Raw genomic sequence first — 111,282 nt, 5'->3', positions numbered from 1 at the left:
CCGGATCGAGTAGCGCAAGTCATAGACTCATAGTTTCCTATCTAGTTTTAGTTTGTTTCTAGTCTTTTGAGCCTTGATGGTGGTAGTTAGTGCCGAGCGTTCTTCGACAGCTATGGCGTTTGGGATGGTGCTGGTTTGTTCTAGGTGAGCTCGGCTTCTGTGTCATGGTGTGATCTCAGTGATGGTGAAGCTGACTGTAGATCCTAGAGGTATGAGTCTGTTTCGATGGTGTCGCCTTGCAGCTGATTGGAGGATCTTTGCTGTTAGCTTCTCACGAGTAATAAGGCTTGACCTTGTTCAGTTGGCTTCTGTTTGTGGTTCATGGTGGGTGTCTCCCACACGTTTCTGTTCTGACCTTGTTCAGTTGAATATTGTTTAGATTGAAGTTGTCTCTCTTGCTCCGGTCTCCTATGCTCTCTGTTCTTACATGTGCCTCTCTATGGTGTTGGTGGGTTCATGGATGGGCTAGGTTCGGTGCGTTTATTTTTCTCATGGTGTGCTTTGTGCCTTCTCAGACCTTGGGTTGTCTGTCCTCAGTGATGGTGCGTGTAGTGTGTTTTAGGTTTTGGTTTTTCTTCTTATGGTCTCTGTCGCAGTGCACATTGTGTTTTCTTGCATTGATGGATCTGGGAATGGGCGTAGGTTGGTCATCTATGGTGCATTCTGTAGCATGTGGCACATAACTCAATAACTGTGAGTTAGCTTTTCTCCGGACTGGAAGTTTTACGGTCGATTGCCAGATCCGAAGGTTGACAGTGTGTTCTTCTTATTGTAGACACAACAAGCTATGCTCTGCAGCGTCAAGTTTTTATGCAAATGGTGAAGATATAAAAACATACAGCAATGTTTGGTCTTTCCTCAAGTTGTTTATCTTCTTTCACGTTTTAAGAACTATTTTGTTTCGGTTAGGATCTGTTTCTTTCTTTGGATTTTAACCATTTACCATAGCCCCTAGTGGTGTGCGTGGATATGTTTAGTTTCTAATCCATTGTGTTACATTATGGTACACGTTATTGTAGACCGATTATTTAGAATAAAATAATTTTTCAGCGTTAAAAAAAAAAAAGACTCATAGTTTCCTTTTTGTTTTTGTTTTTTTTTTGTTTGGATCAGCGGTAAAGGGTGTTTTGATCCGATTGTATAAATGCGTGTATAATTTTATAGACAAGAAGACAATTAAGTACAAGGTTCACTCGCAAACAATTAAACAAGGCCTAAAGATTTCTAACACATCCCAACCAACTATCTAATCACTAAACTAGATCTATTTTTTTAGTCACAAACGTATGAACTCAATAAGATTGATAAGAATAACTCAAACCTTATTATTAGCTTATAAGAAAACTTTCTCAATAACTTAAGCTCTCACAAGATCTCTCAAACTCATAAGTTATGTCACAAGTTGACATCTCTTTATATAGATCTATATATCCTTATCACACTAGAAAGACCATATTTATCCTAATCATAACTCAACGAGGATAAGTATAACTTGAGCTTCAAGTTAACTCTCAAATTTACTTCCAACAAGATCATCCAGGCCAAGTAACTCACGTTTAATTTTAGAAGCAACAACTATTCCTACGAAGATTAGGCTTTCACGTTTTAGACTTACTAATATTTGAAATTTCCGTTCATGATAGCCTTTTATCCTTCACACGTGGCGAGAACACATAAGAACGAGATACATACAGCCACCTTATTATCTTCCTAATCCTAAGGGATAAAAAGGATATATCAGACTAGTAGAACTTTAAATAACTGTCTTTGCCTGTATGCGTCAAAGTGCGCTTGTCAAGAAGTTGGCACAAACGAAACAACACATCGTTGATTCAAAACCTGTCGAGCCAGACTCTTGACCCGATACTATTTTATATGGAAACCAAATGAAAAAGGCAGGTTTCTGATTCTTTCTCTCTATGAGTAGATAACTCTCATCATTTCTCTCGCCTTTATAAGAAATTGCACTCGTATTTATCTGTTGCCTGAGAAATAGCTCACAAAAATGACTACATATGTTGCAGATCTCCTCTTTCACACCTAGGATAACATGATTCCATTCTTCTGTTTTCCAATTTATTTTATTTTTCGACCAATTTTTGTATCCCTAATTACATTCTTATTATCTTTTTATTTAATAAAAACCTTATTTTGCAAATTTACACAGTTATAGATTTAATTTAAGCAGTTTCGCTCGACTGTAACCTTCTAAATTAATGAAATACTAGGATAAGACCTGTGCCTTGCGCAAGGTAAATTTATATGAAAATTATTTAAGAAATATCGTATGAGAAAATAAAATTTATACTCTTGATCAAATTAATATTGTTGGCCCTTAAACAATTTTATTTAAAAAATTTTGTTGATTACATAATTTGTTTACTAATGAGCTGATCTTATTTTTAAAAATATTTTAGGTCAAAAAATCACTTATCGCATAAGAACCTAACGTTTAAGCAGAAGAATCTCAAGCCTACTATTTGGTTATAATGAAACTATGTCAGCTCGGTTTTATATCATGATTTAGCAATTTAAAAGTTAATTATGGTTATGAGTAGTTTACGTTCACGTGTCAATCCTATATATCTTCAATATTTTTTCTCATTTTTGTGTCGTTTTTTTTTCATTTTGGTTATTGCTCGATATAAATATTGATTTTTAAGTTTATTCTTATTTTGTTATTTTGTTTTGGCCTGAGATTTAGAAAATGTTTAAGATTTAAAATTATTTAATAGATACATACTTAGGTTAAGATCTGTGTCTTGTAAAGAATAAATATTTTATATTTATTTTGTTCATATTTTTTTCATATTATGAAATAATAAAATAAAAATTATATATTAAATAACTAAGAAATCAGTTACTATTATGTAATAAATTGGCGTTCACATATAAATCAAAAGACCGCTCTTGTTTATTCGCAATCATTTTAGGATAAATAAATCAAAACAATCAATTTTATCTATCGTATATGATATATAATTAAATTTAAATAATCTTAACATAGATATATAGTATACTGTTAATATGGATATTTATTAAATAAGGTTTCTACTCATATGATTTTATGATTATTTGCATATTTGTGTAACAAAAGTTTACACCAACGATTTTTTTAATTCGAAATGTTTAGTGGTTTCAATAATTTATAATCATTTAAAAAAAAACAGTGAAGATTTTAAAATTAAAATATTAACTTTTTAATATATGTTCAACGTAGATATCAAAATATAAGTATGTAGTTTCATATTGTATAGTTTAATTTAAAGGATTTGAAATATATATATATATATATATATATTTATATTAACATAAACACCTACGAAAATAAAATTATTTATTCATATGATTTTATAATCATTGTATCTTATTATGAAAAAAAATATATTTTTTTTGAACAACTAAAAAAAAATTTAAATCTTGATCACAAAGTTTATGTGAGACTTTTAACAGTTTTAGTAATATTTATACTCGTTTTGAAAAATTCAAAATACAACATATATAAAAAAAATCTAAATTTTTATTATATAATTAATGTAATTGTGTAAAAAAAATGATAGAAAGTATACAGATTGTTAGCAAATCTTTATTAAATAAATAATTAATTGACATATATATCTTAATCACATTAGGTAATTCTGTAAGTTTTATTTATGGAAAATATATATAATAATTTCAATTTGATAAATGAATGGTCCATAATAGACATACTATAATATAACATTCCATAACAATTTAATTTTAGACTAACTAACTTTTCAATTGATTATCAAGCCGCCACGTAAGCAAAATTAACATTTTAATTACGTGACAACTCAGCATGACACTTTTTTAATTATTACAAACTATAGGTTATAACTTTTAAAATGTTTCTCTATTAATATATACGAGAATATGTTTTTATTTCATAAGATTTCGAGTTGTAATTTTAAAAAGAACCAAAAGCCTGCTCCAATGCGCTAGGTTTACACAATAGTACTAGGTCCTTGTAATTATTAAAGATAAAAGGGAAGGTATTGTAATTATTGTTTACTAAAACAAGAGTAGAAAACGATATTCAGTTCTCTCCTTTAGAAATTTCTGTTTGTTTTTTATATGTAGATGAATAGATGCGCTGAACATTTATAAGTGTGTAGATAGATGTCACTGTAAGTCATTTTTTAGAGGTCTACTATAAAAATCTGGATGTATCGTGTTTTTCTTCAAGGAGTGAAATCATTGAAGCATTCAAAATTACACAATTACCTTTCCGTTTTGTTGCGTGGATGCATACATTCATTCACATATTGTAGTGCATATATAATCCACTAAACTATTATGTGAACCTTTTTTTGTGAACTTAGTTATGTCCTCGATCCCCACTATGGCCAAGGACCAAGGTTCCTCAGAAATTACTACTTTCACCTACTCTTCTTAAACGTGAGTTTATTGTACATTTGCTGATTAATATATATAGACAATGTGAACTAACTTATCACTGTGTTTGACATTATTTTGTGATATATTCAAGTATTTTGTGAAAAAATATTAACAACAATATCATCTCATTTTAAATATAAATAATGTTTGAGAGTACGAATTAAACATCGTATTAAATTGCTACGATGCAATAATTTTCCACAAAATGACTGTGTGTGTGTGTGTGTGACTGTGTGGTGTATATATATATATATATATATGCCATGCATATCTTGGGATTACATATTTATTATTGTAAAGATTAAGTAAGTTAAAATGAATCTCTTAGAATAATATTCTAAGTATAACTTAATCTCATATAAATGATTTAGAATGGTTTTGAGTAGTTGTATTTTACGAATATTTTGTTTTTGACAACGTATTCTACGATTTTATTATTTTTTATGATTTTATTATTTTTTAGGGATCTGCTCCTCGCACAACACATCTCAAGGCAGCACACAAATTAGGTAATATGACTAGAAGCATGTAATTTTTTTTATTACTATTTTTTTAGATACCCAGCGTGTCATTTATTATGTTATGACAAAAAAAATAATTACAAGAATGCCATTATTTTTAATGCCACGTCAGAAAAATTTTAGCGCCACGTAAAAAATCGCTGACTGTATTAATGAACTCAGCCGTAAAACGCTACGGCGGTATTGACGATTGAGTTATGGATACATTGCGACTGATTAAACAACGCGGCTGATTTATAAGATATGGGCTTACTTACGAACATAAATTAGTCGTAAATTATTGCCGATTTACCGAATTGTAGCTGATTTATGAGATAACGGTTGATTTATGAACACAAGTTACGACTGACTTATACATTGGCTGGTTGATTTATCAAATATTTGGTTTATTTGCAGATAAGACACGGCTGAGTTATGTTTTTCAGTTGATTTAGTGATCATCGGCTGACTGTGCTATTAAATTTATGGCTGACTTTTGGAATGTAGTTATGGCTGGTTTACGTATAATCAGCCGTAATGAGCTGGAGTAATAGTAAACTCAGCTTAATTACGGCTGACCTATTAGTAAAAAATTAATTACTATGATACCATTCAATTGATGGCAGATTTATTCGACAATACGGCTAACTTAATATTTTCAGCCTATTTACGGCTGATTTTTTAACGAAATATATATTACTGAAATAGTATTTATGTTGCGGCTGACTTACATTTGTACTTAATGGCTGATTTATTGAGGCCGATTTGTGTGTTCGTTTGGTGACTGACTTACCAATTTTCCATGTCATCAGCTCTTATTTTCCATATCATTATTAAAGTTACAACAATCAAATTCTTCTTCTTCTTCTTTATTGTTTTTATTCATCTTTTTTCCGATATCTTATGAATCCGGTAATTATTGTTTCCGATAATTAGGCCAAGAAAAACATATATGTATTTAACGCTGACATTAGAGGGTGTAGAGTTCTGCATATAGATGAAGAAACAACACGCGACGAGCTTGCAGAGTTGGTACTCGATGATTATGGATTGAAGGAGTCGAGCCATCAGATTCACCTGAGCTACATGTTCTCAAATAAAGCTTTGAAAACAATGGCGGACGTTACTACACCATGGCTGAGTTATACAAGCGACACGGCCGAGTTAACATAGCATAAGTCAAATACAAAATAAACACATACCATAAGTCAAATACAAAATAAAAGGTTTATGAATGGTAAATCACTTGAACTGTGAACACATATCACTTCCTTATTCATCGAGAATCTCTGCTATCATTTTGACACGTAAACCCTGAATGTTTGCATCGTTTATCCATCAAAAGTTACACCAAGTGCTAGACACTCAACAAACTTCAACGAATACACACCCACAATCGCCAACTTGGATGTTTCGTGGATTTTTTTTGCCTATCCTCCTTCGGAATGCAAACTGCTTGTAGTTAGGTTTTCGGAGATTAGAAGAAACTAAATCATTCAGCATTGCAGGGATCATTTGCGTAAGTGGCCTAAATGCATCTAGCATTTTCTGTTCACTTTCGGGTGTTATCTTTCCAATATTGATGGGATCGTAGCAATTAATATTCTCTTTCCGGAGATCTAAGTAAAACGCCACCCAATGATCACCTCCAGTTTGAAGCAGTCCGTACAAGTGATCCACATCTTCTAACCACTTCATGTTTTTCGGAATGTCTGTGGGCATCTTACCGTTTACTAAATTTTCATAACCAGTATCTTTCAATGTGAACAGTTTTGGTTTGATCTTGAACTAGTTGTAAATTTGTAATCCATACACCATACTTGAACGAACCAAGTGTCCAAAAAAGTAATGCACTTGGACCAGAATGGGTTGGGATCTCGTGTGGACCTTCTCATGAGGACTCTCAAATGCGCACAAATATGTTCTACGAAGAATATTGACTCAGTCTAAAAGAATACTTAACTCAGCCGTAAAGTATCGCAAGTCAGCCCCACATAATAAATATATAACTCAGCCACAAATTATATTTTAACTAAATAACTCAGCTGTAAAGTTTTGCAAGTCAGCCCCACATAATATATGACAAATATAAAGTAGACTTACATTATCAAACAGCCCATCGATACTCTCTGTTTTGCCATTGCGGTCTTTCAATGATGAGGTATCTGTAGAACTCAACATCGTCGTGACACCTTGTAAGTGGAATGTCCCTAGTAATTAAACACAAGTCAGTTTAGGAAAATATTGTAAATAACTATATCAAAAAATGGTGTAAAGGTCAATACTCAAAAGGCTTTAGGTGTTGCTTACGTTTATCCAATTTAATCGGATCAACAGGTGCTATAGGATCATAGATTGTTGTTGAAGGTTCAAAGTTATTCCTCATGCACATCATTCCATTGTCACCAATATAAGAAAAAACTCGTGCTGAATGAGCATATTATGGCATCATTGCAAACCCATGTGGAGATTATTGAAAACGTCTCTCCCGATAAGACTTAATTTTCTTAGACCTAATCATTTCCTTTTCATCCTCATAAGATTTCGGCAACAGTTTGTTTTCTGCCGCGACATATTCGTCGATCTCATCCTCAAGCTCACTGTCATTTCAATCAGATGTTTCTTCGTAGTAGGTATTCTTATTACGCTTGCACGAGTCCTCGTTGTCTTTTCTAAAGCAAGGGTATCCTTCTTCTTTAACTCAGCTGCCTCTTTCTTCTTAGCAGCGGCCTCTTTCTTTTTTAGATTAGCCTCCTACTTTTTTACATCAACTTAGTTCTGTTTTGGCATACCCAAGCATCCGCATCCGTATACTGGTTCCTTAGCAGGAGAAACAATAACGAAATCAAGAACACTACCCACAATTGTTGTATCAGCAGTACCAAACTCCTCAACCAAATTCTTCTTCACCCGAATAGCCTTAGCGTTGGCATCTTTCAAATTCAATTTTGCCCCCGAACCTTTCTCATTGGCCTTAGCAAACTTTTAGCAGGGGTCTTAACTGCCGTTGGACTATTAACGAACTTATGCGGTAAAGATAGGTTGTTAACTTTTAAGAGTTTATCATTGTTTTGGGTACTTTTCCTTACGAGAACTCTCAGCGCTCATCCACTGGAGCTTTGACTCCATCGCCAATGTTTTTCTCCAGATTTGCCAAGTTTCGGGTGAACTCTGAAAATTTGGTATCGATGTGGTTAACCACGAGTCAAAATTCTCTAATCTACCATCCACGTTTTCAAAATTTCTGGCTAAATTGTCTAGAGTAGTGATTATATTCACTAAAGCCACATATTTCTCTATATCTTTCTTACCTTACTTCTCGCTAGCACCCTTTCCCTTTGTATTCTCCTTCTTCTGCTTCTTCTTCTCTACATCTGCATATTCACTCTCACTATTGGTCACTTTCTTTTATTTCTTATCTTTCTTCTGCTTCTCTGTGGGTTGCTCAGCCTCTAACGAAACTCCATACTTTATTTTATTTTTTGTTCTCATTCCTCTACACATCCAAAAAACCTCTAACAAACATATCCGCCCCATGGCCCTCTTTTTTTAGATAGGTAAGGTAATGTGTTTTAGTATGATTTTTATCAAGTTATCAAATTGTGGCTCATCTGCTTCACCCGGCCACTGAGAAAACAGCTTTTCTACAACCTCCTTCATAACAATTTTCCTCACACGCACCTACAACATTAAGTCATAACTCAACCATCAAATAACTAATAACTTAGCCAACCATCAAGTAACTCATAAATCGGGCATCAAATAAATCATAACTCAGCCATCAAATAAATAATAACTCATACATTAAATGATTCATATGTCAGCCTTAAACCTTACCTTTCCATGATCACTGATCTCCTCATGTGTATAGTTTCCACTCCATCACAAAAGTGGAATTTCTTGCTCATTCACAACTTTCCCAAAAAGCTCTGCGAAGCAAGTGACATATTCATACGCTCAAGCCAACCACACATCCTTCATGCCGCTAAGGGTGTATGACTTTCCTTGTGGATTCAACATCTTAATAGACTCAACAAGAACTTCATACGCAGTATGACCTCATGGATAAGTCATCATGTCTTCATCATCAAATACTCTTTTTGCACTTTCAAAAGGTATTCTAGAATTATGATGCAAGCCATAAAATCATATGGCTTGAAGAAGAAACAACCCTAACCATTTCCACTTTTCAAAATTCCAGGTTCGACAGACCACTAATGATGGCCTCAGTTCATCTAACTTGAGTCCAAACCCAAGCCGCATATTCAACACCTCTCAAAATGCTTTGTATTGGTCAAGTTAAGGTTCAAAACTTTCTATTGGCAATGTATATGTGTTTAACTCCGTGATCTCACTAAATTCATGTAAGAAAAACCTGAGAGGTTGATCAACAAGGAGACACCAAATTTCTTTCTTATATACTCGCAGTTGTCTACGTAGTAGATAGTGTACAACCTTACCAGACCGCACGAATTTGCTATCAGCTAACTTAGCAATTACTCCAACATGAAACTCCTTCAGGTTATCCCACACATCTTGTCTTATTGTGTTTATAATTTGAGGGATGTCTCCCATATGGATGTTGTGATTAATGTTTTTATTTTCAAGATTATAAGCCCCGTCATCGTAGAGTCTTAGAGGGTAATTCATTGCTTGATCTTCAGAAACATCCATTTGGTCATAAAAAATATATATAACATATCAATGATAAATCAGACGTAAAGCATACAATAAACCAGCAAAACTAAACTTTACCACAACTACATTTATAAACCAGCCGCGATAGATAACTAACTCAGCCATAACTGCATATATAAATTAGCCGCAATAGAAAACTAAGTCAGCCATAAATTAAACTCATGCACAACATAAATCAAATTTAGCCACAAACTCGAATACAAAGTAACTCGTCGAAACATACCAGAGAAGAAGATTAAAGATGATATCGGATGATTGCGGAGACTACGATTTCAGAGAAAACGATTTCGGAGAAGATACTTGCGAAGAAGACACTTACAGAGGAGACTATTGCTGAGAACACAACGAAAACAATGATTTTGACTCAAATCATGGTGAGGGTATAATCGACAAAGGAAGTTTTAAGTTAAATGTCGTTTGATTTCTTTTCATGTAGCTATAGATCAAAGTTATTAGTGACGTGGATACAATTATTAGTGACGTGGATTTGTTAATTATTTTTTTATTATAAATCCTCCTATACATTAAAAGAGAAGTCACTTTAGTGATTTATGCTGATATGGCATTAATATTGAGCTTCTCAGAAAAATTGTTATAATTCTATTGGTCGATTTTTTTGAATTTTATTTTTTATTTATTTTAATCAATCGCTTATGTAGACAAGCCCAAAACTATTGTCGATTTCGTTAAGCCCATATATAGCTAGGGAATAATAATTATCGATTTAGTTTAGTCTTGGATAAGATTTAGAACTAAGACAAATATTAAAAACTTTCCTTATTATTCAAACAGTAAACTTGCGCATATTGATATCATATTAATTACATTTGCTTAGAAAATATTTTAATATTTCTAATTAGTAGGGGTGAGCGTTCGCGTTCGGATCGGGTATTTTGGATTTTCGAGTATTTCGGTATAGAGGTGTAGAACCCGTTCGGGTATTTCTGTACTTCGGGTCGGGTTCGGGTATTTTTAGTTCGGATTCGGTTATTTCAGATCGGGTTCGGATATTTAGATTTTGAAAAAAAAAATTAAAATTTTCATTTCTCAAGTTTCTTATATTTAAAAATATAACTTTCAGTTAACTAATTTTTTATTTTTATTAGATTAAATGGTTAATAGATTTGGACATAAAAATTTAAAAATAAAAAGGCATTAATTTAGTTATTTTAAAAAAATATTTGGATGTAACTTTTTGTTAATTTTTTAAATAAAAAAACTTGACATGCATTTTCGGATCGGGTTCGGGTGCCACTTCGGATATTGGGTAAAGTGCCCACCCCTACTAATTAGGTTGTTTGTTTTTAATAACTTACCTTTCTAACACGGATTACTTGCGCAAGTTGAAATCATTAAATATGCAAATAACTTATTGACAACATTTGTTTTTAATAACTTACCTTTCTAATATGGATTATTTGCGCAAGTTAAAATCATTAAATATGTAAATCACTTATTCACAATATGGATTACTTGCGCAAGTTGAAATCATTAAATATTATCGATTTAGTTTACCCTTGGGCAAGATTTAGAATTAAGACAAATATTAAAAATTTTCCTTATTATTCAAACGGTAAACTTGCGCATGTTGATATCATATTTATTACATTGCTTACAAAATATTTTAATGTTTCTAATTAGGTTGTTTGTTTTTAATAACTTACCATTCTAATATGGATTACTTGCGCAAGTTAAAATCATATCATATGCAAATCATTTTTTGACAATACATATTTAATATCTTTCTTTAAACGATTTTATTATTTATTGTGCAAAATATTGTGCGTCATTAATATGAGAAATAAATCGACTGTATATATATAGGAGACACCCAAGGTCTTTAAATACAAACATTCTCTTTTCATTCTTTAAAGTATTATTCACAAATCTCTCCTCTCATACTATTAAGGTATTACGACGATGATGCTTGTGTGCTAAGAAAAATATGTTTAGACGCAAAGGCTCCTCATCTTTCATCGACTCTGCCACCCACTTTGCCTTGGAAGTTCAATAAACATGTACAGCCTAATAAAGGACTAACCCGCCAAGGCAATGTGAACTCAGAAGAGCTACGTTGTGTCATTGCTGTTATTCGACAGTTTGTTTTCTTAGCATATAAATCACCTTTATCTCCTCTATACTTCTATCTGTTAAAATTTTGTTATTACATGACAGTGGCGATCGAACTCCAAAACAGAAGGTGAAATTAAATGTTACAGAGGAGAAACTGTTAAACCTGATGCTGAAGTACAATGGTGGAAAGCCAAGAGCTGAGGTGCGAGAGGCTCCAGCTTTTCTGTCATCCATCTTTTATCAGAGCCTTGATTCATTTTATATATTTTTTTCTTTTTGTAGACAAAACTAAAAAGTGCAGTCCAGTTGCAAGACCTATTAGATGCAACAAGAATGTTAGTTTCCCGTACAAGGTAGAACCATGAACTCAACTCTTTGTGTTTTGTCTCCAAAAAGCATGTCTGATCTATTATTTCCATGTTTTGAATACTAGTAACGACAATATGGTCTTCCTTTTTTTATATGTAGACCAGGTCGTGAGAGTGATAGTGATCCAGAAAGACCATGAATATGCTGAGAAGCTTCGCCAAGTTAAAACAGTTATTGAAGAGGTTCTTTAGTACTTTCTCTTTTTTTGTTGAATATAGTCCGGGAAAAATATTACATAGTATCATTTAGGAATACTATCTTATATCATTTTTTTTGTTGAATATACTATCTTATAAGTAAGCTAGCATTATGCGTTTTTTATTTAATTCATGAGGTCATTTTCAAAACAGTTAAAAAACCTAAAAAATTAATAATCGAACCAGCTACCTTTTTTTATTAGACCGGATATTAGTTCCACCAATAATCGTGGTCAACTTACCAACATGGTGCATATATGTCAAATTGACAAATCTATGTTTGAGTAACCCAACTGTAAGGGATTTAGATTTTTTTTGTGAATCTCGTGGACTGATCTATCACAGATTGGGGTTCATAGGTGAAGTTTCAAGAAATTGTTATAATTTGATTGGTCGATTGTTTTGAATTTTTATTTATTTAATTTAGATCTAAAAATTTAAGATAAGTCTAAAATGATTTAACATCACTTGCCATATAATCTAACGAATATTACAAATAACAATTTATGGAAACTAATTCTCGAAATTATAGAAAGATTAATAATGTTTTATTTATTACTTTTAATATTTATAAACTATAAAATACAATGAACGAAATTTTATATAAGATAATTATAATAGTTTTATACTCTACTTGATGAATTGTGTTCGAATGTAATTATATAATAACTATTTTAAATATTACAAAATCTAAAAATGTTTATTAATATTATTTTTAAATTATTTATCGTTTTTTAAAGAATAAATTTATCATAATTTTAAAATAATTTATAAAATGCTTACAAAATGCAAGGCAAAGTTGCACTTTCAAGAGTTAAGTCGAGATCTGGATTAAAAATCCTAATAACTGGTAAAGAAGGGAAGCCGCAGACAAAAATATTGAATGTTGTCTACAAACAAGTTTTTCAGAATATTTCGTAGTTACGGTACGTAATTTTAATCTACTCTTTTTTCAAATACAAATTTTAAAATAAATAAACTGTTGCAATTATTTATTTTTGTATTTGCTAGATGGGTTGTGATGAGTTAGGAGACCGATGACGGTATGTCAATTTAATATTATTTCATGTTCAATAAAAATTAGAAATTTATAAATCTATCAAATAATGTTAACCCGTCAAATTGCTTACAAAATTTATTTAATTTTTTGCAAGTTTCTAATTAAATTTGCTTTCTTTATCGAGAAATGTACTTCATAATTTATATTATTTATGGATAATATTTTGATTTTTATTATATTTTCTTTTAATATATCTACATAAATGTTTGTTTATTATTAATGGAAAAATAATATTATTCACCTAAAATAAAGAATTACAAAACATATACAATACAATTCTAATTAATGATAATATAAAATCTTTTACTTCTAAAACTATACACTATTTATTCTATTTTTGAATGAAAGTATGTTCGTAAACACACAAAATATTTTGTGACGTTGCAATTATACATACACACAATATCTGCCTCTTCATACTGATGTTACTGTGTTACCTCTCGTGAGGTACGGACCGAGAGAGCACATGGTGCGGACCGGTCACCTAGTAATCACATTAAAAAAATAACCAGTGGTATTTATTGTAATTTACTAGGGGTTTACAAACATTTGAGTAATTTTTGAAACATGTAAGATATTGTATTTATATAACAACTTTTCTATGTCATATAAACTTCCATATAGGAATATATATCGGGGTAAAAGGGTTAGATCTTTGAGTAATTTTCTCTATTTTTTAATATTCTTGCTCCTCGTAATTAATTTTTTTTTATAATGGTAGGGTTTTAATTGTTCTTTGAGTAACGGCAGATATTCTTTCTGAAAAGTGGAAGAAGCAAATCTCTCAAAATTGAAGTCCTGATTTTTTTTCTGTGAACCCAAAATTAAGCTTAATTATGATATGCGCTAAATAATGCTCATAAAAGTACAACGAGATAAAGCCAAAGGATATTTATCATGAGATTTTAATAACACATTAATAGGCATAATTAACTAGCTTTGAATAAAGTATTTTGTATAGTTAAAATGCTCAAATTTGACAACCTACCATCATTGAAATAGTATTGGAAGAGTATAAGCTTGTTAGACAAGAGTCTTTAGGCAATCTAAAATGTTTACATTTGACAATCTAATTTGAATTATATTGTAAGATTTAAACCTTTAGGCAAGTAGTTGTTGCCATCTTGCTATTTTTGTGCACCGGAGTGAGACTTCAGTTTTTCCTACTCCTAAGGTTAAATGGACTAGTATGTCTCAATGACAAAAGACCTTGCTTAAACCCACGTAATGAGATGATGCTACTTTTAACACCATACCTAAACTTTAACATTGGTAATTTTAAGTTTCAACGTTACATATATACTATTCGATATCAGCAATATATGTTCAATTCCACCATTTTTGACAACTGAAAACGATTAAACAACAAATATTTTGATTTTTAGTTAGAAAAGTAATTATTTCTCAAACTTAATAGAGTTTGTTTCATTGTTGTTCTCCTTTTCTTGATATTCTTATAAACTTTGATATGATTTATAACAAAGTTTGGCAGAAAAAAACAAGCTAAACATTATGACCACCCAATTTTTTTGTTTGTTTCTTGAGGATCATTTTAGGATAATTGTTTAATTTGGACAATCACTGAATTATTTAGAAAAATTAATGTTATAAATAACATTATAAAGCAATTTATAACATAATCTTATGAGAAGGGCCACTTTTTTCTTCTTCTAATTATGACCATCATTTTAATGGATGAACTAGATTCTGACCCATGCTTAAAAGTGCAGGAATATTTTTAACAAAAATTTACTAAGGAAATAAAATGTTTTAACATTTTCTTCTAATATATTTGAATATATATATATATAATTATATTATTTTATATTTCTACTAATATGAACTTATATAAGATATTACTTAATTTTATTTTCAAACATTTTAATTTTTTCATTATAAATTTTTAACTAAATTTCTGCAATTTATTTGATTAATTGTGTTATATATATTTTTGATAAATTTTGAATTATAAAACTTATTTGATGTCAATTTATTGACTTTAAAGATCCATTTATATATAATATGTAATTTACTATGAAAGCTTGAATGTAGTTTTCTATTTATGAAAATATAAATAAAATCTATTAATTTAACTGATTTCATGTTAAATAAAATTATTTTGAAATATCTAAACCCAAGAGAGTTATACTTATTTTTGATTTTTTATATAAATGAGTGTTAGTCAATTACTTAATTTTATCAAAAAAAAATTTAAAGATTAATAAAACTTATTAAGAGGTGAGAATTAATGTTTTATAGTGTTTGGACATAAGATTAATTAGTCTATTTTTTGAAAAACATAAATAGTAGTATAATTTTGTTTTCATATAATTACCTTAATATAGATATAATATTTTCATAAATCATTAATTATATTTTATGCAATATTACACATGACTACAGGTTGGGTCCAACACAATATTTATGTTAATAGATTCATGTACATAATAAGTCATTTATCATTAATCCACCATAAATTGGATATATAAATGCCATTTGTGCTTATAAACTAGTCTATGCTATCATAAATGTGTGTGTTTATAATTCAACTACCTTCCAAAGTTAGATTATAAATCGATAATTACTGACTTACTCACATTTTTATTGTACATGGTGCATGCATTTATTCACACATGACACATGTATGATGATGGTATTAATATATGTCACATCATAACATTTGTATTCATGCTCTCTTGCACCCTTCTCTTCTCATCTCATTATATATAAACACCACCAATCGACTATCCTTCTTCTCTGACTATTAACTGAAATGGTTCTCTAATCACTTAATTAAACTCGTCTTCGTTTTCTCCTCCCTCTTCTTCTTCACCACCATCATCGTTATCTTTAGTTACAATCAAAAGTATGGCGTCCGCACAGTTAACAATTCGGAAGATTGTGGGTATAATAGGTATATTTTCCGATTATTCACGTTTTTTTTATTGTAACTGCGATTATTCACGTTTACAAACCTTTTATCCTTTAACAACTTTCATTAGCCTACCTTTTGCTCTAATATGTTGTTTTTTTCAATTCATTTGATCAAATTTGCAGGAAATGCCATCGCACTATGTTTGTTTCTATCACCAACGTAAGATTTCTTTATAGTATTTGAATAAAATTTCTGAAACAAAGAACATTCATTAAAAATATATTTATATTTTATTTTCTTGAAGAAAATAAATATTTTAATAAAAATAAATAAAATTATCTTACTAGATTTTCTTCCAAAAAGATTAAGGTATTATAGTTAATAAAATTAATTATACTAGGTAACATAAAATAAGAAAAACAATTCCTAGCAAAAATAGACAATATAATAAGTGATAAAAATTAAAATGATTACTTTATACCTAATGTTCCATTTACATTCAGGCCAACTTTTAGAAGGATCGTGAAAAAGAAGTCAGTTGAGGAATACTCACCAATACCGTATTTAGCGACTCTAATAAACTGTCTCGTTTGGGTTCTCTATGGACTCCCTATGGTGCATCCGGACAGCACACTGGTCGTTACAATCAACGGTGCAGGCATCCTAATCGAAGTTGTATTCATTACCATCTTTTTCGTTTTCAGTGGCCGCCCAAAACAGAGATTGGTAATAGCTGCTGTTTTAGCCGGTGAAACGCTGTTCGTGGCTATTCTCTCAGTCTTGGTCTTCACTTTACAACACACTACCAGAGAACGTACGATGAGCGTTGGAATCGTATGTTGCGTTTTCAACGTGATGATGTATGCTTCTCCATTGTCTGTTATGGTATGTTTTTGTTAATAATTATTATTTATCAGAATTATATTTCCTTGCTAATTATTTTTTCCATTTTTGGGTTTCAATATTAATGATGCATTTATGACTTTTGGTTTCTTTTAAAAATTTGCAACTAAATTTTTTTTTTGTAAAATAATCACATCGAAAAATATATGAAGAAAATGGTAATAAGAACGAAAAGCGTGGAGTTCATGCCGTTTTGGCTGTCGTTAGCTGCGTTTCTAAACGCGGGTGTTTGGACTGTCTATGCACTCATGCCTTTGGATCCATTCATAGCTGTGAGTATTTCTTTCTTTTTCATCAAAGTTTCATGATTTACCTATAAAACTAGATTTCATAATATTTAAGAAGAAAATACTAAACCCAAAAAACGAATATCATAAAGTACAATAAATGATAAATATATATTTCGTTCTTAGAAGATAAAAATTATTAATTTGATTTTAATCATTTTTTGTTCAGATTCCAAATGGAATTGGATGTATATTTGGGCTGGCCCAATTAATATTGTATGCTACATACTACAAATCCACCAAGAAAATGATGGCAGAGAGACAACCGATGATAGGTTTATCCAGTGTGGTCGTTCGTATTGGATCGGAGAAAGTTGCGCAACCATCGGCTTAGCGGCGTTTGATTTGATCTACTCAAACTAAACCGTCCGATTATCATGCTTTTATTTTCAGTCTTTGTTTAAGTAATTTCGATGTCCGTTATTTGGAGAGCAATGTGCACTTTTAAAAACTATGGGGTGTGTAATGTTCCAACTTTAAAGATTATGCGGACTCAAATAAAAATTAAAAAATTCGTCTTAGCCTGGACATTTATTTCAGAAGCAATTTAACTATTATAGTTTCTACTATTCGTTATTAGTCAATCGTGATATGTATCACTACTGAACTCGGTACATTTTAAATTTGTATTTAGTTATGTACCTTCGGCCTAAGCAGTCTTAGGGCATCCGCATTGCTAGGACCAAAAAATGGGTCCTTAGATTAATTTATTGTTTTTGTTATGTTAAGAGATTTAGCTAAGGACAATTAGAAAAAGAAAGATTATTGGTAGGACCAAAAAATTAGTCCTTAGATTATTATATTGTTATTATCAATTAACCTATTATTTTTATAATTATTGACATATAAAAGATAAGTTCTTAAACAAAACATTAAACATTTAAATTGAAAACACAAGAACATTAGAAAGTCGAAAAAAAAGTACAAAGTTGAGAAACAAATTACAAATTACAAATTACAAAAGGAAACAAACCAAACAAACATTTTATTGAATTCATAGAAAGTTAAACATAATATTTAATTTTGAAGATGTCCGAATTTTTCCCAAATATTTTCAATCAAATCTTCCTTTAATTGTTGATGAATATGTGGATTCCGAACTTCTTTGCGACGAGCAAGTGCGGTGCCGACTTTTTTAGTCTTTTTAACGGTGAAATGAAAATCCTCATCTTCAAACTCATAAAGAGTGTTTGAATCTCTTTCATCTTGGACAATCATATTATGGAGAATGAGGCATGCTCTCATAACATTGGAAATTTTGTTTTTATCCCATAAATTAGATGGATTTTTAACTACCGCGAACCTATCTTGGAGGACCCCAAAGGCCCGCTCAACATCTTTTCGGACGGATTCTTGTGTTTTAGCAAACAAACAATTTTTTGGGCCCTGTGGTAGTCTGATAGATTGAATGAAAGTTGCCCAGTTTGGATAAATACCATCAGTGAGATAGTAAGCCAAATGGTACTCGTTTCCGTTGACATGGTAGTTAACTCCTGGAGCTATTCCGTTTATAATGTCATCAAAAACAGGTGATCTATCAAGAATATTAAGATCGTTCATAGTACCTGGAGCTCCAAAAAAAGCGTGCCATATCCAAAGGTCTTTTGAAGCTACAGCCTCTAACACAATTGTGGGTTTTCCAGTTCCTCGTGAATACATTCCTTTCCAAGCCGTTGGGCAATTCTTCCACTCCCAATGCATGCAGTCGATGCTTCCAACCATTCCGGGAAATCCACGTTCTTCTCCCAGAGAAAGTAGTCTCTGAAGGTCCTCCGGTGTGGGACGTCTTAAGAATTCTTCGCCAAACAAGTTAATGATTCCGGCGGTGAAATTGTGGAGACAATGTCGTGCCGTTGTTTCACCAAGTCGAACATATTCGTCAACTGTATCAGTTCCACCACCATAAGCCAATAGACGAATTGCTGCAGTGCATTTTTGGAGGGGAGAGAGACTAGACCGTCCGAGTGCATCTTCTGTTTGTTGAAAATACGGAACTTCGTTGCTGAGACGATGCACGATATATAAGAACAAATGCTTGTTCATTCGGAACCGGCGCCGGAATAAATTGTGAGTGTATGTCGGATTATCACTAAAATAATCATTCCAGAGATTGTTGTGCCCCTCTTCTCGGTTTCTCTCAATAAAAACTCTTTTCTTGCGCTCTTTTGGTTCCGGAATTTGAAGATATTGATCACAAATTTCTTGAAAAGGGCCTTCTAAACTATCATCATCATCATTGTGGTAATGATAATGGGAAGAAGATGCCATTGAAATCTGAAAAAAGATGAATTGGTTTGGTTGTAATGGTAAGGAGAGAAATATTGTAGGCTGTGAGGAAAGACGAATGATTTATTTTGTTTTCCTGTGAAGAACACTTATATTTATAACTTTTAAATCTGTAGCTTGTGATATTTTCGTTTTCCACTCCCGTGATGCCTATTACTTGTGAAAAGTTATCTCCTCTTGTGAATGTATGTTGTCTTGTTGTAGAAAAGAGTCACGAGAATGCTTGCTGTGAACTGACATATAAAGAGTCACAAGAACTCATTCACATAATGCTTTACACATATTATAAGTCACGAGAATTCATACAGATAATGCATTACATATTAAGTCATTCAAGCAACCGATAAACGTGATAACACATACAATCCTTAAGCACTACAAAAACAACGAACGTGATAACACATACAATCCTGAACCATTACACATTAAGCATACTAACCCCACGTAAACATAAGGCCAATACCTATGAAAACAAATGCAATAACCAGTACACGAACAAGCACTTCAAAGCCAACGGTGAACCGAGATGTCACCTTAACCAACTCAGAAACCACCTTCTCGAGCTCCAGCACCTTCCCCTCAGTCTCCTTGTCACTCAAATAAGTAAGATTGTCAACCTTTTCAGCCAATTGAAGAATGTGTGCATCCCTCGCTCTCATCTCCTCCATAACCGCCACATCCCACCACTTCCAAACATGGCAGTCCCCATCATCGACATTCCCACAAGTATAGTATCTTCTTCCTGGATCGTTGCGTGTGTATGATGTAGCTAGGAGAGGTTGACCTCCACAGTAACAGGTCTGTGGGAAACCAAACTCAACCTCCGGTTGAGGAGGGTACTGAACATGTGCCGCATAATTGTTGCTTATCTCCTCTTGGTCCATTCGTATAAGGTCATCTGTTTCGCTGTAGTCACTTGAGCTCCCTAAACCATAGTCCGCTGACTCTGATGGCTGGGTATAACTATAATCAAGACCCATGTGTTCTTAACCTGCATAAAATAACGAGCGACAATGAGTACATTACAAAGGGATTTAAAATTCAAGCATTTTCAGAGTTTAAACGTAGCAAAGGGATTTATAATTCAAGCAAACAGATTTTAATAATTAAACAGAGCAATACACATAGTCCATTACAAACACAACGTCGATTACATAGTAGAAATGGAATAGGAAACAGATTTTAAAAACATAGGATAGTTATTGGGGTGTTCATCATTCTCAGAAATACTGGGCAAGCAGTTTATTCTTCACAACTTCTTCAGCCTCACTTAATGGTTCCTTTCTAGCTAGCAAAGTGTCAAGTATTGCCAACCTAGACAGTCTCTCCTTCATCAGTAGATCCTCCTTCTTGAATTCCCAAATCGTCTTAGCGTCATCAACACCCTTCCCTTTAGAGTTATTCCTCCGTGCCTTTGCCGCCTTAACACCTTCCGGCCTCTTGTCATGATCACCAGCTTCAGAGCCCGAGGCTTCCGGCTCACCATCACCCGTTTTTCTCTTTGAACTGCCAGTGGGTTTTGGTGTGTTAAGGTTAAGCCATTTCTGCTCAAACCTCAACACACACCAGGCATGTTCAAGAGTAAACTTTGTCTCATGATCAGCATAGAAGATATCGTGAGCCAGCTTCAAAACATCAGTCTCACTCTGCCCACTGGCTTGTTGTCTCTCCGCAGAAGCATATGAGGCACAAAACTTATTGACCTGCTCATTTATCTTGTGCCACCTCTGTTTACAGTGGAGATGGGGTCTATCATCACCGTTTCTGGCATGGTGACTTGCTGCATAATATTCTCCTACTCTTTTCCAGAAGGTCCGTGCGTTTTGATCATTTGCAACAACAGCATCCTTAGATGTGTTTAGCCACGCACTGATGAGAACTTCGTCATCAGCTGGAGTCCATTTCTTTCTCTCCCTACGCTCCACTGGTGTGACTACAGGTTGACTTGGAGGCTCAGTTTGCTGTGAACTGAAAGGGGGAACCTCTGAAGCTCCTAGGTTAACACTAGTCGCATGAAAACTTTCATAAGGAAAGTTTTCATGCACAACACTTGGTTGTTGACTGTGAAGAAGGCGTAGATAACTAGATGAGTCGCTATATGGATTCATTGGATTCCTTGGATCCATAGCAATTAAACAGACAAGGGATTATAGAAGAAATAATTATTGGGTTTGTGGTTTTAGCTAGGCCGAGAGGTAACTAACAAGAGGAACGTTGGGTGGTGTTAAATATGACAAAGTGTAATGTGTAATAAGTTCCACTCTTACTTAATGCTCAACCATAAACAACCAGTCTAATCAGATAGTTATTATCGAGTTCAAAAGCTGGCAACTTGAACTAATAAGAGGTTCAGTTAAGAGAACCTCTGGAATATGGTTTCAAACAAACTACAAATCAAGGAACATTAGTTTACGCAAACTATAAGTCACAACAATGGAACAAGACAGGACAAGTAAACTCCTATAACTTCTAACTACTGATTAAGCGTTGAGAACTAACTTAAGGCCTATCACAGTTCTGAATTACAATAAAGGCGATAGGTTACATACTTAATGCATTGTTCACTATTCAGACAGCGTTGAGAAACAACCAGTCCTGTCACAAACTTAAGTCTATGTCGATAAAAACGGGGATGCATTTAAATTTGAATGAGTTCAATAGCTGTCAATCTGAAAAGTGTTTCATGTCAATCTAAAATGAGTTAAAAAGAAAAGATTTTATATCAATGAGTTTGAATGTCTTTCTAAAATGAGTGAATGAGTAAAGAGTACAATGAGTATCATATCGAATGAGTTTGAAATCTAATTAGTTTGAACTCACAAAGAGTTAATCTCTTCAAGAACGAGTTATATCACATACGACTTAAGCATCCTAAAGAACTAAACAAGAGTTAATCTCTTAATGAAAACGATTCTCAGACATGGCTTTATCACTTACAAACCCTAATTAATAAATTTTATTTACAAAAAACGACATGCATTCAATCACAAAGACGAAGCATACAATCAAATCCTCACAACAAAAACAAACAAGCCTCAGATACACACGACCTAGATCGAGAAATAAATACTCTAAATCTCTATACTACAGACTGAGGATTGATTGATACCTTGTTTATCTGAGGAGAGATCGGCGGCGGAGAGATCGGCGGAGAGATCGGTGGAGAGATCCGGTGGAGTAATTCGTTGAAATCGGCGGAGAGATCGCTGGAGAGATTGGTGGAGAGATGGGAGAGATTGGGGCTCGGATCAGAGGAGAGATCGTTGGAGAGCTTCGTTGGAGAGATTTAGGGCGAGGGATTGAGGCCGACAGATTGGGATCGACAGAGAGATCGGAGATATGGGAGAGATGGGACAGATCGCCGGAGGATTCGACGGAGTCCGCGGTCGACAGCTCGGTGGAGTGAAACCGTCGAGAGAGATGAGAGACGTTGCGAATGATTTCGTCGAGAGAGATGGAAGACTTTCCCAACACCGAACACTCCTTCTCCTCTCTCTGTGACACGTGCAGCTAAGGACACAATCTTAAAACTTCTTAATTAACATACGTGAGCTAATGTTTTCTATATTATTGATTTAATTTGATTTAAATTAATTACATATTATCCTAAGGACGCGATAACAACCGCGCGATGCAGATGCCCTTAGCATCTAGCTCAAAGGTTCAGTATCGGTCCTCTCGGGTTGTGGGGTGAAATGGAGCAAGGAATTTTGAAGAGGAGTGGACTACAAAAAAATGTTGCTTGCTTCGGCCTTTTGACTTTGGAGCAACTTGCTTTTAGTTTTGTTTCACATTCCAATTGATGTAAGAGCACATCTAATGACTATAACCTTTTGACTAAAATTTTCCATTAGGAATGTTCTAAAATAACATTAACACTGGTTTCTAGACCAATGTTCAACATTATTAAAATATAAAAAATTGTAAAAATTGGTGAAAAATACAAATAAAGTTTTCAGACAAGATACCAACAGCAAAAATATTTAAACATTTTTGTGTGACGTGTAGCCTTCTCATTTGTCCATATTATATTTGTAATAAAAAATTCAAATTTTTTTTAGAGAATGAATATTTAAGCTTTCAACCAGAGACAATTTTACTTGTGAGAGATATTCAACTGTGGTGGAGGAACCACTTTTTATTCTCCATTCAACATTTATATAGAACAATAAACAGTAAATATTTTTGTATTACGTGTAACCTATTTATTTTTTATTTATTCTTTATTGTAAATGAATAAAAATACAATTCTACACATGTGGTTCCATTTTCTTAACAAAATTTATGGACTGCTCAAATACTTTTGTTTGTTTCGTTCCTAGGTGTGTTCTTGAATTAAAGTACACAAGTAATTTTTGTTTTGTTTTTCTTTGAATTAAAATAATATTATATATTTAATTTGATTCTATTTTTAGTTATTGAAGACATTTCCTTTTCATTCACTTATCTATATATTAGTTTAAAATTTTATTGATTTATGGATATTTGAAATAAAAATGAATGTAATATTATATATATTTTATATATGTTAATTTTTCAACAAAACATTCAAGAGTACTATTATGAATATATCTAATAAATTTTACTATATTAAAATAAAAATATTTAAAATGCAATATATATATATTAATATTAAATATAATAATAGAATACTTAGAGTGCTTGATCCGCTTGTATTTCATTTGATCTGAGCCATTTTTGTTTCATTCAAACCGATTAATATGCTAGATTTGCAATGTTTGATTCAGTTTTTTCATTCGGACTCTTAATCTTTGAGAACCATTAAACAAGAGATCTGCACAGAGTTGTAATCATTTTCTTTAAATTGTCTTAAGATTTAAGGTTTTACTAGACCCTGATCCGCGCAACCGCACGGGTATTTACTTCAGTTTTAAATTTTATTTATACTAAATGTTTTTTTGGGGGCAAGTTATACTTGTGTTACTTAGTTATTATAATGTGTTTTGAAATCCAACCCGGATTCGAGATCGAACCGATAAATCTGGTGACCTATATGTAATCCGGTTTGGGTTAAAAAAAACTATTATATAAAAACCCGATAAAACTTGTAAAAATCGTTAAAATCTGGAATCTGACTACCTGATCAACAATTGCTTGACCCAGTCGATATTTAGATTGTTTTAATTATATTATTAAAATATATTTTATATTCTAAGTAAGAAGTTAGTTTTTTATCATCATCTAGAATTTGATTTCCAAAACCGCACGGATATTTAATTATTTATTTAGTTTTTTTTATACTAAATGATTCATGTGTAAAATTTAATCTTCATATATTTTTTAAATTTTGTTTTCAATAAAAAAATGAAGAAAATAGAGAACTTGAATCATGGAGTAACGATTTTTTGAGTAAAATTTAATTGTAATACTTAACGATTTTTACAAATTTTATCGGGTTCTTCTATAATAAATTGAGATTTCTAAAAATGAATGTATAAATTAAATTTAAAATAATTACAAATTAATTACGGCCTTAAGTTTGTATAAATATACATAATATTTTGGGTCATCTTAAATTAGTTGAGGCAGAAAATTTTAATATGAGAAATTTAACAGTAGAAAAAATAATTTGAGATGGAAAATCTCTACAAACATATATTTACACACGTTTATTATTTAATTAATTGTTTTGAATTGATTGTTATTAGATATGGAAACCGATTGTATTGTTACCAAAGCTGGTCGAAAGAATAATTCAAAATAGAAAATATCTATAAATATGCATTACACTTGCATTTACATGATTCAAAATAGAAATTCTTATAAATATACATTTATTGTCGTTTTTTAAATTAAAGTTAGATTTAAGATATGCATTAATTAAACTGTAAAAGCCAAGAATTTTAAAAGGTAAGTAAAGTTATTACTTCAGTGGCATATTATTGTAAATAAATTGAAAAATTGAGGGGTAATTTATATGGGTACTTCTCTTTTAATAATATAGACTAGACCCTGATCCGAGCGCCAACGTGGGTATGAATTTTTGGTGTTTGGTTATTTATTTAACTAAATGATGTTTTTGTAATATTTGATGTATTATATTCACCAAGTAAATAATTTTTTGGCATCTTAAACCATCTATTTATGACGAATATTCAATATCATAAAAAAATAGAAGAAACAGACGTAATTAGAGAATTGTAGACGGTATATAAAAACAATGGTTATTAACTTATTAATGTAGAATATAAAGAAATATTATATTATGACTTAGTATGGCATAAAAGATTATAAATTAGTTATACATGTTTAAAGAAAATACAATGATTTTTAAACTTCTATGAAAAATTTAACATATAAAAAATGGCGATGAATTAGTCATCAAATTGTAAATAATTTAATAATTTTATTAATAATAAATTATTTATAACCTCTGTTTTTCGTCAAGATAATTATTAAATGTCCATAACATTAATATGTTAAAATGACATATTATGAAAGTCCATGTTGTAACCGTTTTTTTTTCGGGAAGTGTAACAAAAAAATTACATTTAACTCTTCTTTTTTTTTTTAAGTTCTGTGTCGGTAAAAGATTAAAAAAATCTCTATCTTTTTCAATGTTCAATTTGAAGCTTAGTATGCGAAAATCATACGCTATAAATAACATGGGCTTTCATAACAAAGATAGTGTAACCGGTTGGAATCTCTATATCTTTATATTTTTATTAATTTTAAATTTATTGTTTTCTCTTCTGCAAGCAAATCAATTAGCGAAGTAATAGATCAATTGGTTGTAATCAAATCTATTCTTATAATAAGTGTAATTATGGTTACAGATTCTATATTTAATATGTACATTAAAGATACGACATTGAAGATATTCTGTTTTGATTAACAGAAAATATTGGATTTTGAGATTTATTGATTTATTTTTTATAAAGCTTAGAAAATCAATAGGATGATTGGTTGGTTGATACATCCTATAAAGAAAACGAAAACAATAGATGGTTTGAATATTGTACATCTATCGATACATGATGTAAGTTGACTATAAAACTTGAGCATGATCATTTCAAACTAAAGTATCAGAAGGTTATATGCATTTGTTATATTGTAGTTAATAGATTTTAAATATTACATACGTCAAGTGATTCACGTTTTCATAAAAATAAAATTCACGTTCATTATTGGGCCGTACTCGTCAGTAATAAGCTACGTTAAATATGATGTATTTTAGGTTCATTTAAAGATATTAAGTTTAAATTTGATTAAAAAAACTCATTAATTTAACTGAAAAAGACAAATATTAAAATATGTAGGTTCATTTAATGACATTAAATTTAAATTTGATTAAGGAGAACTCATTAATTTAACTGAAAAAGATAATCATTAAAATATATAATTTAATTTAATTCTTATTGGTATGCAAATATAAATAAGTTAGAAAATTTAGGGGTATTTTTTAATGAGTATTTTTTTTTTTTAATAATATAGATATTGTCAAAACAAAAAGTCTTTATATGGCAAATATGCAGAGATAATTGATTTTGAGTGTTATTGTAGGAAATTACTCTCTCTTTTTTTTTTTTTATCTTTTAACATTTTTTTCATTGAAGCCGCAGCCAATTTAATACAGTAGCAGTAGCAAGCGTCCACTCAAATTTTGAAAATTGGGAATCTGAGGAGGAAGAAGGAATAGAGAAAATGGGGGAGAAGAAGAGATGGATTGCGATGTATACGAAGCACCTCACACAGAAGCGAAAGGTCTATCACGATGGCTTCCTCGATCTCCACCTCTCCAGAAAAAAGGTTTCGCTTCCGATTATGTACATCTTCGTCGACTTGTTGTTGTTGTTGTGCTGTGAGATTGCTCGAGCTAACCCGACGAGAGTGAATAGCAGGTGTTGCTTTATGATGAGGCTGAGAATCTACTCGAAAGCAGGATGTTAAAAGCAAACGAAGTTGTGGACTCTGGTGAAAGGCTCTCCTTTCAAGCATATCTTTTAATCACACTAACAAGAAGTCCTTCTCTTATTAATCAATCACAAACTCACAAATCACAATTTATGCTTTCTCAAATCACAAGAGATGTAATAACATATTCATCTCTATTTATAAGACTAGATAACTCCTAATCCTATTAGCATAACAATCTTTCCTTTTTTCCTAATCCTATACAAAACATATCTCAATTAGGATTAGGATAGCTTGTGTCTTAAGCTATTGTCAAGCTTAATCCAACATTCTCCCCCTTAAGCTTGATTCCATCTTCACTCACCACATGAACTCCCATAAGGCTTCTGATTTCCTTGAATCGAATTCTACTAAGAGCTTTTGTAAGTATGTCAGCTCTTTGTTCAGTTCCCGGAACATGTTCAACTTCAATCTGCTCATTCTCTACACATTCTCGGATGAAATGAAACCTCCGATGTATGTGCTTACTACGACCATGAAACACTGGATTCCTAGTAAGCGAGATAGCAGACTTGTTATCAACCCTCACGGTCACTTTCTTGCACATATCTCCCACGATTTCTCCCAAGAGTTCCTGGAGCCATATTGCTTGTTTCGCAGCCTCTGTTGCTGCCATGAATTCAGCTTCACAAGAAGATAACGCCACAATCTCTTGCTTTTGAGAGCACCAAGTAATAGGACTTTGATCAAGGTAAAACACATGCCCTGTTGTACTCTTGCCATCATCCTCATCAACATTGTGTGAGCTATCACTAAAGCCAATCAACTCACGTGTAACCGACCGTGTATACCTGAGCCCGAGGTTGGTTGTTCCGCGCAAGTATCTGAGTACTTGCTTTAAGGCAACGCCATGAGAAACCTTAGGCTCTTGCATGTATCTACTAAGAACTCCCACACTGAATGAGAGATCCGGTCGAGTATGTAATAGATACCTAAGACACCCTATGCTTCTTCTAAACTCTCTTTCATCAATCCCTTTCTCTTGCATTGATTTTGACAGCCGTATATTGACTTCCATGGGTACGTGCACGAGATTGCAGTTTGTCATACCAGTTTCTTCAAGAATTTTCCGAGCATATCTATCTTGAGACAGCACTACTCCTCCATCATACTGCAATACTTCGATGCCTAGATAATAAGTCAATCTTCCTAGATCGCTCATCTCGAACTTGCTAGCCATCTCTTTCTTGAATTCAACCGTTAATGCCAAAGAAGAGCCGGTGACAAGTAAGTCATCAACGTATACACATACCATAAGCACGCCTTTTTTATCCTCTCTTTTATACAATGAGGGTTCCTTAGAGCATCTAGTGAAACTAAACTCTTGAAGAATCCGGTTGAGTTTGATGTTCCATGCTCTAGGAGCCTGTCTAAGACCATAGAGAGCTTTCTTAAGCTTGTACACTTTATCTTCTTTTCCTTTGATCTCAAATCCTTCAGGTTGACTTACATAGACCTCTTCTTTTAGTTCTCCATGTAAGAATGCCGTTTTTACATCCAAGTGATGGATCTCCCAACCATATGAGGCTGCAAGAGCGATTACTAGTCTGATTGTTTCGATCCGAGCTACAGGTGCAAAGACCTCGTCATAATCAATACCATGCCTTTGTACGTAGCCTTTTGCTACCAACCTCGCCTTGTACTTACTGATACTACCATCTGCATTCCTCTTTATTTTGAAAACCCACTTCAAACCAATAGCCTTGAAACCCTTTGGTAGATCAACGAGTAGCCAAGTGTTGTTTTTCTCGATGGAGAATATCTCATCCCTACACGCTTCAACCCAAACTTCAAGTGTCTTTGCTTCATTAAAATCCCAAGGCTCATTATTTATGACCATTAGGAGTTTCTCACATTCTTCTTCTGCCAGAAGGATATAATCCTCTAGATACGATGGCTTAGATGTTGTTCTGCTTGATCGCCTTACCTCGGGTTGTGTTGTTTCTTCTTCCTCTTCGATTTCAATGGTATCATCTTCCTCATTCTCACTGTCATCCCTATTTTCTCCACCTGTAGCGACGTTCTCTTGACTGCTTCCAGTGTCTGTAAGCGGTAATAATTCTATCTCTAACGTGCTGGAGCTCTTTGTCTTAGCCGTGTCCCAGTTCCATTGCTTTTCTTCAGTAAACAATACGTCGCGGCTCACAATGATCTTATTGCTTGAAGCGTCTAGTAACCTGTAGGCTTTAGAGCCTGGTTCGGTTCCTAGATGTACCAAAGCTTTCGACCGGTCATCGAGTTTCTTTCGTCCAGCGGTTTCAGTTCGAGCGTAACAGACACAACCAAAGACCTTGAGATGGCTAAGATTAGGTCGTTTTCCTCTCAATGCCTCGTATGGGGTCTGTCCGACAAGAGATCTGGTTGCAATCCTATTGATCAAATAGGTTGAATGCCTTACAGCTTCTCCCCATAGCTCATTGGGCACGCTCATATGTTTCAACAAGCTTCTAGTCATCTCAAAGAGTGTACGGTTTCGACGCTCCACGACTCCATTCTGCTGTGGTGAGTATGGTGCAGTCGTGTGTCTGTTAATTCCATTCTTGTTGCAGTAGTCTTTGAATTCATGTGATGTGAACTCGCCTCCTCTGTCCGTACGAAACGTTTTCACCGTTGTTTTTGTTTCTTGTTCTGCAAGGTTCCTAAACACTTTGAACTTTTCAAACGCTTCGCTCTTTTCCTTAAGTAGAATGGTCCACATATAACGTGTATAGTCATCTATCAATACGAACACATATCTTTTCATTCCTGGCGTGGAAGGAGTGATCGGCCCACATAAGTCTCCATGAACAAGCTCAAGCGGTTGTGTTGCTCTGAACGAGGTTGCTTGGGGAAACGGTTGTCGCGTTTGTTTTCCGAGAAGACAAGAGACACACGTTTCTTTCTCAACATCTATTCGCGGAATGCCTACGACCAACTCTTTATGTATCATCATCTTCATTGTCTCAGTTGCAACATGACCTAACCGTGCATGCCACTTAGATGATTCGGTAGGTACTGATGTGAGAAGACACTGGATTGCATCGGCTTGTAAGGTTACTTTGTATAAACGGTTCCTCGATCGAGTGGTTTTGATCATTAAGGCTCCGGTTTTGTCAAAGAGCATAAGGATATCATCCTTCATCCTTACTTCACACCCAACTTCAGTGGCTTGTCCTAAGCTGACGATATTGCTTCTCAATCCTGGTATGTAGTAGACGTTATTCAAGATTTTCTTCTCACCTCCTTTCAAGACAAAGCGAATTGATCCTTTTCCCTTTATGTCAATACGAGAATCATCCCCAAACCGGACCTTTCCTGTAATGCCTTCATCAAGTTTAAAGAAGAACAAGCGATTTCCACTCATGTGATTGCTTGCCCCATTGTCAAGATACCACAGATTCTCCATTCCTTCTTCTACTGCAAAGTTAGTTAGCTTTACCTTCTCCTCATTGAGATATACCACTTCATTCATCATAAGCTCATCAGCTTCTTGTGTATCTACTTCTTTCTTCTCATCGGTTTCTTGCAGCTTGAGCAACTTGTCGGGACAATTACTTGCGTAATGTCCCTGTTTATCACACGCAAAACAAGTGATGTGGTTCATATCACGGTTTTGTCCTTGTCTATATGCCTCTCTCTGAGCGTAGAAACCTCCATTGCGACCTCGACCTCTTCCTCTCCAGGTTCCTCGTCCACCTCTTCCTCGTCCTCCTCGGCCGTACCCATCTTGTTGTGACTCATTGTTGTTAGTGTACAACAACTTGCCATGATCATCGTCTTGGTGTTCCTCTTCATCTTCACATATCCTTTCTTCATATGCCTTTAGTCTGCCCACAATGTCCTCAAAGCTGGTTGCATTAAGGTCTAGAACTTGCTCGAGGGAAGCGACAATATGAATATATTTTTTTCTTGGTAGACTTTTAAGAAACTTCTTGACGATTTTTGATTCTTCAATAATTTCTCCTAATGAGGAAGACTTTGAAGAGATCTCGGAGAGCTTTCCAACGAACACATCAATAGTATCTTCTTCTTTCATCTTAAGTCTATCAAACTCAGCCATTAAGGTTTGCAACCTTGCTTCTCTTACTCTCTCAGCTCCGACATGTCTTGCTTTGATCACGTCCCATACACCTTTTGCTGTATCAAGGTCACCTATTTGTAGTATTAAAGCTTCCGGAACAGATTGAAACAACAAGGCAATAGCCATGTTATTTTTCTCTTCATGTTTGCTTCCCGGATCAATAGTTTCCCACACTTTGTTGACCTTGAGTGCAATTTTCATACGCATTGCCCAAACAACATAGTTGGTAGAAGTCAACATCGGAAGTTTAATGGAGGAAGGTCCATTCTCTTTGGAGTTCGTCGCAGCTTCTTCTTTAACATCAGTCATGGTTGTAGTTGTTTGTAGATTCGATCGTGTGCGTTGGTTTGTTTATATGTTTGGCTCTGATACCAAGTATAGAAACACAAACACACTAACAAGAAGTCCTTCTCTTATTAATCAATCACAAACTCACAAATCACAATTTATGCTTTCTCAAATCACAAGAGATGTAATAACATATTCATCTCTATTTATAAGACTAGATAACTCCTAATCCTATTAGCATAACAATCTTTCCTTTTTTCCTAATCCTATACAAAACATATCTCAATTAGGATTAGGATAGCTTGTGTCTTAAGCTATTGTCAAGCTTAATCCAACAATCTTGTCGATGTTTGCGAACCTAACCCAAGTGAGCACTCGGTTCAACACCCCAAACCTCTTGCACCCCTCAGGCCTAGTTTCAAGAAACCAAACCTAGCAAATAGTTTTGCTTCAAAGAGTCTCAGCCCATCTCACAAAATGATTAGAGGTGAGTTTAGTTGTGTTGTGTTGGTACTTCATTTGCAGAGTGTTAAAATCGACCGCTGCAGTCTATTAATGTTTTCCTTGTACTTCATTTGCAGTTTTCAAAAAGAGACAACTCCACAAGTTTTCCGCACTAACTCCCGACTCTGTTAAACCAACTTTTGAAGGTTTGACCCTTTCTTTGAAACGTTTTTTGCTGTTATGTTTTGTACAAGGTGAAGTTAAACCTGTGGCATCGCTGTTATGAAATCATCATGCCTATGTATCGGTCCAGAACTCAGTATATGTAAACCGTAAGACTCCTTTGTATCTTATAACCTCCACAAGGATGGAGAATAACATAGTTCATGTTAGGGATAGGACACTCTTTTTCATGCGTTTTAGGCTCTGTTAAATAATGAAAACTGAACAGTCAGAAAGAAACCCAGAATGTATATATACGTATGCTTGTTGGTTTTGCGCATTTTTGCTGCAACTAACAGCAAGTACGCAGGGACTTTACCTCTTGGCTCCGCTAATAATGGAAGCAATGATCACCCTCTGATCAACTCTCCTCGTGATGGTAATAATCTGGGGAATCTACCCACTTCCTACTTTCATAATTGTGGTAATTTGAATGCGTTCCCTAGCTTAATTATAGTTAGTGCACACTTTTTTTCTTCTTGTTACTGTTAGTGCACATCCCTAATTCTAAGGTGTTAAAGTTGCTTTGTACCAAGTAACTGTCAACTAGATTAGTTCTGAATCGTAGAACTCATGCTTTAGTCATTACCAAACATGAGAAAATGTTGCAATCCTGATGCTGCTGTCTGATCTGTTAAAATGGTGCAGGAAAGTCTGGTGCTGATTTAAGCCGCCGTGAGAATGATAAGTACAGCAAGGACGTTCCTCCACATAAACCTTTACGTGATGGTAACTCAAATGTTCATTTTAGCTGTTTCAGTTTTTTTGTCCAAGTGGTTTCTTTGTAATACTAATGCAAAGGAAACCTCATTGCAGTGAATCAAATACTCTCCATACTTCAGAGACCGAATGCCACAGCCACATGTTCTGACACTAACACGAAGACGCCAATGTCCTCAACAAAAGTACCTCCAGAATCTGATACCTGCAAAAACATTAAAGTGGAGCCTATATCACCGAGAGGTAATTCCCCTATTTAAATGCTTTAAGACTTGAAAAAAAAAATCTGCGAACAATTGTTTCTTCTGCTTATCTGAGTTGCAGCAGCATCTAGAGATTCACTTCCCCAGCAGTTCATGGTCCGAGAAACCTCACCGGCCAAGACAACTGCACGCACAATGACTCATCTGAACTCTTCCTCTCCGAGTTTTGACCTTGGAATATAAAAGACCCCAATATCTCATTTTACGTAAGTTCTGTGTAACTTTTTCTTTTATGAAATGAACTATACGGAAACAAAGTTATGTAGCTTTATGTATATCCGACTGAAAAAAACAGGACGAACCAGATCTTAATGGTTTGTCCAAAGTTCAACAACTCAGTCAGTCTGATCATTACTTATAGCTCAGTTTCGTCCCGGTGTGGTATCTTCAAAGTTATATGGTGCAAGAAGAACAATTAAAACCCATATCAGATAGAAAACCCACGAATAATTGCTATTAAGACCATTATTCTTTGTAGTTTTTTATGAACCAATTTTCGAAGACATCATAATATTAAAAGGAGAAAGTGAATCTAAGACATTCAACATATTGATACTTAATCTGCAATTAGCAAGCGAGTACTGTTTGATGATCCTCCAGATTATAAACAAGATGTCCAGCACTTTCAGACTAATTATATTGGAGATTGACGTGTAGTTCCTGGATGCCTGTACAGCTCAGAAAGAGAGATACTGGAGCTTTCCTACTTCTTTTACAATCTCAGGGAAGCTCCTAATTAAGGATTTCCAAGGCGTTATCGCATATCGTCTCGTGCATTTCTACCATGTTTTTAGGTATGCTCACAAGAGAATTTGCAAAAAGATACTTGTTCCATTGATCATCCACTGAAAAAGCAATCAATGTCCTGGTCCACAATTATGTTCTTCTCGTTGTTGCTAAGTTTATCATAACTGCTCCTAAACCATTGAAGTCTTCTGGTGTCTTGCCCTTAGAGCATCTCCAATGTATTACCTCATTTTTTACTCCAAAATGGTGCAACACCAAAATGGAGTAAGGTTTTACTCCAATGTATTACTCCATTTTCTACTCCAAAAATAATATTTCTTAAATAATTTTATTTTTATTTTATTAATAATTGCAAATAAAATTTTATACTTATAAAAATTTACCAATTAACCCCAATTATTTTATGTTTACAATAATAATTAAAATATAAATTATTTGAATTAAATATTTATTATTAAAAAGTACAAGAAATCATTAAAAAAGACAACATATATATAGGTTCAACAATGAGCATTAGAATATTTTTCCCACAAATGATCAACTAATGCATTTCGTAATGAAAAATGAGCTTTTTTATTTTTGATATTCCTAAATCGAGCAAGAAAATTTTGAAATCGGACATTTTCATCTTCTGCAATTTCAATATCTGGAGGTGGAGCTTCTCTTCCAAGTTCAATTGGTGCATCAAGTTCACGCTCATTTTCATTTTCTGCAATTTCATGTTATTGTATCATTTTAAATATTATTTAAGTAAAAAATAGAAACATTAAAGATTCAAAGGACCATTTTATAAATAAAAAAAGTTCAACTCCAAAATGGAGTAATGGGTAAGATTACTCCATAAATGGAGTAACCCTAGCCATTACTCCATTTTTAACTCTAAAATGGAGTGGGGTTGGAGAAGATTTTACTCCATAATGATGTTTGGAGTTAAAAATGGAGTAGAGTTGGAGATGCCCTTACTCTCTGTTGTGCCATATCATAGCAGCTGAGAGCTTTATCATTTCCAATAGCATATTTAACCACCATCTCTGCCACTCTCAAGTGACCCTCTTTGGGCAAGGCTTCTCAAAATACGCACTCTGAAATAGCGTGAGAACATCACTTTCATCTGACTTCTTGACCTCGTAAATCTCCTACTTTCGTTTGTCAACGTTTCATAGAACAATAACGTACTTTATTTTGAAGCTAAATATAGATAAATCAATAATAAAAACACATACCCAAGGAGCGAGTCTTAATCATGTCCTACGCGTGCGGTCAACCTTAATAACCAACAAATATCTTCTACAAATTCCAAATTTTCAACAATGCAAAATCAAACTTCACAAAACAATCTTTAGAAGATATTTCTTGGGAAGTATAGGTTACTTCGAAAGAGATATATAAAAAGGAAAGGGAAATGGCGGGACCGGAACAAGCAGCAAAGCAGTCAAGTGAAGTATTGGGCCAGCGGCGAGCATTAGGGATATGTCCGGTAAGAGCAGCAGCGGTTGGATTTGTGATTGTTGGTGGACTTGGCTACATGGTCTTGTACACCAAGAAGAAGCCAGAAGCTTCAGCAGGTGATGTCGCTAAAGTTATGTCCGGTGTCTCTGGTACTACTGAAAGTACTCGTCCTCGTAATTGACATTTTTGATATATTTGTTCCTCTTTAAGTCACATATAACTAAATATTTTTTTTGTTGAAAGTATATAATGAATCTTTTAATATTTTATAACATTTCAGTATTTGAATTTGTTACTCAATTATTCTTGACATCAATCCTTCCAAAGTCGGTTATCACGCTCTTAATTTTTTGTAGGGAATGTGAAATCATTTGTATCGCATGATATTATGCTCAAGTCATTCAATTATAACTTGAAAATGAAAAACTGTTGTAAGTAATACGACAATAATGAAAATATTTACCCCCTCCATTTCATAAAGTTACATCTAGAAAAAAAAATTGTTTAAAAAAGATCTATTTTTACATTTTCAATGCATGTCTTATTAACTAATTGCAAGTTTCAAAAAACTTAATTGCACTTATTAGATTTTTATTGGATTAAAATTATTGAAAAAAATAATCACAAAAAACTATGTAAATTTAATGTGTTTTATTAAAATGTGAGAAAAGTCTAAAATATGTAATATTTTGAAACGAAAGGAGTATATATAAACGCAATGTTCTTAAACCGACTCGGACACTTAATTAGATTACTCTCTTGGTCATCGACCATAATTAAACCGCGTATCAATATATTGACAATTCTAATCTATATTATTAAAGCAGAATCTTATTGTCCTTTTTACCTTAATCTGCCTTTTTCTTTACTAACATTGCATGTTTCATTAAGGGCAATCAAGTAATATTAATAACACATCTATATTGCGTCATTTTTTTTTGATTCAGCCCACATCAGATATCTCTTGGGCCATTTGGACCGGTTAATATATCATATCCAATTCTCACATTTTTTTTTCCTTTGGACCATTGAGTCCAAGTTCAAATGATTTTTTTTTCAACTATTCTTAATTCTTATTTTTTTTCTTTTCTTAATATAATTTAAGCATTCATAAAAAAAATTGAATTTTTTCATTGAAAAGTATAAATATTTATTAAAAGTATATAATTTTTTTTATTAAAATATTAACCACATAATAAAATTAATTTATGAGAGTTATACCAACTTAATTCATTAAAGAAATAAAGTTTAATTTTTTTTAACATAAATAGTCATTTAAAATGAAATACGATAAATAAAGATAAAAAAATTTAAGTCTTTTATAAAATAAAACACAAATATATGAAAATATGACATTTACTAAATATTTGTCAATTGAAAAAAAAAACCAGCGCTTTGAAAGCGCATATCAAAATCTATTATAAAGTTATAAATAAACATATAATTTTTAACAATTTAAAAAATATAAGATGTTATCAAGTCTTATTTACAAAACTTAAATAAATATATTTTTTAAATTTTACTTTTCATCCAACAGAAGTGAATTATTTGATTAATTTTAATACAAAATAAGAACTTTGACCAAAAATAAAATAGTAAATAGCTAAAAAAAATATTTTAAAATTTATTTTAAAAATAATATTAGTAAAATATAAACTTATAATAGATTATCATAACAAGAATAAAATAATAGTCTACTACTATCATAACAATAAATTTTTATTTTATTTAATACGTTTTCTTCAATTTCTTCGAGTGACATAGTTTAAATTTCATCAAAATCTAAACAATCACAAATCTTGCACTTTGTTTAATTTTTTTCTAATATTAAAAATTTTATGAAAGTTTAATCAAATTTTAAAGAAATATTATCAAGATTTTTAGTGGATCAACCGATGTCAGATCGCAGCTATTCTGTTACTCAAACTAAATTATTTATAAATTTTTAAAAATAATTTATAAGACATTTATAGAAGTTTATAAACTCAACCCACCTCCTAAATATTAAACCATAACCAATAATCACTAAGCCATAAATAATGTTTAAGCATTATGAATTGGAAGAATGTTTCTCGCTAAGATTATGGCTGCAACTTGATTACATATTTTTGGAATGAAATGCTTTGGAATGAGTAATTCCATTAGTTCCATAATTTTTTTTACCATTTAACGTGAATGAAATAGAACGCTCATTCCATCTATTCCAAAAAAAATTTAACAAAATACAAAGCAATATATTCCATAACAATTTTGTTCTTGAATAAATGGAATGGATCTATTCAATTTTTCTATTGTATTCCATTCGTGTTATTCTATTCCCCTCTTTTCCATTTATTCCTTTTTTGATTCACCAGTTGCAGCTTATATATTTCAGCCAAATAAGGAACATTCTTCTTTATTATTATTTGACTTCTTATAACCGCATATGAATCATTCAAGCCAGCCAGAACCTTAATTATTTTGTCATGATCAGCTTTGCAATAATCATATTTACGGCATCTCTTAATACAAATTGCACTATCAAATTCATCCTGCAAAGTTTTCAATGTCGTATAGTAGGTGGATAAATCCTTGATCCTTGTTGTAATGACCAAATTTGTTGAGAGAGTTGATATGATCACAGAAAATTGGTAATATGGAAACGAGTCATCAAGTCCTTCCAAATCTCTGATGCATCATTGAACCATAAATACACTTATAAAACCTGCTTTTAAACAGAGTTTAACAACCAAGATTTCACCATAGAGTTACACACCTAGACCATATCCTGAAATTACAATGAGATTTACTTGGCCTAGTAATCGAACCATCAATAAACACTAATTTGTTCTTTGCATCTAAAGAAATGGTCAGTGCAATAGGCCAATTATCGTAATTCATACCATCGATTACCTCAGAAATGGCCAGGACTGTCACCATTTGTGAGATAGAATGGTGAGTGTATGCTATCGGGTGGATATGTTGCTGAAATCAGAGAATCTGGGGGCATGGTAGCTGGAACATAGTTTTGTTGGGAAGATGATGTTTCTCTACCGGTGCTACACGAAATTTTGCGAGCACATCACCATTGTAGCAACTTGAAACTTCGAATAGCCAAACAAAACTTTTGACCGAAACTTGACCAGAAGATTCCCCGACAAATCAAAAACAAAAAACTACTGAGGTTTGTGCTCCAAAGCTATAAGGAAGCAGAAGAAGCGGGTGCTTCCAGCCGCAAATAAATATTACATTTAGCGGCCACATTTTACCAAAGTTACTCAGTAGCTCTAGTGGTAGTGTTGAGTCTTGAGTTTGCTGAGGTTATGGGATCGATCTCTCATAATACATAATTGGCCACTTTTTTACATCTGGCTTCGAGCCCAATAATTTCACGGACCGGCTCTGCACCATGTTAGTGAACACAGAGAACGAGAGAAGATGTAACAAGCATTTTTGTGATTCAATCTTAATGATTATGTTATAACACACTCTTATGTCCTCGAGTATTCTCAGTTTACATAACCGTACCAAGTACATTTGTATTGGTTAACACTTAACCAGCTAATACTCATTTTATGTACATTAATAGTCGGAGTAGAACGTTTTTTTTTTGTAACAGTCGGAGTTAATATTTTTTTAATCATAATTCGGACCAACCTCACAACTGCTATGCTAGCTGGTTTTTTTGACTCTCGTCTGCCTTTGAATAGGAAGACAAGCAGCTTGCGAGTGGTCTTCAAGGGGATGATGATGAACCTCTCACTACATTAATCTGCGGGACGAGACCCTATATTCGAGAAGGTAGATGACTTTCTAAATGACTCAGACTATGTTCCTGGTCCGGTTCAGTTTATGTAGGGCTTTTAGTTATGTCGAACTTTTTATCTGCTTTCAGGAGCATAGGAAGGGTATTGTTGAAGTCATCTTCGGGATACGTCTGTATCAATATGACTGTCAAGCAGATTGCATTGCAAGGTTCATGGTCATCCCAAACTTGCAAGCTGCTTGTCATCCTCTTAAAAAAGAGAAGACTAAAGACAAGTGAAATCTAGCAAGCTTCGAGAGTCGTAAGTTTAGTATGAATTTGGGAGACAAGTCTAGAATGGAATGTCACTGCGGAAGCGCATTGTTAATCTAGTCCCAGTTATTGCTAATCAAATTGTTTGAGTAACCAAGCATCTACTAGACTCAATAGCATCAATGTACATGGAGTCCTGTACAAAAAGTCCAAAGTGATTTTGCAGTATTTTTGATCCAACTGGTTTAACATACCCATTAGGAAAACAATTAGAACAAACCATTCAAAATAAACATTCAGAACATGTCATTAAAATTAAATAATAGCACTAATTAATCTAATACGCCAATTTCCAAATACGCAGGTTTCCTTCTCCCTTCTCTTTTTTGTCCCTTTAAAAAGGAAAAGAAGAAGGGGGGGAAACAAAACTAGAGACATCATTCATCAGTGAACAACAACCTGTTGATTGACGCCATCGATGAGCATCACAGAGCTGTGATGATGAACCATGTGCCACCTCCCATTGTGGTGCTCAAACACATTGGTGATGAGAAACGGACCAGCGTCCACGTTCAGGTACGCTTTCATTGTGACCCAAGCCATGTCGGTTAGTATCCGAGTGCGAACGTTGTGGACCTGAAAGTCAAACCCTTGTTCCCAGTTGAAACAAAGTTGCCAGCTTTGCATCACTTCACTGTAGCTAGTACCACAAAAGCATACACAAACCCGTTAATAAACAGGCTACTAGGTAACACGAATGGCAGAATAAGAGGTAACCGTAACTAAGAAAAAAAAACTAAAATGAAGAGAGTGCTCAGGCAAAAGCAAAAGGAAGGTGAGTGGGTAGGTACCCAGAGAAAAGTTCGCCAGAGGCATGGATGCACTTGACATAGTCGGAGTTGAGCCACAACTGAGCCATATCTGGAAGAGACCTCTCTCTGATGATGTCGAAGAATCCAGTATTCACACTAATGATTGCTCTAGTTGTAGCATAGTAAGCTTTCCACCCGTTGACCGGGGTTATACCATCTTGTTCCAGAGTAAAATCCTAGAGCAACAAAAGGTAGACAAAGATCAAAAAAAAATCTTATCCAACAAAACACCATTCATTTACACACTCATAAAAATGCTAAAAAATCTCATCTTTAAGCAACACTCGTCCCAACAGTACAAGTGGTTAGTGTGTCCTCATGAATCCAATAAAAATGCTAAAGTTGTTATCTTTAAGCACACCACTCATCCAAAGAGTAAGAGTATACAAGGTAGAAATCAAAGTGAATGAAGCAATCACCTTGTGAAAAAGGGCCTTCCAAGCATTGTCGTCGTTAGCAGCCTTCCTCATCAAGGAATTGGTCATGGACAAGCGGCAAAGACTTGGATAATCCAAGTAGCTGAGCGCGTGGGTTGTAATCTCCGGAACCAACTGCTCCATCATCGACACTCCCGGCTTATCATCGGCCACAACATCCGGTGGTCTGTCTCCTGCGTTTCCGTTGACACTACCGTTGGCCAGCGACGTCGACGGCATCGGTTTCTCCAGATTTATTTTCTGACTGAGAAAGCGATTGATCACGAACGAACAAGAGAGTTAGAAGGGATGATTTGGACCAATAAGACATGCAAAATGAACACAAAAAAACCTTAGACGAGGTGACCGGATTAGGGTTTTATGGAGCGATTGATTGCCTTCTTCTGCCGAAACCCTAAAAGTTGAATTGGCGAGACGAGAGGAAGAGGAGAGAGTGCGTTTTGGGGGTCTCCAACTCCGTAACTGACCCCATCGCAAATGTGTTATGTCAATTAGCCTTATGTTTCAAGGGTGTTATTGTAACTTTTCACTTATCCAAGTGCGTAAATTAGCCTTTACTGTTAAGGATACCACGTTGTGGCCCAAAAGGCTTTTCTGGATTTTGAGGGCTTTTTCTTAACACTCGTAACCCAGGATGTTTCCTAGCGGTATTGTCGTTTTCAGTTTTTTGCAGCTCAACATTTTTTTTATAGATATTTAAAAGAACTAATTTTGAACTCTAATATTTATATTTTCAGAATTTTTACACATACAAATATATTTTGGAATTTCTACAATCTAATTTTTACAAAGGTGCTGAGTCATCCCTATATCAAAATATTGATTAGCTTAATATAAAATTCAAATTATAGTTAGAGTGATTTAGCATGCCATAAAAGTTTATTAGGTGTACCAGTTTTCTTGCGACTCAAAGGTGGGCAAGCCGTTTTCACTTTCAGTTTAATGTGGGCAATTTACGTAAACGTACCAATAAACTGAGCCCAACGTTGCAAAACTTATCAAAGTTATATAACTTGAGTCCGACATCTTTTTGTATTATTTGTTTCTCAGTCCCGTACTTACATTTTGAGTCAAGAAGACCCCACAGTTTTTCTTTTCCTCCTAGACGAAAATATGCGATAACCTATGTGACAAAATTCAATATGTTCTTTTATGTGCAAATTGCTTTTCCTCCTCAGTTGATCTAAGCATGAAGCATCGCCTCTAGGTTAGTTGGGTAACACATGTCCACATGGCGACCATTCCATACATTGTCGGCGAGGATGGCGTTCACGGCGTCTGTAGGATGAAACTGGTCCCACCAAAGATGTCCGGCGGCGTCAGAGCAAGCCATCTCCGGCGCGATGCACGGAAGCCATCCCTTGTACCTCCCTAGCCCACAACACGCCTCCGTCGTCTCATTAAAACCTGACCACAAACACAAGTATACTCAGATTAAACCAAACCTCTGAGAAGTCTTTTTCACAATTGGTCATCAGAAAACTCTATATTAGGCCACACTTAGAAACTCGCAGTATATAACTTCAGAGTTCCGAAGATAATAGGATCATACGGTTATCTTGTTACATAAAGCAAAATCTATGTCTGAAGAGAAAATTGAGATGGAAGTGGTTGTAGCTGTTGCTTACCGTAGAGCTGGTGGTTCTTGAGGATGTCCATTGCGCTTTGGAAGACATCGCAGTATATAACGGATGCGCCTGGAAGCTCACGGTTAAGCTGCTCTACAGTGTACCTCATGACGAAGTTGGATTCCATGATCATACTGTTCACGTCTTCTGCACATTCCCCGTTCTTGCTCCTGTATTTCCAGAGGTAGTACGGTGCACAGCCAATGGGTGGCAACCCCATCACCACCATCCTCCTCACTTTGACATTGTACAAGGTCTGTGAAACAAACAGAATACTTCACTTAGTGGTGAGATCAAAGGATGAGATATAACCCAATAAAGACGAAAGTATTCATAACTCAAATATGCAGCTTTGAGAACAAAGGTTGTGGTTTGATCTTTTATATAAGCGACTTGTTTTGTGTAAGTTCAAAAGCATTCATTTTTATGGTGCTACAGACTATCACCACCAAGAGCAGAAGTGTAAAAGATTGAAACGAAGTCAAACCTTGAGTTCCTGTCTCATATTGGAAGCCAAGAACTGATTAAAAAGCCATGGAGAATAGAGACTCTGAACACTGGAGATGTTTCTGATGTAGAAATGTATGTAATCATTGACTCCAATCGATATGTAGAAGACCGAGTTGGAGACAAGACGATCTGAAGCTTCCTCCCCAATGCTCAGTATCATCTGCTGGAAGGTATCCACAAACTGCTCAACCTGCATTGCAAACGAAACCCGCTGGCCCTGCAACAAACGAAAAGTTCCCACAAGGATTCTCAAGTGAACTCGAAAGAAGTTGAAATTTTGAGTATTACTAATTCGGATCCACTAGACAAGATGATCCCTGCACCGGCTGATGCATAGTTGACGCCTTGAAACATGTCCTTCACAGTCCCAGATTGTCCAAGATAGCTAGGAACGAATGGTAAGCCTAGACGATTAGCTGTTCACACAAAACTATGATTCAAGTAAGAGCAGATGATTCTTGATGCTACGGGGATCAAATTGGGGAAGAAACTTTAACCTAGAAAATCAACGGGGATCCTTCCGTTGCTGAACCTTCCCGTTGGCTGGTGCGTATCGAAATCCCTACCGTACGGAAGCCGATCTGCTCTCGCCAAGGTCCCAAGAAAGTTATTGGTTCCACAATCTACAGAGGAATCTCCGAACACGAACAACGCCGGTACACGAGGGAAAGACGACTGGATCGCCGGAGACTGGGCCTTGAACGGCGGAAACGGAGGTATAAACGGCGGAATCGGATGAGATTGTGAAGCAAACGGAGAGATTCTTGAAGAGAAGTGATGATCGGCGATCAGTTTGGGTCTTGTGGAGATTATCAGAGCAGAGAAAACAAGAACGAGGAGTTTGATCGACATTCTCTCTTGACGAGAGCGGGAAAGTGCGAGTGGGGTTAGCGAGATAAAGAAAACGTCGTCGTGTTAAATCAGCTCACAAGATCGAGACGACGAGAGGTTTTTTATTTATAAAAGGACTGCGATAAATTGAACCGGCTGAACCGGAAAGAAGATAAGAAAAAGATCAAGTATTGATTTAACATACATACCGGTTAAACGGATTTTAATACTAATACGTAATAACTATAATCACTTGTACTGGTCCATTTTGGTTTCGAACGTCGTAGTCTTAAATCAGCTTACAAGATCGAAACGCCATTATATTTTAGTGGAAACATCAATTATTGGTTTAACATACATACCGGTTAACCCGATTTGAATACTAAACGTAATACAATAATCACTTGTACGGGTATATTTTTGGTTTCAAACGTCGTCGTTTTGAATCAGCTGACAAGATACTTTCATTTTGGTCAACTGTTTCATTTCTCGAAAGATGAATATGGATCTTACAAGATCCAAACGCCGATACGTTTTATTTACAGAAAGCCTGAGACAAATTGAACCGGCTAAACCGAAAAGAAGAAGCTTAGTTCTGGTTAGAAAGATCAGGTATTGGTTTAAGTAACATACATACGGGTTAACCAGAATTTAAATATTAATACCAAATCACTTCACCTGGTGGATTTTGCTCTCTAACGGCGTCATCATGAATCAGCTTACAAGATCAAATACCGAGTATACGACGATATATTTTATTTATAGAAAGATTACGACAATTTGAACCGGCTAAACCGGAAAGAAGAAGAAGCTTAATTCCGGTTAGAAAGATCAAGTATTGGTTTAACATACATAGGGTATTGATACCGGTTAACCCGATTTTAATTTATCAATCACTTGTACTGGTAGATTTTGGTGTCGAATAACTTGTCCTCCCTCCACCACTGGTGAATCCCATGAGCTTCTTTAAAATCTCTTGACGAGCTCATGTTAACCGTTAGAACCGCCGTCGGAATCAGATGAACAGGTGCTTCTGTGTTCTTTCCTCCGCTCACAACATCCATCACCAAACCGCCCAACGAGTGCTGCGTTGCTAACCTCTCTACAAAACCGGCTCCTATCTCCTCCATCTTGTTTCGGTGCTCGAAGTAACCGATAAACTCCGAGCACAAGTGGTCCCCGGGATTGACGTAAAGCCGTGGAAACCAGTCGGATAACGCGGCAAACTGGTCGGGTGGTGCTGGTAATGCACGGTGGTTTTGGCTGACTTGCTGGCTTGCTTTTTTGGCTAGAGCAAGTCCAGCTGTGATCACACTGCCTGCATTATAAATAGCTAAAGTCAATATGCAAAACTTAGACATTCCAGCAAACCGGTTTGGAACAGTGTGGTTGTTTTGTGTTTTTCCGGTCTATCTGACTGGTTTAGAAGACTAGAAGGGTACTTTACCTGCGATACGTATCCCGTGTTTGATCCTCTTATCTTTGATTCTTTCAATAGGAGGAGACAAGAAAGGGGGATTAAAGGCGAAACACTCGGGGAGAACTCCGGTTCTAGCGACTGTTTTCCCAGTAAGCAAGGCCATGGAAGCACCAAGAGAATGACCAGCAAGCCAGACATTCGAACAACCAACCGAAGCCACCATGTTTCTCACAGCTTGCATAGCTATCTCAAACCTTGTCGTAGTGTGCAGCCCGTTTTTAATGATGTGGATGTCTAACTCGATGTCGCGGGAGATAGAATCCGCTTTATTAACGGTTCCTCTGAAGGCAATCACGAAACGCGGACTCAGTTCTTGGGACTTGGCAGTACCAGAAGACGGTTTGTACTCGTAGATTCCTCCGAATATGGAGAAATCAGCGTCGTCTACAAGCTTGCGAATGAGGCGGAAATGGAAAAACTCAGACCAAAGAGGAGATAGAGCTAGCTCGGGACCTTCCCTTTGTAGCTGACGGTCACGCTCAGCTACATAGATTCCTTGGACCAAGGAGGCAGCTACGGATCGCCTGTGATGTTCATTAGCCCTGCAGTTGAAGTTAAAGCAAGCTTAGCTAACTTCTTAACAACGAGTTCACGAACGCGAAGATTGTTAAGTCTTTATAACAAAGAAAACACAAGAGAAGATAGAGACCAATCTACAGATGTTAAGTGTAATGGGCCAGTGAGGCTGAAATCATCTCTTTCGCAAATCATTGTTACTCCTTCCTCTTCCACTGTAACTCTTCTGGGAAAGCCCAAGACCTAGAAACAGCAAGTGTCGGTTCGGTGATATCAATTTTACAGTTGAACTTAAGAAGTCACATGTAATATCTCACTCTAAAATCGTTATAAGTTAATGGAATTGACCTCTACTGGTGAACATTTTCAAAAAAAAATATGATTTTATAAGCAATGGTTATCCCTAGGAATTACGAAATAACAGAGAAACCCCCAAACACAAGTTTGATGTAAGGAAACGATATTATCCGATATCCAATCACAGATACAAAAAAAAAAGAGATGAATTGAAACTCGACGAACCTTGAGAGGCGGATTCAGATCTGGAGTTCCGTTAGTGTCACAGCGTTGTGATGTTTATAAAATGGAGTTAATGGCGGAAGAGAGTGTTGTGGGGGAGGGTCAGATTTTAAAGCCTCAGAAAGAGACATTTCAACTCTGTATATGATATCTACTCGAAAACGACTTCGTATCGGCTTCAATGTACTTTTTGCCGTATAAACCTAAACATTTGCTCTGTAAGTTGGTAACAAATTTTGATATTTGTTTATTTATAACTTCCCTTTCGTTGCACTCGGTTATACGCACACCACTTTTTTTCTTTGTTCAGAGGTTTTTAGATCAGTGAAAACGAATTACACCGACTAAATTTACAAATTGATCACTTGAAACAGTAAGGATTTGATAATTATTATTGTAAAAATACACAACTTCAATATTTTCTTTCAATCAGCTTTTTCCTGTGAGTTTTTCACATATGGGATAGGTAGACAAATAAGTTAAAGAAAAGAAGAATATTAAAAGAGGGTTGTTAATGAGAAATCTTCAGGCATCAGAGGAATCATATCCATAAGGATTATTACTAGTCCAGTTCCATGAGTCCCTGCACATCTCCTCAATCCCGTATTTGGCCCTGTGCATTGTTATAAACCCAATTCAATGTTTAATAGACTTCTTTCTAGTCTTATGTTTATGTCTGACTAAAGAAATTAAACTTACTTCCAATTCAATTCACTTTCTGCTCTCTCTGTTGATGCATAAACAACTTCAGCATCTCCTGGACGACGTCCGGCGGTCACCAGAGGGATTTTCTGATATAGAAAGGATAAAGAACAAGTTCCAAACTTAAGTATAAACAGGACACAAAACATGATCAAGAATCCAAGAACAAAAGAAAGCATCATTGTCTTTTTACCTTCCCAGACGCTTTTTCAAAGGCGTCAACCATTTCAAGAACAGATGTTCCATTTCCAGTTCCAAGATTGTACACTTCACAACCTAAAATAGAACACACACAGAGAGTTACAGAGTTGAGTATGATTCACAGTAGAAAACAGAAACAAAAGGAGTTGTTAATATCATCATACCGATTTTGCAATCCTCTAGCTTACGCAGAGCGGCTATGTGTCCATCAGCTAAATCCATTACATGAATGTAATCTCGAACCTGAGCAAAACATACAAATATAAAAGAGAGAATATGAGATCAAAATGTAGAAAAACTCTTTCACTTTTTTTTTTTGGAAAAACACAAAGATAGACATGCATACCCCTGTTCCATCTACTGTATTGTAATCATTTCCATAGACAGTGAGATGAGGTCTCCTTCCAACAGCGACTTGCTGGACAAAAGGCATGAGATTGTTTGGAATACCACGGGGATCTTCACCAATGTCACCACTAGGATGTGCACCAACAGGGTTGAAATACCTAAGCAGTACGATCTTCCATTCCGGATCAGAGCCATATACATCACGACAGATCTCCTCAATGAATAGCTACAATAATAAAAACAAACAAAAGATCCATAACTTAAGATTCACTTAATTAACCAGAAAATTCAAGTGGGAGTATGGTTTTAAAAAATAGTCAATGCACCTTTGTTCGTCCATATGGGTTCAATGCAGAGATTGGAAACTCCTCTGTGCAAGGAACTTCTTTTGGTGAGCCATACACAGTTGCTGATGATGAAAACACAAGCTGGAAAACATAGTAGTAACCAGGAGATCAAACAAAGATATATATATATAATGGTTTCAGAAAGAGAAGACATGTGGTTGGGAAAAACTATACATTTTTGCAGTTGTATTGAGCCATGACTTCCAAAAGCGTAATTGTCCCAGCAAGATTGTTATTATAATACAGCAAAGGCTTGTCTACACTCTCACCGACTGCTTTAAGTCCAGCAAAGTGTATCACTGCATCAAACCTGTCCATAGAAATAATTCCACGTTCATCAATAAACTTAAACCCAATCATATGCATAAACCAAAATCATTGTTGGGGGGTCATAAAATGAAAAAAGATAGAAGATGGGTTTTCTCTCTTATCATACTTTGTTTCTGAGAAGATCTTTTCAAGGGCAGGTCTGTCCCGGAGATCAACCTGCAGTAAAATAAAATAAAAAACAATGAAGTTTTAAAGAACTCTTGATCCAAGAGATTCTTCTGATGCTAATGAAACAAAACAATATGAATTCAACAAATGGCAGTCCAGTTTCAGACAGAACAGAACTTTGGTGAAGTACAAAGATAATATTATTTTACTCTTTCACATGGTTGATGGTACTGACAAATTTATTCCTAAATCATTACTTTTCTCTTAAAGCATTATTTTTTCCGCTTCAAAACATATATGATTTTGATTAAAACACACAAAATTAAGAAAATACTTTATTTAGAATATTCATCTAGAATACTTCACCAATTATATGATATATTTCAAACAATAATAATATTAAGATAGTTAAAATATCTTTTATTTAAAACATCAATAGCAAAATTCCATTAAAATTGCAGATAATTACTGAAATAAAATAACAAAATTAGGCAGAGCTCCTGCAATATCAAAGAATCTTCAAAAATAGATCTTTTTATTCCGAGAATTTATGCCTTTAAGAACATAAAAATAAATAAAAGAAACCGCCTCCTTTAGTAGTCAAATAGATGTTTAACTAGTCAAACCACAATCCAAACTTTTGTTGAAACCTTAAATTATTAGAAATTATTCAGTCACACGTTACATGGACCCTAGAAAAAAACGAGATTCACCGAACCTGGTGGAAGGAGAGACGTTCCCCGTGTTCGGCGGCGAGTTTCTTCACGCGCTGGAGAGAAACGGCGGATGAATTGTCGAGGTTATCGACAACTACGGCGGAGTAACCGCCGGTAAGCAATTGAAGCACCGTGTGACTTCCGATGTATCCAGCACCGCCGGTTACCAAAACGTTCTTAGACACCATCGTTCACGAGACTTGCGAAAGAAAAAAACTTTATTATGTTTTTTCTTTAGCAGAAACTTTATTGTGTGTTGTGAAGGATTCAAGAGAAATGGTTTTATAGGATTGTTTGGTTGTTTTGTTTGTTTGTGATCCAGCGAAGAAGGGTTTTGATTTTTAGAAACGGTGAAGGTTACGTGATTTCACTAAACATGGAAGTTTTGATTTGAACAAAAAGTTATTAGTATATAATAGTAATAAACTTACTCTTTTATTTATTTATTTTTTATTTTGACAGCTAACAAGAAAATAACAAACTTATTAAAACGCAGATTTAAGGGAAAATAGAAGAGAAAGTTGCCACGTGGTGGAATCTGGTGTGGATGTTTGGATAATACAAGTGTTTCAGTTATCGGAATTTCCCTAAAAACATCCTCTTAATTAAAGCTCGATGTTAAATTAAGCTTTTATCTACTAATCAGCCAGACAATATTAGCGGGGCTGAATAGCGAAATGGAACAAAACTGTGGAATTGTTTTGTTAATTGATCATTTATTACTTTACAAACGTTAATTACCATTAAAAAAATCCCAAGTGTCTAGCATAAAATATTATTGATATTGTTAATGTAGTTACTCATAATACAGTTGCAAAATACTGAGCTGATAAATACTATTTTTTTTTCTGTTTCACAATGTAAGATGCTTTAAAGATGGTCGTTTTAAAATATTTATATTTTTACATTTAGATAAAATTTAACTCTATTAACAATTATGTGACAAATTCTATTTTGTAACAGAATGATTTTTAATTTAATATTAGTTTTAGATAAAAAAATTAATCCTTGTGTGTTTTAGATAAAATATTATATATTATAAAGAGATGGAATAATATAATACCAATTTTTGTATATAATTTCTAGTATACAAAAGATTGATGTTTTATTTTTTTTCTTGTATAAAAAGATTAATATTTTAGAATATGTTAACGCATTTGTTTTAAAATTTAAATTATAAATAAAATATAAAATTATGTGTGATGAAATTTATTTGATAAAACCAAGAAGTAATAATCTAAAAAGTGTATTTTTTTCTTTATATATATGAAAACCTTAAATATCAATATTTCAAATACAGTGGGAGCACTTGTTTAGAAGTTTAACTGTTTAACTATATTTTCTTGCACTAAAAGGTAGTGTGTAATTTTGTTTTTCTGGTCTTTTTTTTGACATCAAACGGTTGATATATTACTCAAGCTTGAGGTGGTCTACAGAACCATACCGGAATAGAAAAAATCAATGTAATACAAGTTCCTATGAAAGGATCTTGTTATATTAGCTAATGAATCAGACGGTACATTTTTAGATCGAGGAATAAAAATAATAGAGAATTCTGGAAATCTACTCTTCAGCTTCTGCAGCTCGGCCAATTCAGTTGAGAAGTTGGGCCATGCACCTGGGTCTTGAATCATCAAGATTAGATCCTTACAATCCGTGCCAAAAACTTGAGACGTCAATAGCTGAAGCATGCACTCCATCACCCATAAGAAAGCCTCGAGCTCCGAGTGAAGTGGTGAGATTCTTCATTGCTGGTTTCGTGCTCCCAATAGCCGAGTTGTTCCTCATGAGGTCTTCCATGTCCATCCATAACCACTGTAGTGTGCATCATGTGTCCATAATCCATCTATCATGCATTTCTCAGAATTTGTTAACTGCCCAAGGTTATGTGCGATTACATGTTCCTCTTGTTTGTTGTTTGCTTGGAACGAAGCATGACATTTTGACTCAGCATGTCGGACAGTTTCCAAAGGGTTCCTGTCTATTCTTCTGAATAGTTTATCATTTCTCGCTTTCCAAATAAACCACATAATCCAAGGATATGAGTCTTTATCCAGCTCAGGATCTTTTATATCATTCTTCCTCCAAAAAAGATAGTTTATTTTCGTATAGTCGTTCGCACTGCGGAAAATTGATGGCGGAGTTGGGGTTGCTGCATGTGCCCATGTTTGTAGCGCTGGGGGACACTCGAAGATGGCATGGTTTATAGTCTCATCATATGCTCCGCATCTAGGACAATGGTTATCGCATCGCATATGACGATGTGTTAGATTGCTTATTACTGCTAGTTGTCCAGAGATTGTTTGCCAGATAAAATGTCTTAGTTTTGGTGGAGCTTTTATCTTCCAAGCAAAGGCTTGGAGTTTTGTAATACTCGGTTCTCCCTGGGTTTCCACCATCTCTTTGTTAAGAATGTTCTTGGCTACCCAATATCCTGATTTTACAGTGTACATCCCATTCTTGGTATAACTCCAACAGTACTTGTCTCTCTAATATCCTTGACTTATGGCCAAAGATTGAATGAGAGAGATATCTTCTGGATCCACATAGTTTTCAAGCATCTATGAGTTTCATGCTTTTGGATCGCCTGTCATCAGATCACGAACTGACATTATTGGATGAACCACTGCCGCTAGTGGTCGAGCTGGTCTTGCTGCTATCGTTGGTATCCAATTGTCTTCCCACGCTCTAATCTCATTCCCAGAGTGTACCTTTTGTCTGATACCCAACAACATTAAAGGTTTCGCTGCCATTATACTTGTCCATCCATATGAGGGTCTATCTGCCTTGTTTAGCCGCAAAGGCGTGCTACTTCTGAAGTATTTGTCCCTTAGAACTCTAGCTACTAAAGAGTCTGGGTATTGTACCAAGCGCCATAACGGTTTGCCTAGTAGGGCAAGATTGAAGTCATGGATCATCATGAATCCTATTCCTCCCTCTTCTCTTAGTTTGCAGAGTTTTTCCCATTTTACCCAATGTATACCTCTTTTAGGAAGGTTTAAACTCCACCAGAATTGTGCAATGATACTAGCTAAGTTCTCACAAGTCTCTAATGGTAGTAGCAAAGTCGACATTACATAGGTAGGTAATGCCAAAAGGATAGACTTTATGAGTACTTCATTTCCTCCCTTTGTTAGCCACGGCCTGTCCAGCCGTTAATACGATTCTGCAAATGATCCTTCAAGAAAGCAAACAACTTCCTTTTTGAGCCAATATTATCTTCCGGGATACCAACATAACTTCCCATTCCTCCGTTGAGCTTTTGATAGTCTTTTTCACACTGCCAGGTATCTTTTTACCAAAGAGGAGGGATGATTTTTCGAAATTAATACATTTTCTAGAAGCTTCCTCATAAGTCTTAAGAACTTTCATGACTTCATCGCATTCACGGGGCTCCGCCTTACTGAAAAACAGGCTATCATCACAAAAAAAGGTTTGATACCGGGGGCTAGCATGTGAAACGCACATCCCTGTTATCTTACCTTGGATCTTTGCGTGATTAAGAAGACTAACGAGTGCTTCCGTGCATATGATAAAGATGAAAGGAGACAAATGATCTCCTTGACGCAATCCCCTCTGCGGAGTTATATTTCATCTTGGCTGACCATTGAACATGACTTGATATTTCACCGATGTTACGCATCGCATTATCCACTCTATCCATGTACTTGAAAATCCCATCTTACTCATAACCGCACTGATGAAAACCCATTCTAGCCGATCGTAAGCTTTACTCGCTGTCTTCCAGCAACAAAGACTGACTGGGTCTCAGATATCCGATCCGGTAGTAACTTCTTTAATCGCTGGCATAATACTTTGGATATTATATTGTAGCTGACATTGCAAAGACTGATGGGTCAAAACTGAGACATTTCATTCGGTTTGTCTTTCTTAGGAATGAGACAAATATTAGCGTCACTAAGAACCGATCAGTATGATTTTGTTTTTCTAGTCAGTATGATTTACATGTGTAGATATATATATTTCCGACAGTGGAACTAAACGTCCAAACTTTTATCACATATATCATTCTAACCAAGATCCGATCCACGTAGAGACACATATAAAACAAAAATTTTAACCAAGAACCAATCCCACCGAATCCAAACCGACCCAAAATCAAATTTATAAATCTTAAAGCCGGTTGTGATTAACAATTTTTTAAATATTTACACTACTTTTGAAAACTAACTGTGCCTATATATATATATATGGCTCTGATTGGTAACTATTGCTTAATTGCGGAAACACGAAAAAAATAGTTAAACTACGAAGAAAATTAATTAAGCTGCGGAAAATATAAAATTTGCAAAATGATGGAATACATATTAAACTGATTAAAATATTTTGTTATAAAAAGACAAATATATTTAATTAAACTAATTATTACAAAATGTGAAAATAACTAAAATTTATTTAAATTTAGTTCTTATTATGCTTATTTTCAACGTTGTAATAATAGATTGACATTTTATAATATTATAAAATAAATAATAGTGTAACTTAATTTACAACATAACTATTTATTATTAAAGAATTATTACGATATATTTAAAATTTTAAAATGGTATTGTCATATAATTTAATGATATTAAAATATTGATTTTGTAAATAATCAACTAAGACTTATTTTTCTACTTCGTGGAATTTTCCTTTATATTGTTTTCAGTAAATACGTTTTTGCATTGTTTTTTTTGCAATTTTTATTTATTGGTGAAATACTTGCGGAATCAAGTTTCAAACACCATTTTGTTATTCCGTAAGGTTGCCATAATTGATATACATATAAGATTGGATATATTCAATCGAAGCTTCTATCTGTGTCTGGATATATTTAATAATCAGGTATAGTGGATGAGTAAAGAAGATTACGAAAAAATGTGGTTTCACCTCTTTGCGAGGAACTCAAGCATTGTAAATAGTATTGTAAATAGAAAAAGTTTGCATCTAACGAAAAAAAGAAGATTACGAATTTACACCAAAAAAAGAAGATTACGAAAACAAAAGAAGCAAAGAAGAGTCCAAGACTCCAAGATGTGTGGGTCGCTTTCCACTTGTCGATGCAAGTGAGGTATAAAGTAATTCACAAAGGAGTCAATGTCAATGCCGACCATGCAAGAGAAACGATATGTGCTTTTTAAACCCAACCAAATAAAAAGAACTTGATTTTGATCAGAAAATTTCTTCAATTAAATTATAATTTTATACATGAATTATATATATATATATACATTTTAAGTTGTTTATATAACTTACATTAAATCTTGTTCATGGTTGATTTTAGGTGTTTTAGGTGATAAATTTTGGTCAATGAGGAAACCTTTGAATATTTTATGCATATATTTTTGAGATGTCAGATATAGTTATTGTTTGGATTTATGAAGGCTATTTTCAATAAAAATTGCAAATTTCTATTTTCAGTTTTGTTAAGTTCTAATCGGTTTTGCATTGTTAGAAAATATTAAATATTTTATAACAAAAATGACCTTATATGTTTTTTTTAATATTTTATAATGTAAATAGTTGACTATTATAAAAATTACAATAATAATATATAATCAGATAATAAAAATATTAGTTAATTTGAATAGTTTCAACAAGTAAAACAAATATATATATCTAATATTTAATATTATAACTTATAAATATTTTTTTAGTAAATAAAAAATATTTCATGTTTTTAATATATTTTCTTATTTATATTATGTTTTGTAAATAAATACATTCCTATTTTCAAATACATGAATTTGTGTTATTTTGGATTTTACTTTTTAAATTTAATTTTATCAACGATTAGTTAACTATTGTATAATTTATTATAATACTTTGATAAAGATTATGATTAATTTAATTATTTTAAAATTAAATCATGCAAATAAATTAAAATTCATTTATGATAAAATGGAAATATACATTATATTTAATAAAATAATTATATATTTGTTACTTATATTTAGTTTTAAAATTTATAAAATAATTTGTAAAGTAATGATTTAATAGTTTTATTAACTGTACATCTTAATATATCATAAATTTTCTTATTTCTCATTGCATAAAACCAACTGTATTATATTAATTTATCATAATACTTTAAAATTAAATACGAAATTGTTTATTAAATATCTTAAAATTAAATACGTATTTGTATAAAAAATATGTGATAAATATATTTTTATATTTGGAACAAAAAATATTAAAAGTACAAAATCTTTAGGAAAAAATCTATGGTAGTATCTTTTTAGTTCTTTTTAAGAAATACTTAAATGTTACATTTTTTTGGTCCAAAATAAAAGACAATTCTTTTAAATAGCATTTTTAAAGTTTTTGTCAAAAAATAGCCTTAACGGAAGAAAATGACCAAAATAGCCCATTTTATTTTACTTTTTTTTTTAATTTAAATTTTTATTTTAAATTTGAAACCTTATGCTCAAAACCCACCTTTTAACTCTAAACACTAAATTTAGATTAGTTAACCCTGTGGAAGTATCGTATCCTAGTGGTTAAAGTTTAAAAAACTTATACACCAAAGTCTAGGGTTTAAATCCAAGACTATGCAATTTCTTACAGATTGCACATTAAACCTAGGGTAAAAATATATTTTACCCTTTGATAAAATTTCTTTTGGTCATTTTTTTGATTGAAGACTATTTTTTGGAAAATAAACTAAAAATGGCTATCATAGAGAATTTCTCAAAAATAAAAGACCTAAATGGTAGTAGTAATAGATTATGTAAATCAAGCATGAACTAAAGATAATTTTTAAAGAGCACAATTTCCCTTTAATAAGATAGATATCTATACTATTATTTGCGAAGTAAATTTTTGGAATCGAGCCCTCACGTTGAAAGTTAGAGCGGTTAATATTTATAATACCCTTAATGAATTTTATATATAATCAATTATCAAAAACGAATTTTTATTAATAAAATTAAGTTTTTAATAAATAAGATAATTCTTATATTGTGTTGTTAGAGCGGTTAATATCTATAATACCCTTAATGAATTTTATGTATAATTAATTATCAAAAACAAAATTTTTATTAATAAAATTAACTAAACTTTTGGAATCGAGCTCTCACGTTGAAAGTTTGAGCGGTTAATATCTATAATACTCTTAATGAATTTTATATATAATTAATTATCAAAAACGAATTTTTATTAATAAAATTAACTTTAAAAAAATAAGATAATTCTGATATATTGTGTTGTTAGAGCGGTTAATATCTATAATTTCCTTAATGAATTTTATATATAATCAATTATCAAAACGAATTTTTATTAATAAAATTAACTTTTTAAAAAATAAGATAATTCTTATATATTGTGTTGTTATATTATTTGCGAAGTAAATTTTTGGAATCGAGCTCTCACGTTGAAAGTTAGAGAGGTTAATATCTATAATATCCTTAATGAATTTTTTATATAATTAATTATCAAAAACTAATTTTTATTAACAAAATTAATTTTTAGAAAATAAGATAATTCTTATATATTGTGTTGTTATCTTAAAACATATTTTCAACTATAAAATTTTAAAATAAAATATAAAACAATTATAATAAATTCAGTGGTTAAAGTCAATGTTATCTTTAATAAATTTATAATTAATCTTTTATATATTAAAGCACAAGTCACATCCCCAATCAAAATTTGCCACATAATTAATGTTTACAAATTTTTTTAATAACTATATCAAAACCGGATAAAGCGTAGAAAAAAATATAACTATCCACTCTTCATCCACGATCTCTTCTACCTATTCTCCTTCCATTTAAAATCCCTAATTGAAGATTAGCATAAATCATTCACTCTAATATTTTGAGTTTTGATGTTAGGAGTTTTCAAGGCTCCTAAGACAAATGTTGTAGTATAAATGATTGTCGAACCAGCTCTGAGGGATATCAAAGCTCTCAGAATGGAAGTACTCACTTAATCTAAGTGCAACCAATGATTTAGATGAGTTTTAAACTACTACTAATACTAGAAAGAAATAACAAAATGATACTTTCTTGACTAAGGGAAAAGAGAACTCATGGGCATAGGGATTAGACTTTGGGTGATCAAGTATCGAACTAAGGATGGCAAATGATCAATCAAACTATCAACCTTAAGCCTAGACACAATTCTAAGCAAGCTCTATGTTTAGATCAATGCTCATTTGCTAACATATCTCAAACATCAAATGTCTTTGGTTGAATAATATGAAAGCAATCATTACTAACAAGTCTATTAGCTATCTTAGCACCTTTAACAACAAATGTCTTTGGCAAAGTATACTAAAAGCCTAGGAGAGTTGTCTCAGGCATTTCATCAAACACCTTTTGGGTGAGAAATGCCTATTGATCAACTTTTGAGTGGCCAACTCAGAAGATGCATTATGAATACTCTACTAGCAAGGAACAAGAATGATCTACACTAAAACATCCTAGAACTAACCTAATCACCCTTGATCTCCCTAACCCATGAATTCAAAAGGTGATTACTCACTAATCTCCATGATTCCTCTTAAACCCATATTGGATTTCAGATTAATCATGTAGAGAAATAGATAAGAAATCAACAAGAACACAAGATGAAAGCAATGAAATCTCAATCAAAAGAGGTTTTTTACTAGTTCTTCTCTAGAAAAGAGATTATCTTGCCTCCAATGGCTTACAAAAGTACTTAACTTAGGTTTAGAAAGTGTAAAACATCAAAACAAATGACCAAAAAACCCCTGAAATAACATAAAAAATCATCCAAGCAAAACACGCGGAGTGACCTAGCATAGTCGCTCCAGGAGGTCACTCCCGACGCGTTTCTTCGTGTCTCACCACGTCAAAACGCGAGTGACTTGAGCTGGTCGCTCTGGCTGGGAGTGACCTCGGTAGGTCGCTCTGAGAGGTCACTCTGCGATGCTCGACCAGGATGGATATGCCTCTAGTAAATGGATCATAACTCCTTCATTACATCTCCAAATGACTTGAAACCACTTCCATTAGAAAGCTAACTCAATTTTCTGTGTCTCCACAAAATTTTAGAAACAGGAAATTTCTCTAAAGGCTCCATCCATGCTCATCTTTCATCTCCTTTTGGATCACAATGCTCCCAAACATCTCAAATCACTCCATGGCACACTCCAACACCTAATAAGGACAATGAATGCAAAATGCAACCTAGACATGGCTAAATTCTAATCTATATGATGAAAATGCTCATGGATGAATGGATAAAACAATGTAAATATGCAAGATATCAAGTTTTTTTGCTCATCCAAAACCATCTTGATTTCACTCAAGAAAAGCCGTTCTTCATCTTTTCTACCTCTTCAAAGCTTCTCTTGTTTTCTTTTATTTATGTGATTCATGGATTCTAAGTAACTGCAGTTGTAGAGTTTAGACACGTCTCTTTTTTCATTTCAATCCAATTTTCTATACATATTTTCACCTATATATGTGACCCCTTTTTGCAGGAAACAAATCAAAGATGTCACTAGGTTTATAAGAATCTTGGGAGAAAAGATTGAACGTTGTCCTTGATGTTAGGAGTTTTCAAGGCTCCTAAGACAAATGTTGTAGTATAAATGATTGTCGAACCAGTTCTGAGAGATATCAAAGCACCGAGAATGCAAGTAATCACTTAATCTAAGTGCAACCAATGATTTAGATGGGTTTTTAAACTATGACTAATTAAAAGGAATAACTAAATGATACTTTCTTAACTATTGGAAAAGAGAACTCATGGATATAGGGATTAGACCTCGGGTGATCAAGTTTCGAACTAAAGATGGCAAACGATCAATCAATCTATTAACCTTAAGCTTAGACGCAATCCTAAACAAACTCTATGTCTAGATGAATGTTCATTTACTAAACACAATTCAAACATCAAATGTCTTTGGTTGAATATATGAAAGCAATCATTACTAACAAGTCTATTAGCTATCTTAGCATCTCTAACAACAAATGTCTTTGGCAGAGCATGCTAAAAGCCTAGGAGAGTTGTCTCGGGCATTTCATCGAACACCTTTCGGGTGAGAAATGCCTAAGGATCAACAATTGAGTGGCCAACTCAGAAGATGCTTTATGCTCACTCTACTAGCAAGGAAATATGAATGATCTACACTAAAACATCCTAGTTCTAACCTAATCACCCTTAATCTCCCTAACCCATGAATTCAAAAGGTGATTACTCACTAATCTCCATGATCCCTCTTAAACCCATGTTGGATTTCAGATTAATCATGTAGAGAAATACAAGAAATAAAAGGAACACAGAATTTCAATAACAAAATTGATCAATTGATTCAAAGAGATCACTTTCCAAAGGTTTTTGGTGGTTTTTCTAAGAACAAAGATGATCTGCCTCCTGGTGGCTTACAGAGTAATAAAACATAGGTTTAGAAAATAAAAACGTGCATAATGAAATGACCAAAATGCCCTTGAAAAATCACAAGTTCGAGCAGAAACAAAACACGGAGCGACCTCAGCCCGTCGCTCCGACAAGTCGCTCTGGGCTTCGGGAGCGACCTCGCTGTGTCGCTGCGAGAGGTCGCTCCGGGCTCGTTCTCGCGTCTCCGGGTGATGAAGACGCGAGCGACTTCTCCCTGTCGCTGCGAGAGGTCGCTCTGAGCTTCGGGAGCGACTTCAGCACGTCGCTCTGGAAGGTCGCTCCGAGGTGTAAATGTGTGTCTGCAGACGTGAAAACGCGAGCGACCTTGTGCAGTCGCTCTGGATGAGTCGCTCCGGGATGTGGTGCACAGCGACCTCATGCCGTCGCTCCGAGAGGTCGCTCCGGCAGTGCTCGTCCAAAGATCACTCTAATCACCTCTTTTTGAGCTCCAAATGCACCCAAATGTCTCCAGAAACTCCATGTGGTACTCAAATACCTGATAGAGACATATGCATGCAAAATGCAACCTAGACATGGCTAAGTCCTAATCTATATGATGAAAATGCACATGAATAAATGGATAGAACAATGTAAATATGCAAGATATCAACTCCCCCAAACTTGTTCTTTTACTTGTCCTCAAGTAAACTTTCTAGAACTTGCAAGGAGAGAGGTTTGAAGGTGGGAGCTCATAGCCAAAAGAAACACAACTAGCAAATATAATTAGCACACTCTCTTATTACACTCTAGCTTCTCTAGGCCTATCTCAAATCCTTTTGTCCCTACACTCATCATCAAGCATCCACACATTCAAATCAACCAACTCTCACATTCATTAAGCACAAAACATCAGGTGAATTCTTGCAAATGGTCCGTTGGTCCAAGTAATTTGGTTGGGAAAGGGAAGGCTTTTATTCAAGTGATTCAAGAGGTTCAAAACATATGATCTTTAAGGTGGTTTACTCTCAAAACAAGTAGCCTTGACATTGCACATAATATATCTAAGAAAGGGACCAACTCATGCATACAATGCTCAATCTCCATTATTCTACCCTTTTCCCAAACATACAATTACACAATCATTCCCAAATGTCAAACCCAACTCACATCTCTCACCAATAGATCCTAAGAACTTTAACTCTTTCTTTTTGAAATCTACAAGGGATTTTTCTACAACCTCAAAACATTTCTTAGCTCCTAACAACTTTGCTAGCCCCCTTTTCTTTCTTTTCTTTTTTTTTTCGATTTCTTTTCTTTTTTTTTTATATTTTTTTTTTTAGGTTGGGGGCCAAGACTTTTCAAAACTAGAGCTAGAGGTTCTCTACTTATCCCAGAAAATCATTTCACTTAAGCACAAGAGTCTATCCTTTTTATTTTTTATTTCTCCCAAATCATGATCACAACACTCACCCTCCCACCTATAGCTAGACAATAGAGTGTCCAATCTAGCAAAAATGAAGATCAAGCATTGTCGTTCCCGATACTCTCAACATTATGCGCATGTAAGACTTTCCGAAGAAGGCCTCACTCATCAAACAATGAAAGCTTAAAAGGAAGGAAAGGTTTTGGGAGTGGTCTACCACTAGAGTTTGTCAAAAAGATTGGCATAAAAGATGTGACAACTCCAGTGTGTATAGCCATGACTCAGTACACAAGGGACCCTAAGCAAGAAGCATTAAGTTCATTCATTTCTAATAAGGTTGTAGTTGGCTTCAAAGACTGAGTTTCAGCAATCAACAAGTTTCAAGAAGAGTTTTCAAGGCTCGAAACATACAAGTCTTTTCGAGAGGTGCATGGCTACTCAATGGTGCAACGTAGTGTTCTTTACAAGGCATTTAAAATCATTGCTCCCAATGCAAGTGAATGCAACCTATATGCTCTAGACTCTCCTAATGGTGCAAATGATGCAAACTAAATGAAAAATCTTTTTTTTTTTTTTTTTTTTTATGCAAATAGGTGTGGCAATGCATGACTCAAATGAAACACAATCAAAGCAAACATGATCAAATGCTTGGTACCTCCCCCAAACTTGAGTTACACAGTCTCTGTGTTGTCAAAGAAAGAAGGAGATACCGAGAAGAAAACTAATATGCAAAAATGAAATGGTATATACAAGGGAGAGAAAGAAGTACCTCCTATGGATAATAGGTGGGGGCAGATGCCCCAGCATCGTCGTCGTCAGGAGGGAAGGTGGTGTAGTAACCACCGGATGCTGAACCGGAGCCTCCATACCATGGCTGGCTCTCAACCTCGTCAATCTCGTGCTCACTGTCAGAAGAAGCGAGGGATGGGGATTTGTTGCCGGAAGTGGAAGGTTGAGTGGGTGGGTTCCTCCACTTACGCTGAAGCTGCGCAGCAGTGAGGGGGAAGCCAAGAGCATCAGGCGGGGGTGGGGGCTGGGGGTTTGAGGTGTTCGCGAAAGCGAAATCGGCTGAGCTACATCCAGCTATTCCTCCCCTAGTTAAGACATCAGCTACTTTCTTCATGAACTTGGCTGAAGTCTTTGCCTGCTTCTTCACAGTCTTGCTGAGCGCCTTGCACTTATCCTTCAGCTTTTCTATCGTTCTGTCCTGAGCTTTGTTCCACCTCTGGAGACGACCAATGTGGTCATGAGCATCACGGAGAGCTCCAGGGGGAAGGACTCCGTCATGGGGCTTGAAGTAGTAGCGCGGAGGTCCATAGATATGCTCAGACGTGTCTGCAACAGGCGGGTCAGGTTGCGTAGGGACACTCCTTCTCCTTGATGAAGCTGCTTGAATTGGATCGAGAGGCCCGTGTTCTCCGAGAAAGTACTCCTGGGGAATGTTGAAGCTGACAGCTCCTGGTATCTCTAAACTCGTCAGGTTCCGGTTTGGAAGAACCACCTCGACTGGCTTGCCCTGCAAGTAGTAGTGGTAGACGTAGTCCTTCCCATACATCCCACTGAAATAGGTGGCAATCCTCAAGTAGGTGCCATCAATGAACCTAGGCCCCGCTGCGTCCTTTCCCAAGGGAACATTCAGAAATTGGAGCAGTGGTGTGATCATTCCGCCTATCCCCATCTTTGGGCGCGAATCAGTGGTGTACCACGCCCAGTCTCTGTAGTGTTCGAGACGGCCCACAAAGAAACTGACCATCCCAAAGGTAGCATAGATATCAGTGCTGGGAAGGGGTAACACTCCAGGTTGAGCGTAAGGACGGATAGCCGGACATAGCAGTCGCATGTCTTCCTCAGTAACATTACCAGCTTGCTTCCGTGGGTAGAAAGCATGGACTAGCAATCTGTGGAGGTAGCGTACAGACGGGTGTCGGATGTGTGAGTTCTTGTCAGCCCCGGTAGAGTGCCTGTTTCCAGTGATCAACTTCCAAAGCTCTGTGGGGAGGTTCTCACACTTGGGAAGTGAGTGGTCTTCTAGGTCTTGGAACCCCATGACCCTCCCAATGTCCTTGAAGTTCATGTTGTATTCCCTTCCATTGACCTTGAACGTGATTTTTCCCCATCCTTGCCTCACATGCGCCGTGTCGTGGTAAGTGACCACAAGAGAGGATAGGAACTGACAAGTGACATCCTTGTAGAAAGGATAAGCCATGGTGAGGAGTTTCGGCATCTTCAAATGTCCCAGCATTGCCTCAATATCAGAGTCTAGACCCAACTCCTTCAGCAGGTTGAGGTCGGCGAACCTGGTTGGAGCCCAGGTGACTCCATTCTTCAAATGATCATACAGCTCCTCTACAGATGGAGTTTTCGCCCTGTCTCGATCAACAGCAACCCCTTTGCCCTTTGACATCTTGGCTTTCTTCGTAGGTGCTGGCTCATCATCACTCTCAGTTTCACCTTCCTCATGGGTGGGAACTGCTACACTTTTCCCTGCCCTCTTCTCGTGTTCTTTCGATTTCCTTGCAGCCAACGTCTGCTGTCGCACAGTCCGCTGCGTCCCTGAGCCAGTTGGCTCGCTGGTTAAAGCCTTTCCTCTTAGTGCAAACTCTTGATTTTCGGCTTCTTGCCTCTCAGCTTCCAACCTGCCCTTTGTCTTCTTAACCATTTTCACCTGAAAAGTTACAAACTTGGAAAGGGATAAGTAGATGGAAGTGAAGAAAAAGAAGACTTTGCAAGCGAACATTTTGCAAGAATGAACTTAACAAATGAATTTTTCAGTTTAAACTCAAGTTCAACACAATGCAACAATGTAACATCTTAGCGCATCTAGTACACCCGCAAACACACTCAATTAAGGTCAAATTCGAAAAATCCCTAATTCCATGAACCCTAATTTTGCCAAAGTGCAAATTAAACTCAATTCCACCATTAATTCAACAACCCAACATGATAGATAAACTTTCCCTAGTCTATTTCACCACAATCTAGCAAGAACAGGACCAAATTTCGACTTTCAAATTCTAGGGTTCATGGACCTACGAATTTGAATTTAAAACTCAATACCTTGCTCTGGATGAAAGGAAATGGTGAATGGGTGGTGAGGAATAGACTACAGGGGCGAAAGCTTGGATTTAGAAACAAGAAGCAGTTGATTTGGGTGAGAATTGAGAAAGTTTTGGGGATTTTGGTGTGGATGAGTTTGAGAGAGTTTGTGAGTTTGTGAGAGGAGGGGAGAGGGATAGAGTTGGAGTCGCAGGGTTGGGGTAGGTTTAGGGTCGTCCGGTTCGGTTTAGGGTGGTCTAGGGTCGGTTTACTTGAATCAAACCGGGGTTTAGAGTTAGGAAACTTACCTGGACCGGGTCGGGAGCGACGTGAGGGTGTCGCTGGGAGAGGTCGCTCCCGCGTCGTTTCCTCGCGTCGTGAGTCGATGAAATCGCGAGCGACCTTGGAGTGTCGCTCTGGAAAGCTCGCTCTGAGCTGGAGCGACTTGAAGGTGTCGCTCTAGGACGTCGCTCCGGGTCAGTTTTTGAGCTCCGTTTCGTCGAAAACGCGAGCGACTCCGAGGTGTCGCTCCCATAATGTCGCTCCCAGCTGGAGCGACCCTTCGGCCTCGCTGTGAGACCTCGCTCTGAGGCGATTTTTCTTGATCCGACGACGAAAACGCGAGCGACCATGGAGTGTCGCTCTCGAAACCTCGCTCCCAGCTGGAGCGACCTTGAGGTGTCGCTGTGAGACCTCGCTCCCACGCACGACTCCTGCTGAAAATGAACCGATCAAGCACCTGCACACAACTTCTCTCTCTTTTTTTTTTTTATGCAATAAGATGAAAAATGGAAATACCAATGCAATATGTACAAGGATACGCATGGGACTTCCTCCCAAGTGAGCTTGTTTTAAGTCCCGAGCTTGACTTTGCCTCCTTTTAGATTAGGCCGGGGTAGGATCAGACAGTGGAGTTGAAACCCCATCTTCCTCTGGTGCAGTAGCCATGTAGAGCTTAACCCTTTGTCCATTGACTGTGAAGTCTCTTCCATCAGTGCTCCACAAAACTATTGCTCCATATGGTCTAACCTCCTTGACCTTGAAAGGACCGGACCACCTTGACTTAAGCTTTCCTGGAAACAACTTCAGCCTAGAGTTGTAGAGAAGAACTTGGTCTCCTTCTTTAAACTCTCTCTTCAGGATGTTCTTGTCATGGAAAGCCTTAGTCTTTCCTTGTAGATTCTTGAGTTCTCGAAAGCATCCATTCTTATCTCATCAAGCTCGTGTAGCTGAAAGAGCCTTTTCTCCTTGGCACTCTTGATGTCAAAGTTCAGCAACTTTATTGCCCATAGTGCCTTGTACTCAAGCTCCACTGGCAAATGGCAAGCTTTCCCATACACTAGGTTGAAAGGTGTGGTGCCCAGTGGTGTCTTGTACGCTGTCCTATAAGCCCAAAGTGCATCGTCAAGCTTATTGGACCAATCCTTCCTTGTAATCCCCACAATCTTCTCCAGAATAGATTTGATCTCCCTGTTAGAAATCTCAACTTGGCCACTTGTTTGGGGATGATAAGGAGTTGCCACCTTGTGCTTCACACCGTTCTTCTTGAGAAGTCCCTCAAGCAGTTTGTTAATGAAGTGGGAACCTCCATCACTGATTACAACTCTTGGGACTCCAAACCTTGGGAAGATGATGCTCTTGAACATCTTGATTACAACTCTAGCATCATTGGTGGGGCTTGCAATGGCTTCCACCCACTTGGAGACATAATCAACAGCCACAAGGATATATTTGTTGCCCAAAGATGATGGAAATGGTCCCATGAAGTCAATACCCCAGACATCAAACACTTCAACTTCAAGGATTGGATTTTGAGGCATCTCATTCCTCTTGGTGATGTTTCCTCTTCTTTGGCAAGAATCACACTTCGAAACAAAGGCTTGTGTATCCTTGAACATGTGTGGCCACCAGAATCCAGCTTGTAATACTTTTGCAACTGTCTTGAAGGTGGCAAAGTGTCCTCCATAGGATGATCCATGACATTGTGCAAGGATCCCATCAATCTCCTCATTTGCAACCACTCTCCTATAAAGCTGATCTTTGCAGAGAATGTAGAGGTAGGGCTCGTCCCAGTAATATCTTTTCACATCCTTGTAGAACTTCTTCTTGGCATAGCCTACAAGATTCAAAGGTTCTCTCCCTGTGGCTAGGTAGTTAACCAGATCAGCATACCAAGGTTCTTTCTCCTCTGTTGCTTTGACCTCTTCCAGCTTCCTACCAGTCTCACAAACTGCTATCACTCCTTCGATAGCCATGATCTGCTCTTCAGGAAGTCCTTCGTCAATAGGGATACCAGACTCTACCCTCAACCTGGACAAATGATCAGCTACTCCATTCTCAACTCCAGGTTTGTCCTTGATCTCCATATCAAACTCTTGGAGCAAAAGGATCCACCTCAAAAGCCTGGGTTTTGCATCCTTCTTGGCCAAAAGGTGTCTCAAGGCGGCATGATCTGTGTAGACAATGACTTTAGACCCAACCAAGTAGCTCCTGAACTTCTCAAAGGCAAAAACAATTGCCAGCATCTCCTTCTCTGTTGTGGCATACTTCATCTGGGCATCATTGAGGGTTTGGCTGGCATAATAGATCACATGGGTTTTGCCATTTTTCTTCTGCCCCAGAACAGCTCCCACAGCATAGTCACTGGCGTCACACATGATCTCAAAAGGGAGATCCCAATCAGGTGGCTGGACAATTGGGGCACTAACGAGTTCACCCTTCAGCTTCTTGAAAGCTTGTAGACATTCCACATCAAAACTGAAGGTAGCTTCCTTGCACAGCAACCTGGTCAAAGGTCTAGTGATCATGGAGAAGTCCTTGATGAACCTCCTGTAGAATCCAGCATGACCAAGAAAACTCCGGATGTCTTTCACTGTCTTTGGTGGAGGCAGACCAACCATAACATCGATTTTGGCTTTATCCACCTCAATCCCCTTCTCTGAAATCTTGTGTCCTAGCACAATCCCTTCTTTGACCATGAAGTGACACTTCTCCCAATTCAGCACAAGGTTGGTGTCTTCACATCTCTGTAGGACCCTGCACAAATTTGACAAACAAGCAGAAAACGAAGATCCGTAGACAGAGAAATCATCCATGAATACCTCCACAACATCCTCAATCAGATCAGAGAAAATTGACATCATGCACCTTTGAAAGGTAGCTGGAGCATTACATAGACCAAATGGCATCCTTCGATATGCAAAGGTGCCATAGGGACATGTGAATGTCGTTTTCTCTTGATCATTGGGATGTATGGGGATTTGGAAAAATCCTGAGTATCCATCAAGGAAACAATAGAATGGGTGATTCGCAAGTCTCTCAAGCATCTGATCAATAAATGGTAGTGGAAAATGATCCTTTCTAGATGCAGAGTTTAGTTTTCGGTAATCAATGCACATTCTATGACCTGTGATGGTTCTTGTTGGTATCAATTCATCCTTGTCATTCTTGATCACAGTGATACCACCTTTCTTTGGTACAACATGCACAGGTGATACCCATTTAGAATCTGAGATAGGGTAAATAACACCAGCATCTAGGAGTTTAAGAATCTCTTTCTTTACAACATCCTTCAGGTTAGGATTTAACCTTCTTTGATGCTCGATAGAAGTCATTGATTCATCCTCAAGATGTATCCTATGCATGCACAAAGAGGGTGATATCCCCTTGATGTCATCTAGTGAGTAACCTATTGCCTTTCTAAATCTTTTAAGTGTTTTCAAAAGTTCAGATAGCTCATTCTCAGTAAGTTCACTACTCACAATGACAGGGTAAGTTTCATTAGGACCAAGGAATGCATACCTTACACCATGGGGAAGAGGTTTAAGCTCCACTTTAGGTGCCTTTAGTTCACTCCAGTCATCCTGCTGGTTGTCCTCTCGTTGAGTGACTGAGACTTGTTGGTGAACCATCTGTGGAAGCTCCTCGTACTGGTCCTTACTGAAAAACGCCTGGTGTGAATCCAGCATCATCCCATAGGCAGTACTCTCCAGGTTCTCAATCACCTCAGCCTCTTTCTCTACAGTTAAAGCATGCTGTAGAGGGTCCTCTAGTGACAACTCTTCAAGGAGTTCATCAGCAAGGGCATCCATCTCTTCGATGTAGAACACTTGTCCTTGAACTGTTGGCCTCCTCATTACTTCCTTGATGTCGAAATGCAGAACGTGCCCTTTACCCAGATGGAGATCAATCTTGCCTTCTTTCACATTAACAATAGCTCCTGCTGTGGCTAAGAAAGGTCTTCCAAGGATTAAAGGATCTTGAGCTTCTTCACCCATTTCAAGCACCACAAAGTCTGTAGGGATCTCATAATTTCCAACCATCACTGGGAGGTCCTCTAAGATACCCACAGGGTACTTCACTGAACGATCAGCCAATACCAGAGAAAGTCTACACTTCTTGTACTGAGTGAAACCCAGCTTCTTAGCAACAGATAGGGGCATCAAGCTGACACTAGCTCCCAAATCGCAGAGACATCTATCAAATACCATAGGCCCAAGAGCGCAAGGTAATGTGAAGCATCCAGGATCTTCTAGCTTCTTTGGAATGACCAGCCTCTGAATGATAGCACTGCACTCATGAGTGAGAATCACCATGCCCTCCATCTCTTTCTTCTTTGCAGCTACAGCATCTTTGAGGAACTTGCTGTATTGAGGGATCAGCATGAAAGCATCTATAATGGGCATTGTGACTTGGACTTCACTCATTTGCTTGTCAAACAAAGCTTTGTACTTCTCTAGCAGCTGCCTCTTGAATCGACCTGGGAATGGAAGCTTGGGTTCATAAGCAGGAGGAACAAAAGAGTTTTCACTTGCAGGAGTGACGACTTCACCATCTTTAACTGTTTTCTTCTCTTCTCCAACCTTTCCTTTTCCTTTTGCTTCCACTATCTTTTCCAAGATCTCGTCATTGATCTTCTCATCAACAATCACCACTTCATCATCTATGGTGATGGCAACCCCCTCACTTTGTTTCTCAGCATCCTTGGTGAGAGTTCTCTGAGGTAACTCCTTACCACTCCTGAGAGTGATAGCTTTCATGGTTTCCTTGGGGTTTTGCTCAGATTTTCCAGGTAGAGAACCTTGTTGGCGATTTTGTTGAGTGTTCATGGCAGCAAACTGGTTCTCCAAAGCTCTGAACTTGTTGTTGAGCTCATTGTAGCTCCCATCAATCTTTGAGTGAAGATTCTTCAACTCATAGCCAACATGCTTCTCACTTCTTGTTTGAGACTCCAGGATTTGTTTCAGTAGAGCATCAGTGCTGCTGACTTGAGGAGTGGAGGTAGAGGGATTAGATTGTTGTTGGGAAGAATGGTTGCCCTTGTTGTTGAAACCAGGAGGAGGGTTCTGCTGAGGTTGATAGCTGCCTTGCTGATTGTTCCGAGGCTGATAACCACTCTGCTGGTTGTTGGAATAGGACTTCTGTTGGTAGTTGTTGTACTGAAAGTTGGGTTCTTTCTTGTACCAGCTACCATTGTTGTTGATGAAACACAGCTCTTCCTGACCTTCCAAACCCTCAACTTCATGGACAACAGCTGGTGTCTCTTGGCTTGGGTTGCCGACAAAGTGCAGCTGCTCTTGGGTAGCTTTATCAGCAAGGAGGATGTCTATCTTATCCTGTAGAGCTTTCAACTCCTTCCTCGTTTGCTTATCCTCAGTTCTACTGCTTCTGTCGTGGTCTCCACTGTAGACTGCATCACTCTTAACCATGTTGTCAACCAGCTCCTCTGCATCCTCCTCAGTTCTCCCCAAGAAGAACCCATTACTAGCTGTATCCAGTCTGGCTCTGTACTTAGGGAGAGCACCACGGTAGAATGTGCTCAGCAAGCTCTCCTTAGAGAAACCATGGTGTGGGCATTGAGCTTGATAGCCCTTGAATCTCTCCCAGGCTTCACTGAAACCTTCCAAGCCCTTCTGTTGAAAGCTGGAGATCTCGTTTCTCAGCTTAGCAGTTCTTGAAGTAGAGAAGAACTTCTCCAAGAATGCTTTCTTGCAGTCATCCCAAGTGGTAATGGAGTCGCTGGGTAGAGACTTCTCCCACTGACGTGCCTTATCTCCCAAAGAGAAAGGGAATAGCTTGAGCTTTAAGGCATCTTCGGACACACCATTGGTTTTTGACAACCCACAATAGCTGTCGAACCTGTCCAAGTGATCAAATGGATCCTCTAGAGCTAAGCCATGATACTTGTTGTTCTCGATCACGTTGAGGAGTCCTGACTTGATCTCAAAGTTGTTGGCTGCCACAGCGGGTGCTCGGATTCCCAATCTATGACCATGAATGTTTGGACGGTCGTAAGTGCCAATGGGTCGAGCTGCTCGCTGTTGGTTAGGTGGGCCATTGTTGTTAGCGCCATTGACGCCTGCATCTTCTTGATGAACGTCTCCCATGTCAGTGTTCAGTCTCTGCAATTGAGCCTGATGTTCTTCTTCTCTTCTCTTTCTAGTACACTCTCTCTCTAAAGCCCTGATGTCTGCTGCTCTTGGAACTAGGTTTGATGGACCCCTGCTCCTCAAGTTCATACACCTGTAGATTAAAGGGAGGTGAAGAAGAGTCAGTAACAAAAGAAAATAAAAATGACTTAGTCTCAAGCAATTGACTAAATCTCAATGTTTAAATCTACTCAGAATTTGGCAACGGCGCCAATTTGATGTTAGGAGTTTTCAAGGCTCCTAAGACAAATGTTGTAGTATAAATGATTGTCGAACCAGTTCTGAGAGATATCAAAGCACCGAGAATGCAAGTAATCACTTAATCTAAGTGCAACCAATGATTTAGATGGGTTTTTAAACTATGACTAATTAAAAGGAATAACTAAATGATACTTTCTTAACTATTGGAAAAGAGAACTCATGGATATAGGGATTAGACCTCGGGTGATCAAGTTTCGAACTAAAGATGGCAAACGATCAATCAATCTATTAACCTTAAGCTTAGACGCAATCCTAAACAAACTCTATGTCTAGATGAATGTTCATTTACTAAACACAATTCAAACATCAAATGTCTTTGGTTGAATATATGAAAGCAATCATTACTAACAAGTCTATTAGCTATCTTAGCATCTCTAACAACAAATGTCTTTGGCAGAGCATGCTAAAAGCCTAGGAGAGTTGTCTCGGGCATTTCATCGAACACCTTTCGGGTGAGAAATGCCTAAGGATCAACAATTGAGTGGCCAACTCAGAAGATGCTTTATGCTCACTCTACTAGCAAGGAAATATGAATGATCTACACTAAAACATCCTAGTTCTAACCTAATCACCCTTAATCTCCCTAACCCATGAATTCAAAAGGTGATTACTCACTAATCTCCATGATCCCTCTTAAACCCATGTTGGATTTCAGATTAATCATGTAGAGAAATACAAGAAATAAAAGGAACACAGAATTTCAATAACAAAATTGATCAATTGATTCAAAGAGATCACTTTCCAAAGGTTTTTGGTGGTTTTTCTAAGAACAAAGATGATCTGCCTCCTGGTGGCTTACAGAGTAATAAAACATAGGTTTAGAAAATAAAAACGTGCATAATGAAATGACCAAAATGCCCTTGAAAAATCACAAGTTCGAGCAGAAACAAAACACGGAGCGACCTCAGCCCGTCGCTCCGACATGTCGCTCCAGGCTTCGGGAGCGACCTCGCTGTGTCGCTGCGAGAGGTCGCTCCGGGCTCGTTCTCGCGTCTCCGGGTGATGAAGACGCGAGCGACTTCTCCCTGTCGCTGCGAGAGGTCGCTCTGAGCTTCGGGAGCGACTTCAGCACGTCGCTCTGGAAGGTCGCTCTGAGGTGTAAATGTGTGTCTGCAGACGTGAAAACGCGAGCGACCTTGTGCAGTCGCTCTGGATGAGTCGCTCCGGGATGTGGTGCACAGCGACCTCATGCCGTCGCTCCGAGAGGTCGCTCCGGCAGTGCTCGTCCAAAGATCACTCTAATCACCTCCTTTTGAGCTCCAAATGCACCCAAATGTCTCCAGAAACTCCATGTGGTACTCAAATACCTGATAGAGACATATGCATGCAAAATGCAACCTAGACATGGCTAAGTCCTAATCTATATGATGAAAATGCACATGAATAAATGGATAGAACAATGTAAATATGCAAGATATCAGTCCTATCGGTTTCAGGTGAGTTGTGAAATTAAGTTTAAATTGTATGTTTTGTTGATCATATTTTGATGGCTTGGTTATATTTATTTGGATACACTATACGCATGGATCTCAAACTATGTTCTAACAAGTAAAATTCATTTTGAGTAGGAAAATAATTTACACTGCTTGATATTTGATCATTCATTCTTTGTCTACTTCACCCTTATGAAAATGGAGCTTTAATTATGTTTGATTTTTAATATAAAGCCACGTTATAACGTCACATGAAGTCATTGTCAAATCCATTTCTGACATTGCTTTCAGCTAAATAAAAACTGTATTTAATTTTTGTATCTTATAGGATAATGTTTGTATTTATTAGGGTGCCCTGTTCTAACTTAAAATCTGAAAAGTACATAGTTGTATTGTATGTCTTATATTTAGGTGTGGTTTGTCATATTATGAGGGTGCCTAATGAGGGTTCCATCGGGAAGACTGAGGAGCAATAGAGGAACAAGATTCGTAAGCCCGGACATCTCTTTAAAATTTTTGTAAGCCATTCTTGGATCTTGCTATATGTTTTTGTTTTTTCTTAATCCTCATGGGTCATGTCATTAAATTACAGTGTGTTGATGTTCATGTTGTGGTTGAGATAGATTTTTTTTCTCTGTTCTGCAAGTATATGTGTTCATATGGTTCATCTTCAGTCAAGCTGGAAAGATAATATACCATGAGAAAGTAATGTCTCAAAGGCCATAACGTTCAAAAGGGGATATCTATTAGGGAGATTTTTTTTCATACTCAGAACATTTCTAACATATTTTTTAGGCACTAGGATATCAGATGATCTCTTAAAGAATCATGTCGTTCTTCTAACATGGAGCTGCAAAACAACCTATGCATGGAGTCTCTAATATCCTAGAACGGATTTCTTCAGTCAATGTAAGTGTCAATTAATAGTATGCCTTGATGTGTCAACTAAGAACAGATTTCTTTCTCATGTCATTCAATTTTTAATCGATGTTTGTTGTCTTAGTCATGTCTGGGGTATAATTTATCATTTGTGTCATGTTTTTTCATAGGGCTTTCATATTAAATAGAAAAAGTACAAAGCATAAAAGAGTTACAAAGATGCAGTAGAGAAGCAGAATACAACATTGCAGTGGGAACGTAAAAAAGGAAAGGAGGAAGAAAAACACTGTATATTGAATACGAGAGTAGCAGCCGAGGATAGGGATCCTCAACTCACAAGACCCAAAAATCCGACAAAAAAGTTCCCAAAGATAAACCAATATTTTATGGAAGATGACTTATCTCTCAAAAGTCAAAACTTTTAAGATGGTTTTGGCAGTTGAATGACTTATTTATGTCATTTAGATTTATATAGCAATATCATAAATATTCTCAACTAAGGTGTTAAGTAGTTTAAATTTACGCAAAAAGATAATTAGTTTAAATTATGTGTTACATGCTGTTTTTTTTTTACTATTTTATTTTTTCAATTGGATTTGTACAATTGTTTTTCCAACCTTTGATTTATAAAATGTTTACAGATGGAAATGTTGAATGAAGCACTAGCTTGAATTACTGGAAATCAGAAGAAAAGTACTTAAATTGCTCAGTGACATGTTAAGAATTAAAAAAATACAAAAAAGGGCAGAGCAAGACAAAATGAAGTATAGTATAACCTCTTTAAATTTGTTGATATAGACAAGTTCTATGAATTGGTTTGGGTTCAATTAGATAGCTTGGAGTAGATCTGGTTTAGATTGGTTAGGCTTGTAATTGACTTGAACCGGATTACTCTCTCCCTAGTTAGGATAAACGCGTGTGGTTTGTGCACGTGTTAGAGTTAAGCTAACTCAAGTTATAAGAGTTAGTTAGCCTTAGTTAAGGGTTAATAAGCTGAGCTGATTAGGTTGTTAGATCAGTATCGTCAGCAAGTTAACGGGAGAGAGGATTCAAGATTGTAGAGACGGTGACTCGAGTTGTGAGATCATCCGTTGAAGATAGTTGATTGCTGGTTCAATCCCAGCCCCGGTGAGATATAGCGGCCACACCTCGTTAACGGTGTTGGTGCGGTGAACACCGGGTGAACAGATCGCTTGTGTGCTCCGTAGAGTAGAAGATTGAGTTCGATAAAGCTTGGTAATCGTATCTTTCTTCACAAATTGGTATCAGAGCTGAGGTTCTTCAAGTCAAGGTTGAAGTCTACGGAGATCAAGATCGGCGATTCCTATTGCTCAAACCGGAGATAAGGATACACGAGCAGTGAATCGGGAGATGGCTACTCACAAGATGAAGATGCAGATACAAATCACGATGTTCGACGGCACTGGCGACTTTGGGATCTGGAAGAAGAGGATGCTGGCAAAACCTGAGCGTCCAAGGTTTGAAAGACGTTCTGTCCCCTCCGTCACAAGCTTTAGTGACTGCAAAGACAGACGAAGACGATGAGGAATCCAAGAAGAAGCATGATCTTGACGAAGCATCAAGATCCGAAAGAGATGAGAAGGCGATGAACATAATCTTCATGAGTGTTGGAGACCATGTTCTCAGGAAGCTTGACAAGGTCAAGACGGCTTCAGAGGCATGGGAGATACTCGATAAGCTGTACATGGCCAAGACCCTACCAAATAGAGTACACGCCCAACTCAAGGTGTACTCATTCAGGATGCAAGATTCCAGAACCATTGATCAGAATGTTGATGACTTTCTGAAACTCATTGCAGACCTCAACAATCTCAACATTGAGATCCCGGAGGAAGTACAGGCTATACTTCTCCTCAATGCATTGCCAAGTAGATATGACTCCCTTAAGGAAACTCTAAAGTATAGCAGAGAAGCTATTAGAGTGGATGAGGTTGCTAGCGCAGCCAAATCCAAGGAGATGGAGTACAAAGAGACCTCAACTGCAAAGTCAAGTGGGGAAGGAAACTATGCACGAGGTAGACCAGAGAGTAGAACACGAAGCTACTCAGCGGGGAAGAGCTACAACAGGTCAAGATCTAAGAGCAAGGAGGGAAAGCGTTTGTGTTGGATCTGCGGTAAAGAGGGTCACTTCAAGAAACAATGCTACAAATGGCTCGACAAGAACAAAGATGGAAAACCTGTTCAAGACCGGGGAGAAGCATCACTGGCTAAAGATGATGCTAAGGACCTTGTTGGGCTATTGGTGGCAGAAGCAAACTCAGCGGGGGCAGACAGAGACGAGTGGGTACTGGACACTGGGTGCTCCTTTAACATGACCCCCAGGAGAGACGTGTTCATTGACCTTCAGGAGTCTACAAATGGGAGAGTTAGGATGGCTAATAACACAGTGTCTGAAGTTAGAGGCATGGGATCAGTTAGATTTCAGAATGAAGACGGTACAACATTTCTACTCAGTGAAGTTCGATACATGCCTGAGATCTCAAGGAACCTGATCTCAGTGGGAACACTTGAGGAGAAAGGATGCGAGTTTAAAGCGGCAAATGGTATCCTCAAAGTTATTAAAGGTTGCACAGTCTTTATGAAGGGAATAAGAAGACAGGCCCTGTACATCCTACAGGCTAAGGCTCAGTCTACTTACTCACATGAAGGAGAAACGAGTACAGCTACAGCCACAGACAAGAGCCTAAGTGACACGCAACTATGGCATAGTAGACTCGGTCATTTGGGACAAAAAGGAATGGAAATCCTAAAGAAGAATGGCCACTTCGGAAAAACAACAGTGGAAGATTTGAAGTTTTGTGAAGCCTGCGTAATTGGGAAGACTCACAAAGTCAGCTTCAGTCAAGCTAAGCACGTTACTAAAGAGAAGCTGGACTATGTTCATTCAGACCTGTGGGGATCACCAAATGTACCTCATAGCCTCAGTAGAAGCCAATACTTCATCTCCTTTACAGACGATCGCACAAGGAAGGTGTGGCTCTACTTTCTGAAGTTCAAAGACGAAGCCTTTCAGAGCTTCGTAGCATGGAAGAAGATGGTAGAGAGTCTAGAGACCCAAAGTGAAAGGAAAGTCAAGAGGCTGAGGACTGATAACGGCTTAGAGTTCTGCAACCAGCAGTTTGATGGATTCTGCCGAGAAAATGGGATAGTAAGACACAGGACGTGCACGTACACTCCGCAGCAAAATGGCGTGGCAGAGAGACTAAATAGGACCATCATGAATAAAGTAAGGAGTATGCTGAGCGAGAGTGGTCTCGAGTTAAAGTTTTGGGCAGAAGCAACAGCTACAGCAGTGTATTTGATAAACAGGTCACCATCTTCAGCTTTAGAGTTTAAAATCCCTGAAGAAATGTGGACATCCTCAAGTGTCGATCTCAGCAACCTCAAGAGGTTTGGATGTTTAGCATATGTTCACTCTACTGAAGGCAAGCTGCTACCTCGAGCCAAGAGAGGAGTATTCACAGGTTATCCGGATGGCGTCAAAGGTTACAAGGTTTGGCTACTGGATGAACTGAAGGTGGTAATCAGTCGCAATGTGGTCTTTAGGGAAGAACAAGTCTACAAGGAGATTGACAAAAAGAAACCAGAGGCAGAATCGCCTGGAAACAGTCCTATGGCTATTGATCTGAAATTGCTTAAAGGGAAAGATCAAGAAGAGATGACCGCTGAGGAGATTTCTCAACCTGAAGTTGAAGAAGTAGTTACAGAGGAGAGTGGTGATCTCGGTGATTATCAGCTGGCCAGAGACAGAGTCAGAAGACAGACACGACAACCGCCAAGACTTATGGATTATGAGTGTGATATCACAGATGGTGAAGATCAGTTTGCGGGTTTCATTTGCTTAATGTCTGAAGACACTCAGACAGAGCCAAACTCATATGAAGAAGCAATGTCTGATCCAGATAGTGATAAATGGAGAGAAGCTGCTCAAGATGAGATGACCTCATTGGAAGCAAATGAGACATGGGATCTAATTGAAAGACCGAGAGATCAGAAGGCAATAGGGTGCAGGTGGTTGTTCAAGAGAAAGGCAGGAATTGTAGGAGTAGAACCTCCAAGACATAAGGCACGCTTGGTAGCTAAAGGGTACTCTCAAAAGGAAGGAATAGATTATCAGGAAATCTTTGCTCCTGTGGTCAAGCATGTGTCAATACGGTTTGTGTTATCAGCAGTGGCTCATTTTGATATGGAGTTGCAGCAAATGGATGTTAAGACGGCATTTCTGCATGGAAACTTGGAGGAGTTCATAGTTATGGAACAGCCAGAAGGATTTGTGGATATGAGATACCCAAATAGAGTGTGTAGACTCAAGAGGTCCCTATATGGGTTAAAACAGAGTCCTCGACAATGGAACAAGAGGTTCGATGATTTTGTGAGGGCAAAAGGTTATGTGAGAAGTGAGTATGACTCTTGTGTGTACTTTAAGAGTAATGACCGAGAAGAGGTTGTATACATGCTCCTCTATGTCGATGATATCCTCATAACGTCAGTCAACAAGCTAGAAGTTCAGAAGCTGAAGTTAGTGTTGAGTTCTGAATTCGACATGAAGGATTTAGGTAATGCCAAGAAGATCTTAGGGATGGAGATAACTAGAAACCGAGACAAGAGAGAGTTGTGCGTATCACAAGAGGGATACTTATGGAAAGTCTTAGGAAGGTTTGACATGGATCAGTGTAAAGAGGTGGCTACACCTCTAGGAGCTCATTTCCATCTAACAGCAGCTACTGATAAAGAGCTACAGATTCAGGAGGAGTACATGAAGAAGGTCCCATATCAGAATGCTGTGGGCAGCATCATGTATTCTATGGTAGGGACTCGCCCTGATCTAGCCCATGTAGTTGGGGTGATAAGCAGGTTTATGTCAAAACCAATCAAAGAACACTGGCAAGCAGTGAAGTGGGCACTGAGATATATAAAGGGGTCAGTGGACACAAAGTTGAGTTTTAAAGGTAAAGGTGAGTTTGTTGTAAGAGGGTATTGCGATTCAGACTATGGTGGAGATTTGGATAATGCGAAGTCAACTACAGGCATGGTGTTTACAGCAGGAGGTAATCCGGTTAGCTGGAGATCTTCGTTGCAGAAAGTGGTGGCACTCTCGACTACTGAAGCAGAGTATATAGCCTTATCCGAAGCAGTTAAGGAGGGAGTTTGGTTATAAAGGTTTGCAGAAGAGTTGGGATTTCCTCAAGACACAGTGGAGATATATTGTGACAGTCAAAGCGCAATTGCTTTGTCAAAGAACGCTGTATACCACGAGCGAACTAAACACATGGCAACAAAGTATCACTTCATTAGGGATCTGATCAAGGTTGGAGAAGTTCAAGTGCTGAAGATCGCTACTGCAAATAACCCTGCAGATATATTTACTAAGGTTTTACCAGTGTTCAAGATGAAGGAAGCATTGAAGATGCTTCGAGTTACTAAAGACTAAAGATGAACGAAAGGTTCTGAGTCCAGTTAAGGGCTTAGGGAGGAGTTCGGTGAAGAACTCAAGCAGAGTCCGGTTAAGGGCTTAGGAAGGAGCTCGGTGAAGAACTCAAGCAGAGTCTGGTTGAAGGTTCTGGTATAGTGACAAGAAGAAGGAGGAGTGTATTCCAAGTAAGTGACAAGAACTCGTCTAAGGAGGAGATTTGTTGATATAGACAAGTTCTATGAATTGGTTTGGGTTCAATTAGATAGCTTGGAGTAGATCTGTTTTAGATTGGTTAGGCTTGTAATTGACTTGAACCGGATTACTCTCTCCCTAGTTAGGATAAACGCGTGTGGTTTGTGCACGTGTTAGAGTTAAGCTAACTCAAGTTATAAGAGTTAGTTAGCCTTAGTTAAGGGTTAATAAGCTGAGCTGATTAGGTTGTTAGATCAGTATCGTCAGCAAGTTAACGGGAGAGAGGATTCAAGATTGTAGAGACGGTGACTCGAGTTGTGAGATCATCCGTTGAAGATAGTTGATTGCTGGTTCAATCCCAGCCCCAGTGAGATATAGCGGCCACACTTCGTTAACGGTGTTGGTGCGGTGAACACCGGGTGAACAGATCGCTTGTGTGCTCCGTAGAGTAGAAGATTGAGTTCGATAAAGCTTGGTAATCGTATCTTTCTTCACAAAATTAATACTCTATAAATTAATATACACTAAAAATCTCTATAAAATAATATAATTTTATAGTCTCAAATTGAGTTTTTGGTTCAGTTAGTATATCGATAAATTAATATCTCTATAAATTGATAAAAAAATATAGTTTTGGTGTAGAACCAACATTATTAATTTATAAAGGTTTTACTGTATACGAAAGCTTCAAAGTGATATTTTTCTTAAACAAAGTAATTTATATCAACATTAAAAACTGATCTAAAGTAATTTGTATGTTTATTTTGTTCGGCTACGTTTTTTATATGTGAATTATGCATGTAATATATAACTTTTTGAGCACTTTATATATATATAACTAATTAGTTTGTTTTTCTGCAAGAATAAATATTTCCGTGCATAGCACGGGTAAACACTAGTTATCAATAAATTAGGTGTTCTGCCCGCACATGCGGACATAGTGTTCTTATAGATATTTATCTGTTTATAACTATTAAATTAAAACCAACATAATAAATTATTAATTATGTTTTTAAAAAGATAAATCAAACATTAAACTTTGTATTTTATAGTATAAAATATTATTTCTGATAAAAACACAACATATTTAAGAATTACCTTATGTTTTAAAAATATATTTTATTTTTGAGAATTTTATTATATTTACTTACAGTTAATTATCAAATATAACATATATATATAATATTATTAATATGTATTCATTAGTTTTTATCAAAAAATATATATGCTCATTGTTGTGTTAAATTTTAAAAACATTCACATATATTTTAGAAAATATATTTATTTGATTAGCATTTAATTATTAATTGTTTTATATCTAACTATAAATTTTATAATAAAATATTATTTTCAGATAACAACAGAATATATCTAAGAATTATCTTATGTTTTAAAACATGTTTTTATTTTTGAATATTTTATTATATTTATTTATAGTCAATTATCTAATATAAATATATAAATATAATAATATTAATAGAATTTCGTTTTTAATTGTTTATATTTTAGATAATTCTCTTTATTATTAATTTTAATCAATTATTTAATTAGATATACTTTAATTTTTTTTTTTTTGACTAATTTCTATCATTTATTCATTAAGGGTATAAACAATTTATTATTAATTTTAATCATTTTTTAATCAGATTGATTTGAAATTCGTTTTTATTTTTTGACTAATTTATATAATTATTCATTAAAGGTATAAACGATATTAACCACTCTAACTTTTTACGTGAGAGCTCCGTTGCAAAAATTTACTTTGTAGTCAATTAGCAAATATAATCATCAAGAATTCGCTGTTCTGATAAAGCAACTTCTTTAAGACTGTTTGAAAGATCATCCATCACAATTTTAATGTTTAATGATGAAGACCCGGGCATCTGAATCCTCATGCAGTCCTAGTAACGGTGCATCTAAAATTTCAATAAAACACCAATAGACCAACAGGCTCAAGGTATACTCTTTAGGACGCACCAAGAAGGCAGAACTCAACATTTAGGAGGCTGATATGAATGCAACTGCATTTGGTGAATTCCTAGCGATGGCAACAAAGACCATATAACACCAACTTGCTAAAATCTGAGAATTAAACACTAACCTCAAGCAAAAACAGAGAAAGTTTTCATGCATCAGAAAATATTGGAAGATCATAAAAGGAGCCAGGGCTAAAAAACGAGCAGAAAACTATCAAGCAAACTAGACCTTGATTGAATCGTGTGAGTCAACCTTCCAGCACTGTAAGGTCTACCACGGAGCGGAGAACCAGAAGCGGCTTTACGACCGTGAGCCCATATAACGCTGTGTTTTCACTGTACTATTTTTGGCCGGTTGAACTTGCCTGTTATTTAATTGATTTTTTTTTGTTGTTGTGATTTCTTACCGGCAAAAAGGGTAGTGAGTTAAAAATTTGCATTAGTATTATGACAAGTTTTCTATTATTGCCTCGCCGTTACACAGTTCATTCACTACAAGAAAACGTATCTTTACCGAGGAAGTTTAACGAGGAAAAATAATCCTCGTAAAAAAACGTTGATTTTGCGAGGAAAGTACGTTGAGAAAGAAAAGCATCGTTATTTCGTCGTAAGGTAACGACAAAAAATATTCGTCGTAAAGACGATGTAAATTGACGTGGCTTTTACGAGGAAATAGTTTTTCCTCGTAAAAGCCACGTAAATTTCGCGAGTGCTTTACGACGAAATATTTTACGTGTACTTAACGAGAAAATTTTGAATCCACCAACTTGGTAGGTGGCTCACGTTTTTTTTTTTGCCATACAATTAATTTTCGTCGTAATTTCATAGTAAAATTACAACTACCAGATTCGAAATTTTCTATAAATATGGATGTTGGAACATCATTTTAAACACACCAACAACAAAAAACGTGAAATAAAAAAAAATGGCTGGCTCTGGGACTATTTACGAGTTGCGGAATTGGATGTATATGCATAGAGATGCTAACGGGAGAGTGACGAAAGAATACCTTGCGGGGCTGGAGACATTTATGCACCAAGCAGATTCAACACCGCTCGCCCAAGAAAGTGGTAAGATGTTCTGTCCTTGTCGGAAATGCAACAATTCGAAATTGGCAAACCGTGAAAATGTTTGGAAGCATTTAATAAATAGAGGTTTCACGCCAAATTACTATATCTGGTTTCAACATGGGGAAGGTTATAATTATGATCAGAATGAAGCTAGTAGTAGTAATAGCAATTTTCAGGAAGAACCGGTTAATCATCATTTGCATAATGAACATAGTTACCATCAGGAGGAGATGGTAGATTATGATAGGGTTCATGATATGGTAGCTGATGCATTCGTAGCTCATCTTTAGCCAGATTGGACGACTCGGTGGGAAGTCTAAAGAGGTTTGGTGGTCGAGTGAACAAGACGCTCATAGTGCACACACCTATATTCTACTCAATTGCGAGGATCCATTGATGCGTTATTTTGAAAGGTAACATATATGGACACTTCAAAACACATATAATTAATTATATAATTGCAAGAGATTCATTCCTATGAAATGTGATTAATTTTACAGCCTATTTGTTTCTCAAGTCGAAGAAACATTTCCTGGTATATCCACAAGTGACGTAGACAAAAGGAAAGATCAGCACTTCATTAAGTGGTTGCGGAATCAGGTATTATAACTCAAACTATTTTTTCATACATGATTTGTATTTTAATGTTCTCTTTATTTTTGCAGGTTGATTATGACGACGATGCAGATTATCCTAAGTGGTTACACGAAGTAATTCAATCTCCACTTGTAAAGGTCACCACATCACAGATGTATTTCACACGAGGCTACACTTTTCACACATATGAGTATGGTAGACAGCGGGCGACCAGTAACTATGGAATATGTGTGAAAGGGGAAACAGATTTCTACGGGATCTTGACGGAGATTATTGAAGTCGAATTTCCAGGGATACTGAAGCTGAAATGCGTCATCTTCAAATGTGAATGGTTCGACCCCGTCGTCAACAGAGGTGTTCGGTCTAACAAATTTGGTGTAGTTGATGTCAACGGTGGACGTCGGTACAACAAATTCGAGCCTTTCATCTTAGCTTCACAAGCAGACCAAGTTAGCTTCCTTCCATACCCTCGGATGAGAGATTCGGGTATAAATTGGTTAGCAGTGATCAAAGTTACACCTCGAGGACGAATCATCAGTGGAGAAGAACCACCATTGCAAGAAGAACAGATAAATGAAGTCGAGGAACCTGAACAAGAAGTTGATGACATCCTTCTCATTGATCCGCATAATCACGAATACGAAGATCTTACCGATGATGCCACAGACGAAGCTGTAGAAGACGAGTTTAATGAAAATGATGATATTTCTAGTGATGACGAGAATGTCGATGTATCCGATTGATGTATTTGATTTTGTGTAGTTTGTTTTATGAATAAGGTAATGTGAGAGTTTGTTTTATGAATAAGGTAATGTGGGAGTTTGTTTTATGAATAAGAAATTGTGGGAGTTTGTTTTATAAATAAGTAAATGTGGGAATTGTGGTTTGGAATGAAAATAAAGATGGGGTTTGGAATATATGAAGTAGAAGATAAGGAATATGGGGTTTTGGGGTTTGGGGTTTCGGATTTTAGGGATTTAAACGTACTGCTCGTTAATTCCTCGTAATATGACGTCGAATGTACGACGTAATCCTCGTTTATTCCACGTAGGACAGAATCGTCGTAAAGACCTCGTAAGGTATATTGACGTAAATACCACGTAAAGTAAATGACGAAGGAGGCACTCGTTTATTCCACGTAGGACAGAATCGTCGTAAAGACCTCGTAAGGTAAATTGACGTAAATACCACGTAAAGTAAATGACGAAGGAGGCACTCTTTAATTCCACGTAGGATGATTTCGTCGTAAACACCTCGTAAGGCCACGAGGACTTTACGACGAAATTAAAAAAGCGGGGCACGCTAATTCCACGTAAGCCAAAATCGTCGTAAAAGAGTCGTAAACTAACGACGATATTACGACGAAAATATTAAAAATACTAAAAAAAAGAAGAGAAGAAAGATGCTTGAATCACATTTGGCGAGACTTACGTAAGTCTCGACCACATGAGTTCCAAATATCTTCTTCTCTTCTTTTTTTTTCCAAATTTTCTAAATTGGTGAAAAGCGAGACTTGCTACTTCCTCATAGTATAAAAACTAGAAAAAAAGAAAAAAAGAAAGATACTGGAATTATATGTGGCGAGACTTAAGTCTCACCCACATAAATTCTAATATCTTCTTTTCTTCTTTTTTTTTTCAAATATTTCTAATTTGAAAAGTATTTTGGTGAGGAGTGTGATTTGAGATAGGGTGTGTTTTGTGAGTTTGTGTGTGTGGTTTGAGAAGGAAAGTTGTGGGTATTTATAGAAAATAAAGGCTCGCTAATTCCTCGTAACTGGTTAACTCGTTAATTCCACGTAACCCTTTTCGTCGTAAAAACGTCGTTAACGAAAACGCGGGCCTTTGTATTTCGTCGCTATTTCGTCGTAACTGAAAACGCGGGCCTCTGTAATTCCTCGTAAGTTTACGAGGAAATTACGAGGACAAGTAATCTTATATATATCCCGAGCGAGCTCGCTCCGTCTTTCCTCTCTACTTCCTCTCCACTTCCTCCCTAATTCGTAGCAATGGTAAGTCTCTCTAATTCCTCTCTAGTTTGATTAGTTTAGGATAGATTAGGTGGTTAGTATAGGGAATTTAGATAGGTTTACGGATCTTATGTTATTTAGTGTTGATTAGGTGGATAATGTTGGGAAGTATATGTTCACGAAAATTTAAAAAATTAAATTTTTTTCTCAGGTTCGAAAAGGTAGACTTACTGCCCATTACAGAGAGATGTTCGGTGAGCCGGGTAGTCGTTTAGACCCGTCGTCTTCTTCAGCTCCCGGTTCTTCGGGTCAGGAGACTGTCCCCGAGACTCAGTACACTCAGAGAGTCATTGGATCTCCTTCTTCTAGTGCACCATCGGTTCTTCACGTGCCTCCCCAGATGCCTCCTCCTCTTGTGCCTCCTACGATGCCGGCACCTCCGATGCCCGCGGGCGAGATTCATCCCGATTTGATGGTGCCTCCGAGTGCTCCTTACTCGCAGTACACCGTAGAGGACATTCTCCGTCTGCCAGGCAGAGAAGGTTTACCAGTCATCGACCCCGACCGACCGGACGGAACTTTATGGTATGTTTCATTATTTTTTTATTCTTTTTAAATTCTTTTATAACTTTAAAAAATAATTTATATTTTAAATTTGTATTTTTCAGGTGGGGGATTGACGGATGTCTTGCATCGGACGTAACCGATACGATAAAAGGTTACTTCTCCATGGCACATCCGAACTGGAAAATGACGCCCCACTACGTCAGAAAGACGTGGTTCAAAATTTACGCTGTAAGTTCTATTAATTAAATATCTATCTTTAAATTTTTTTATTATTTATATATATATTTTTTCTGAAAAACTAATTATAAATTATTTTTTCCAACAGCAAAAATATAATTGGGCCTTGGGGATCACTGAGAGGGTGAGAAAGAAGTTTGAAGCGAAGGCGAAAGTTCGCTTGTTGGACACGGTCTCCAACTGGAAGGGTGACTGGATCGTGAAGGGGTATGAGCGTGGCAAACCCGCTGAGCTCACCACGGATGTCTGGGATGGCCTCATCCGATATTGGCGTCTTCCTGATTCCATTAGAATCGCCCAGTCTTGCTCTAACTCCCGTAACACAGTCGATGAGCACGGGAACGGGCCGATGCTTCACACTACGGGCCAAAAACCCCACGCCGGTGTCCGTTTGGAAATGGTAATTAAAAATTTAATTATATTAAATTTTTAGTATATTTTTATATATATTCTAATTAACAACTTTCTTAAATGTTTTTTTAGGCCAAAGAGACGGGAGAATTCCCGTCTCTTATGCAACTTTACGAGAGGACCCACAAGAACAAGGCGGGCCGATTTATAGATGGCAAGTCCGAGCAAATCTACAACGATTTGGCTGCTCGGGTTGAAGAACGCCAGACCCAGCTGACCCAACAGTCCACCGATGGATTACCCGTCACCTTATCCACACCTGAAGTGGATAAGCTTTACGAGGAGGTAAATTTTCTAAAATTTTAATTTTTTTAAATATTCATTTAATTTATCTTTAAATTTTTACTAACAAAATTTATTTTTTGTTTTTAAGGTTGTCCCTAAAAAAAAGGGACGGACGTTGGGGATTGGTTCCGTCAACGATGTTCCGAGAGCGACATCGTCTTATGTTCAGCGACGGGATGAGGAAGTCTCTCAGCTGCGTAGGGAGTCCGAAGAGCTGCGTAGAGAGTCTACTCAGCTGCGTATAGAGTCTACTCAGCTGCGATCTCGTATGGGTGGACTCGAGGGCTTCTTGGACGTTGTAGCGGCCACAAATCCGGAATGGGCGACTTTGTTGAGGACCATGCGACAACAAAATCCTATCCCAGGCCAGTCACCGACCGACGACTCACATGCCGAGGCGGATGTTCAGGCGAGGAGTGATGAATTCTACGAGGCGATTAATTAACGACCACCCTTAGTTCTTTTTAATTTCGGTTCTTGTATTATGAATTCAAAACTTATTTATATATAAAATATTTTGGTTTTGATTTTTTTAGAATTTTAATTTTATTAATAATTTAAATAATTTAAATTATATTTATAATTATAATTTTTTATATTTCTATAAAATAATGAAACGAAGTAAATTCGTAGCTAATTTTGCGGCTTCTTTACGTGGAAGCTTAACGTGGTTTTTACGAGGAAACATTTACATGGAAATAACGTGGAAATCTATCAAGGTTTTTACGTTTTCTTTACGTGGAAAGCTGTCAAGGTATTTACGTTAATTTTACGAGTATTTATTTACGTGGGTTTTACGAGGAAAGCTTTTCGTGGTATTTACGAGGAAACTTAGCGACGTCCTTACGTGGAATCTTTACGTGGTCTTTACGACGAAATATCCTCCTTCGCTTTTACGACGAAATTATTTCCTCGCTAACTTACGACGAATTAGCGAGGATATATGCGTTACGACAAACGTATAACGACGAAACGGGTTTCCTCGCTAATTCGTCGTAACACTGCTTTTACGACGAAGTAACGAGGAAAACTGCCCTCGTAAAACTTGTGTTTTCTTGTAGTGATTGTTTTGTTAGTTACTTCTCTCTCAGTTTCAAGTTGTTATTTCCATTTTCGTTTATCATCTCCGTCTCATGTATGAATTTTAGATCTTTGTTGTATACTTAAGATCCCACAATAGCGTGGAATATGTTATTACTATGGTTTGGACCTTGACAATTCTTATTTTTCTTTTGAATAATTGTATACTTTTAACTCAATTCCTATTGGCCTTTCTTAGTTTCTTTTGTAGTATAGGTTTACTAGTTGTAACGTTGTGGCAAAAGTTACACGATTTGACATCAGAGTGAAAGTAGAATGGGTTTCCACCATCGTGATTTTAAACCTAACTAAATTGAATTTGCGATATCCCCATCACTCTTTTTGGAATGCCATTAATAACTCACCTAGGATGCCATATTGTTGCCAGAAAGATATGGTCGTACAGACTTCAAAATTAAGATGAGTGGTATGAGATTAGGAGTAATGAACGTTTTTCATAGGCAAGGTAGTTGGTTTGAGACTTTGTGCCTTCTACTTAAGCATGTGTTGCAGGAGCCAAAAACGAACAAAAAAACTGTAGGGCTATCAGAAGTCTGGATCATGAGTAAAGTATATGTTGATTGTTGTGATTGTCAACAGATGAAAATCTGGATGGTAGTTCAGTATCGAAACGACCTAGAATGTTTTGATCTTCTGCTATCAACTTGTAGAGTCTTTATGTATCTTGATATTGTATATAGAAAGACTCTGCAAGTTATAGAAGAAGATCCAGACATAGGTCATCTTGATAAAGTGCCATTTTGTGAGACACCGGATCCATTGCTGCCGAAAAAGGGAAAACTAATTTTTGATTATGTATAATGTTCAATGAAATGTCCCAGACAGGTATCGTTCAAGGGAACTGCCTTTCCATGGACCCGCTTATATAACACGAGTAGGTAGAATGAACATTATTGTAGTGAAAAAGCTTATAGTTCTTCATAAGAGAAATGACAATGGACAAATCATTTGATTATCAAAAAGGGTATATTTTAGATTTTCTGTTAGTACTGTGAGTCTGTGACAAGTTCTCCAGTATTATTGTTGCCCATCATTTTGATTGTTTTGTTGGCTACCTCTCCCTATGCTACGTTCTTATCTCCATTTTCGTGGAAAAAAAAATGTTCATGTTGTTTCGTTAACTACCTCTATAAGATTTTATATTTTTGAACATACCTCTCTATAAGATCTTATCTCCATTTTCATTTATCTTTAATTTGCAGTCCCATCCATGTATGGTTCCAAGACCTCTGCTCATTAATGCAGCTCCAGGTATGAACTTAAGATTCCACGTCAGTTGAGGATTATAGTCTCCAACTTTTGCAATTCTTCTTCTAAATGATACATTATAAACTCAAGTTAATGTGGGTCTTTTGCTTTTGCATTTTTTGATGGGAATCTCTGTTCATTCAAGTTTGCAGTAAGGAGCGCACTGTCAGTTGAGGTGGATTGGTATATCTTAGATTGATATTTTTTTAGTTCAATCTTTTTATCCACCGACAGTTAAGGTAGAGTAGCTACCGTAGGACTGTTCATTTCTATGGTGTTTGGTATGGACACAAACTCTGGCTGTACTTTCGATGATGCCTTGGTGGGTGGGTTTCAACTTTCAACCACCCTAATGTGGAACCTAGCTAAACTAATTTGAAAATTGCATGAATTTATCTAGTTGGCATGTGGAAAATGAGCGGTCTCCGATTAGAATAACTAAAGTGTTTTATATATAAGGTAGTTGATTGGAGACTGTGTCTTCTAATTAAGCATGTGTTGCAAGAAACAAAAGTTAAAAGTCTATGGAGGGAGCTGAAGCCGGGGTTACTAGCGAAGTTGTGTCATAGAGTATCGGAGATGGTAGCTCAAGATGTAAATTTGAATGGGAGATCGAGTAGAAGCACTCAAGATGAAAATATCTATGAGAAATTGAAGAAGGCTGGAAAGACTCTACAAGTTGATAGCAGAAGATCAAAACATTAAATGTCAATTTGGCAAAAAAGGGCAAACCCACATGGAACTCATGACCCTTAAGCCGTTGCTTGCTTCAAAGCTAAACGTTTCAGGTTTCAGCCCTATGCATTTAGCTCTGCAAAACAACCACATTCCATTGGTGAGAGGGTTTGTGGCACTCGACAGCAGCTTAGTCAGAATCAAGGGAAGAAGAAGGATTACTCCTTTGCATCATGTGGCTCAGATAGGTGATGCAGAATTGTTGAGTGGAGCTCTTGTTAGCTTGTCCTTCTTCCATAGAAGATTTGTGAGACGGCTTTGCACATTGCTGTGGAGAACCAACAGCTTATGGCATTTAAGGTTCTATTGGGATGGCTCAAGAGAGCAAACAGGAAGGAAATCTTGGACTGGAAGGATGAAGATGGTAACACAATATTCCATATTGCTGCATCAATAAATCAAACTGAGGTAAAATGTCTCTCTTATTTTATTAAGTTTCTCCTTTCCCCCAAAATCCTTGTGGCTGTTACTTATGGAAGTGGATAGGTGTGTGCTTTCATCCTTAAAAGCTGTTGTTTTAACTAACGAACATGTGGGACTAATTTGCTTTCTTCAGTTTAAGTTGTTCCCAAATTTCTTATCAATGTTTGATTGATGCAGGTGCTGAAGTTACTGCATAGAACCGTCAACGTAAAAGCTAAGAACTTGGATGGCAAAACAGCAATGGACATACTCCAAACTCACCAATCTCCTTGTTTCCCGGAAGCAAGAAGACTTCTCCACAGTGTTAAAGAAAAACTTCTTTGATAATAGTTCTCATAATTGGTTTCCCATGTGGAAGCTCATCTATGCTTCAACCGCAGCTTTAAGTATCGCTGTGATAGCATCACACCTAACTACACTCCCGACTCCAAATAGCATATTTGAATTTACTTAAAGGGGCGTCATTATCTTGGCACTACCATTGATTATTGGAACCATGCTGTTTGCTACTTTCATGGCATGTCTTTGGTTGATAAACGTGGCCGCCAACGAGTCGACTTACCGGCGAGCTGCTTCAGCATATCTGATCCAGCGCATCCTGGCTCTCTCTTACTGTTTAGTGGGATTTGTGTTTTGCCTTGTTTTGATTTATTTATTTTGGCCGTTTTACTAGAGTTAGGCTAATTTTTTTTGCGTTGGAAGTTTTATATATCTATGTTGTTATCCAACCTATTAACCATGTTTTGATAATTCAACATAGAACTTTGGAGTTTTTTTTTTGTCAACCATCTTCAAATATTGTTCCGTCCAGGAGCTATAGCGATGATCTGTGAAACCTTTCGAAATCTACAATTAAAACTTTGTCTAGGTCCAACAAAAACAAACAACTTCAAAACTCAATCATCCCATATTTATTATTTCTCTGTTCTGTTACTGTTTCTTGTCTTGATTTGTTTGGGAAGGAAAAAAGAAAAAAACACAAGATAAAAGAGGGGTTTTAGTTGTCGCCATAGATCCACTTCTCAGCGTTGTTGGTGTAAGAGACGAGTTCTTGTGGCTTAAACCAGAGGTTGATCTCATCTTTTGCAGTCTCTGGTCCATCACTTCCATGGATTATGTTCCTGATGCAATTCCACATTTCAAGTACCAAATCTTTGATAATATCCTTATAGGAACAAAAAAAAAGACAGGACGTACCTCCCAACAACAACTGCAAGATCTCCTCGGATGGTCCCAGGCTCAGATTTTTGAGGATCGGTGGCTCCAATCAGTTTACGTCCGTATCTGATCACACCTTCTCCTTCCCATACCTATAACGAGATAGAGTTATGCTATTCGATTTTTTCTTCATTTTGAGTTTGTTATCAAGTTCCAAAAGCTACGGAGAGAGAGATTCTCTTATTACCATGGCAATAACAGGACCAGAGCTAAGGAAGTCACACAAGCCATTGAAGAAAGGTCTTTCCTTGAGATCATGGTAATGCTTCTGTGCGAAATCTTTGGAAGGAACAACGACCTTGATACCAACAAGCTTGAATCCCTTGCGTTCGAATCGAGCAACAATCTCTGATATCTGTTGGTTCATGTGATTATTAGCACACATATGATGAATAAGAAAGTAACTATACAAATGAGACAAGACCAATCAAGACTAAAATTTACCAGTCCTCGCTGCACTCCATCAGGCTTGATAGCGATGAACGTGCGTTCCATCTGATTTAGACAGCAACGTTCAGTGATCAAGAGCATAAAGACAACGAAATGAAAACAGAGAAAATGGATGATTATTTATTGTTACCTCAGCAGCAAGAACCTCCTGTTCTTGAACCATGTAGGCTGTAACAGAAATAACATATGTCAACGCTTCCACAGTAAAGTGGTGAAAGTTTCCAACTTTTGTCCTATTCTAGTAATGTGGGTAAACCTGCAGCAGGAAGAGCCAAGAGTCCAGTGATCCAGCTCTTGGAAGAACCTGATGATGATCTTGCAAAGTTAGATGCATAGAGAGGGATCTTTGCAGATGCAGTGACCGCTCCTGCTGCACCAATGGCTCGTCCTTCTGAGAAATTCAACGAACAAGACAACGTTAGAAATCCAGATTGCTTAATCAATCTCCATCAGATCAAATAATCACTGAATCAATCTTTACAAACTAAGAAGAGGGAGATCAACAGTGCAATTTCATGACACATCTATAGAGGTATTACTGAATCAAACAGAGATAGAGAGAAGAATAAACTAACCGGAGAAGAAACGAGCGTTCTTAGCTGAGGAAAGAAGAGACCTTGCTGCTTTGGAAGCAGATCTGCAGATTAGAGAGCTCATCGTTTTTTAGATTTTAGTGAGAGTGATGAATAGAGGATACCTTCAAGTGAACAAAAGGGAGGTCTCGAAAATGTGAACAAACATGATGAGATCTGTTTGTCGAATTTTATAGCCACGTGTTTCGGGTCGATCTATCGGGTCAGAAGCCCTACCTACCTCTCTGTATGTGAAAAATGTTACATCTCTGTCGGTGATAGCAATTCCTTATTTTATAAAACAACCTTTTTATAAAAAACTATTTACGATTGCTTCTGAAGAAATGCATGTTACTACCATCTTATATGCAACTTATAGGTTTCTAATGATAGAAACGGTTCAAGCGGCACTCCAAGCGGTATAGATCAACTCCAAGCGGTATAGATCAAACGGATCAAATGCATATCAAATAGATTATGTGAGAGGAAGGCGGCAGATCAAACAAATCAAACAGTCTATTAGTACATTGACTAGGCATTATAGCTGAATCAATGGTCGGACGATCCAACCAACATTTTAATTTAATTTTAATTTTAATTGAAGAAAACCAAGTTTTAGTATCGAATCATAACACCGGTTTTACCAAATTTGATAAACTATGACTGAGTTTACCAATTTTACTCAAATTAGATTCTTAACACAACCCATAATCAGTTAGACACAATCCGATCGGTTTGACCGGCAAATCCGGTCCGATTTTCAAAACACTGATTACAATTTATAATGATGAAAATTAAACAAAATAGATTACATATTTAAAAAAAATAAAAATTACAAAGATAAAATAAATATATAAGTATATAAATACAATACATAAATAGTAATAAATATTGCACTATAGTTATGTTACTCTAATTTTATAAATCAAAATATGAAAATATTAGTAATAAACAAAATACATCTATCTTCCATTAATAAATACATTTACATAATTAAAAACACACCATCATATGAATAATTCAGATAAATGTTAAATTTATATGACAGAAATAAAAGAAAGAGATAAATAGAAAATTGAATTTTTTTTGTATTGTTAAAACTGTAAATAAAATTGAATGAAAATATGTTATTTATTGAAGAATATTAAATATATTAATAATTTGTAACAAAATCATTTATTGGTAAAAAAAAAAGTGAACATCACCAAAATTGTAGTGGACAAAAATGTATGTATCCACCTTGCTTGACTCAACAAATCTTGATCAAGTTTTTTAGTTCACTCAGTTATGAAACTCCACAACCTTTGTGTTTCTATCTCTGTTTCAAAAGTTCTAATCTAATTCTAGGTAAAAGTTAAAATATATATGAAATAACATTTTCCTATTTTCTAATACTATAATATTTCTAATATTTTAACATCATCAAATTTTTTAATTTATTATCTAAAAATGTTTCTTTAGTTCTAATCACGTCAAATAAACATATGAAAATATTCTACATTAGTGCATTTTGAGGTCTGCATGTTTTTTTTTCTAAATTTTGTGTGATACATTTTGTGTAACACTGCATCATGAACCAAAACTTCGTCTCTTCAGCAACTCACTAGTGAAGTTGGATTCAGTCAGCAACAACTCTGAGAGTTCCATTCGCAAGAATGCATATTTTATTATTGCTATAATACCAGGTATATATCATGCTTCTTTTGTAATAATATCCATACCTGAAATGAAATAATATTTGGATTGATAAAATCAAAATATAGATTCTCATGAAGAGATTGATCAGAGTGACAATTACTTGATTACAAGTTGAATAGAGAAGAATAGATTGAATCTGGCCTTAAATTCAACAAGATGAAATCCAACATAAGCAACTTTCCCCTATCTGAAACTGAAAAAGTATAGTAAGCTTTTGCTGGATCAATATCAACTATTCTTGTATCTTTTTTTTTGTCAGCAACATACACTCATGTAGAATCTCCAAATCAAACTGGTAACTCCGCATCCATGTGGACAACAAACAATTTGTATGTTCATATAGTATTTTGTTACTGTATGTGTATATGTATGCATATAGATGCCTTGGTGTTGCAAACTTCAGCTTTGATCTTTCTCTAGACAATCTGGTTCATTTCACTTCCTACAATAAAATTTAATTACTTTAGTACTTGACTATTGGGTGACAATGCTTAATGGCCTAAAACTCTCTATGAGAAAGAGCATCATGTTTTAACAATCTAGAAGCATTATTTAACTATAAGCAGCATGAATTCAGAGAGATCAATAATCTCAAGAGAAAAGACGTGATCTTTTCTAGAAGACGTGTCCATGAGTTTTTATTATTTTGTGTTTTCTTTTTTTTTATGTGGAAAATGTAAAAATTAATATTTTATTTTTATTTTAGCGAAGACTTCAATTAGCATAAGGCTAGATTTGTATTAACCTAATCCTCCAACATTTAATGTGTAAATATTATTGGGATAAAATTTAGTTAGATGTATCTCATTTTGCTAATAGTTTGTAACAACTTGTTTGGACTTGCTCAAAATTAGGCCAGAGCATTTTAACATGGACACGAAAATTCGAATTGGAATCGACCTGAAAATATCTGATCCAAACTTGAACCAAAAATTTACAAGTATTTTTGGGTCTAAATTTTTTTCACCCAAAAAAACCGGTATCGAATAGACCCGACCCGATAAGAACCGATTTGTACCCGACTTAAAAAAATGTATATCCAAAATTATGATTTTTTGGGTTCTATTATATATATACATATATTATTCTATGATTTAGTTGAAATATCTTTTGTTAACAATATACTTTGTAACATTTTTAAGTAATATGAATCTTTAAAATGTAAATTTAGAGTTTAAAAATATTTTATTTTAATTATTAATAGTTTAATTAAAGTTATTTTGTAAAAGTTTAGATATATATTAAAAATATCGACTAAATTTGATGGAGTTTGGGTATTTCATATCTTTTTCAGATTCTAAATACCCGAACCTGATCCGGACCGGATATGCACCCGAAAATTATAGGTATTTTATCTCTATAAAATTATTTGAGAAGTCAGTTCCTACGTGTCGCGCTCACGTTAACTCTCACAGTAGTTGATTACAATGATACCCTTAATGAATTGATTAATTATAATTATAATTGTCATTATTGATATTTTCTTTTTTTTTGATAATATTCTCAATTTCCTTATTTTAAGTATTTTCCCTTTTTCCTTATTTGTTTTTGATTTTTCAATCTTAGTATTTTTTATTTATTTTTCAAAATGAAATATATAATAAAAACGAAATATTCAAAGAGTAAATAAAAAATATTTAAAAAAAAGAAAGAACATATTTTAGGAAAATTTATACTATATATAATGTGACTTTATAAAAAAAGGAAAGTTCACAAAAAAAATCTTGATATTAATGTGAAATAAACATCTCTTTTAACAATAATAAATTATTTTAATTTTATCAATAAAGTTTCCTAGATTATTAAAAAGTAATCTAAATAACATAAACTAGGATATCTTTGATGAACTAAAATATTTTATAGATGCTATAATTGATATTTTTCTTCATTTTTGCATATTTTTTTTGTGTATTTTTTACTTTTCATTTGCAATTGTTTTTACCAAAATACATTATAAATACAAATACACAAACTATAATCAAACCTAATATACCACTAAACTTTCTGTAAGGCTTAATATTTTTTTCCTTTTTATTGAAAAGTTTAATATATTTATACAACCTAATATACATTTAATAAGAATACATAAACCAATATGAACTGTTATGGTTAAGATTATTTAGAAGAACTTTTAATTTATCTTTTATACATTTAAAGTATACAGTTATTTAAAATTTACGAAAAGAAATTACTTTGTAGATATCTATCTGTTCATGAGGTTTTAAAATTTTATTAAAGTATAGTTAGATATTTATGATGAAGAACTGAAATACTGTAATAAATAAAATCCATCAAATTTTGTTAAACTAAAATCAAAAGTAGTTGTATATAGATTTGAAGAAATATATGTAACTCAATATAACCTACAAAGTACGTAACTTAAACAATCCAAAATTTTATACCCAAAATCATTAACCAAATTTTATCTATTTAGAACAATAAAAATAGTCAAATTACGTTATAATACATCCAAATAATAATCAAATCGATTAGATATTATAAATTAAAAGCACATATTTAATGAAAATAACAAAATATTAATCAAAAATCATACATATAAATTACAAAATAATTAAAATAAAAGCTTAAACATTAATTAATTTATAATATATTTATTTTTTTTAATATTTTTATCCGTGCACGTGCGTGGGAAAGTCACCTAATAGGTATTTTAATTATAGATCTAAACCGACTCGGACCCGAGAAAAATCGACCCGAATCCAAACCAAAAATTTACAAGTACCTATTGAATCCAAATTTTTAGGATCCAAAAAACCCGAACTCTAAAAGAACTGGCTTAAACCCGATCCAAAGATCCTAACGCTCATGCCTACTCAAAATCATACTATTAGGCAGGACAGAGCGAGTAATATTGGGCTTATTATGAGCGTTTAAAAATGGGCCATAACGACAAACGAACAGTGAAATAGAGTTGGGAAGGTCTCTTTAACCACCGGGTTTTTAGCCGCGAACGAACTCCTCCGCTTATGAAGTTTCAAATATAGCTAGACAGAGAGAGAAAGAAAGAGAAAGCAGAGAGATGACGTCACAGAAGAGATTCATCTTCGAGGTGGAAGCTGCTAAGGAAGCCACCGATGGAAAACCCTCCATTGGTCCTGTCTATCGCAGTACTTTCGCCAAAGACGGTTTCCCTAACCCTATCGACGGGATCGACAGCTGTTGGGATATTTTCCGGTCGGTTAAATTCTGTTTCCATTTTTTTTTCATTTTCCAGGAAAATAACTTTTTGATGTTATTAGACTTTCAGTGAATCCTTTAGCTTTTCTTTTTGTTTCTCTCTCGTTGCATTGCCATTTCTTGAGGATTCTTTTGCGGAAAATGGTATTGATCCGTGATTGTAATGTTTTCTTCGTTCTGTTTGGTTCTTTTCTTGTAGCACGGCTGTTGAGAAATATCCAAACAATCGCATGCTTGGTCGACGTGAGATTGTGAACAACAAGGTGTCCTACCCATTTTTCTTTTGTATTTTTTTATTTACTTTAGCTTTATGATATAATACTGTGTTCGGAGTTGATAGAATCTTCTTGTCAGGCAGGAAAGTATGAGTGGAAAACATACAAAGAAGTATATGACATTGTCCTAAAACTTGGAAACTCTCTCCGTAGCTGCGGGATTGAGGAGGTTCATATTCATTTCTGCCATCTCCAGTGTCTTCTTCTTTCTTTAAATGTGATTCTCTTGTACCTTAGAGTTTGTCCTTTTCCGGATATGTGGAAATGTAGGGAGGAAAATGTGGTATTTATGGTGCAAACTGTCCTGAGTGGATTATAAGCATGGAGGTACGTTGAACATAATAAACTTTGCTAATATCATTTGATTTCTTTTGCTCCGGAGATTTAAAGGTGAAACTTCTGATGCAGGCATGCAATGCACATGGGCTCTATTGTGTTCCTTTTTACGATACTTTAGGTACGCCTTCTCTAAATAATCAAGTTTTGTTTTTTTTTAACTCTTCTTAAGCTTGCTCTACTACTAGTATAGCCTAAAATATGCTTCTTCTTTTTTTGGTGATTCTACTCTTCCGAGTCTTTCTGGTGTAGTAACGTCCAGTTTTGAACACAGGCTCTGGTGCGGTGGAGTTTATTATTTCCCATGCAGAAGTTTCCATTGCTTTTGTAGAGGAGAAAAAGATTCCTGAGGTATCTTTCTTTTGTATCATATATGCTATCCTTACTTATAGTAACTCCTGAGTTAGCCCAAAGCTTCTGACATCATTGAGATCTACACATTTGTGCTACTCTGTGTGGTTAACTTCATTTTCCATTCAATTGTCAGCTTTTTAAGACATGTCCAAACTCCACAAAGTATATGAAGAGTGAGTCATATACTAACTGATTCATTCAACCTTTTCCTCTTCTCTAAACTTTGTGATGCTAATGATGAACTGTGTTTTGACTACAAATGCAAAGCTGTTGTGAGCTTTGGCGGTGTCAAATCGGAACAGAAAGAAGAAGCTGAAAAGTTAGGACTGGTAATACATGCTTGGGATGAGTTCTTGAAGCTGGTAGGAGACTTTCATTTGCGTTATTCTGAATTTTTTTTTACTTATTTACTCATCCTTTGACGATGTAATTCATAAATAGTATGATATGTCTAGTCTCCCTTATTTAGTTTTGTTTTCGTTTCCTCTATGACAGGGTGAAGGTAAACAATATGATCTTCCTGTTAAAAAGAAAAGTGACATTTGCACAATTATGTATACTAGCGGAACCACTGGTGACCCAAAGGGAGTTCTGATGTCAAATGAGAGCATTGTTACCATAACAGCTGGAGTGAGGCATTTCTTAGCGATTTTTAACGAATCCGTGAGTTTTCTTCTTTCTTATTTGTCATGATTCACATGGAAAGCTACAACTGTGAACTGAAATGTTCTGATTTTCTGTCTGCAAAAAAAAAAAAAAAAACAACAACAACAGCTTACTGAGAAGGATGTCTACATATCTTATCTTCCTCTTGCGCACGTCTTTGACCGGGCTGTGGAGGAGTGCATTATTCATGTTGGTGGTTCAATCGGTTTCTGGCGCGGGGTGAGTACATCTCGAGTGCCTGATCTTCCAACCCAGTTATGTATTTGTTTGTTATGTTTTTCTTGCTAATGTTTGATATGTTCATGTGTCTTATGTTCTGTCTGTCCTCAGGATGTTAAGTTGTTGATTGAAGACCTTGGTGAGCTAAAGCCAAGTATTTTCTGCGCTGTTCCTCGTGTCCTAGAACGAGTATACACAGGTATTATTTTTATCCAATATTGAGATATATTCAACCATTGATATGTTAACATGTCATGCTCCAATAGGTCTGCAGCAAAAACTATCCGTTGGTGGTTTCTTCAAAAAGAAAGTTTTCAATGTTGCTTTCTCCTAGTAAGTTCAGGCTTTCTCTGTACTACCTATAACTTGTGTTACACGTATATTGATCTAACACATCCAAAACGTGCTTAGTAAATTTGGAAATATGAAGAAGGGGCAGTCTCATGTCGAAGCAGCTCCATTCTGTGACAAACTTGTCTTCAACAAGGTAGCAACTTCTTCAAAACTCTTATAAGACGTCAAGTTAGGTACAATTCTTTTTTTACCTAATCTCTCTTAAAGGTTAAACAAGGACTGGGAGGCAATGTGAGGATTATTCTATCTGGAGCAGCTCCTCTTGCTAGTCACATAGAGTCATTTCTTAGAGTTGTGGCATGTTGTCATGTTCTACAAGGATATGGTATCATCCCTTCAGACCCAAATTAAAATGATATGTAGAACGATCTCTTTTATTCTTATGATCTTTTTATTGGTGTAGGTCTAACTGAGAGCTGTGCTGGTACATTTGTCACCTTCCCTGACGAACTTGACATGCTTGGAACTGTTGGTCCACCAGTTCCAAACGTGGATATTCGCCTAGAATCTGTCCCTGACATGGAATACGATGCTCTTGGAAGTATTCCGCGAGGCGAAATCTGCATCCGTGGGAAAACTCTGTTTTCTGGATACCACAAACGTGAAGACCTCACCAAAGAGGTTCTTATTGATGGATGGTTTCACACAGGTGATGTTGGTGAGTGGCAACCAGATGGAAGCATGAAGATAATTGACCGCAAAAAGAACATCTTCAAACTCGCGCAAGGGGAGTACGTTGCAGTTGAGAATTTAGAAAATGTGTATGGTCAAGTAGAAGCCATTGATTCAGTAAGTCAGAACCTTACCTCAGTGAACTACTATAAATCTTCTCACATCATCATTAAATTTTCATTAATATGTTTGTTTTATATAGATATGGGTGTATGGGAACAGCTTTGAGTCCTTCCTTATAGCAGTCGCTAACCCAAGTCAGCAAACTCTTGAACGCTGGGCCGCGGAGAATGGAGTGAATGGAGACTTCGACTCTATATGTCAAAACACAAAAGCGAAAGCATTTTTACTTGGAGAACTCGTTAAGACAGCAAAAGAGAGAAAGGTTTCTTCTTCTTTTTCTTCTTTATTTGATCTCTCCTCTTGTCTCTTTATACTCTGCATCTGTAGTTGAAGGGTTTTGAGATCATTAGAGCTGTTCATTTGGAACCTGTGCCTTTCGACATTGAAAGAGACCTTCTTACTCCTACCTACAAGAAGAAGAGGCCTCAATTGCTCAAATACTATCAGGTGAGTTTTACATCATTTTTGACGGTTTTGAGCTTCTTAAATAGATTGGTATTAAATCTGTTTTTTCTTTTTTTTGATAGAATGTGATTGATGATATGTACAAGACTGCAAAGGAAGGTCAAGCTTCAGTACAGTAGATCCATTCTACATTCTAGTTTCATTCATTCTTTCTTTTTCCTGATCAGGCATGACTTTCTTCATTTACGTTTCTCTAAATAAGGTTTTGTTAATGTCTTGAGATGCTGCATAGCTTCTTGACATACTACAACATGTCTTACTCTATAATTTTATTTCAAAATTTCATGTTCCTAGACTTTGTACGAACTTTAACCCGAAATCTTGTAAACAGTGGAGAATTTAGTTTGGGGTTATTAACAATGCAACGATTCTTGCTCTTATACCCAAAGTCCAAGGAGCAGAAACTTGAAGGATTTTCGATCTATTTATTGCTGCAATATTCTCTACAAAGTTGTCTCTAAAATTTTTGCCAATCATCAAAGTTTTTCTACCGGAATTGATTGAACCTAATCAATGTGAATTTGTAAAGGGAAGACTTCTCCTAGAGAACGTATTGCTAGCCACAGAATTGGTCAAGAACTACCACAAGGACTCCATTAGAGCTCGCAGCGTTTTAAAGCTCGACATATCAAAGGCGTTTGACTCAGTTAATTGGTCATTCATCTTGGATACACTTCGAGCCATGAATATATCTACTCAGTTAATTGGTTATTCATCTTGGATACAATTTGAGCCATGAATATACCTGATCAGTTTGTACATTCGAATCATGTCTTCCTATCTACAATTGCTTTCTCAGTTTTTATCAGTGGTGAACTTGAGGAGTTCTTTCTGAGTACTCGAGGCCTAAGGCAAGGTTGTGCACTATCTCAGTACCTATTTGTCATTACGATTAATATTTTATCACGCCTTCTGAACAGAGCAGCCTCATCTGGGAATATTGGTTACTATCCTACATGCTCGGAAGTGAATCTCACGCATCTCAGTTATCATAGTTTTCACCAATGGAGATACGGAATCTCTTCGAGGAATTTTTACACTACTGGATCAGTTCAAGCGTCTATCTGGTCTCACTATAAACCCAGCAAAATCTTCAATCTACATGGCAGGTAGAATCAGTCAAGCTTTTCGTGATGAGGTGACCAGTATGGGAATAGAGCTGTAAACTGGGCGAGCCCATGTCCATTAGCCCATATCCATTTGTCCATTCATTGTTTGTAGACAGCAAAGTGACCATGTCCATTAAGAACTATGTCCATTAAAGACCATACCCACTAACACCCATATTTTTATGGGTTGCCATGGGGTCCATAATGACCATATAAGAAAATTTTAAATTTTAATTTATAAGCATACAATTATATATAAAAGTTCATAAAATTAAAATTCATCCATAAATTCAAAAGTACAACAATACATAAGTTCATAAATACAACAATTACGGTTTTGGTGGGAAAAATTGATTTTGCCGTTTTGGCGGAAAAACTCGATTTTGCAGTTTTGACGGAAAAACTCGATTTTGCAGTTTTGACGGAAAAACTCGATTTTTCAGTTTTGGCGGAAAAAACTCATTTTTGCGGTTTTGGCGGAAAACTCGATTTTCTGATTTTGGCAGAGAAACTCGATTTTTCGGTTTTGCCATGGGGTCTATAATGACCATATAAGAAAATTTTAATTTATAAGCATACAATTACATATACAAGTTCATAAAATTAAAATTCATCCATAAATTCATAAGTACAATAATACATAAGTTCATAAGTACAACAATTTCGGTTTTGGCGAGAAAAATCGATTTTGCGGTTTTGGCAGAAAAACTCGATTTTCCGGTTTTGGTGGGAAAATTCGATTTTGCGTTTTGAAGAAAAACTCGATTTTCTGGTTCTGACGGGAAAATTTGATATTAAAATTTAAGCGAAAAAATCGATTTTACGAGTTTAGCGGAAAAACTTAAATTTTATAAACCTTAGGTTTTGTGACCATTGGACAGTCCACGTCCATAAAGCCCAAAACCAATAAAGACCATTTTCTTAATGGTCTTCCACATTTTGTCCAATGAAAACTAATGGGAAAAATGGGTTTGTCCATATTAAGCCCGTTTGTATATGGACATGGGCAACCATTGGACGGCCCGCCCATTTGACACCTCTATATGGGAATACCAGTTGATACTCTTCCGGTTCATTATTTGGGACTTTCTCTTACAACAAAATCCATGACTCGCAACAATTATGAGTCATTCATTGATAAGATCAGAACGTGCATCCTCTCCTGGACAAGCCATTCTCTCCCCTATGCTGGTCGGCTTCAGCTCATTAACACTGTTATTGTCAGCATCACAAACTTTTGGTGCTCAGTGTTTGATATGTTGTGTTTTTGATACATTCTAATAATGTTTTCTAAAGTGTTTTTTAAGTTTTTATCGAGTCCTTTTAGTCATTTTCAAGTTATGACAGGTCTGGAGTTGCATTGGATGGGAGATGGACCAGCTGGAACAAAAGAGGCAGAAAAGAGTACCTTTTGGTGACTTTCACGCAGAAGAGTCTTGATGTCTGTTCCCGATCACGTGGAACACCCCGAATGCCTGTTCCAGCGGCAAAGATTTTTAAAGAAACTACAACCTAATTCGGAATTTGCCCTAATCTCCATATTTTTCTCTCCCAGACGCCTGTGGCTTTGATATATCATATTTTTCTCTTTCTTTTACAGACTACGCTTTTTTTTTCAGAGAGAAACAACTCTAGAGCTTTTAGAGATTTGTATTTGATATTTTGTAAAGGGAGAAGACTCCATCTCTCTCACCATAGAGAAGAACCCCCTGAACCCTTCTTCTATTTTATATGCACATGTTTTCTTCATCTATTGTCTTTGTGTTTTTTTGTTTCATGGCTGAGTAGTCAGCTTGCTTAGTCTAGGGTGTTAGGGTGTCAATTTCGTGAGTTAAACATAGATAAGTGAATCCATTGATTGTCTTCATTCATAACTGTTCTTAATGCTTGCATTAAACTGGCTGCTTAATGTTAGATCCTAGGTCTAACTTGTTCATTAGCCGTGTAATAGGTTGCTAGATCTGTTATGAATGAGCATTGCATCCCTAACAACAAAAGTAGATATTAGGGTATTCTGTGAACCTATCGGACTTGATCTTAATGTTCATCATCACGCCTTGATCCAAGCGAGAGCTTAGGTATTAAGGCTGATCGTTGAAAGGTGAAGCACCACGACAGTGGGCTGATCTATCTTAAGTGATCCGAGTTCTAGACTAGTGCTAAATTAAACTTGAATAATTGTTTGGCTCACATTTGTTTAACACCCGATCAACCACCTAGGCCAGCATTCTTTATAATCTGAAACCAAACTTACTTGTTTACTTGCTTTCTACGATTCACAATCTTAAAACTCCCATATTGTTTTAGCTTAATATTGATCCCATAAAGATAAAGTATAAACTGGTCCTCTGGAATTGAATCTCAAATACTACATCTACACTGTTAGCTTGCAGTAGAGAAAGACACAATTTTAGTGTATCAAGTTTGGGCACTGTTGCGACGGAGACCATCTTTTTACCTTTATTTTTCGGTTATATATTTAGTCTAAGACCTCTAACTTGCTCTATCCTATTTGTTGCAGCTAATGCTACAGGTGCATGACCAGTAGACATACTTGGAGGAATACATAAGGAGAATTAGTTAGGCTTACCAACCAGGAGCTAGCAAGGTTAGAAAGACAGCAGCAAGGGCCAAACAACACCAACATAGGTGATCAAGGCCATCATGATGATCTCGCTGCAGCAATGCAACTGATGCAACAGCAGATGCAGCAGTTGCAGCACACCATTCAAGCGCATGAACAAGCTGCTCAACAAGATGCTCAACAGGCCGCGCTACAACAGGAGCAAGCTGCTCCAATCGGGCAGAAAAACCTTCCGCGTAACTTTTCTACTACGCGCTCCGCCATTACTCATCCACCCTGCCTCAGACAGAACTTTGAGATCAAGCCTGGTTCGATCGCTCTGGTGCAGAGGAAAGTGTTCAATGGTCTTCCAGCAGAGATTCCAATGGAACATATCGAAAGTTCGAAAAAGTCTGCAGCTTTACTCGCGCCAATGGAGTACCACCAGACTACATCAAGTGCACGTTGTTCCCATTCTCTCTTGATGGGAAGGTTGCAATGTGGTTGAATTATCTCCCTACTGGTTCTCTTACTTCCTGGGAGCAGGTACGATCAGCGTCCTCAACCATTTATACTCTAAGGCAAGAAGAAGATCACCTCCTTCAGACAGCTCACTGATGAGCATTTCTGTGACTCATGGGAGCGTTTTAATGACTACCGCAGAGAATGCCCTCACCATGGATTTGATGATGATTATCTCCTGGGCATTTTCTATGATAGAGTGGACTGGAAATACCAAGGTACTCTAAACTCTTCGAGCAATGGAGACTTCATGACTCTGACCACTGATGAAGGGTTAAAGCTGATTGAGAACATGGCTGCTAACTCAGCTAATAAGAAAGAGGAGAGTGATTTCTCCAAGAAAGGGAACAAATCCGACACCTAGAAGATAGATGAGCTGGCTGCCAAGGTTGATCAACTACTGAAAAACAACCAAGGGGACGTCTTTAGCATGGATCAAGCTACGGCTGGGCAGATTCAGAACCAGAACTAACGACAACCGCAAAGCAATCGACAAGCTGTTCCAGCTACCGGGAACAGTCAACTAGATGAGCTGAAGGGTTTGGGTATGATGATACAACAGTTGTTGCAGGGTATGCAAATTCAGGGCAAGGCATTGAATCAGGTTTCTACAGACATCAACACCAGGATGGACAACATGTTCACCGAGCTGAATACAAAGTATGATATTGTGAGCAACCACATAAAGAGGATTGATGTTCAGCTTGCGCAGACAGCTGAGAGTTTTAAGAGGCAGCAAGGTATGCTTCCTGGAAAGAGTGTGATGAATCCTAGGGTTGAGCACTGTAATGCAACAGAGCTGAGATGTGAGAAAGCTGAGGGAAAAGAACCAGAGCAACTGTCTGCTGAGACTGCTCCAAGCGCAGAAGAGAGAACAAAGCAGCATGCTAGCTCTGAAGTGACTGCTCCCGACGAACCTATTGAGATTCCACCAGTGCGAGTCTATGTTCCTAAGGTTCCATATCCAATTCCACCTAGATATTTGATGGATCCTATTAGTGCAGAGCAGCTGGCTGGGTTTAGGAAGATGGTGAGAAGGCTTCTTCAAAATATCTCATTTGAACAAGTTTGGGAGATTCGGCCATTGCATATGTTCTTCAAAAATTGCAGAGAAACTCAAGAGAAAATTAAGGCATTCTTTACTGAAGCACTGACACAATCACTGAAGATATTGCCTTAGGTTGATGACCCTAGAAAGTTTATTTTTCCTTGTTCCACTGCTAGAGTGGAATTCAAGGAAGCTCTTTGTGAATCTAGGTCTAGTGTGAACCTTGTCTCAAAAGCGATTGTAGACGAACTGGGCATTGTTGATGTTGAGCCTTCTCTGGTGACTCTGGCTTTTGCAAACTCTTCCATGGGAGTCCCTTATGGCACAATTTGCAACCTTCTTGTCCAAGTTGGAGATTGTATTCTCCATACTGAATTTCAGGTTGTTGAGATGAGCAAGGATCATGAGATGCCTTTGATCTTTGGAATGTCATTTATGACTACAGTTGGAGCAATCATCGACCTGCCTAATAAGAGAGTTTCCTTCTCCAACATCAACAAGAAAGTTTTCTACAAGGCTGTCCCCACCAGATTTTCCACACTTACACGCCTCTTGCATTTCAGTGGTCAGTGGAGAAAGGCTGAAAATTGTTCCTAAGAAGGAGCTTGGTAAAAAGTGTGCGATCAAAGAAATCATGGATGAAGATCCACACACTGATACCAAGAAACTCAATGGGAATGCAAAGGTGAACGAAAAAGTCTAGAAAAAGGGTCAAGGGTGACCCTATGATGACTTTGATACCTCGCTTGTGTGATGAGAAATCTATTAAGTATGAGGTAAAGTGCAAGGGTACCTGTAAACCTTTCTCTAAAGGCAGAGTAATTCTCACACATGAGCTGAAAGAAAAAGAAGAAGCCTTTGTGAAGGGGTTGTTGAGCAGAGTTTTGAAGATGAACATGTCTGATTGTGTGGAGCTTGTTTTGGAACAAGCCCTCATGATTAACCCGACTGATCCTTGTCACGAAGTCAAGCTAGTGACTTAAACCAAGCGCTTGGTGGGAGGCAACCCACTGGTAAGTGTAAATATAAGTTGGCTTTATTTTTGTTTATTATTTTTATTTTAGTTTATTGAGTCTCAGGTCAAAAAGCAAAAAAATCCGAGATACTTCAAAAATTCTAGGTTGCAGCAACGGAACAACCTGCCCTCCGAAAAGAGCGGTTGTTCCAGGCGACCATCTAATGATAGAACACCTAGAATTTTCATGGAGCGCCTGCTCCACTCAGGTAAGTATCTCAACAAAAAAAATGTTTATTCTTATTTTCACCTTCTTTCTGATGTATTTTCACACCAGGAACGGTGTGAAGTAAGTTTGGGGGAGGTTTTTTGTCGTTTACTAACTCGTTTCTATCTTTTGTTTTTCTTTTGAGTCAGTTTGAGTTAGTTTTTATGATTGAGTCAGTTAAAAGTTTGTGAGAATTATGATCTTATTATGTGTTGATCACTAACCATCTCGTGCTTTAGTTATCTTATTCAGTGACCTTAGCAGTGGCGAAAGACACACATGTGGACCTGGAACACCCTAACATATCTCACTTGATTCTCCAGAAGTTCTTAGCCGATCAGGTTACACTGGGTAGACTTAACTCCACAAGACATGTTTAGAAACCAGACACTTTTCGGATTGGATCAGTTTGGATAATGTCGGGTTTGGGTTGGGCTTCGATTTTTATAAAACCCAAAATGGAACCGAATTAAAAACATTTGGGGTTTCGTTTGGGTTTAAAGCCCAAAAAAACCCTAAAATCCGGGTTTTGGATTTTGTTTCTTATGAATTATTATTTTTTATTTAAATAAAAATTAATTAATATTTTATTATATTTAGAATAGTCGGATATCCGTTTGGTTATAGGTTATGTTTCGGTTCGATTTTAGTTTTCGGATCTAGAGAAATAAGAACCTTTTAGGTTTTTTAATTTATGTTCTGATTTCGGTTTTGGTTTTTTGTTCGATTCCTATTTGCCTTTTGGATTTTGGATAATAAACATGTAGTTTTATTTTATTTTTTCAAATATATGTAAAGTACTAAAACAATTAAAATAATCAAAATAAAGTATAATATTTATATGAAAAGTAACAAAGAAAATATTAAGTGAATTTTTGTATTTTATGATATTTGTGTCTGGGACAAATAATTAAAAATATTAAAACTACATTCCTGAGAAATAAATTAAAATAAAGATCATTTGTTGGTATAGACACCATTTTACTAATATAGAATACTCTTTTTTTTTGTCTAATTTAAGTGTTATTTTGGTCAAAGTTCAGTTAAACTGATTTTCTTAATTGATGATTTCATTTAAGAATCCAGTGAATGACAATTACAAAGTAGTTTACATAATAAATTAAATAAAATTGGTACAATCATGAAATTATGGGTTTCAAGTCAGCAAGACTACACAACCAAGTCGAGGACATAATTATGCATCTTACTTTCTCTTGACCACACAGCTCATTAAAACTCAAAATGGATGCATTAAGGGATAGATACCAGCCCTGAGGAACCGAGGCCTTGATGAGAAACCGGGTTGAATTGGTGGACCGCTCGATCGATGATGAATGGGTACCTGCAAAACAGAGAAGGGTTCAAACTGTCTAGGAGCTTCAAGTGAATCCCCGAAACACTGAAAAGTTTGAATCCAAGCACGCTGCTACAATGGAGGGTGAGGCCTCGGAAACAAACCAGAACTTCAAAACCACCACACGTCAACCAACCTTAAGAACTAGAGCCGTAAACTCTCAAAGGAAACCTGATGGTTGCCTGTAATAGAACAGCAACATCAACACAAGAACAACACCCTAACCAAGCATAAGGGAAGCGTAAATCCTGAGCAAGGATCACCATCGATGGAACTGTGAGAGAAGGTTACTAAAGGATGGAGGAGCTTTCTGGCCGGCCAACACCTGAGCACCAGAATTCTCCATGCGCCGAGCCAGAGTTGTCAAACTTCATGTGCCACCAGAAGATACCATCTGACACCCTCAGAGAACTGAAATCGATGCATGCCTTGGAGGGGACCTCTGTAGTCCATCTTGAATGCAGGAGCAAACTCACACACAACCGAGACGCCAAGGTATAGGCAGATGAACTTACAGCCACCACACTGCCATCCTCTAACACGCAGAGAGAAACCAAGAGAAGCCACATTCCTCTCATGTACCGCCACAACGAGCTCAAACAGAAGCGGAGAAACAGATCTGAAAACCTCTGCTCCTATTCTCGCCACCCTAAAAACCGACCACGCCCACTTCCCTTACCTCACGAACCTCGTTGCTGCCCCAAGAGGAGCGAACTTCAAAAAGAAACCCAATTCGGAATCCCATATTAGAAAGTTTAGATCCACCATCCTTCCTAGGGAATAGATATATCGGAGGATAGAAAAGGGATTAAGGTAAAGTAGAGATGAAAGAAAAAGAAGGAGAGAAGAGACCACCGACTACGACACTGTGAACAACCGCCCACAGGTGGAGGAAATGATGCGAAAGGTGAGAATTTTGAGAGAAAGAAAGAGTTGAGAGAAAAAATATTTTTTAAGTGGTACTCAAAACTTAGTAATAAAATAACTAACACCTAGGAGAACAAATCTTTCTTAAAATAACTAAAGTTCCATTTTCAGTTACTTTTAAATCTGTTTTATCTATTTGAACTAACTAAGTCAGTAGTTTTAAATAAACTGAAATTTTATTCTAATTTTTATATGAATTTAGCATCTTTATCGTATTAATTTGAATGTTGACAACAAATCTTAATTATTATCTTTTCAACATGTCAAAAAATAACCACATTGTGGTGGTCTATTAGTTTCCATTCGACGAGGAGTCAAAATGTTGGTTCATGCCAGGGATCGATTTCTCTCCAGTGCGATATTGCTAATTCCTCACATGGTTAGGTGGTGTGGATTTCTAATTTCCACGTAGAACAACTATCCTTACATGTCACCGGTAGATAAGCCCCGATGTGATTAGTTGGTTGGGTCTCAGTCTGTGGGACACCATTAGTTCATCAAAAAAAAGAACAAAAAATATATATATATATATAAGAGAATACATTTATAGTTAACAAAATATTGATCTTAATCGAAGAACGATTCTGGATGTCATGGTGAGTGCGAACATCTATCCTATCCAGGACGAAAGTCCCTTTGTTGAGAGAGAAGAAAACTATGAGATCTATCGAGAGATCTATGGTGATCCGATCTACGATGTCTATGAAGATGATGTCCGCGTTGTCGATTTCGTTTTCAGTGAAGATTTTTTTGCAAATTTCGTCTGTGCAAAAATCGGGCAAGACGAAATTCGTGCAAAATTCGGGCGAGACAAGATCCGTGCAAATCCCGTACAGGACGAGTTACGTGCAAATTTTGGGGAAAGTCAGAAGATTCGGTTTTATGAAAATTTCGGATTTGAAGATAAATATTGGAAGATTTCAGCCACGAAAAACCTATTCAAGATTCGAGGACGAATCTTTTCCAACCCGGAGAGAATGATGCAGATAAGTATTTGGAATATTTCCAAATATCTTGTTATTTATTTTATTAGTTATATTAATTTAGATAATTACCTTTTATTTATATTTTCTATATTTTAATGGTTTTCCTATTTTAATTAAGATTAGGATTTTTTTAGATTAAGGATTTATTATAAATAGGCATTGAAGCCTAAAGTTGTAGGGAGACTTTGATAATTAATAATAGAGCTTTTGCTTATTACCTTAAAAGAGATTTGATTCAGTTCATCTATTTTGAGTTGCCTTGAACAAGATTCGATTAAATTCATCTTATTCAGGAAGTTGGTCTCAAGAAGCTATCGAAAGAAACTCTTGATTGATCTAAGAACAGGTCTCGAAGAACCTAAATTCTTAGATCGACCGTTCAACCTAGTTGTCCGCTGCATCAAATTCTTAATCAAACAATGTTAACAATGCTGCATTATGAACCAAATTTACAAATTATCAAATAATAGACTTTAAAAGCAATAAAAGTCGTAGTATTTGCATATTTACCAATTGTATGTAGTATATTAAAATAGTTAAAATAACCGAAATGAAAGTAAAAATATATATGAAAATAACAAAAAGATAAACATTGGCATTGTATGTGAAATTGTGTATTTTATGTTATTTGTGTGTGGGATAAATTAATTAAAATATAATTTAATAATTAGAATGCACAGTTTACATATATATATATATATATATATATATATATTTGAAAATATAGTTAATGTTTAGATTATTGATGTAAAATAAAATTTTAATATACATATAAATTGAACGAATACACAGTTGTGTGGATCAAAATCTAGTATTTTTTAATAAAACTAAGTTCCATTTTTCAGTTGCTTTCAAATCTACTTTTTCCTACCAAAAAAAAAAAAATCTACTTTTTATCTATTCAGTATATTTTGTTAGGTGAGAGTTTGAAAAGTATTTATTTGTCAGTGGCCGTGATGCATGATGTCAGTGCATGATACTGTGGTAGTGGGGGTGTTTTAATCAGTCCACATTCTCTCAACTAAGAAACGTTTATTGTTATTTGACCGTAAAATAAACGTTTATTATATAGAAAACCCCTTTGGAGAGGAAATGTTTATTGTTATTTGACCGGAAAAAAAAACGTTTATTATATAGAAAACCCCTTTGGAGAGGAAATGTAACCAACCTGGCATTGTCATTGAGGTCCGGCAGCAATTATGAACAACAGTTTATCTTTATCAACGCCACGTGATCTCTCTGTTCGATCAAAACTTTAGTTTTTACTTTTTACAATAGACCTGGTTGGGTCAATTTGATAGACCAACTAGAATTTGACATGCGTTGTAAAAACACAGAATATTTTATGATGCAAAATTTTACTAATAACGTTATAAATATTTTGTTAATTTTTTAAGAATTTTGTCAATTTAAAATATTTTTTTATTTTTTAATCAGCTTGTAAAACATAGTCTAGAACCACAATCGACTCATAACCACGATCGAACCGGTAAATCTAGTAACTCGAATTTAATTTGAGTTTTAAAAAATATTCATTATTTAAAATTTCGATAAACCTGCAAAAATCGCTAAATCCGAGACTACCTGCTTAACCGAA

At 36.0% G+C, this 111,282-nt stretch overlaps 11 protein-coding genes and 2 non-coding genes across 13 annotated transcripts; 5 read left to right on the top strand and 8 right to left on the bottom strand.

Moving 5' to 3' along the window:
* The first annotated feature begins 16,052 nt into the window (after nucleotides 1-16,052).
* LOC106422352 (bidirectional sugar transporter SWEET7) lies at nucleotides 16,053-17,902 on the top strand. Its single transcript, XM_013863149.3, has 5 exons — nucleotides 16,053-16,230; nucleotides 16,374-16,410; nucleotides 16,695-17,076; nucleotides 17,247-17,366; nucleotides 17,551-17,902. Exons 1-5 carry the CDS (start codon nucleotides 16,185-16,187, stop codon nucleotides 17,713-17,715), a joined length of 750 nt encoding a protein of 249 aa, XP_013718603.1. The 5' UTR covers nucleotides 16,053-16,184; the 3' UTR covers nucleotides 17,716-17,902.
* A 2,985-nt stretch (nucleotides 17,903-20,887) lies between these two features.
* On the bottom strand, nucleotides 20,888-21,793 carry LOC106422328 (glutathione S-transferase T3-like). Its single transcript, XM_013863134.1, has one exon. The coding sequence runs from the start codon at nucleotides 21,791-21,793 to the stop codon at nucleotides 20,888-20,890; it is 906 nt and encodes a 301-aa protein (XP_013718588.1).
* Nucleotides 21,794-27,156: 5,363 nt separating this feature from the next.
* On the top strand, nucleotides 27,157-33,959 carry LOC106422327. Its single transcript, XM_048740847.1, has 8 exons — nucleotides 27,157-27,437; nucleotides 27,530-27,628; nucleotides 32,290-32,437; nucleotides 32,532-32,600; nucleotides 32,927-32,995; nucleotides 33,265-33,345; nucleotides 33,433-33,579; nucleotides 33,661-33,959. The coding sequence occupies exons 1-8, from the start codon at nucleotides 27,333-27,335 to the stop codon at nucleotides 33,780-33,782; spliced, it is 840 nt and encodes a 279-aa protein (XP_048596804.1). The 5' UTR covers nucleotides 27,157-27,332; the 3' UTR covers nucleotides 33,783-33,959.
* A 6,032-nt stretch (nucleotides 33,960-39,991) lies between these two features.
* LOC106422278 (F-box protein SKIP8) lies at nucleotides 39,992-41,588 on the bottom strand. The gene is given in 6 exon segments (XM_013863091.3): nucleotides 39,992-40,492; nucleotides 40,644-40,840; nucleotides 41,084-41,345; nucleotides 41,433-41,478; nucleotides 41,481-41,519; nucleotides 41,522-41,588. Coding segments are annotated over 6 exon segments (852 nt in total). The 5' UTR covers nucleotides 41,574-41,588; the 3' UTR covers nucleotides 39,992-40,236.
* A 499-nt stretch (nucleotides 41,589-42,087) lies between these two features.
* On the bottom strand, nucleotides 42,088-44,187 carry LOC106422358 (GDSL esterase/lipase At5g08460-like). The gene is made up of 5 exons (XM_013863153.3): nucleotides 43,737-44,187; nucleotides 43,528-43,655; nucleotides 43,217-43,456; nucleotides 42,730-42,985; nucleotides 42,088-42,508 (listed from the first exon to the last, which is right to left on the bottom strand). Exons 1-5 carry the CDS (start codon nucleotides 44,089-44,091, stop codon nucleotides 42,285-42,287), a joined length of 1,203 nt encoding a protein of 400 aa, XP_013718607.2. The 5' UTR covers nucleotides 44,092-44,187; the 3' UTR covers nucleotides 42,088-42,284.
* Nucleotides 44,188-44,802: 615 nt separating this feature from the next.
* LOC106422275 (GDSL esterase/lipase At4g10955) lies at nucleotides 44,803-46,789 on the bottom strand. Its single transcript, XM_013863088.3, has 4 exons — nucleotides 46,589-46,789; nucleotides 46,200-46,309; nucleotides 45,518-46,092; nucleotides 44,803-45,388 (listed from the first exon to the last, which is right to left on the bottom strand). Exons 2-4 carry the CDS (start codon nucleotides 46,259-46,261, stop codon nucleotides 44,964-44,966), a joined length of 1,062 nt encoding a protein of 353 aa, XP_013718542.2. The 5' UTR covers nucleotides 46,262-46,309; nucleotides 46,589-46,789; the 3' UTR covers nucleotides 44,803-44,963.
* Nucleotides 46,790-46,946: 157 nt separating this feature from the next.
* Nucleotides 46,947-49,721, bottom strand: LOC106422285 (UDP-glucose 4-epimerase 5). Its single transcript, XM_013863099.3, has 9 exons — nucleotides 49,340-49,721; nucleotides 48,620-48,669; nucleotides 48,358-48,493; nucleotides 48,163-48,264; nucleotides 47,835-48,062; nucleotides 47,653-47,731; nucleotides 47,481-47,563; nucleotides 47,285-47,376; nucleotides 46,947-47,198 (listed from the first exon to the last, which is right to left on the bottom strand). The coding sequence occupies exons 1-9, from the start codon at nucleotides 49,523-49,525 to the stop codon at nucleotides 47,111-47,113; spliced, it is 1,044 nt and encodes a 347-aa protein (XP_013718553.1). The 5' UTR covers nucleotides 49,526-49,721; the 3' UTR covers nucleotides 46,947-47,110.
* Nucleotides 49,722-51,907: 2,186 nt separating this feature from the next.
* Nucleotides 51,908-52,411, bottom strand: LOC125578111 (uncharacterized mitochondrial protein AtMg00310-like). Its single transcript, XM_048740400.1, has one exon. It carries the CDS (start codon nucleotides 52,409-52,411, stop codon nucleotides 51,908-51,910), a length of 504 nt encoding a protein of 167 aa, XP_048596357.1.
* Nucleotides 52,412-69,945: 17,534 nt separating this feature from the next.
* Nucleotides 69,946-70,052, top strand: LOC125578704. The gene has a single exon (XR_007316787.1). It is a non-coding gene; the product is annotated as a small nucleolar RNA R71 (small nucleolar RNA).
* Nucleotides 70,053-88,931: 18,879 nt separating this feature from the next.
* On the top strand, nucleotides 88,932-89,677 carry LOC125578110. Its single transcript, XM_048740399.1, has 2 exons — nucleotides 88,932-89,294; nucleotides 89,531-89,677. Exons 1-2 carry the CDS (start codon nucleotides 88,932-88,934, stop codon nucleotides 89,675-89,677), a joined length of 510 nt encoding a protein of 169 aa, XP_048596356.1.
* Nucleotides 89,678-90,241: 564 nt separating this feature from the next.
* LOC106422272 (nucleoside diphosphate kinase III, chloroplastic/mitochondrial-like) lies at nucleotides 90,242-91,854 on the bottom strand. Its single transcript, XM_013863084.3, has 7 exons — nucleotides 91,597-91,854; nucleotides 91,278-91,412; nucleotides 91,152-91,189; nucleotides 91,016-91,066; nucleotides 90,759-90,926; nucleotides 90,551-90,663; nucleotides 90,242-90,474 (listed from the first exon to the last, which is right to left on the bottom strand). Exons 1-7 carry the CDS (start codon nucleotides 91,676-91,678, stop codon nucleotides 90,351-90,353), a joined length of 711 nt encoding a protein of 236 aa, XP_013718538.2. The 5' UTR covers nucleotides 91,679-91,854; the 3' UTR covers nucleotides 90,242-90,350.
* Nucleotides 91,855-95,252: 3,398 nt separating this feature from the next.
* LOC106422357 (long chain acyl-CoA synthetase 5) lies at nucleotides 95,253-101,383 on the top strand. The gene is made up of 18 exons (XM_013863152.3): nucleotides 95,253-96,486; nucleotides 96,689-96,752; nucleotides 96,844-96,933; nucleotides 97,035-97,091; nucleotides 97,173-97,221; nucleotides 97,375-97,451; nucleotides 97,588-97,627; nucleotides 97,722-97,816; nucleotides 97,950-98,117; nucleotides 98,229-98,339; nucleotides 98,451-98,538; nucleotides 98,606-98,672; nucleotides 98,751-98,826; nucleotides 98,901-99,018; nucleotides 99,097-99,482; nucleotides 99,568-99,750; nucleotides 99,816-99,935; nucleotides 100,016-101,383. The coding sequence occupies exons 1-18, from the start codon at nucleotides 96,332-96,334 to the stop codon at nucleotides 100,070-100,072; spliced, it is 2,001 nt and encodes a 666-aa protein (XP_013718606.2). The 5' UTR covers nucleotides 95,253-96,331; the 3' UTR covers nucleotides 100,073-101,383.
* Nucleotides 101,384-104,203: 2,820 nt separating this feature from the next.
* On the bottom strand, nucleotides 104,204-104,309 carry LOC125578719. The gene has a single exon (XR_007316802.1). It is a non-coding gene; the product is annotated as a small nucleolar RNA R71 (small nucleolar RNA).
* Between the last annotated feature and the right edge of the window lie 6,973 nt (nucleotides 104,310-111,282).

Source organism: Brassica napus, chromosome A9, assembly GCF_020379485.1.
Source record: "Brassica napus cultivar Da-Ae chromosome A9, Da-Ae, whole genome shotgun sequence".
In the NCBI taxonomy this organism is placed as follows: Eukaryota; Viridiplantae; Streptophyta; class Magnoliopsida; order Brassicales; family Brassicaceae; genus Brassica; species Brassica napus.
The sequence above is the reverse complement of the archived record's forward strand: the minus strand, read 5'-3'. Positions and strand labels throughout refer to the sequence as shown.

Bases quoted from the DNA above. Each gene is read 5' to 3' on its own strand.
- LOC106422285 (XM_013863099.3), bottom strand. From the start codon at position 49,525: ATGGTGTCTAAGAACGTTTTGGTAACCGGCGGTGCTGGATACATCGGA. The intron at 47,564-47,652 runs GTATGATGATAT...GTTCTATTTTAG, and splicing joins GCTAGAGGATTGCAAAATCG to GTTGTGAAGTGTACAATCTT. The intron at 47,377-47,480 runs GTAAAAAGACAA...TTTCTATATCAG, and splicing joins TTGAAAAAGCGTCTGGGAAG to AAAATCCCTCTGGTGACCGC.
- LOC106422358 (XM_013863153.3), bottom strand. From the start codon at position 44,091: ATGTCGATCAAACTCCTCGTTCTTGTTTTCTCTGCTCTGATAATCTCC. The intron at 42,986-43,216 runs GTTTGACTTCGT...TTTGTTTCACAG, and splicing joins ATATGAGACAGGAACTCAAG to ACCTTGTACAATGTCAAAGT. The intron at 42,509-42,729 runs GTAAGCAACAGC...GTTTGTGGTCAG, and splicing joins CAAGAACCACCAGCTCTACG to GTTTTAATGAGACGACGGAG.
- LOC106422352 (XM_013863149.3), top strand. From the start codon at position 16,185: ATGGCGTCCGCACAGTTAACAATTCGGAAGATTGTGGGTATAATAG. The intron at 16,411-16,694 runs GTAAGATTTCTT...ATTTACATTCAG, and splicing joins TGTTTGTTTCTATCACCAAC to GCCAACTTTTAGAAGGATCG. The intron at 17,367-17,550 runs GTGAGTATTTCT...TTTTTTGTTCAG, and splicing joins CTTTGGATCCATTCATAGCT to ATTCCAAATGGAATTGGATG.
- LOC106422357 (XM_013863152.3), top strand. From the start codon at position 96,332: ATGACGTCACAGAAGAGATTCATCTTCGAGGTGGAAGCTGCTAAGGAA. The intron at 97,817-97,949 runs GTAGGAGACTTT...CCTCTATGACAG, and splicing joins GGGATGAGTTCTTGAAGCTG to GGTGAAGGTAAACAATATGA. The intron at 98,340-98,450 runs GTGAGTACATCT...GTCTGTCCTCAG, and splicing joins CAATCGGTTTCTGGCGCGGG to GATGTTAAGTTGTTGATTGA.
- LOC125578111 (XM_048740400.1), bottom strand. From the start codon at position 52,411: ATGTCGACTTTGCTACTACCATTAGAGACTTGTGAGAACTTAGCTAGT.
- LOC106422275 (XM_013863088.3), bottom strand. From the start codon at position 46,261: ATGATTTGCGAAAGAGATGATTTCAGCCTCACTGGCCCATTACACTTA. The intron at 46,093-46,199 runs GTCTCTATCTTC...CTTCAACTGCAG, and splicing joins CACTTAACATCTGTAGATTG to GGCTAATGAACATCACAGGC. The intron at 45,389-45,517 runs GTAAAGTACCCT...TTTATAATGCAG, and splicing joins ACACGGGATACGTATCGCAG to GCAGTGTGATCACAGCTGGA.
- LOC125578110 (XM_048740399.1), top strand. From the start codon at position 88,932: ATGGAACTCATGACCCTTAAGCCGTTGCTTGCTTCAAAGCTAAACGTT. The intron at 89,295-89,530 runs GTAACACAATAT...TGATTGATGCAG, and splicing joins GGACTGGAAGGATGAAGATG to GTGCTGAAGTTACTGCATAG.
- LOC106422327 (XM_048740847.1), top strand. From the start codon at position 27,333: ATGGGGGAGAAGAAGAGATGGATTGCGATGTATACGAAGCACCTCACA. The intron at 32,438-32,531 runs GTGAGTTTAGTT...CTTCATTTGCAG, and splicing joins ATCTCACAAAATGATTAGAG to TTTTCAAAAAGAGACAACTC. The intron at 33,580-33,660 runs GTAATTCCCCTA...TCTGAGTTGCAG, and splicing joins GGAGCCTATATCACCGAGAG to CAGCATCTAGAGATTCACTT.
- LOC106422272 (XM_013863084.3), bottom strand. From the start codon at position 91,678: ATGAGCTCTCTAATCTGCAGATCTGCTTCCAAAGCAGCAAGGTCTCTT. The intron at 91,190-91,277 runs GTTTACCCACAT...TTTCTGTTACAG, and splicing joins CTTGGCTCTTCCTGCTGCAG to CCTACATGGTTCAAGAACAG. The intron at 90,475-90,550 runs GTACGTCCTGTC...GAATTGCATCAG, and splicing joins CTTGCAGTTGTTGTTGGGAG to GAACATAATCCATGGAAGTG.
- LOC106422328 (XM_013863134.1), bottom strand. From the start codon at position 21,793: ATGGATCCAAGGAATCCAATGAATCCATATAGCGACTCATCTAGTTAT.